The sequence below is a fragment of the Trichomycterus rosablanca genome, chromosome 5, assembly GCF_030014385.1.
Source record: "Trichomycterus rosablanca isolate fTriRos1 chromosome 5, fTriRos1.hap1, whole genome shotgun sequence".
NCBI lineage: Eukaryota > Metazoa > Chordata > Actinopteri > Siluriformes > Trichomycteridae > Trichomycterus > Trichomycterus rosablanca.
This window is the reverse complement of record NC_085992.1, coordinates 35,100,827-35,223,830: the sequence shown is the minus strand read 5'-3', so window position 1 is coordinate 35,223,830 and position 123,004 is coordinate 35,100,827. Positions and strand designations below refer to the sequence as shown.

The 123,004-nt window shown below is 39.2% G+C and overlaps 1 protein-coding gene across 1 annotated transcript; it reads right to left on the bottom strand.

Annotated features, from left to right (window-relative positions):
• Nucleotides 1-60,651: 60,651 nt before the first annotated feature.
• On the bottom strand, nucleotides 60,652-118,857 carry sema4ga (sema domain, immunoglobulin domain (Ig), transmembrane domain (TM) and short cytoplasmic domain, (semaphorin) 4Ga). Its single transcript, XM_062996069.1, has 16 exons — nucleotides 118,703-118,857; nucleotides 99,980-100,293; nucleotides 82,633-82,778; nucleotides 82,388-82,450; nucleotides 82,208-82,306; nucleotides 81,114-81,207; nucleotides 79,823-79,936; nucleotides 79,453-79,607; nucleotides 75,189-75,364; nucleotides 70,526-70,673; nucleotides 69,090-69,312; nucleotides 68,838-68,953; nucleotides 68,044-68,198; nucleotides 65,848-65,909; nucleotides 63,399-65,156; nucleotides 60,652-61,081 (listed from the first exon to the last, which is right to left on the bottom strand). Exons 2-15 carry the CDS (start codon nucleotides 100,104-100,106, stop codon nucleotides 64,282-64,284), a joined length of 2,553 nt encoding a protein of 850 aa, XP_062852139.1. The 5' UTR covers nucleotides 100,107-100,293; nucleotides 118,703-118,857; the 3' UTR covers nucleotides 60,652-61,081; nucleotides 63,399-64,281.
• Between the last annotated feature and the right edge of the window lie 4,147 nt (nucleotides 118,858-123,004).

Sequence of the window (123,004 nt, the reverse complement as noted above, 5' to 3'; positions counted from 1 at the left end):
AGAAGGAGAAAAAAGTGTGAATAATTTTTTGATTAATTTTAGTAGGTCCCTTAAGACAAAATTGTTATGATTATTAAAAGGCTTTGGCCTTCTTCTTTTGATTTGATATGTTGCACACGTTTACAGATACATTGAGAACACACTTCTTGAAAATATGCAATCTAAAACAACAGAATAAAAAAACTGTTTAGGGGCTGATTAAAGACAATGAACAACAAAATAGATGCAATCATGATGGCACGACAAATTAATTAAGCATTGACAATATATATATATATATATATATATATAGCAACAGTAAATAAACCTGACAAAGAGCTCCCCAACCCCAACAGTCCCCAATCCAGTCTTTCTTATGGGAAAGCCTTTTGGAGTGTAATGTGACACATTGGTTAAATTCGTGACAGGATCGTTCAATCTTTTGTTTATATATATATATATGTACTGTGGGGGAAATAAGTATTTGATCCCCTGCTGATTTTGTAAGTTTACCCCCTTACAAAGACTTGAACAGTCTATAATTTTTATGGAAGGTTTATTTTAACAGAGAGAGACAGAATATCAACAAAAAATCCAGAAAAAAAACATTAAATAAAAGTTATAAATTAATTTGTATTTATTTAAGAGAAATAAGTATTTGATCCCCTACCAACCAGCAAGAATTCTGACCCCCACAGACCGGTTATGTGCCCATGAGGCACACAAATTAGTCCTGTCCCTGTATAAAAGACACCTGTAACAGAATCAGTTTCTTCCATTCAAATCTCTCAACTACCATGGGCAAGACCAAAGAGCTATCAAAGGATGTCAGGGACAAGATTGTAGACCTGCACATATACAGTATATACAGTATATATATATATATACAGTGTATCACAAAAGTGAGTACACCCCTCACATTTCTGCAAATATTTTATTATATCTATTCATGGGACAACACTATAGACATGAAACTTGGATATAACTTAGAGTAGTCAGTGTACAACTTGTATAGCAGTGTAGATTTACTGTCTTCTGAAAATAACTCAACACACAGCCATTAATGTCTAAATGGCTGGCAACATAAGTGAGTACACCCCACAGTGAACATGTCCAAATTGTGCCCAAAGTGTCAATATTTTGTGTGACCACCATTATTATCCAGCACTGCCTTAACCCTCCTGGGCATGGAATTCACCAGAGCTGCACAGGTTGCTACTGGAATCCTCTTCCACTCCTCCATGATGACATCACGGAGCTGGTGGATGTTAGACACCTTGAACTCCTCCACCTTCAACTTGAGGATGCGCCACAGGTGCTCAATTGGGTTTAGTCCATCACCTTTACCTTCAGCTTCCTCAGCAAGGCAGTTGTCATCTTGGAGGTTGTGTTTGGGGTCGTTATCCTGTTGGAAAACAGCCATGAGGCCCAGTTTTCGAAGGGAGGGGATCATGCTCTGTTTTAGAATGTCACAGTACATGTTGGAATTCATGTTTCCCTCAATGAACTGCAGCTCCCCAGTGCCAGCAACACTCATGCAGCCCAAGACCATGATGCTACCACCACCATGCTTGACTGTAGGCAAGATACAGTTGTCTTGGTACTTCTCACCAGGGCGCCGCCACACATGCTGGACACCATCTGAGCCAAACAAGTTTATCTTGGTCTCGTCAGACCACAGGGCATTCCAGTAATCCATGTTCTTGGACTGCTTGTCTTCAGCAAACTGTTTGCTGGCTTTCTTGTGCGTCAGCTTCCTTCTGGGATGACGACCATGCAGACCGAGTTGATGCAGTGTGCGGCGTATGGTCTGAGCACTGACAGGCTGACCTCCCACGTCTTCAACCTCTGCAGCAATGCTGGCAGCACTCATGTGTCTATTTTTTAAAGCCAACCTCTGGATATGACGCCGAACACATGGACTCAACTTCTTTGGTCGACCCTGGCGAAGCCTGTTCCGAGTGGAACCTGTCCTGGAAAACCGCTGTATGACCTTGGCCACCATGCTGTAGCTCAGTTTCAGGGTGTTGGCAATCTTCTTATAGCCCAGGCCATCTTTGTGGAGAGCAACAATTCTATTTCTCACATCCTCAGAGAGTTCTTTGCCATGAGGTGCCATGTTGAATATCCAGTGGCCAGTATGAGAGAATTGTACCCAAAACACCAAATTTAACAGCCCTGCTCCCCATTTACACCTGGGACCTTGACACATAACACCAGGGAGGGACAACGACACACTTGGGCACAATTTGGACATGTTCACTGTAGGGTGTATTCACTTATGTTGCCAGCTATTTAGACATTAATGGCTGTGTGTTGAGTTATTTTCAGAAGACAGTAAATCTACACTGCTATACAAGCTGTACACTGACTACTCTAAGTTATATCCAAGTTTCATGTCTATAGTGTTGTCCCATGAAAAGATATAATGAAATATTTGCAGAAATGTGAGGGGTGTACTCACTTTTGTGATACACTGTATATATATATACAGTATATACTGTATATATATATTTGTGTGTGTGTGTGTGTGTAGAATATTATTTCTTTCTTGTTCAGTTTTTTGTCTGTCTCATATGTATGCCTTTAGTTTTATATTGGTAAAGAGTTTGAGAACTGTTCCAGCTTTAACTCTGTTGAAGATTTCTTTTATCATCTGGGGAAAGGCAAGAGAACGACAAATATAGTAAAAAAAGAGAATTTGTGAGATCAAGCATTGATGTTGGACAGGAAGTCAGGGTCTCAGTTAATGTTTCAATACATACCCAAGATGTTATATTTGGTTGAGGTCGAGCACTGTGCAGGCTACTGGAGTTGCCACTCTCTTTGTCAAACCATGTATTTGTGCTGTGAGCACAGGTACAGTCTTGCTTGAACAAAAAACTTTCCCAAACTGTTGCAGGCATATAAATAATTTGAAATAATTTTATACACCTGTGAGCAGTGTATATGACTAAAAACCATAGCCAATTATGAGCAGGTTCCTTGGTACGTTGATGTTCTATAAGAGAAAATTGTAAAGTGGAAGTACTGGAAACACGTAAAAATGAAAGTTTGACGTTTCACTAGTAGGAGAAACAAACACTCGAGTGTGATTCCATGCAGAATCAAGAGCAAAGGTAAGTTTATCTGAGCTGTTACAGCCTTTCTTTTTACCATCTTGTCCAGACTGTGAGTAGGAACAGAGGAGGTACACACTGCCACCCACTGTACACTCTTATCCCCACTCGATTACACATGCATACCGATTAACCACTGACATTGTTATTCAGGGAACCAATGAACATGTTTTTAGAACTGAGTTTCTACTAGCTTAAGAGGTGTACCAATACATTATCAGATGCAGATAATTACCAATGTACACATGAATAATTTTAAAAGACTTGTTAGGAAAAGTGATTTAACACATGGCTAAACATAGAGTGACCATATTTAGATTTTCAAAAAAGAGGACACTTGGCAGGACGGCAGCATGGGCCAGACGAACACCTGCACTGGGTGGAAGGTTTGGTTCAAGAAGGAGGGGGAGGGGTGGATGGGTTGGATTGGTAATTCATGTAATTGGTGGAACTATGGCAATGTGTATAAAGTTTTGCAGGTCATGCTTTCTGCTTCCCAAGGATCCCAACCAAGACAAAAACACTGTTTTTTTTCTGTAATTCATCTGTGAATTCTCATTTGTGCTTGGTCATTTTTAAGAGAAGTGCGAGAAGGCAGGATCTAAAGAGAAAGCTGAAGTGAGAGCAAAAACACGCAAAGAATAGCACACGCCGATTACAAAAGACGAATCCCGGAAATTTCTGGTGATTTATAAATGACGGTCACTTTAGTAAATATGCCTCTGTTAGGTTTGAATGAGTGTGCAGCAGGCATTAAATTCTAAATTATGTTTATATGTATAAAATACAATTTGGCTGGTCAGTAAAACATTGGAAATCTTTTCTTTGTATTTTGTTTATTAAATTAAAGATTAAAAAGTTTTAAAGAAAAACACAGATTAATGTTTTATTGCATTTTTCAAAATGTCTCACTTATCCAGAAATGGGGCATTTATGTTTGCGAGTGCAGTTTTAAGTGGACTGTTAAAAACTGTGCGCACACACACACATCCCCAGACACAACCCTTATCACACACCCATACCTACAGCTCCATCAGTGTCATTGTAATACCTGCAACATCTACTGATAAATGCTCCAATAAGCTCTACACAGCAGGCCACAGCATTGCTTTTATCAGTGACACTGCTCTGCATAGTACATGAGGCAAATATCTCTAGCAGAATCTGTAAGAACCATTTGTATGAGAAATGCACTGTGGGTCTGATCTGTTTTTTATGTTGTGTGGAACTTATTTTTGGGCTTCTTTTGCTTGTACAGAATTCATTATTGATAACTTCATCGTTAAATCACTGTGGCACTATTTCTTAATTTGTGGTTAATGTTTTATTTATTACTGTTTTATTGTTTATCATGATTAATACAGAGCATCTTTTCATAATGTAGATCAGACCACCGAGCTTGCCATGGCAAATCAATAGTAATACTGCGTACAGCTATAATTCATATTAAAACATGATTTAACTAGGTGTAGTTAGAGGTTGAAAGTAGTTTTAGTTTGTTTACTTGAAATGTTTGGTGAATTCTTAAAATAAATTATTTAAATAAATTATAAATTAATTTTAAAAAATGTACTGTTCTAGTACTTTGCTCAAACAAATTATTTATTAATCATTTATCACCATTGTCACTCACCACTTTGTCCTAGTAAGAGTTTTTTTTGCATTTCCCCCCAATTTTCCTCCCAATCTAGTCATATCCAATTCCCCTATTGCAGTAGGCTTCCTCTCTACTGATGCTGACCTCCACTCCTGACTGAGGAGAGCCATGACTAACACACTCCCCCTCTAACACGTGTGCAGTAGCCGACTGCATCTTTTCACCTGCACAAGGTGAGTTCATAAGTGGATCAGTTTCCCGCACGGAGAGTCACGCACTGGTCCCATTTTCCCTTGTCTCTGTAAAGGCTCCCTAAATCAGCCAGCAGAGGTCATAAATGCATCAGTTATGAGGTCTCTTCCGGGACACCCTCCCTACAGCGATCCAATCATTGTTTGTGTATGTGCCCAGCCTGCTGATAGCAGAGCTGAGAATCGAAATCACGAGTTTGAGATGTCAGCTCTGGTGTGCTAGCATGTTTTACCTGTCCTGGTATGAATTGAGGTGGATTCAGGTACCACCTGGAAACACTGAGCACAAAGTGGAACCGAACCCTGAATCTGGCACCATTCAATTGCGGGACACTTAATCATACACTCCCACAACTTAAAGGGGCCAATACACCTAATGAATGTTTTCTGAGAAAGGAGGAGTACCCGGAGGAAACCCACACATATAATGATGATGATGATGATAAAAATAATATCTTTATGTATTTGGGGTGAATCTGTATATGAGATGATGTAGCTTTAGTATGGTAAAGGTAGCTTATAGTGTAGCAGCATCTGATGTATAACTTTAATGTACCTGATCTACAATATTTTCTCCCTTAATGAACCCAGTTTCTATATGCTTAATTTCCTTGCGCACTATGTTGACCTCTATTACACAACACCACTGCTGGTCAAGATTTTTACAGAGAGCCTGTGCATGTACAGTGTATCACAAAAGTGAGTACACCCCTCACATTTCTGCAGATATTTAAGTATATCTTTTCATGGGACAACACTGACAAAATGACACTTTGACACAATGAAAAGTAGTCTGTGTGCAGCTTATATAACAGTGTAAATTTATTCTTCCCTCAAAATAACTCAATATACAGCCATTAATGTCTAAACCACCGGCAACAAAAGTGAGTACACCCCTTAGTGAAAGTTCCTGAAGTGTCAATATTTTGTGTGGCCATCATTATTTCCCAGAACTGCCTTAACTCTCCTGAGCATGAAGTTTACCAGAGCTTCACAGGTTGCCACTGGAATGCTTTTCCACTCCTCCATGACGACATCACGGAGCTGGCGGATATTCGAGACTTTGCGCTCCTCCACCTTCCGCTTGAGGATGCCCCAAAGATGTTCTATTGGGTTTAGGTCTGGAGACATGCTTGGCCAGTCCATCACCTTTACCCTCAGCCTCTTCAATAAAGCAGTGGTCGTCTTAGAGGTGTGTTTGGGGTCATTATCATGCTGGAACACTGCCCTGCGACCCAGTTTCCGGAGGGAGGGGATCATGCTCTGCTTCAGTATTTCACAGTACATATTGGAGTTCATGTGTCCCTCAATGAAATGTAACTCCCCAACACCTGCTGCACTCATGCAGCCCCAGACCATGGCATTCCCACCACCATGCTTGACTTGTACTCCTCACCTGATTGCCGCCACACATGCTTGAGACCATCTGAACCAAACAAATTAATCTTGGTCTCATCAGACCATAGGACATGGTTCCAGTAATCCATGTCCTTTGTTGACATGTCTTCAGCAAACTGTTTGCGGGCTTTCTTGTGTAGAGACTTCAGAAGAGGCTTCCTTCTGGGGTGACAGCCATGCAGACCAATTTGATGTAGTGTGCAGCGTATGGTCTGAGCACTGACAGGCTGACCCCCCACCTTTTCAATCTCTGCAGCAATGCTGACAGCACTCCTGCGCCTATCTTTCAAAGACAGCAGTTGGATGTGACGCTGAGCACGTGCACTCAGCTTCTTTGGACGACCAACGCGAGGTCTGTTCTGAGTGGACCCTGCTCTTTTAAAACGCTGGATGATCTTGGCCACTGTGCTGCAGCTCAGTTTCAGGGTGTTGGCAATCTTCTTGTAGCCTTGGCCATCTTCATGTAGCGCAACAATTCGTCTTTTAAGAGAGTTCTTTGCCATGAGGTGCCATGTTGGAACTTTCAGTGACCAGTATGAGAGAGTGTGAGAGCTGTACTACTAAATTGAACACAACTGCTCCCTATGCACACCTGAGACCTAGTAACACTAACAAATCACATGACATTTTGGAGGGAAAATGACAAGCAGTGCTCAATTTGGGCATTTAGGGGTGTAGTCTCTTAGGGGTGTACTCACTTTTGTTGCCGGTGGTTTAGACATTAATGGCTGTATATTGAGTTATTTTGAGGGAAGAATACATTTACACTGTTATATAAGCTGCACACGGACTACTTTTCATTGTGTCAAAGTGTCATTTTGTCAGTGTTGTCCCATGAAAAGATATACTTAAATATCTGCAGAAATGTGAGGGGTGTACTCACTTTTGTGATACACTGTATTATTAATGGTCCCACTGGTCCCTCCAAATTCTTTTTGGGTTACACTGCCTACTGTCAAATAAGCTTAACAACACATGAGACTTAAAGGCTGCTTTTTAAAATAATTGTTATTAATTATTGTATGTAGCCAGAACAAAGGGTAAAGGTAAAAACAAAATTGTTTAATTATGAGTATGCTGTCTATACGCTCTTGTTTCTCAGATGCACACTTATATTTCACATATATTAAAACTGATGACAAGGGGAAAAACTATTATTAGATGAACAATCACACATTTCTGCAGTTTCATTCCAACTCCCAAGTCTCATTTAGGGCCAGAAACTGCAAAATCAAGATTTTTCTGGACTGCACAAATCACAAAACAAAACCACAAGATCCTGGTGGGACTGACACAAGTATGCAATCAGAGACAAAGCTTTGGTTTGTTTAGCCAGTGGATGACTTTGCTGTCCCAGCATGCTAAACTGCTCCCATTGTTTGTGTGGACGTGTCATGTTCATTTCTAAGGATGTGCACAAGGACCTTACCAATGAGTAGAAACACAGTACAAGTGGGGGTGTCTTCTCACCCCTCATATGAGCTGTAGGAAGTAATTTCTATGTGAGTAAATAAGCAGGGATGTTTTCATCGAATTGGCTATTCAAAAGCTAGGTGCCGAAACACATGAACAACTGTACTGGCACACATGTAGTGGAGCAATAATAACTTTTAATAACCACTTAACACTTAATAATCAAGTCAAACATACAAGTTACCAATAAGTTACAGAGAAGCATGAATTACACAAACTTTTAAACAGTCCACCTAAGTGTAACTTCCAGTATAGTAAGTAGTTAACATCACAGTCTTTGATGTTACTGCAGAGAGTGGTGTGCTAAACTGAGCACATCTGCAGGACTGCTCTCCTCTCTCTGCACAATATGCACATCAGGTGATGCAGCACCAGAGCAATGAAAATCATCAAGAACTCACTGGTGTGGCACCAGTAATTTCCCAATATGCTGCCCTCAAGACATCTTTTTCCAGGAACTCAGTCTATTTCAGCAGGACAATGCCAGCCCCATTCTGCACGAGTTACAACAGTGTGGCTTTGTAGACATAGCGTGTGTGCTTGAATGGCCTGCCTGCAGTCCAGATATACATATATGACAATGTATGGTGCATCATGAAGAGGAGAATCAGACAGTGACCATGGCCTGTTGAGCAGATCAAGTCTTGTTTAAAGCCAGAATGAGCACAAATTCCACTAATAAAACTGCAACAAGTAGTATCCTCTGTCCTAGGGTTGGGCGATATTGCCGATTTTCATACCGTCATACCGTCATCAGGAAATACCGCGGTATACGGTATTACCGCGGCGGGGGTGGGTGTTTGTGTCACGGACAAACTTTACAGTGTACACACTTGAGTGTAATTACAATATTTCAATGTTTTATTATAAAAAGATTTAACAATCTGAACGTCAAACATTGCTTATCTTATCTGATCTATAATAAATACGCATAAGTATAAATGCATGTGTATCAATTACACTTTAACACAAACATTAACACATAACATTTTGGCATTGTAATCTCTCTCTGCCCACACAAAACAGAATAATAGCAGGCTACACACTTCAATATATTTCAAAAGTTAACTGCTTAGTTTATAGTTACAGATATTTCTTAAAAGTGTATGAATGTGTACGATTAGTTATGCCTGTAATCCAGAATTAAGTTCTATACCGTAACAAAAAATATGAATGTAAATGTTCATGTTGCGATGACGGTGATGTAAAGTAATGTTAAAATAATTCAAAGTCCAAACATTTGAGTGGTTAACGAGAACGCTACTTTACATGTCACACAAGCTCAGTGCAAAACTCGAGCACAGAAACGGTACAAATCCGATCTATTCCCTACACACATGCTCCCTACGCCCTATAGTGCGCTTCACTTTCTTAAAGGGCCAGACAATATATTTTATAATTCACATTACACGACAGGTGAGACGTTCTTTTTTCTTAATATAGCGTTTTTATTTAGGAAAAAATAGTTCTTACATAGGCAGGAAAATCTATGGCAGACAAGAGTCAGAACAGCGGATTGGGCGTAACGTTATTATTACTGTTTGCTCCTTTTTCTCAACACTTGTGCTCGATTTACACTGAAGATATATTTAGTAAATAAGTACATGTCCGCTTGTGTTCATTTCCGGTTGAACTGATAAAAAATGTTGATTTTGAAAAATTAAAAGACGAGCCGTTTTTTAAGTTTCTGCTTGTTAGCTCACAGCTAACGCTAGCCAGTGTGGCTCTTCACCAGTATGTTAACCAGTTGTGTTATCACCAGTAAGCACCCCACAGCCAATCAGCGAGCTCCAACCGCCTACCCCTCCCACCCCTCCCTCACTGTGGATGTGCGCATGTCCTAAAAAAATACCGTCACCATTTTTGAATACCGTCACCATTTTTGAATACCGCGGTATACGGTAATATCGTCATACCGCCCAACCCTACTCTGTCCTAACTTTTTTTGAGTGTGGTGCAGATGTCACACTATTGTTTTTAATATCAGCAACTATACTATATAACAAATCATATATTTTAGTATTTATTGCATTTTTACTGTCCAAAATATTCTGGAAATATGATTTTTAGCTGAGTATGAGGTCTTTGTAGCTGTCACAGTATATTTACTAAATACTAACACACTTTTTTTTTTAAACAGAAATATGGCCGCAGAAAGGTGGCACAGCGGTAAAGTACACAAGCACACCAGAGCTGGGCTTTCAAATACATCGTATAGAATCTCAGCTCTGCCATCCAGCTGGGCTGGGCGGCCACATGAACAACGATTGGCTGTTGTTCAGAGATCGGAAACCCGGACCAGGGTTTCTCATAACTGGTGCAATTATGACCTCTGCTGACTGATTGTTTGCACCTGCGCAGAGTCGGGGAATAATGCTAATCAGAGTGTGGCTCTCTATGCACAAAGCTGATCCTCATATGAACTTGCCTCGTGCAGGTGAAAAGAGGCAGTCGGTACTGCTCATGTGTCAGAAGGGGTGTGTGTGAGTTGCAAAGCTCCTCAGTCAGCAGTAGTGGGTTGTATCGGTAGAGGTAAAGTGTAACGCAACCAGGGTAATTGGATACGACTAGATTAGGAGAGAAAATTGGGGGGTAAAAATCGCAGAAAAAAAAAAACTAATATGAAAAACACGTGCTCTGAAATATGGAATATATTTAACATGAATTTTAAATTGTTTCTTTGTCTTTTCAATGCATACAGCAAATCCATTAAGATCTGAAGTATCACTATGCTTCACGCTCCATTAAAGTGAACGTAAGAAAGTAACAAGTTTATAAAGTGATGCATACTTTTAAATAAAAAAGCAATTATCCCTTAAAAAAGCTCCCCTCCTTAATCATAGAAATCTTCAGAAATGCTGTAAGGAAAAACAATTATTATTATTATAATAAATATATTTCAATGGCTATAAAATGAATCCTCTTAGTTCTAAACATTCAATTAATCTATTTCAGTAACAAAAGAGCCTTTTTAACAAGATCATGCCAAACGTGTCATGCTTTTTCATACTCAAAGTTCTAAACATACTAGATAGAAGCTCCAGATTTGATAATAATAATAATATTCATTCATTAGTTATAAAACTAAATAGAGAAGGTAAGCAAATGGTAAGTGTTTATTTATCTCTAATGGGTTAAATCGGTTAAACCGGTTCTGTCACTAGTGATCAACTCCCAAAGCAGAAACATTCTATTTAGATTAGTTTTAGGATGTTTCCTGTTAACCGGAAACAAGAAACACTGTATGTATTCAGCTCCCACAGATATTCTGAGTACTTGTATAAATGCAAGGAATCAGTGAGAGCCGAGATCTGTAAAAGGGTCTCAATGTCAGGGGTGCTGATAGCACAATCCAAATGACACTCTGGACTAGCACAAACACACTGCTCTGTTATCAATCCAAGTGCAACTGTCAGCAACCTGATAAAATACAGCCCATTGACTTTGAATTGACCTCACTGGCTTTAATGGGCCTCCTTGCATGCAAACCAGTTAACATCAACCTCATCATACAAGCTATTTTCCACTTACCACTGGCATTACACTGGTCTCTCACTCCTGATTCCACAGCCACTTGTTTACTCTGCCAAAAAGAAAAGACATCCTAATCCCTGCTTGTTCTCTAGAACACTGCAGTGAGTGGAGCATGCACCCACCAAGCTTCATGCATCAGAACATCATTATTCATGCTAAGTCATTATGGCCCGGCGTTAGCACACCTGCAGCATTTCCTCTCTGGTGATCGTGGGTTAAGTGTTCAACAGACCTGCCATGCTGAGAAAGTACCTGCTGGGAGACAGATGGTATTGGACAGGATTCACGGAGACACAGAGGAGAGATGCAGTCTATGCCTGCATCGCATTTGTGCCTTCTAAATACCTTCTTTACTCAGACTACATCTTATTTACCCTCCGTGATCAACAGAAATCCTGTATGGGCCAGGAAAGATGAGAATTCCTGCTCTGTGTTATTTGGCTCTGTAGCCAAATAACAGTGCACAGGTTCAACATTCTCACTAATACCCATAGGTATGAAAAAGACTCTCAATGTCATCTCATTAAAACAGAAATATGCTGCTTCTACTGCAAAATAACACTGAATTGTACCAATTCAAATACAGAGCTATCTATTTGCAAAGTTGGCACAGGTGTGAGTTCATGAATCAATTCAACAAATAAAAGACAAATGGGAGAAAACACAGGGGTTTTATAGAGGCTGTAATCAGTCCCACAGCTGTACCCATTAACTAATTAACCCTCATACTTATCCACTAACCTCTCTTTCCTGCTACAGCTCACACTAAAACCACACCCCACCCGCGACCAATACAACACCATGTCTATTCGTAATGTCAGGAAACTGTTTTTATAAGCTATGCAACTTTGTTTCTATACCACAATTGTATTAGGAGTGACTTTTACAAGAGGAAGCCTACAAAAAGAACAGTAGTACTTATGGGACAGTGGTATCTCAGCATGTACAGCTCTTTTCTGTCAATCGAAAGGTTGCGGGATCCCATCCAAACAGTCACTGTTGGGCCCTTGACCCTCTCGACTCCATGTGTATATATATGTATATAAGACAAATATTCTATTAAAAAAAAAAAAAGCATTCTAACTACTCTCCCTAGCATACCTGAATAATCTTATAAGCTGATATTGGTACATTTTCTGTATGCACAAAAAACATGTGTATATACTGTATTATAGCCACAATTTCAATTTAATTTTTTTAATCAGGACTGACTGAACACTTGCTACAGCTGCAGGTGGTATCAGATAAAAGTCATAAAGTATACACTGACTTAAAACTAAACTTTAAACTTTAAAACTACCTCCTTGTTTCTACCCTCACTGTTTATTTTATCAGCTCCACTTAGAAGCACTAAGTCACTAACAGTGACCTTAGCTCCATATAGAAGCACTTTGTAGTTCTACAATTACTGACTGTCGTCCATCTGTTTCTCTGCATACTTTTTTAGCCTGCTTTCACCCTGTTTTTCAATGGTCAGGACCCCCACAGGACCACCACAAAGTAGGTATTATTTGGGTGGTGGATCATTCTCAGCACTGCAGTGACAATGACATGGTGGTGGTGTGTTAGTGTGTGTTGTGCTGGTATGAGTGGATCAGACACAGCAGCGATGCTGGAGTTTTTTCAAATACCGTGTCCACTCACTGTCCACTCTATTAGACACTCCTACCTAGTTGGTCCACCTTGTAGACGTAAAGTCAGAGATGATCGCTCATCGATTGCTGCTGTTTGAGTTGGTCATCTTCTAGACCTTCATCAGTGGACACAGGACGCTAAATGTTTTTGGTTGGTGGACTATTCTCAGTAAGGTGTTTAAAAACTCCATCAGCATTGCTGTGTCTAAATCACTCATACCAGCACAACACACACCCACCACCCAAATAATACCTGCTCTATAGTGGTCCTGGGAGAGTCCTGACCATTGAAGAACAGCATGAAAGAGGGCTAACAAAGCATGCAGAGAAACAGATGGACTACAGTCAGTAATTGTAGAACTACAAAGTGCTTCTACTGTATATGGTAAGTGGAACTGATAAAATGGGCAGTCCTGTATTGAATCTACAATGGCTGAGAAAAACCTGACTTTGGAAGTTAAAATACATGTGCTGGTCAGTATCCATCAGTGTAGAAAGAAAACGGGATGCAGGGTCAGAAAAGCCTGTCCGTTTCATTCTGCAGATCCCATACACACATACAGTATATATCCCTTGTTATTTTCCTCTGTGCTGTTTTTATTTACTTACTATTTCTAGAGAGGGTGTGTGAAGAAAACTGCTTTGTTATGCAAACCCTGAAGAGTACACACTTCTGATAGGTGGGTTGAGCTAGTTTTGCCCAGGTGATGATGGTGTCACAGCTCTGAACTCATTCTTTTTGGTTGTTGCTGTAAACTCTCAAACCACCTCTTACCTCCCTTAGGGAAGGGGTCAGCAATCTTAGTCAAAAAGTACATTAGGTGATGTTTTCACCTTCAGAGAGCTGACAATATGTGAACAGAAAACAAATTGTCTCTAAGGCTGCTCTAGGTATTCTACTTGCATGTTTCTTATGTTTTACATCACACCAGAGGAGTTTTCCTCAAGCGTGAAATGACCATTTGAGAAAAACGACTGCTTTTTTGAATTAGTAATCACAAGAGAAATGGCACATTTCATTATTTTTGTGATTGGTTATACATCAGACATTGCGAATTTCTGCTCCCTTTCAGTCTCCTCTATTTTACAACAGCCACTATTCCAGGAGGATGTGAGCTAGCATGTGCTTCCTCTAAAACGCATTAAAATTTAAACCATAGCACTAACCCACTAGTCCACCACTGCTAAAATCTCAAGCTCTTAAGTTCAAATGACATCCTGAGGAATGGCTAAAGGAATTTCTCATCGCTGCTGCAATTGTGACCTCTGCTGGCTGTTTGATAATACCTGCACAGAGACGGGGAATAATGGAGATCAGTGTGTGTCTTTCTTACACAATACTGATCCACATCTTGCGGGTGAAAAGAAGCGACTGGCTACCTAACACCCACCCCTCATCGGGCAGGGTAGGGGTCTGCAGCAGTAGAGGAGCTAACTGGATATAAACAGATTGGGAGAAAAAGGGAAAGATGCATAAATATAATTCCAAAAAATACAAAATTAAACCATAAATAATGCATAATGCCAGGTTTCAAACTCAACATGTCTCTTGGACCTGGAGACGCTAAGAATAAAACCCTTAGTCTGCAGGGATTTTATTTATTTATTCTCACTTTCATTTCACCACACCTTATGTATTCTTATTAGGTAGAAAGAAGAGTGATGGTGGTACATAATGAGGTCTTGTTGAGGTATTTATGCTTTTCTGCACATTGCTGCACAGTAAGCTTGTTTCACAGCAGCTGGTCAGTATTAAACAATTATATTCTCATACAATCCACAACTAGGTCATTAAATCCACCCCAGTCCAACAGGTACTGGCAGACCAAGACCAAGACAGACTAAGGCTTTGCCAAAGAATTAAGTCTTACCAAAAATCTGTAGTTTTGGACCTATGATATTCATTAAACTCCCTCTAGACTCTAAACTAAACCTCATATTAAAACTCCCTCTAGACTCTAAACTAAACCTCATATTAAAACTCCCTCTAGACTCTAAACTAAACCTTATATTAAAACTCTCTCTAGACTCTAAACTAAACCTTATATTAAAACTCTCTCTAGACTCTAAACTAAACCTTATATTAAAACTCTCTCTAGACTCTAAACTAAACCTTATATTAAAACTCTCTCTAGACTTTAAACTAAACCTTATATTAAAACTCTCTCTAGACTCTACACCTAGTGCTGTTGATTAAATTCTGCTTGGTCTTGTATGAAACAAGTCTCCTGTGTCCATTATTCCACTGAGTACAAAACAGAAATAACAGAAATAAAATTACAACCCTAGATTTCTTTTTTGTCTTCAAGGTCAAAACATGACGACTACAGTGAGAAGAAAACTGATCACAATAAAGAGAAATAATCTCACAGTCAGTCTGAAATCAACTGTCCACTTCACTAAACAAGTGAGATAGTGGATTGTTTTATTATTAAAGCTAAAAAAAAATTTCTTGATACATTTCCAGAACTGCCTTTGTGTCATGCCATGCATTTCCTTGTTTATTGCACTATATAGATTTTTTTTAAAGAAATTTTAATACTCTCCCTTCTGGACACAAGCACATGACACCATTTGTAGAGTTCGTCTCTTGACCTCTTGAGGTAAACCAACATTGTAAAACATTTTTGACTGTATGTAGTCTGAAGGTGGATAAAACAGCTGATCTTTATAAACAGGAGAGATGCTCACATACTTTTGGCCATATAAACGGTCAGCATGATGTAAAATTACATTTATCATTCTAATGTGGTTATTATTACAAATCCAAATTAGAAGAATGGTGCATAAACATATTAGGAACATTTCACTTGAGATTTCTCTGTTTTTGTAGTACAGCTTCAGACGTTTAGATCAGAGGAGAGCATTGATCTGTACAACTTCTTATCCCAAAGAGCCACAGACTCCGGTTTACATAACAGAGTTTGTTTATCTAGGACAAGAGCAGAGCGTTATTGAACAGAGAATGAATATTAGATGAATGTTTGAGCATAAGTAAGAGAGTCACAGACATTTACTATAGCACATATAAAGTAGTGTAGATGCACACTCATTCAGGGAACATGTGCATGTGTGTGTGTGTGTATGTGTGTGTACATACATATTTGCATGTGTGTGTACATACGTATGTATTTGCATGTGTGTGTTGGTGAGCATATGGAGATTTTATGGCGTCTGAAAGAGATTCAGAGCTTCACTATGATAGACAGGCCAATCTATCAGCAGGTTATTCTGCATATACTGTAAAGGTCTTGTTTTCCATTCCTCTATGTGGTATATGTGGTATTTCATGCAGTATTGACACTGATTTATTTTCATTGCAAAAAAAAAAAAAAAAAAAAAAAAAAAAAAAAAAAAAAATACAAAATATTATATATAAATAAATGAATTACCATACCAGGATAATTCAGCCCAGCACCTGGATCTTAAGGATTGTGCCAAAGTGACAATCATCTTGTTATTATTTTAGCAGAACATAAACATTTATGCAAGTGACACTATTCACATTCAAACAAGCTTTACATGGACATACACAGTCAAGCAAGCTTTACATGGCTAAACACAAAGGCTGCTATGCAAAAAAGAAGCCCCAGCAACTGAATGATCAAATAAGCTTTGTTGTTAATCATCTACAAATTAAATGCCTTCTAAAAGAGTTTTGTGATCAGATGAAAGAAAGATTGACTCATTTTTAACAATCATGAAATGACACCTGCAACTGCCCTGCAAAGTATGTGCCAGAAAACTAGCAAATTTGGTTGAAATCTACAACCACTTACGCCAGAAGCTTACTGATGACTACTGAAGCAGTTGACTGCTTTAAAAAAATGTAAAAGCTAGAAAAACATACAGTAAATGGCCAAAAATGTGTGTTTTACCCACAACCACTGTGTATAAAATCAACACTATAAAATAACACATCTACCTGTGGAGGTACAAGCATGTCTTTAAATTTGCACCAATTGCCTGCACAGCGCCCAGACCTGAACCCCACTAAACACTTATAAATTAGAACTTTAATTAGAGGACAGGTCTTTATGTCCATCATTAGTTCCTGACCTTACAGATGATATTTTTAATAAATGGGCACAAACTCCTAAAATCAAGTGAAAAGCCTTTCCAGAGGAGTGAGTGCTGTTGTAGCCATAAATGGACGGGGGACTACAAATGGCTGGCCAATGTTTTGATGAATTAATGATGTTCATACTTCATAAAGTAAAGCTATATTCTGTATGAAGTGTAGTGCAGGTGTGTGTCAGGGGAACAGTGACGCTGGTTTATTTTACTGAGTGTGTTCATATGCACATTAACTCTCTATTTAACAGCATAACTACACAACACTTTCTGCCATGCACCTGTTTCCTCAAAGTATTATACTACCACCACCATGCTTCACAGTAGGCACAGTGCTGCTGAGTTTAGATGTGAAATCTTTAAATCTTTCTTTAGGATCTTCTTTCATGTTTCTGCACAGAGAAGAAACTTCTTTAATTTATCTTTTCCTGAGAATTTTAATTAATCATGTACAGTAATTTAACCAGGAATGTCTAGACTGTTGAAGAAGACTGTATGTGTAAACACCCTGGTCTTATTTAGATGGCCCTAAACTAGACTTTAGGGTATGGATTATGGCTTAGCTAAAGTACTGTAAAGTACTGGAGTACTGTAATTCCACCGAACACAGGATACACAGAATCTAAGAAAAGTTAAATGGCCACTTAGATGGTTTATAGATACCTACTCTTTATAGTAATAATAAATATATGGTTTACAGATTGTTATAATCAGTAGCTATCAATTAGCTATTGCAAATCAAATGAACACCCAAAGGTACAAACATATTTAAATGTACGTAAACACTTCCACACCCATACTACAACCTCTCCCTTGGCAGATATACTGTATGTGCTCTCAGCATTACAGCACAATTCAAATCTTTGTCCTGTAGTAAAAATGAGAAAATCCACCAGTGCTACAGTTCAAGGAATCTGCTCAGTGCTTCTCTGTTCAGCATTACACCCATGACATGGGGTATTTGGTTCTGGAAACTCTCAATTTCACAGAAACACTACAATGTGAATCTATTTTTCAGAAAGTTACAGATTTGTATCAGGGGAAGCAGAATTAAATGACACATATGGACCAGGCCAGATGGTGGACAGCGCATGAATGATAGTGGAAAAAGAGAGGGAAAAAATAGAATTAACTGCTCCCAAAATGCTCTGAAAACATCAACATTAAAGCAGAGAGATTAAAAAAGGTGAAATTAAAGGAAAATCAAAAGTGAGGAGTACAGCACTGCAGGCCATCTGGTTAAGCCATCCATTATCCATCAACCAAACAAGTAAAGCTCTCAGGCTGTCCAACCAACTGTGTAGAGGTTTACACATACTCTTAAAACATGCCTTACATTACACCACACGAGCTGTAGTCAATTACATTTTTTTTTTGAAGCGTGTGGCGCTCACAGTTAATTTACCCAGTTTTTTTTATTTTCACCATCATCAGTTTTATTTATATAGCGCCTCTCCCAAGCTCAAGGATGCTGTACAATCAGAGAACATGAGCCCACTGAAGCTACCACACTAAATAATCGACTACACATAGTGGTCAATTTAAACCTTGGAACATCAAGAGGGCCTAAAGTTTGCAATCTTAGGGTACAAGATAGGACATGACGTACAAGCTCAACCATGTAGTGATGAGTGAGATTGTGCAAAGCTTTATGTGTTATAAGAAAAACCTTGTACTAAATATGAAATGTAATAGTTAACCCGTGAAGACTCTGTAAAGAATAGGAGTGGTGTGGTCAGTCTTCTAAGAGTAGGTGAGAATCCCAGCAGTGTCATTTTTATACATACTGTAACCTACTGAGGGCTTTAACAGGGAGGCCAGATAAAAGGACATTATAGTAGTCTAACTGTAATGTCACCAATGCATGCAGAAGTGTTTCTACATCCGCCAGGCTGAGGGAGGACCACAGACAAACAATATTATGGAGATAGAAAAATGCTGCCCTAACTATGGAATTAATATAAATGTCAAAAGAGAGCATGGGGTCAAAGATCAGTACATGATTGCAGACATGGGGAGAATGTATTACCACAATACCACCAATATTAATGCCAAGGACAGATAAACTAGTTATCAGTGCCTTTGAGCCAAGGTCGAAATTACAATATATACTGGGGGTGGGGACATGTCCCCCCACAATATTTAGATATGCTCAAAATGTCCCATATTATACTGATGTAAAAATGATGTTTCAATCAGTAGTTGCTTTAAAACAGAACAAATTATGCTGGTCCATAACAAAAACAGAAAACACCCATTCCCTAGTATTTAACCTCAACAATCACTGATCAACACTAGATTTAAATGTTGCGCACAGTGTAGCATCATACCAGTGGTGGACATCATACCAGTGCTAATAATTATTATACCAGTATTAAAATATTTTCTTATAGACCACTGTCTGCCTTCATACATTAGGCAAAATCATTACGTATGACATGCAGACACACCTAGAAGTGCAGAAACCACAGCAGCTGTATATAATAGAATACAATGGCTCAGCCTGTCCCTGTGTCTGATATATTTGTCCAAGAAGACAATCTAAGTTTTTCTGCCTATATACTCCATATACAATGCCCCAGTATTAGTCCCTTACACTATATATTGAAGCACCGCCGAGTTGCTTTTACACTACACAGCATTCCTTTTTCAATGCAGGCCTGTTACACATGTTGCTCTGAGACAGAGGCCCTTTTTATCTGGCAGACGACCTCTGTTTTGGGTCAAAATAGCTCTGACATAGTGACCTTGTTTCATGACTTTGTTAAAAATCCACAGTGTTTTGTGTGTCAGTGTGGCTATTGCAGAACATGTCAACAGCAATGAGGTCAACAAGGTCAAAATTTTAATTAACAGTCACTGCAGGTGCTAGGGCTTTAGTCTCAGCACACACTGGGTTCACACGCTTAAGGGGTAAGCGGCTCATTAAAACGGCCACCATGTGTCTCAGGTTTCTTCAGAACAGACAGATTAAAACCCTAACCAGTGGTCAAGCAAAGGGTCTGAGATAAGGGTTGTGATGTAATAATAACTTCATGAGACAACAAGCTTAGCTTGAAAGATTACATGAATAAGCACAGTTAAAGTTCAGCTGTCTGAAAGACATCAAAGCCCTGGGTTTACACATCACGTCACTATGCTGTCATCGCTTTGCTGCACAGGTAAGTCAGAATCAGCTGTCTCGTGTGTCGTTTGTAGCAGACTAGTCCCTGATAATAAAATCTATGTTGTGATGTTGTCAATCCAGCTTATTCTTGTACTTTCTGATCTTCTGAGTCCTGAGTATAAGTTCTGTCATAACTCTGACTTCAATGTTGTCATGTGGGTGCCTCATCACATGCACATGCCCAAAGTAACGTACCTTGCGAGACTTAATGTGGTTCAGTAGCTCCTATTCTGTTCTTTCTCAATGAGATTTTCAGCAGGTTTTCTGATGCACTTGTTCTCAAAAGCATGAATGTGTCTTTGTTCCACTTTCTTTAGTGTCCTGGCTTCACATCCATATGTGGCTACTAGCCAGATCAAGGCTTTTATCCATCGTAGCTTGGTGATGGGGCTAACTGACTTGTTTTTCAAAGTCTTTTTTTGTCCTGTGAGGGAAAACCCATCTCAGGCACTGTTATTCATAATTGGTCATGCTGTACCATGTCAAAAGCCTTTGTAAAATTTATGAAACATAAAAATAGTGCCCAGTTCTTTTTTCTTGCTTTCTCATTAATAATCCGGAGGTTTGTGATCTGATCCTGTGTGCCTCATCTTGAATCCAGCTTGTTCATGGGCAATGTCTTCTTCGAGTTTGGTTTGCATTTATTTCAAGATTATCTTGCACCATGGTCTTGTAAGCACATGAGACCAGTGCAATGTTCCTGTAGTTGCTGCATCTTGGGTAGTGGTATGAAGACTACCCAATGAAATGTCCATTCTTCTGGCTGGATCCCAGTCTCCCACACTTTTCCTGTATACCTTATGCAGCTTTTCCCCCCCTGCAGCAGGGCCTGTTACAAGATCATCCAGACCTACTCCTTAGCATTGTGTATCCTAATGCTGAACCAACTGAAAATAGTGGAAAATAAACTGGCAGCCAAAAACTTTTATGTAGATGATAACAAGCCAGAGTTTAAGCAACTCAAGCTCACTGGAAAGTAGTTTGGAAACTTGGCATATGTGTGCACATTCCTCTCCTGTACAAATGTTTTTACTCATAATTACACTGCTGCACTAAAAACTACAGACAGGTCATGAATCGAACAGCAGAAAAGTCAGAAAATGAATGGCAATGTCAGTGACACAACAGAGCAAAGAGGAAGAAAGAAAGCAGTTTTCAGACATACACAGTACACCTACTGTATAAAATAACACAAACAGCTACATTAAGAAAGACTGAAATGGGAAACCAATCACAAGCTCACAAGCTGAGTGGATATTAACCAGTGCCTGATCTTCCAACATGCTTTTTCAGTTGAAATAAGTCAGAGGAAGTACATAACTAGCACTTTTTTATAATGTTTTGTTTGGGGAGAACACAGTTCAGGCTCAGCGTGACCTTTGACAGTGTAGATTCCAGCGTAATGAAAAGCAGGCCTAGCCAAAGACTGGTCTGCTTTCACAGAGCTGCACCACAGTCTGGGCTGGTTACTAAGATTTCATCCATTCAGCATTTGGCAAAATCTAATGTTAAGTTTTCATGAAAGACAGCAGGAACAGGTTGGTTAAGAAACACAGCATGTTGCACAGATATTAGAATATCTCCTAGTTTCAAGCCAATTTGAAAAAAAGAAAACATACAGTTAAAAGTCTTATACTTGGTCTAAATTCAGTATAACAATACATTGGTAAGCCAAGCAAAACACATATGCCATGAAGTATAAATCTGTCAGTGACAGTGAAGGATTCAACCAAGAAAATATTGTTGCATTGAATGAAGGATGAAGCGATACACTACAAGCCATTTGTGAGACCCATTGTTAACTGTTCTATAAATCCAATAATAAAAAAATATTATATGCTTCCAACGTTATGGCAACAGTTTGAGGAAGGCAGTTTCCTCTTCCAGTGTGTGCAAAGTCAGTTAGAAGAGGTGATTGTCACAGTCAGTAAAGATAAGGTGATTGTCAAGGTCAATAAAGATGAGGTGAGGAGGAACTCTGGCTGGATAAAGGCCTGACCTCTCCCCTTTCAGTATTAATTGCAAGCCAGGCCTTCTCGTCCAACATAGTGCCTGACCTCACAATGACTGGATGACCGATAAGTACCTACCTGCCCAATTTATGTACTGCCTGTCTTATCTGTTACTAAGACTCTGGTATTACCAGAATGATTTAAATTCTCTGTGATCAGTCATGTAGTGTGCACTTCCCAAGGACTGCTTGCAAGCACAATAATTAGAAACAGCATATGAGAGAGTGAGGATTGAAAACTGGCATGTAAAAAATAAATTGACAGTGCACCACAGGCTTCACGTAAATAAAACATTTGGGATCATTCTAATCTACTAAATTAGCTCCCAACATATCTCCTCTGCTCTATGTGTATGATACATAAAGTTTTAAATATTACACCAAATATTTCATGCAATCTTAGTGCATGTAATGTATTAAATGCCCTTGACAGTTCAATATTTTGTTAATTCTGTAGACTTTCTGTTCTCTCATGTAATTACAGAGCAGCTTTAACCATGTATTTTTAACAACTGGTCCATTCTGCATGTGGCATCTTCCCAGCTAGGGATGTTCATGACACCAACAATTTTCATAGTCATTGTTCCATTAATATTGTCAGTTAAAATGTAAAAATCATTTCCAGAAGCTCACGCTTGATTTAAATTGAGAGCAGAGCGCCAGATCCCTAAGCAGTACATCGCAGGAGCAGTGTTAATTTAAAACTTACCCTCACCCACCTTTAAGGCACATGTTCCAGTTCTCTTTTACAGAGCACTTTAGAACTTCAGATCTAACCAGCATGAAAGCTTTTTAACTTTTTTACACATTAAAACAAAATTAAATATGTGTTTTTATATTCTGACACCAAGTGCTTATTTAGTACTTAAACCATACTGAGAAAAGTGCAAAAAAAAAGTATTCAGCAACAATAAACCCCCAGGGAGGCCGAGCATTCAGCACAAGATATTTAACGCTGAGGTAAGCTCTGTACTCAGTGACTGAATTTTTAGCAGTGACATAAGTCTAGTGCACACTAATCAACTTCCAATTCCAAACCTCCAATTCACCAACACCCACCAAACGCTTGTAATCTGTTTTCTTGTGATCATCAGAAAATCAATATTATGAGATTGCTTGCAAATCGGGAACACACACTACACTACACAACTGCTGACAAAGCAACTGATCAAAATTCTAACTCTAAGCTGTATATATGACTCTAAATGCTATTCATTCATTTTGCAGTAACTGTGTTATCCTGATCACACTGGGTCTGGAGCTTATCCCAGAAACACTGGATGGAAGGGGTAAATACTTCCTAGCAAAATATCCTGCAAAATATCAATACTTAGATAGAAAAAATACATTAACTGTATTTAATAGATTTTTGTGAATTTATCATTATAACTTTATAAAGAAGGCACATTTAATCAACATATGCCTAATGAAAACACAAGTGAACATTCTACAAATAAATTAAAATCAACAGAAATTCTAAGCATGGCATGAGTATAAAACATTTTGGTACAATATGTTTTAATGCTCATCGAAAGACCTGCAAATTTTTCTTGCAACAGATTAAACTAGAAATGATAACCAAAACTACTCAGACAATACAAAGACATGAGTATTTTCAGACTTGTTTAATATGGGACATTAAATCCTAATGCAGATCTTTGCATTCAAGAAATCTGTCCTTGAAGCCCTCTGCATTTTCTTTGGCTTTTGATTTACATCCCACTGCGTTCAATAGACATGACCTTTTCTACAGAGCAGACGCTGAGCTGCATGAATACAACTTCTTATATGATGCACTTTGAGAATGGTGCTAGGGAACAGGGTTTCTTCCAGTAAAAAGATGTGACATCAACTTGTCAGTTTCTCTTGGGATGTGTTTGCAAAAGTATGCAAATTCAAACAGTCCTCACAATATTTGCACGACTCTGTACAGGCTAAACATGTAATCATTAATTTGTGGAATTCTTGCAGTTTGGTTGTACAGTAGAAGTTTGAAAGCACTCGTGAACCCCTTGATGATTCCCTTTGCATCTGTCTCAAATTCAATAGTTTTTGTCAATATAAATCATATAATCAGCATAGCAATTTGAGTAAAAAGTTGAATTTCTGAAATAGATTTCAGAATTGTAATATTTGACACCACAGTAAGCACATTTGTTAAAGGCGACCATGACAATTCCCTTGAATACATGGTCTTATTTTTTCCATTGCAGAACATGATCATGTGTAAGAAAAAGGACGTCTCTTCAAACTTGCAAGTGAATTGGAGCAGGTGACTATGGTCTCCTCATCAGAGACTCTCTTAGGTTAATACATTATAAAAACAAAACAAAACACTGTATTAAATTTAAGGAAAATGCAAACAAGAGAAATAACTTCCGTTATTCTGAATCAACACACTATTGTGTCATCTGCAGCTCAATACAGCAAGTTAATCATGATATATTCAAATGTTGAATTTTCACTTTATCCAGCTCCTCCTGCCCTTTCCAAGCACTGTAGTCATTGAGTAGTGCATACAACATGAAAAGAGCTAGTAAACACGCTGGAAAACATCAAAGGTCCAATAAATTAACTACAACTGAAGTATATGAGTGCATGTAAAATCTAGTTCCAATCAGATGAAGGTTTGGACACCTTTCCAAAAATACTTAGTGAGTAAACAATCTGGCTGTAAAGTGTGTAGTGTGCAGTAGGCATTAGGGATCTCTTTTCTTCAGTCACACTAGATCTTGCTTCTTGCTGACTGAGCACTGGGTGATAGATAATGATCTTCCTAGTGAGAACTATCTCAGCAGGGGGCTTGCCTTGCCAAAGATGCTAAAAGAAAACACAATACAGGGCAGTCTGTACATAATTAGAAATGGTATGATTTTCTTGTTTTGGATCTGTTCACCAGGACATAAAATTAACCAGTGCTTATAGACCGTTTCAAATGAATATTCATGAGTCCAGGAAGTGACGTAGATGTTCCTAAGACGCTTCCGCTTGGTGGTAAACAGCGCTCAGAACAATAGCGATTGAGCACAACTGCTTCAATTCCTTTGCGTTAGTTCAGGTGTGATTTATTGACAGTATGTCTAAATTAAAGTTAGGACCGTGTTGTTCGGTTGGCGGATGTTCCCTCAGACCGGGTACAAACTTGCTTTCAGAAATAAAGGTGAACAGATTTCCAAAAGACAACGCACAGTGAAACGCTTGGATTGCTGCTATAAATAGAGACGGCTGGATACCCACCATCAACTCTTATAATAAATGTAATATACTGTATATTATTTCATAATAAATATTGTGAACAAATGTACTCAGTTGAACGCTGTTCTCATGGTGTCTTGTCCCTGATGTTTAGCTTAAGTGTATTAAAATACGCAGGCGCTTAATATTTGTATTAATAGAACAGAATAAACATAAACTAACATAAGCCTTAAAAAGTTTACATTCCCCTTATAATACTGTGTAAAAGCCATAACTGTATAGGACTATATTTTGGGGAAATGTCACTATATGGAATTATATTAACAGCTTAATTAGCTTAGCTTCATTATTAAATGACATGTAAAGAAACATGGTTCTACTTTTGTAATACAAAAAGTAAATAAACTATTTATGAGTACGTTGTGCTTACTGTAAAATATTTCATGTATTTCCAGTTAGGCTATAAAAAATCGTTTTAGCATTAGCTAATACAGTGTATCACAAAAGTGAGTACACCCCTCACATTTCTGCAAATGTTTTATTATATCTTTTCATGGGACAACACTATAGAGATAAAACTTGGATATAACTTAGAGTAGTCAGTGTACAGCTTGTATAGCAGTGTAGATTGACTGTCTTCTGAAAATAACTCAACACACAGCCATTAATGTCTAAATGGCTGGCAACATAAGTGAGTACACCCCACAGTGAACATGTCCAAATTGTGCCCAAAGTGTCAATATTTTGTGTGAACACCATTATTATCCAGCACTGCCTTAACCCTCCTGGGCATGGAATTCACCAGAGCTGCACAGGTTGCTACTGGAATCCTCTTCCACTCCTCCATGATGACATCACGGAGCTGGTGGATGTTAGACACCTTGAACTCCTCCACCTTCCACTTGAGGATGCGCCACAGGTGCTCAATTGGGTTTAGTCTATCACCTTTACCTTCAGCTTCCTCAGCAAGGCAGTTGTCATCTTGGAGGTTGTGTTTGGGGTCGTTATCCTGTTGGAAAACTGCCATGAGGCCCAGTTTTCGAAGGGAGGGGATCATGCTCTGTTTCAGAATGTCACAGTACATGTTGGAATTCATGTTTCCCTCAATGAACTGCAGCTCCCCAGTGCCAGCAACACTCATGCAGCCCAAGACCATGATGCTACCACCACCATGCTTGACTGTAGGCAAGATACAGTTGTCTTGGTACTTCTCACCAGGGCGCCGCCACACATGCTGGACACCATCTGAGCCAAACAAGTTTATCTTGGTCTCGTCAGACCACAGGGCATTCCAGTAATCCATGTTCTTGGACTGCTTGTCTTCAGCAAACTGTTTGCAGGCTTTCTTGTGCGTCAGCTTCCTTCTGGGATGACGACCATGCAGACCGAGTTGATGCAGTGTGCGGCGTATGGTCTGAGCACTGACAGGCTGACCTCCCACGTCTTCAACCTCTGCAGCAATGCTGGCAGCACTCATGTGTCTATTTTTTAAAGCCAACCTCTGGATATGATGCCGAACACGTGGACTCAACTTCTTTGGTCGACCCTGGGGAAGCCTGTTCCGAGTGGAACCTGTCCTGGAAAACCGCTGTATGACCTTGGCCACCATGCTGTAGCTCAGTTTCAGGGTGTTAGCAATCTTCTTATAGCCCAGGCCATCTTTGTGGAGAGCAACAATTCTATTTCTCACATCCTCAGAGAGTTCTTTGCCATGAGGTGCCATGTTGAATATCCAGTGGCCAGTATGAGAGAATTGTACCTAAAACACCAAATTTAACAGCCCTGCTCCCCATTTAAACCTGGGACCTTGACACATGACACCAGGGAGGGACAACGACACATTTGGGCACAATTTGGACATGTTCACTGTGGGGTGTACTCACTTATGTTGCCAGCTATTTAGACATTAATGGCTGTGTGTTGAGTTATTTTCAGAAGACAGTAAATCTACACTGCTATACAAGCTGTACACTGACTACTCTAAGTTATATCCAAGTTTCATGTCTATAGTGTTGTCCCATGAAAAGATATAATGAAATATTTGCAGAAATGTGAGGGGTGTACTCACTTTTGTGATACACTGTATGTTCTAATTCAGATGAGAAGTAATTCACTGTGGTTTGTCATATTTTTATCATATTATAATAGCTCTTAGCTCAACAGACACAAAAGGGGAGACGACACAATAATTATTTTAATATTAATTGTATGCGTCCAAACTGCGGTGTGCTTTCACTGCCTCTCTGGTGTAAACACACTCCGTTTCAACAGGGTAGTGATACACGTCTGGGTCTGTTACATCAGGCAAACGTTTTAGGTCAGAGGAAAAACACTGACTTCTTAAATTCTCCTCAAAAGGGGCTGGTAAAGATACTTGATGATCTATCATTCATTTCTGCTTATATCACGTTTGTTCCGTGTTCGGGAGACTCGCAAAGTACGAGCTCGTCATGTTGACAGCTGGATGGATGTTTAAAAATGGCGCTACCGGAAAGGCGAAAGGAACAGACATGCGCAGTAGCGTTGTTATTGTTTACCCTCATTGAAACGGTTGTGCCAATAAATAGTATAACACCACAAACAACAATAATAATAACAATAATGCCAAACAATTAAAACAATAGATATAAAGTCACCCTGCCACACTGTACCTTACGATAATGAAACCCAGTGTGCACTGCAAGCAATATTACCAAAACTACTCAAATACCAGCCCAAATAGTTTATTTATCCTTAAAATAAAAGTTTAAGTTGCTGATGACACCAGTAAAGGTTTGTGCTGTGCAAAACAAAGTATTCACTCAACAGCATTAGAGACTGAACTTCATTTTCAGATTAGAATTTGAGGTTATGCATAAACAAATCATGATCCTAAATACAGACATGTCTTTATTTCTGCCCTATCATATATTAATAACAAAAATCGTAATGTAGGTATATAACTACATAAGATAAGCCTTGAGGTCTGTATCCTGTCTACTTCCACTGTCCGTGTGAAGTTGGGCATGGTTTTCCTTATCCTGTATGGCTTTATACTGCATCCCAAAACAAACAACAGATTTATAATTCCAGAAGGTGTGGTGCTAAATAACATATAATTGTTCTGTAAAAAAGTAAGAACAAAGCACAACACAGACAAATCCTTAAACCAAGATTGTTCCCTCTGTACACCTCTAAAAGCCAGGCAGCATTCAACAAGCAATTCATTTACAAATGGATATGAACAAGACTAAACTATTAAAAAACAGTGATACTGTACATTAGGGCAGTGGTGACCCTAAAAAGTACACCGATCAGCCATAACATTAAAACCACGTCCTTGTTTGTACACACATTGTCCATTTTATCAGCTCCACTTACCATATAGAAGCACTTTGTAGTTCTACAATTATTGACTATAGTCCATCTTTTACTCTGCATGCTTTGTTAGCCCCCTTTCATGCTGTTCTTCAATGGTCAGGACCCCCACAGGACCACCACAGAGTAGGTATTATCTGGGTGGTGGATCATTCTCAGCACTGCAGTGACACTGATATGGTGGTGGTGTGAGTGGATAAGACACAGCAGTGCTGATGGAGTTTTTAAACACCTCACTGTCAGTCACTGCTGGACTGAGAATAGTCCACCAACCAAAATTATCCAGCCAACAGCGCCCCATGGGCAGCGTCCTGTGACCACTGATGAAGGTCTAGAAGATGACCAACTCAGAATGCAGCAATAGATGAGCAATCGTCTCTGACTTTACAACTACAAGGTGGACCAACTAGGTAGGAGTGTTTAATAGAGTGGACAGTGAGTGGACACAGACTAATACCAACAACTATGAAACCACTTTTCATCATATAACAGCCTCATAATTAAACTCCAAACTCTCGACATGCAGCGCCTGAAAACAGAGCTTAACAAAAAGTACATTGAAACATTTTTTGTATTTGCTACCCCTTAATAGATTTAATTATCAATTATCTGTTACACTTGTAACAAAATGTTGTCAGTCTCTGCAGGTATAAGGTGAATTAATCTTTTAAGTTGCTTCAAGTATTTAGTCAGGACATACTCTGAGACGTATCCAGCATTAATCGTTTTAAAAAGCTGTGGATGTGGGTGTTCAAGCCACACGAAAATCCAGGAAATACCTTCCCAAACATACACAAATTAGGCATAATACTCAGTACAAAACTAGCAGTATACTAAAAGTATAAAAAGCAATTTTTGATTACTCACGACATGCAGCGGAAGGTTTTGTTGAGTTAATATCACCGAAATTACAGCGTCAAAAAGCGAACATGTTCAAATAAAACTGATTTTTATGAAGCGAGTTTAGTACAGATGTTCCTACAGTCCACTGTGATCTGTGCTCCTCTCGCCAGTGCAGGAGGCAGTGTGGTGTTTCCTCTGTACCGCAGACTCACTGAGTATGGAAGGCCATCAGTGTCAAAATGTCTAACCTATGCAGCCTCTAAACTATGCTGGTATGAGTGGATAAGACACAGCAATGCTGATGGAGTTTTTAAACACCTCACTGTCACTGCTGGACTGAGAATAGTCCACCGACCAAAAACATCCAGCCAACAGCGCCCCGTGGGCAGCGTCCTGTGACCACTGATGAAGGTCTAGAAGATGACCGACTCAAACAGCAGCAATAGATGAGCGATCGTCTCTGACTTTACATCTACAAGGTGGACCAACTAGGTAGGAGTGTCTAATAGAGTGGACAGTGAGTGGACACTGTATTTAAAAACTCCAGCAGCGCTGCTGTGTCTGATCCACTCATACCAGCACAACACACACTAACACACCACCACCATGTCAGAGTCACTGCAGTGCTGAGAATGACCCACCACCCAAATAATACCTGCTCTGTGGTGGTCCTGTGGGAGTCCTGACCATTGAAAAACAGGGTGAAAGCAGGCTGAAAAAGTATGTAGAGAAACAGATGGACTACAGTCAGTAATTGTAGAACTACAAAGTGCTTCTATATAGTAAGTGGAGCTGATAAAATGGACAGTGAGTGTAGAAACAAGGAGGTGGTTTTAATGTTATGGCTGATCGGTGTATGTTTTGGCATGCAACCAGAAAATCATTTGTCCATTCTGTCTAACTAGTCTGCATAACTAAAAACATTTAAGTCTGTGTAAAATTGTAATGAGGTGAGCACTCTAGGGAAACCAAGATAATAGATTTGCTAAATAGCCTATTCTACTAGGAATGTGTTTCTGAACTTATCTTATCTGAAGTAAATCTTATCTTAAATGTTATACACTGCCAAGCTTTCAGTTGGAGCCAAAACCATTACAGCACTGGCCAGGATAAAGAGGTTAGTAAATAATAAATAAATAAATAAATAAATAAATTAATTAATTAATTAATTAATAAATTAATAAATAAATTAATAAATTAATAAATAAATAAATAAATAAATAAACAAAATGTTTTATTGGTGCTATTTATCTTACGTCGGTGGCACGGTGGCTCGGTTGGTAGCACTGTCGCTTCATAGCAAGAAGGTCCTGGAAAGAAGGTTGATTCCAAGGTGGAGCGGTCTGGGTCCTTTCTGTGTGGAGTTTGCATGTTCTGCCCATGTCTGCGTGGGTTTCCACCGGAGGCTCCGGTTTCCTCCCACAGTCCAAAGACATGCAAGTGAGGTGAATTGGAGATACAAAATTGTCCATGACTGTATTTGACATTAAAGATTTAAACTGATGAATCTTCTGTCCTGTCCTGTCATGAGTGTAACCAAAAGTGTGTAAAACATGACATTAAAATCCTAATAAATAAATAAATAAATGTATCTTATGTCTAATTATCACTGTTATTTGTTGTGTGGTGTTTTTAAATAAATATTTAAAAACCCAATATTACGGATCATGTTATGGGCAGTAGATGCAGAAAATCCTAAATTCTGGTAATCTTAGCTTGAAAAATTTTTTTTGGTTAGACTGTTCACTTATACAGTTTTTTTCTTGACCATCCAGGCATTTAAATGACAACCTTTTCTTAATCATTCTTTTTTTTACACAGTTATGATAGCATCACCTGTAACCTATATAAAGCTGCTCAGTAACTTACTGAACTGCTGTTCGGCATGCTGAATAACTTTGGCGTGCTGAAAAAGTCTTTGGCAGTTTACAGTTTGTTTGTTTGTTTATTAGGATTTTAACGTCATATTTTACACTTTTGGTTACATTCATGACAGGAACAGTAGTTACTCATTACACAAGGTTCATCACTTCTCAAGGTTATATCGAACACAGTTGTGGACAATTTAGTGTCTCCAATTCACCTTACTTGCATGTCCTTGGACCGTGGGAGGAAACTGATGCACCCGGAGGAAACCCACACAGACATGGGGAGAACATGCAAACTCCACACAGAAAGAACCCGGACCGCCCCACCTGGGGATTGAACCCAGGACCTTGCTGTGAGGCGACAGTGCTACCCACTTAGCCACTGTGCCGCCGGCAGTTTACAGTAGTATTACAAATATACATCAGCCGTCTTGAGCTGTAAACATGTATGTTTTGTACAGGAGCTGTAGATATAACACATTTGAATCTAAACCTTGCAAATTTGTTCTTGGCAAGCCTTATCTAATATTTTTATAAGCTTGCCATCTAAAACACAATTTATATGTGGATAATAGTATTTGCAAGCTAAGATGGCACAGCTGCTGACCATACAAAACTTTTTCTGCAACACAATCTGTGGCCAACCTTATAACTCAAGCTGCCCATATAATTTTACAATTTCCCCTTACTGCTTCCTATCTAATGGTCAATTAATGCTGCACATTAGTAGATCTTACCTTGTCAGTATCACCCCTGCAGTAATATAAATATGTCTTGTGATAGAATATGCAAACAAGCTGTTTCTGAAATACTTATAAAACTCAGTGTTGTAATACTCCTGTAAACACTGACTGATAAAGAAAGAAGTACAACTGGAGAATGACCCTATGATAACACATCCAGTTGTGTCCTTAAAAGCCCAGATGCCTCAGGCAGCAAAAGGCACAGCTTGTCTGATCCCATCTGTAAGGTGCAATTCTGCTATTACAGGGTGCATATTGGGGGAATTCTGGGTTATTTTTATTTGCTATTAGACAGCTTCATGAGCAATAGAATTAGAGTATAGTGGGTAAATGTGCAAAGTTATAGAGACGCTAAAGTGTGACACTCTCTGAAAATGCTGGATGGTGCAGCTTGGCTCTTTGTAGCTTGAGTAGTAATGTGAATAAAGCTGCAGGAAACTTAAAAGGTCAACAAAATGTCACTGACTGTAGCTTTAAAATTAAAGGCCTAAATAAGGCTAGAGTGAAATATTAATGAACAGCCTAGGGGCTTGTATTAAAAAAAACTGATTAAGTTAAATTTACAACCAACAAACATTTAAGGTAAATGTACTTGTATCTAAAATGAAACATAGACCACTGATGTTCTCAGTTATTGTGAATTCATTGGTTTATTTTTAATAATCGCATCACCCTGGTTAAATGTCACTTAGAAAGATTGGGCACAAGGCAGAAATAAACCTTGAATAGGACACCAGTCTTCCACTGTTACAGCTGTACCAGTGTGCTAGACACATCCTATTCTTAAAACAAACAATAATGAGCCAAACTGCATATTTTGATGTCCTTTATTAGTATCTGTTTTTAGTTGACCTCTTCCTATCCCATGCTATAGTTTCACTTTACTTCACAAATCCATTATAGCCTATTTATATTCATTCCATGAAACAGATATGTCTCTCAAGAGAGTGAGTAGGGTAGACGATGGACTTACTCCAACTGAGACAGGAAATCTGACACACTTTGTTGTCATGAACAGCATTGTCAGCACCATGCAGTTAAGACAGACAAATAGGAGAAGAGAAAGTACTTAATTATTTGATTAATTCAATAATATACTTCTTTACTTACTTAAATACTACCTTTTCAGGGTTGCTGTGGGTCCAGGACCTATCTGAAAAACTCAAGCACAAAAAAAGAATGCATCCTGGACAGGTGCCAGAGCAAGGGCATCTTACTCATCTCACACTTGCATTAAGGAGCAGTTAAAAGCATCAAGTCCACCTGCATGGTTGGAAAACTGAACTAGACAACATCCCCCACACAAAGACAGCATCCAGGCATGGGGATCAAACCTGGTTTTCTGAAGCTGTGCAGCACAAACACTAAATTCCTATGCCATTTTACCACCCTAGAAAAAGTACAATATATTTTCAAGTTTAATGCAGCCAGTGTAAACCATTTAGGAAGTAAATTAAACTTTTACCTCAATCCATGATGTGTATGTCTCTTTGTATTCAGTGCAAGTATGAACAAAACAAAAATGATTTATATGAAAAAGAAAAATGACACTGTAACTGCAAAGTTTATTAAATGTGTCTGTCATCACAGAATGATTGATTTTTCTCATCACAACAGTAGATTTATAATATGGGCTGGTGACTGCTATAAATAATAAACTGGCTTTAATTTAGACATACAAATTTACCCATTTTATAGTGTGAAAGAGTACAAAAATCCAGCAGAATAAGAGACAGAGACAAAAAGATACCATAAACAAAAATCCAGTAGTAACACACCAGTTTAAGCAATTCAAAATTAGACTAAAACATATAATGAAAGGAAAGTTATGTTAAGTTAAGTTAAAAAACGCTATTATTTAGATCTTATATGACAAACAGCCATGGTATTTAACGCATAGGGCTTTCTTAGACAGTAGAAGCCTAGTGGGTAGAGCCTTGGGCTATCAATCCAGAGGTTGAGATTTCGAATCTCAGGTCTGCCATGCAGCCACTGTTGGGCCCTTGAGCAGGGCCCTTAACCCTCTCGGCTCAAGGGGCGCCATATGATGGCTGACCCTGTGCTCTGACCCCAGCTTTCAAACAAGTTGGGATATGTGGAAAAATAATTTTGTTGTACTGTACACCTGTATATGTAAAAGACAAATCAAGGTATTCTATTCTGTAGGTCAGGTCAAGTCAAGTCAATTTATTTATATATAACTTTTTACAGTGGACATTGTCTCAAAGCAACTTTACAGAATCCAGGACCAACTTTTAAAAAAACCCTATTGAGCAAGCCAAGGGCAACAGTGGCATAGAGAAACTCCTTTAAAATTATAGGAAGAAACCTAGAGAGGAACCAGACTCAGCAGGGACCCATCCTCTTTGGGTGGCCTGGAGGTCCACACAACTTTTGTAATCACCATTTTCTCATCAATGTATTCAATTACAGGTGAAACAGATTGTGAAACCCCTACATTTGGGATTGTGTGGGTTAAATGACTTAAGACTAAACTTGATATGAGAATTTGACTTCAGAAGGGGCATCCAGTAAGTGCAAGTTCATATGAATAAATATCACATCTTGCTAGCTGATGAAGTTAGAAGATGTTCTGGTACGAGTCTTACAGTATGCCAGCTGACACTGACATTATCATTACTTTTAAATGGTTTTACCCACAGTATTTCACCATTACCACTGCTGTTATAATCGCAAACGCTGAACCCCAAATTACTTCCTTTGAACTACATGTTTTCTACACAGGGTATAATATAATAGTAATTGTTAAGTGCACTACATGACTAATGAATTACCATTCAATTAAGGCACTGACAGATTAGTAACCAAATTAAAATGTGACAAAGTAAAAATGTTTTTACCTTTTTATTTTAAGTAAGGGTAAAAATCACCCCCAAACAAAACTACACCTACATATGTGTATGATTCACTGAACAAAGATACTTATGTAAGTAAAAAAATAAATAAACAGTTTTACTACCCACCTTAACATACAAAATGTTTTGTTTTAACTAACTGTGCCTAATTAACACCCAGAGCAGGAATACACCATGGATAGAGCTACCATTTACTTAATAATGGTAAATGTATCCTTATTAAGATTTAACATATTCCACATGAAATTTTTAAATGTGCAGAGCAATATTCCTCCAAATCACACAAGGAAATCAACTGTAATAAATGTCAGTTTTTGTCAATGTGAAATGAATTTGAAGTGATTCCAGCATATAATTTAAATCTCCTTATGAACAGTGAGTTCAAAGCACATCATTCATTATAAATAAGACAATAATTATTTCATCACTTCTCCTTCAAAAGAAATTCAAATATTATGCATATTGTTATAAATTAATTTACTTTATTAATTCAGTCTATGCAGCATTTAATTACTTTAGCTTCTTCTGAGACTTCACATACATTCCAGCCAGTGCTCTATCTGCACAAGGGCAATCAGCGGGATTACACATACATTTAATGGTAATGGCTGTCTGGTATGGCCTACTTTAGTAAAGCCAGTGAACAGTAAGCCATAGCAGATTAGCACACAGTGAAGTAGTTTCATTGTGTAGCTAATTTAGCTCCCTTTCAATTTATAGGATTAGTGTGACTGGGTCTTTTTATTCAAGTATGTTCTATACAAGTGTGTCTGTGGCCGATAAATCCATTGCTATTCAATAGCACTGGGAAAATCAGTCAGGTAAAAACAACTCTCTTTTCACCCATACAGGATTCATTTTAGATCTATTAAACTTTCTTCTATTATGTTGTAATTCTATGAATTGGACAAATAGTGTGCAAATAGTGTAGTCAAAGTTCTATAACTTATTGTACCGGAATGTTCATAATTTCTAGATTTTATGAAAAGTGCTCTTGAGGAAAAATAATGTGACCAAAATAATGGAAACTAGAAACCATTAAGAAAACCAAATAAAATCTGCATCCTGAAGTTAAGTGACATTAGAGCAGATAGATGAAGGACAATGGTCGTAATTCACATTCTGGTCAAAATTCACATGCTCGTCCAGAAGCAATATCCCACAGGGATATGAGCATAAGCTGCCACAGCAAACATCAGGTAGCCATGCACTCGTATCAGAGCCACAATTAAAACACACATATGCCACATTTGAAACACACAAATAAATAAAGATAGAAAAACAGAAACTTGGTAGCAGCTATAAAGGTAGTGAAGCAGCCTCTCCGCTGCCTGCGTCCAGTTTGGATCCATATCTGGAGTACACCCATAAAGGAGCATTCACGGTGCCTCTGGAGAATATTGAAGAATGGGCAGTGATAGCCCAATGGGTAAGGTACTGGACTAGTACCTGGCCAATTCAAGCTCCACCACAGCCAAGTTGCCACTGTTGGGCCCCTAAGCAAGGCCCTTAACCCTCAGCTGCACAAATGAATACAATAAATATGCAGTTGGATTAATACACTAAAATATTCAATTATATATAGCATGACAACAGTTCAATCACTGACTGTATTGTAACTGTCTACATATGAAGCCAAATCAACAAGATCAGATGTTTTTATATTGTATGTAACAAAAAAACCAGCTGGAATGTAGGACATGGTGTAGTTTTTTTTTTAACTTTAGAAGATGATGGCAATACAAGCACGAAGGGTAGTGACTCTCACAAGGCTCTGATTTATATCAGCTAAAAGAGACTTTGAGTAGGGTTTAATCGTGGAGGCAGAGAGGGAGTGGAAATTTTCAGAAGTAGTTTATTATTATGCAGTTCATTGCAGTAGCATTTTGCCCATAGAAGTGATGGGTAAAGAAACAGAAACAGCTGCATGCGAGCATCTATCTTAAGTCTGACTTCTCCTGTTCAAGCTTTATGTCCTTCTATCTGAGCAATCCTCTTTCTTAGTCCTCTTCATTGACTCTTAGCAGGGAGCCTGCATCACCATCATGGTATTACAAACTTTAAAAAATGGAGCACTGTCTGAGTTAGCAAGAGGTCATAAGAAGATTACTGCAGGAGAAGTTACACGTACAGCTGCAGTGTTATGCAACACACGTGAATAAAATATCAGATATCAGCCACCAGGGAAGCAGTAAGGAACATAATTAGTAGATGAGACAGGCACTTAACGGCCCCATGGGGTAAAGAGCATTACAAAGAGACTATGATATAAAAGCATGATACTAAAGGAAAAAGTAGTGTTTATATGATAGTGTTATATGCTAGAAATACTAGGAAGGCTTTAACCCTGATCATCCTATATTAAGCATAAGCATTCAGTCTTTATAGACAAATATTGGCAGTAAAAGAGATAATATTAAAATAGCTCAGTGCCATTCAGAAAGACCAACCTCAGTCAATTCATCCTTTTTATAAAATGCCTTTAAGGACAACTAATGGTACAATGTACAAAACAAAATAAACAACCAAAAAGTGTCAAAATCTTTTGCTACCAATGTTTGCTACCAATGACAATGTTTGGCTCGTCTGTCAGGTTGGATGCCGGAGAGGTTTTCTCATAATCAGTCTGCTGGCTGATTGATGGTGCCTGCACAGAGACAGAGGATAATGGAGATCAGTGCGTGACTCTCCATGCACGAGACTGAGACCCATATGAACACGTCTTGTGCAGGTGAAAAGATGCAGTCGGCTCTCCTCTGTCAGGAGTGGAAAAAAAGAGTCAAATTCCACAAATAAAACAAAACAATATGATGATTAGTCAAGAGCCACATAATTCCAAAAGTAAAAAAAATTCCTAACATCAGGATTCTCATAGGATTACATTTTTAAGCCTAATTCCAGCATGTGTAATGTAGCCAATGGTGTAAAACACACTACCATTTACATTTACATTTAGCAGACGCCTTTATCCAAAGCGACTTACATCACAGTTACAGTATACAGTCTGAGCAATTGAGGGTTAAGGGCCTTGGCTACCAATGATCTCTAAAGTGATAAGGTACATTTCACCATCAGGTAGTGAAATAAACCAATATTGATTTGGTTGAAATCAGGATATTGTTACAATAATCTACCTTGGTGCCAAATACAATTTGGTTAAGAAAGATTATTAGTCATGGCTGGTTTTAATAATTTGACTAAATGTTATCATTTTCAGTAAAGGCTGGTATTAAATATATATACAGTGTAAAGTGGCTTCATGAATAATAATGAACTAAAGTGGAAAGCAACTGCAGTGTAGCCTCTAGCAAAAACACTAGGTCAAAAAAATCAGGAGACCTACAAATTCTCGGTAATCTGTCTTGCTCAGTGCTGTCTGTGGTAATGGTAATAAGATTTTTATAAGACCAGCAGCTCTGTTTAAAGCAACAGAGCTGGAATCATTATTCTTTTTATTTTATTATTTATTTATGGAAAGATAAGTTTTTAGATAAAAGTAAGATAAAAGAAAAAACATGTGCATTTTACAGCTGGATAAAAAATTGTGCCACTCCAATCCAGGTTAATCCACATTAGTCCGCATACTTACACCTTGAGGTAATCAATTCACTTTTGATACGATTTTGAAAATGAGTGAAATCCAAGACAATCAGGATCATACCCCGGTTCCTGAATCACATGTGAATCCACCTTACTGGCTGTGCCACTGTGCCACCTACAAAGACACTAATAAAGTGTAGTATAAATCTAAACACTTCTGATACTGTTAAATGGTCAGAAAGAGCATAATTAAGAGAAAATAAAGTTGGAATAGAATTTAGGTCAACATTTTACAAATTATCCCAACAAACCGACCCAATGGGTCAGTCTCATAATAGGTATTGTCAAATGACCCAGTGCATCCAGTCCTCCAAGCTAATGCAATTTTGACCAATATCAGTGAGAAATCAGGTTTCAGCAGCAGCTACAGCTCAAATTATGTAAATCTTGGTGGTTCCAGATGATTTGTCTATAAATTCTAGAGACAGAACACAAATTCATCTCAATCTCATAAAGGGAATGTTTAAAGTAAAACAGATACAACAGCCTGATCATTTTATTTAGGTAAGTAGAACTGTAAAGTGAAAAAAAAAACTTTTTTTAAATACTTTTCATGGTACAAATGCTTTTTATATGTAATGAAAGCAAATATACTGAGATGGCATTTGTTCTAGACCTTGACTATTATTGGATGCTTCATTTTAGTTCTGTATGGACGAATACACTGAAGGATTGTGAAAGAAAAAATAGAGCCAGACAGCCTCTTCCCAGACGGGAGGAGATTTTCTTTTGCCAGAAAGCACATTTACACTGCTTGTAAAAAGAAACCCTGCACATACTAAGGGGTGGGTGCCCATGAGAGACTGTCAAGCAGCTAAACTGCACATACAAAACAGGGACATCCAACTTTTCCAAAACCAAACCTTTACAAAATAACATGATGAATAAGAAGTTAATCAATATGTCATTACTAACCCACTATGTCAGAGTAGAATAAAAAAAAAAAAATATTAAAAACAGTTTGTTGAGAGCAAAGAGCAAAAAAAGTTTCTTACCTTAGACTTTTAAATGCTGTAAAAATATTAATTGGTGACTGAATACTGTTCCTGTCAATTTCATGCACAGCTCATTATGTTTGCAGTTGTATACTTTCTGTGTTTTTATTAGTTAGTTATGTTTTAATAGCCAATGTTTATGTAGCACAGCATGCCCTCTTTAGCCCTGATACATCAGATTTATGTACGTACTTGGCTTCTCTGTCTCCTTCATTCTCTATTCCCAAGGCATAGTGAGCTTGAGCAGTAGCACTCACTTTGTTGTTGCTGAGAAGAGAACGAGGTGCAGGATGGTCTCTGTGGTGTTCTTAGGGAAACTAAGCTGCCCTCTAGGACCAGCAACCAATCCTTTGCATTAGTGTGTATCCCTCTTGGTCTTCTGGTGTTGGACACTGGAACAAATAAATAGGTGGTTCTTGCACTGTTTAAAGTCATTGCTAAAGGCTCCTGCCATAGCACAAGGTCATGACTCCAGCAATAGCAACCTTCCTTAGGGCATACACCAACTGGATAAGGAACCTTATCCTGAAGTGTCTGAAGTTCTTGCAGTCTGTAGCTTGTTCCCAGAGAACAAGTGAGTGAGTGAGTGAAGTAGTGAGTGAGTGGGTAAACGAATGAATGGGTAAATATGTAATAGCCTGCAATGAACTGATACCCTGACAAGGGTGTACTCCAGCCTTGTGCCCAGTGTTTCTTGGATGGACAATGGACCCACCATGTTGCTGTTTGGGATTGAGCAGTTGCTAAAGTTTGATTAGTTCCATAATCAGTACAAAAACACTGAAATATATAAAAAGAATGCACAAATGAGAGTAATCGTTAATTCAAACAATGTACTTTAAGAATTCTGTATGTAACCCAAGATTACTAATACACACATATAAATGCTATAAATGATTAATTCTACATTTACAGATTAAATCTTTGTACAACTTGTTTTGTTTAGCACTCTTAAAATCTCCCAACCCCCCACCTTGATTGTGTAATGATTACATGATCTGCAAATCTGTATCCATATTGGTTTGGGAGGGAGGGTTGAAAAACACCAGGATCACTTCCAATACAGCTGTTCCTTCTTCTCCTCTATTCACAGCCATATACAAAATCTAGTCACTCTCACATTATAAAGCCTAGTTATTCCATACACCCCTAAGTGACCTTGATTTAGACCATATGGAAATACTGAGCTCAGGCATGCCTTCCAGTCTTTTTAGACTAGCATGAAGCAGTACCCACACTTACATATAAACACACACAAACACACACATTACATTATTTAATGGTTCATACATTCAGCACATTCACATTCAGCCAAATACACAGAGGTCTATAACAGGGGGAAAGGTAAACCCACTGTAGACTCTTTTTAATGCTGTCTAGCATTTCCCATCACTAATCCTATACTCTGTGATAATCCAAAATACTTTGAAGTCCCTAAATCTAAATTAGACTGGATTAACTGTGGAAAATCCAGAACAGCTAGTGTTGATTGTGAGCATTCACCATAAACTCCAAAAGTCATCTTCTACAAATACACACAAGAAAAGCTGATACTTGTGCACAATCAGCCAGTGCAAAAAAATCATATCAACCCAGGTCAAAGGTTGTTGGTGTGAAACAGGCTGGTTTAGGCAGTATGAAACTGCTGTTTTCACACTGCAAAGGTTTTTCGAGTTTACATATAATGGTGCAAAATATGTTAAAAACATGCAGAACTACCTTATTAGCAAAGTCCAAAGATCAAAAGTCAGAGGCAGAATCATCAATGTGTAGCTGACTGTGATGCAGTTATGTTAACATGGATCTAAATCTTAATTGTAATGTCGTCAACACCTTGTCTAATCTATGTCACAAAGAATTGAGACTGTGCCCAGAGTAAAGGTGGTCAAATGAGTCAAAGGGGGTGAATACTTAGGACTAAGGTGGAGCCAATTATAGACTAAAAATGCTGACTTGGCAAATGTAATTGCATTCCATTTGAGCCACTGACATTTAATGCTGTAAACATGTGCTGTGGAAAGACAACAGTGTTTTAGTATTGTTTCTATTTGTTGAACTTGGTTTGAATTTTTGTATCTCTGCGTTTTTATTAAGTATTTGTTTTTGGTTTTAGTGTGGTTTGTGGAAAAATGTAGTTCCTAAACCTCAGATATAATAAAATACACCCAGTATGTTGCATAATATCTTATTCTCCTCCTGCCAGCGGCTTCTTTTCACACTAAACAAGAACCCATACACACTGATCAGCCAAAACATTAAAACCACCTCCTTGTTTCTACACTCACTGTCCATTTTATCAGCTCCACTTACCATATAGAAGCACTTTGTAGTTCTACAATTACTGACTGTAGTCTATCTGTTTCTTTACATACCTTTTTAACCTGCTTTCACCCTGTTCTTCAATGGTCAGGACCCCCACAGAGCAGGTATTATTTAGATGGTGGATCATTCTCAGCACTGCAGTGACACTGACATGGTGGTGGTGTGTTAGTGTGTGTTGTGCTGGTATGAGTGGATCAGACACAGCAGCGCTGCTGGAGTTTTTAAATACCATGTCCACTCACTGTCCACTCTATTAGACACTCATATCTAGTTGGTCCACCTTGTAGATGTAAAGTCAGAGACGATCGCTCATCTATTGCTGCTGTTTAAGTTCATCTTCTGGACCTTCATCAGTGGTCACAGGACGCTGCCTACAGGGTGCTGTTGGCTGGATATTTTTGGTTGGTGGACTATTCTCAGTCCAGCAGTGACAGTGAGGTGTTTAAAAACTTCATCAGCATTGCTGTGTCTTATCCACTCATACCAGCACAACACACACTAATGTCAGTGTCACTGCAGTGCTGAGAATCATCCACCACCCAAATAATACCTACTCTGTCGTGGTTCTGGGAGAGTCCTGACCATTGAAGAACAGCATAAAAGGGGGATAACAAAGCATGCAGAGAAACAGATGGACTACAGTCAGTAACTGTAGAACTACAAAGTGCTCCTATATGGTAGGTTGAGCTGATAAAATGGACAGTGAGTGTAGAAACAAGGAGGTGGTTTTAATGTTATGGCTGATCGGTGTGTATGCCAATAATATTGTAGGCATGCACTGGGGCTGTCAGGGCTTTAGAGGGTTAAAATACAAAGAATACAAATATACAGCTAATGGAATGGATACAGAGGCTCACATGCTCATAATATATGAGCGTGAAACTCACTGTATCAGGCTGAACATGGAGACAAAAGAGCTGATGTGTTCCAAATACATCCTATATGCTCAATAGTGTGTTTAATTTGATATTAACCAGTGGTTATGCTAGGATTTTATTTTGTATGTGGATTGAGAAATAGCCCTCCAGCTGGCTGGCTAAGCAGTACACTTCTTGTATATTATTGCAAAATATTTAATGTTGAGATATTGTAAGCTCTCTGTAAAAGCGTCTTTTTTAAAGGATTTCATAATGACAGTTTGTGTACTCTGACCTTTTTAGTGTAACCCTGACAAGTCCTTACATCAAACTTGCGTGTCTGCAAAGAACTGAGGCCCTGGTTCCACTCAGATTAGCACAGAGACATAAAGAGCCACTGTGTTTAGAGAAAGATAACAATTCAGGGAAACTTAATATCCATGAAACGTAATATTAAGGTAGAACATGCTACAACCCCTTCATGTGTTCACATATTCTAAAACAACCACAGATAAGGCTACAGAAAAACATCATTTTCTAAAAGGTCACTGGTAAAATATTGCTAGGCTAAAAATAAGTGGTGGGTACTGATTAATTCTGCCTGTTCAAAGCTTTAAAATTTGTAGAAACTGCTTTGTAATGTCAAAGCGTTAAGATGTAAGACAGACTGCCTTTTTTAAAATTATGTATCATTTTTTATACTCCTTTCTAGTTTCTTACCACATGATTCTTGGGAGTCCTCATCCTGCATGATAATATGTACAATGAATCAATGCTTGCAAATTAAATAGTCTATTGGTACCTGTATACATGCCTTTTCAAAGGGAGAACAGTCTGTTGTTTAAGACTGCTATGTAGTAACAGTTAATAAATAGCTTAGGTTTACCTGGTGAGACATATTAATCTACTTAGGTTCTAACATTGTTTTGTATGCTATATACAGATACAATGATGCATATGCTGTATACAGATACAAATCACATTACTCTATCTGGCTGTCTGATGTCTAAGTCTGGGTTTGGAGAATACATGGAGAACTTATCTGCCTATTGGCATCGTGCCAACTGTAAAGGTTGGTGAATGAGAGATAATGCTATGTGGTTGTTTTTTAGAGGTTGGCCTAGCCCCCTAGTTCCAGTGAAAGGAAATCTTAAAGCTTCAGTATACCAAGACATTTGGACAATTGTATGCTTCCAACTTTGTGGGAACAGTTTGGGCACACTTTCCTGATCATGCTGTCCGCCCCCTTACACTCTATAAGTAATCAAACTCTTACGTGATTAACTTCATAACAATTAGACACTGGCAACTACCAACTGACACTTTTAGACAACAATATTTTTTTTTCTGTAGTCCATTTTTAAGAAAGTGAAACAGAGAGAGAATGCAGAGAAAAAATGGAATTGGGAGCAATACTAACAGCATCTGTTATTACACCTTTCAATCAGATTAATCAAACATTCTGTTAGTCTTCAATTGCATATTAGTAACTCATGCATATTTAAGTAAAAGCAACATCTGCTCGCTTGAAATTGGCTTTCCTGCACATCAGTGACTATGTTTGAGATGGATTCTGCTATGCAAAATTAAAGCATGAAGCATAAATTTCATACTAAATGTTTTGTCTGAAAGTCGATCAATATTCTCCCTAAATTACCCTTCAAATAGGAAGTGTACCTATGCGTTACACTTCACCTCTACCGATACAACTCTCCACTGCTGACTGAGGAGCTTCGCAACTGACACACGCCCCCTTCGATACGTGTGCAGTACCAACTGCCTCTTTTCACCTGCACGAGGTGAGTTCATATGCGGATCAGCTTTGTGCACAGAGAGCCACACCCTGATCAGCATTAATCCCCAATAATGGCAGGCACCATAAATCAGCCAGCAGAGGTCGTACTTGCACCAGTTATGAGGAACCCTGGTCTGGCTTTCCCATCCCTGAACAACAGCCAATCGTTGTTCATGTAGCCACCCAGCCCAGCCGGATGGCAGAGCTGAGATTCGATACAATGTATTCGAAATCCCAGCTCTGGTGTGCTGCGGATTTTACCACTGCGCCACCTGAGCGGCCGTTAAATGATTATTTACTACACACTCACCTTTTATACACACTTGGTTGTGTTGGTTCAGAACCCACCCTGGACAGGGCACATCTATCACAAGGCACCAGACACTCATCTTACTCACCATGTACACCTACTGGTAATTCAAAACAGCATTATCCCACTCTGCAAAACATGTCCAAGGCATTAATAAACATGATAAATGGTTGTACAAATTGTGTAGATAAAGTCACATTTCATTTAAATGTAGACAGAGAAAGTAATGACTGGAAAACTCAAGGGCAGAAGACACTCATGTATGCTGCAGTGTAATACCTACATACTATCCAACAGGATTGTTTTGCTGGGCACAGCTTCACTAAAAGAAGGCTAACATTTAAAAAAGGTTAAATGTAATAGCTTTAACATCAAAGCTATTAAGCAACAAACCCATGTACAAAGCTCAAGAGATGGTAAAGCAAGATAAAGATAAATATTGTGGATCTTATCTAAATGCTTGTTAACCCCCACTGTAGCTGTTTACTTTCATTAATTGAAAGTGGTTTCATATAAATCATGTGTAGACGATTAAATCTAAATTCATTATAGTATACTCTAGATATGCACACTAGTCTACTGATCTCAGTAATTGAAATGTATTCTGTCTCTTCTTTTACAATAACATTTAAATGTAGAGCTGTGGTATGGGCAAACAACAATTTTAAAACAATAAACTATACAATGAAAAAACTACAAAAAGCTTGTTTCCTTCTCCTAGAGGACATTATGAAAATTTTGTTAATTTGTTATTTTGACTAATTAAAAAGTTCCAAAGGCTTGAAGTCAAAAATACATTTTGACTTTTTAAAAAAACATTCATTCATTGTCTGTTTTACCACTGCTTTATCCTGCTCAGGGTCACGGTGGGTCACTGAGCAAAAGGCAGGAAACACTCATAACAGGTCGCACACGCCCATCACAGGGCGTTTAAAAAAAAAATTCTTCAAAATTTAAGATAATCCTCATATCTAAGGCCCTACCTAATTCACGGCCAGGAAATTGCATCACGAGAATATTCGTCTTTGAGATGGAGCTATTAAGGTAGGCTGTGCTGTGTATTGTAGCTTCCATCGATTCTGTAATTGAATTAATGAGTGTTATTTAATGACTCCCGTGAAATGTAGCACTTCCGTGAAATATGTGATTTTTTAAAAACGAGGTCTGTGAAATTAAGCACATTTCCCTGTGAATTAAGTAGGGCCCTACTCATATCCTAAAATAAGCCAAAATAATGCTGGCCAAGGATTATTTCAGAGCAGCACACACACAATCCCACTAGTACACAGAGGCATAACTAACGTAGATAAACACACTGTACTGTATTTAAGTATTCCTCTGACCAAAGGTGTTTGTAGAACTTCCTCTTGGGCAACAATTAAGTAACGCTAAGACCCTAACGGGTTATACCAGGGGTCCTCAAACTGTTTAACTTAAGGGCCGGATTACTGTTCTTCAGTGTTTCGGGAGGCCGGACCGCAGATGAAATAGTAAACACACCCCAAAAAAAGCTATTTACTATGTACAGTGTATCACAAAAGTGAGTACACCCCTCACATTTCTGCAGATATTTAAGTATATCTTTTTATGGGACAACACTGACAAAATGACACTTTGACACAATGAAAAGTAGTCTGTGTGCAGCTTATATAACAGTGTAAATTTATTCTTCCCTCAAAATAACTCAATATACAGCCATTAATGTCTAAACCACCGGCAACAAAAGTGAGTACACCCCTTAGTGAAAGTTCCTGAAGTGTCAATATTTTGTGTGGCCACCATTATTTCCCAGAACTGCCTTAACTCTCCTGGGCATGGAGTTTACCAGAGCTTCACAGGTTGCCACTGGAATGCTTTTCCACTCCTCCATGACGACATCACGGAGCCGGCGGATATTCGAGACTTTGCGTTCCTCTACCTTCCGCTTGAGGATGCCCCAAAGATGTTCTATTGGGTTTAGGTCTGGAAACATGCTTGGCCAGTCCATCACCTTTACCCTCAGCCTCTTCAATAAAGCAGTGGTCGTCTTAGAGGTGTGTTTGGGGTCATTATCATGCTGGAACACTGCCCTGCGACCCAGTTTCCGGAGGGAGGGGATCATGCTCTGCTTCAGTATTTCACAGTACATATTGGAGTTCATGTGTCCCTCAATGAAATGTAACTCCCCAACACCTGCTGCACTCATGCAGCCCCAGACCATGGCATTCCCACCACCATGCTTGACTGTAGGCATGACACACTTATCTTTGTACTCCTCACCTGATTGCCGCCACACATGCTTGAGACCATCTGAACCAAACAAATTAATCTTGGTCTCATCAAACCATAGGACATGGTTCCAGTAATCCATGTCCTTTGTTGACATGTCTTCAGCAAACTGTTTGCGGGCTTTCTTGTGTAGAGACTTCAGAAGAGGCTTCCTTCTGGGGTGACAGCCATGCAGACCAATTTGATGTAGTGTGCGGCGTATGGTCTGAGCACTGACAGGCTGACCCCCCACCTTTTCAATCTCTGCAGCAATGCTGACAGCACTCCTGCGCCTATCTTTCAAAGACAGCAGTTGGATGTGACGCTGAGCACGTGCACTCAGCTTCTTTGGACGACCGACGCGAGGTCTGTTCTGAGTGGACCCTGCTCTTTTAAAACGCTGGATGATCTTGGCCACTGTGCTGCAGCTCAGTTTCAGGGTGTTGGCAATCTTCTTGTAGCCTTGGCCATCTTCATGTAGCGCAACAATTCGTCTTTTAAGATCCTCAGAGAGTTCTTTGCCATGAGGTGCCATGTTGGAACTTTCAGTGACCAGTATCAGAGAGTGTGAGAGCTGTACTACTAAATTGAACACACCTGCTCCCTATGCACACCTGAGACCTAGTAACACTAACAAATCACATGACATTTTGGAGGGAAAATGACAAGCAGTGCTCAATTTGGACATTTAGGGGTGTAGTCTCTTAGGGGTGTACTCACTTTTGTTGCCGGTGGTTTAGACATTAATGGCTGTATATTGAGTTATTTTGAGGGAAGAATAAATTTACACTGTTATATAAGCTGCACACAGACTACTTTTCATTGTGTCAAAGTGTCATTTTGTCAGTGTTGTCCCATGAAAAGATATACTTAAATATCTGCAGAAATGTGAGGGGTGTACTCACTTTTGTGATACACTGTATACTGGATGTATTGTCTGCTGTGTATAACTATAGTATAATTTTACTTCATAATGATAATGCAGACATTTTATTTATTTTAATCATTTCCATTATCCCAACTCATACAGTGTTTCCCCAAAAATCAGTGTGAACTGTGAGTCTGCTTTTGCCTGACGAGACAGTAAGCATCAAGTTCCATATTTGTTACTGCCAGTCATAATAGGTAATAAGTGTTGATGAGTGAGTCTGAATCTAGTTGGAGATTTAAGGTGTTTAAACTTCGATAAAGTCTGCTCACAGGTACAGTGGTACTTCGGTATATGTCCTTAATCCGTTCCAGATCCTTGGATTCATACCAAACAGGACGTGTACCAAACAAATTCTTCCCATTAGAAATAAAGAGAAAATAGCCGCTCAGGTGGCGCAGCGGTAAAAAGAAACGCGCTGCAACCAGGGCTGGATTCTGAGAAGCGTGGTATCGAATCCAGCCTTGCTTTACCGGTTCGAAGCTGAGTGGCTATATGAGCAACGATTGGCCGGTTGCTCATGTGGGGGGTGGGACAAAGAACCGGATGTGGGTGTCTCTCTGTCAGAATGCGATTGCGTTCTCTGCCGGCTGATTGGAGGCGCTTACACAGAGATGGGAGAGGGTGCCCTTAGGGTGTGTCTCTCCGCATGCAACGCTAGGTGGCGCCAAACTCGTCAATGTGTGGGTGGCAAAGATGCATCTGGCTGCTGCTCGTGTTTCGGAGGGGATACGGGTTAGCTTCAATCACCTCCGTCAGGGCAGGGTTCGGCATAGACAGAGAGGAAGCACGATGCTAAAAAAAAAAAAGAAATAAAGAGAAAATGATTAATCCGTTCCCATGAAAAAAAATCCTATTGTTATTGGCATATTATACTGTAGCGTCGGCACAGGCTTTACCCAGAAAGCCTTGCGGCAGTGGTGTCTAAGCTCACCGTAGCCGTGTATCCCGTTGTTGTGAGTGGGGTGGCTGCGGTGAGGGTTGGGTAAGTAGCTTATATGTTTGTCTGTTGTATGAATGTATGTGTGTATGAATGGGTGTCTGTCCCTAAACCACTGAATGAACTGCCAAAGGCAGCTCACTTGCGGCCCTGACGCTACCCTTCCTGCTCGCCGGCGCCACATTGGTGTCAGAAGTGGGATTGTGGCATTTGGGTGGCTCTGGTGGTTCGGTGGGCCAATATGCCCGGTCTGTCTGAGTGCGCTAGCCCAGGTGGCTGTAGGGGCAGGGTGCCCGGTCCAGCAGTGGGTGGAAGAGCGGCTCGGCAGTGTAATGGGGTGCAGTCCGGACATGGAGCTACCCAGTGGACGCTGGTGAGTGGGTCACCGGGACGGTTGACCATTAGGGAGGGGGCAGTGTAGCGTCGGCACAGGCTTTACCCAGAAAGCCTTGCGGCAGTGGTGTCTAAGCTCACCGTAGCCATGTATCCCGTTGTTGGGAGTGGGGTGGCTGCGGTGAGGGTTGGGTAAGTAGCTTATATGTTTGTCTGTTGTATGAATGTATGTGTGTATGAATGGGTGTCTGTCCCTAAACCACTGAATGAACTGCCAAAGACAGCTCACTTGCGGCCCTGACGCTATCCTTCCTGCTCGCCGGCGCCACAATACGTTGATGGGGTTGTATAAAATAATGTATAAAACGGATAGTTCCGGTCCTAAAATCTGATTGGCTGAGCCGCCTTCGAAGCCGCTGTAAAATCACCGATATAAGCGCACCTGTCACCACCTCACATCATTCAATATTATTACGCCACTGAAAAGAAAAAGTACAAACTTGGTTGAACACTATTTTAAGTCATGTACTATACATGGAAATGTCCAGATTAATATAAACAGTAATCCCGATCATTAAGTGGGTGTTTCGTCCAAGAAAAATTGTAATAGTTTGCGAATGTTATGTTCGCCCTCATGTTGCCTAGCAATCCACGATTTTCCTGGCAACACAATGGGGGCTGCCATGACACCTCCCTATTTCCGTTTGCCGGTTTTTCGTTTCCGGTCGCGTTAGATTTGCTGTAGTACTAACTACAACATTATTAAACTACTTTTGGTAAGGACTGCATGGTTCAAATATGAGCTCGGGCTCGACGTGTGCCGCTCTCGGGTGCCACAACAACTCAAAGAAATTGAAGCTGTTATTGGAAAGTTCGTGCTTTGAACACCAGCGGATTTGTAAACATTGTCCGTGACCTGCGCCTTACGCGTTACATTCCATAATAATATAATAATAATCATATGAATTATATTAATAATATTCATTAATTAAATAATAATAAAAAATTTATAATATCGTATAATGCAGTTTCACTTTGTATAGTCCAAAATTTTAGAGAGCGTTGCAGAAATTGGACAAATAACATTTAAATCCGGACACCCAGACAGACACGGCTTGTGCAAGTGAATACTGAACGGGTGTAAATACCCTGTTTGTTGTTCCCAGTTCATTGTTTTAGTAAATTAAACAACGCAACACGTTTTATTCTGTCTCTTCAGCTCCCCTTTCCTGCTTTACATCCACTCATGAACCAATATAAGTATACACTGTTGTAGAAGTAAAAACAATCAACAAATCAGTCGTGATACATTGTTTATTATTTCCAGTGTTTCACAGCAGTTAGAATGTTCCTCGGTTGATCCCTACCTTCCACAGCTTCCCTAACCCTGCAATGCACGAGTAACCCACCGTCTCGACTACTCCACTTTCCCTCAGCGTTACCCACGCCTGATGTTTACCTTCAGCAATTCCTACGCATGTAAGCCTCTGTGCTTTTATAGTTCTGTAGCTCCTCACCGTCTACAGCTTCGGAAAAGACGAAATGGTTCACTTATATCAATATAGCTAACCTCATGTCATCTACCCACTCTGTAAGCGTGGAAGGGTGGAGCACTGTCAGAACACGGTCACCACAGCTTCTTAAAATGTCCTTACTGTCGAGTGCTAGGAATTAAGAAAGGACTCAGTTTTAACTAAAACAAAACTTCTTTATTGTTCGGAGTATCAGCTTGCAGAGACGCAGAACATGCGAGTGAGCAGGGTGCGTTCCAACAACACACCGAGAGGAGGGAATAAGGGTTCACAGTGCACTCATCTAACAAAATGCATAAATAGACAGTCGCTCTACACTTACTATTCAACCAGCTAGCGTTTTTGGCCATGTTTGTTAAAAAAAACCAGTTACGAATGACCACTACTTCTGTCGTTCAGAACGTAAACACTGTAACCGGAAGTCAAAAACCGGCTTCAGCTACGAATCACGGGAAAGGTCAAAGTTCAGGAAAATCGTGGATACGGCACACCGTTAACGCTCGTGGCTTTGTCTCGCGAGAGGTAAACAAGAGTAGCGCGTGGTGTCGTGACTCATTTTGACCCGTACAAGTTCTAGCACGCGAGTCGTATTCCAAACAAAGGTAAAATTGTTCGCGTCCAAACAGGACAATAATTTCTGAATCTGCATGTAGTTAAGAGCATTATTTTTAATGAAATCAACACAGGACACAACGATTTTCATAATGAAATTCCATTTAAGTGCTTTGCAACACAGTGCAGTGGCTGCGGTCAGTCATCTCTCTATTGATACGCACAATCACTCCTCTCACCGAACCCACCATGCTTGGAGCGCCACCCATTGGATCGCTGCCGTATAATCTACGGAGACTTCAGGTGGCCAATTTTTGTTTTTTCTGTTATTTTTTTTCCGATATAATACTGTGAGTTTAAAGATGAACAGGGGCCAGACAACATGTATTGCTACTGTGGTTAAAGGGGCCGGTCAGATGAAAGCATCGGGCCGTAGTTTGATGACCCCTGGGTTATACTGTACTCAATTAATCTGTGCATTCTGGCGACCTCTGTCGGTTGGGCGACACACGCCTCCGTTCAGTGTTTACTGCTGCTTTTCTGCCTTTTCTCCTCTGGATGGCGAAAACGGTCTTTCAACAAAAACTAAACTACGTATTTTAGTCTTTTTAAATCATATGGTGATCTTAAGCCAGTTACTTGTGGAAAACAAAGTTGTTGTTTTTATATAAACTTTGAGATTACGAGTTGGAGGGTCAGTAAAATCAACTGACAGCCACTGGTATGAACGGTATTGTTTTTATTACTCGTGTAATATGCAGAATATTTTACAGTATTCTGACACTTGCAGACTAATAACGTTTTGACTTCTCATTTACACTACAAAATGTCTAACTGGATACAACATCATGAGCATCTTCTGTTGTTCATTTAGGAAATAAACAAATATTTAAAAAGTAAAAGTCTGAACGGACGAGACCTCGGAAAAAATCGGAAAAGGTTTTATTTTTGACATTCGCCTGATAGACTATTGGACTATTATTAACTTCCTTTAATTCTTAGATAACACTATTTCTTAAATACGAAGTTCACCAGCGGTGAAGTACTAAAGGAGCGGCTAAAACCTGCATGAACAGAACAACTTTGAAATGCATTAAAGCTCACGTACCTCTCACTACACCTGCACTGCAGAATAAAAGTCACAGTATGAGTACAGTAAAACAAATTATAAAATGTAATAAAAACACAATCTTTTTAAATGTAACATTTAATTAGCTTACAGGTGTTGTAGGTAGTACATGTTGCTAGGTAGACTTACAACTGTTATTATTATTGAATTATTATTGAAATTTACACGAACTTTTAGTAAATTACTTTACTGTACTTATACTGTAGGACTTCTATAGAACAAGAAGAAAGAACCTCTTGATATCAGGAGAATGTCCTTTATGACTCTTGAAGACTTTTTAACTTGCAGCCTTTGATTGCAGAAAAAATGCAAGAACATTGCAAGTTCTAAAATGTAGGGAACCGTAGTGTAGGCCTAAAGTTAGCTTACCAGAAATCCAGAGGTACACAAATGAAACCTATGTAAATCTGTTATTCCTGTTAAAAATAAAAAGCTCTAGCATTTGGCAAACACAAGACTGATCCTACATATAAAGCAAGGTTGTTAAGTGGTTATCTTACTAAAGTAGCACCTTACTAGAAGAAGTTGGTAAAATTTACATTCATGATGCCTAACTAGTTCTGCTCACAGTGTTTATGTTCATTTTACTGTTCTGCATTACTGCCAGGTTTAAATCGCTGTTTTTCATTTAATGAAGCATGTATGACCTGTGGATATGAAATTCAACGGTGACATTATATTTTGAGAGCCGTCGACTAATGACCTTGGCTAGAAACTGGCAAAATTTTGCATCCCTACACCTAACAGTAACTTTTCTCCACAGGTTGATATAAAATAAACACAGTATATTTCAGTAGAAAGCAGAAACACTTTGTAAGTGTAGTTGCCTAAAAAAGAACCAAAAATCCAATTAGTAATAAGTAATTTCTTAGAGCTTTGTTTTGGTTGCAGAAGTTCACTTGTTGCAGCACCTTGTTTTGTAGTTACAAGTTAACTTCAGTAGATGGCGCCACATAAACATATACAATATATATATACAAATATCTGCAACAAAAGTTGCTTTAATGCAGCTCACGGAGTCACCATATTGATTTTCAGCAGTAAACACACATATTTACTCACACCTATTGTCAATTTACAGTAGCCAGATTTCTTTAGGTACAGTGTGGATTAGCTGGTAAATTTCTTTTAAATGGGAGTTAGGAATTCTCAAGTTTGTATTCTGCACAGCATAAAGCCAACATCATATGTTACCATACTACTACAGGTTTAACACTACATTATATTTACATTCATTTATTTATTTATTTACTAACTGCTTTATCCTTGATAGGGTTGTCAATGGTCTGGTGCCACCCGGAAACATTGGCCACAAGGCAGGAACAGACCTTGGATGTTCAATTGCAGCATTCACAGTATAAGCTAACTGTCATTTGTAATGTCAGATAAGTGGTAGTAATTCAAATTTATGTAAAGAAGAAGTGGTTCTTGTTTCCATGACTCAGTGTTGTCATATGTAGGTGAACAAGGTGGAGTGTGTTTTTTTTTTAATAGTAGGTGTTGTGTTTGTGTTTATGAAAGCACATGCAAGTGTACTACAGTCAAAAGAAAGAAAGAAAAACAACAGGCGTAAAGCACTGTAAAAAAAGAAGTCACAACTGGAGTTTCAGGAGTGAGCAGTATTTTGCGTGCAAGCGTTGTTTGGTGGTTGTAATGGAAAATGTCACACCTCCACTTTTTTCACCTGTGGTAACAAAGAACAGGTAATGACAAAAACAATATACAGGCAGCATTATTACAGAAGGGTGGTGCAACAGGTAGTGTAGGTGCTGCCATGTCATCAAAGACAAATGTGTGTTCCTGGTTGGCCCTAGGCCCAAACCCACCTACAGAGTCCAACAGCACTTAAAAAATATTATTCACACAATAAAACCAAACTGAAAGAGTTTTTGGGGGAGGTTGCTTAGCAACTAGTAGGTACTGTATTGATGTCTGCAGTTCCTTCTTGAGTGTGTTTTGCCTGTTTCTGCAAGGCAGCCTCGAATCCTCTTCCACAGCACAGCCAGACCACTAAAAACCAAATTAGTAGGTGATAGCTGAGTTGCAGCTGTGCCGGTGACATTTGCAGCGCTGTGTGGGAAGTGCTGAGAGCTGCATGCAACACTTGTACTGTAAACACAAACATGAACTTCACCCAAAGAAGAAATGTAGGGAATAAGTGAAGGTTGTAGGGTTGAGTCAAAAACAAGTCAGTATGACAAATACTTGAATGACAGCATTGTGCATATGATAGGTGAAATGTAGAAGGTAAACAGATGACATAATCAACTTCAGCACATTTAAGGCAGACATTACTTTCTACAAAACAGAACCCCTTTATATTAGACTTAAAATAATCATAAGAAAAAATAATATGATAATATGCTCATTCCCCCCACTTACAGTGGTACAGTGGTAGGGGACAGTGGAAGCCTAGTGGGTAGAGCTTTGGGCTATTAACTAAAAGGTTAAGAGTTTGAATACCAGCTTTGCCATGCAGCCACTGTTGGGCCCTTGAGCAAGGCCCTTAACCCTCTCTGCTCCAGGTGCGCCGTACAATTGCTGACACTGTGCTCTGACTCCAGCTTTTAAACAAGCTGGGATATGTGAAAAAATAATTTTGTTGTACTGTACGTCTGTATATGTAAATATGACAAATAAAGGCATTCTATTCTATTACTGTTAACTGGGTAAAAATGGGAAACACTTATATGTGTAAATGAAGTGCTATGTAAGTATTACATGGCCAAACGTATGTGGACATGGCTCTTTGAGGACACCCATTGTTAACAGGTGAATACAGTGAATTATATCAAAGACATTATGCCTCCAACTTTGTGGCAGCATTTTGGGGAATGTCCTTTGTGGGAGCAGGTCAGAGGGGGAAAATCCATATCAATCTCTATGGCTTTAAAATGGGATGTCCAACAAGATCTGGGTCATGTGTCCACATATGTTTATCCATATAGTGTATTTCGGTACCCCTGAAATCTATACAAATGGATAGAATATCTACCCGCATCATCCATTCATTTTCACTAAGTGCATTATCTTGGTCAGAGGTGTGATAGGTCTGGCTCAACCCAGAAACATGGCTGGAGGGCATTAATCCATCTCAGGGCATCATTTACCTCGGTGGGATTCAAAGCAGCCAATCCAACTTATTCATGTTTATAGAGGGAGAAAGGAAGCAATACCTGGAACAAATCACGGCAAAGATTGAACCCACATGTTGCTGTAAAGCACTGAATTTATGTATCACTAGCTTGTTGGACAACCTATTTCAAAATCCTGGGCATTAATATGGAATCCCCCAAACCTTTGTGGCCATAACAACCTTCACTCTTCTGAAAAGGCTTTCCACAAGATTTTGGAAAATGTTTCTTTGGAAGGGCATCTGACCATGAGTGGGTAGAATATCATATTTTAAATGCATTGCTCTATTGCAGCTAATAGTGGTTCCACTCTTTTAAGAGGGCTTACCAAACATTTTGGATTGTGTCTGTGGGAATTTAAGTCCATTCAGTCAAACATCATTTGTAATGTAGGCACTAATGTTGGAGGAAAGAGCAACATTTCAGTTTATGCTTAAGGTCAGTGGTCAGTGTGAAGTTCCTTCACACCAAACTTGTCAAATCATGACGTACTATTGAAAAACACTGATCACCAGTTTAAAATTTCTTGTTTTTTATGACATGGTGCATAATCATACTGTTAGTAGCCATTATAAATCCACCATTACCAGCCTAAGCAATTAACACAAGGCATGTTGAGTGTTGGATTAATGCTGTGTTAGTGAGCCTGTGTCCACTGTAGCTTTAGATTCCTGTTCTAGCTAACATAAGTAAATCCCTCTGTTGTCTTCTGCTCTTGTAAACCTTCCAATCTCAGGGTTTAAAGTGTGCAATCTGAGATACTTTCTAAACATTGTTGAAAAAAGTGTGTATTTTAGTTCATGTTTATATAACCACAGTTACCACAGTTAAATTGTGGTTAAATATCATGTCATATTAAGTAAAAAGTACAGTTTTGCAGAATTTAGGGGTATGTTTAAGGAATGTTGTGTTCCATAGTGCAATTCAAAAACAGCTCAATAGCCTTATGACCTTAACTGTTGGTTTGTTTATCTGTCATGAGAGGACATCTACTGCCAGTGATGATGTTTTTTTAAAACTGCTGTGCTAATTATGGACAACAATTTTAATCATTAATGAAGAATCACACCTGACAGGCATTCCTTGTGCTAATTATATCATTTACTTCTAAGTGAGGCAAATCCCTCAGTCCTTAGTATAACATTTACATGCTCTGTCTTTGTCCTCATTAGAGTTTACATCACCATGGATGCAATGATGCACCTCACCTGAGAGCTGTAAATCAGTACAGTGTTTCTCCATCCAAGTCCTGTGGGACAGTAAGAGGGTTTGCTGCAGTCTGATGGTGAAATATAATGCAACCAGTTCCTGGTCTTATATAACCAACAAGGACAGATTCAGCAAGCCGAGTTTGATATAAAACTCTGTGCAACCTCAAAATTGTCATTATAAGCATATGTGTCAAAATAAGATTATACACTTCAGAAGTAGTGGATATAAATGAATAAACATGTATAAGTACTTATTTACATGTTTATTATTTACAAGTAATAATTAATTTAAGATGGAATTAGTGTTTAAATAACTAACTGACCACATATTTTAAAAAGTTTTGCATCCCATTGTCCATAAATATCAGGTGACATGACCGATAATATTTTGCAAATCACAGATAAAAAGGTGATTTAGCCTTAAAAAGCTCCTTTTTTTTAAAAATAAATTCTAAATACAAAAGGAGTTTTGCATGTTTACATTTTTTCCATGTGGGTTTTTGTCCCAACCTTCAGAAACAGACTGGTATGTACTGTACATTGTCCATTCTAAATTAAAGTGTGTTACTCTGTGATAAGATTTGTGATCTGCCCAGGGTTTGTATCCCTGCCTTGTGTTTAGTATATTGCCTAAAATAATTATTAGAATTTGACATATTAAACAGTTATGAAACCTAATTTCAAACTCATTTGATTATCTTATTGACTCATGCAGTGGGCAGTAATAATATTTAGCAGTAAATAAGTGATATGTGTCCCAGAGAGTTTGCATGCTGAAAACAAAACGAGATGCAGAGGAGTGAAGGAGTGATTGTTACAGAGCAGGAACCTGTCTCTGCAGCAGATGTGGAGTAAACAACAGAATGAATCATCTGCATTCAACTTACTCATCAGCCAGAATAACCTGTTCCTGCGACAAGTTCTTAAATATAAAAACAGTATTTGCCACTGATTTCTTCATTGTTTGCATATATTACACTGTTCAACAGCATCTCAACAGGGGTTTAAGTCAGAACTTCACCCAGGCTACTCCATAACCTTATCTTTAAATTATTTAAATAATACAATTTTGAGGTGGACATGCTCTTGAACTTCGGATCAATGTCTTGCTGCATAACCCAATCACAATTGAGCTTCCGATTACTGACCGATGTCTGAAAATTTTCTACATGATTTTTTGGTAGATTTTTTGGCAGAATTTATAGCAGAATGTCTCCTTAATCACCCCAGGCCCTATAGCAGCAAAGCACCCCCACAACATCACAATATTACACTATGTTTGACTGTTAACATGATGTTTTATGTAACAGGACGCATGTCTTCCAAAATGGACCACAAAAAAAGTTTTGTATTTACTGTTAAATAAAAGGCAAGCTTTGATGTTTCTCTTGATTAGCAGTGTTTTCCACATTTAATTCTTTCATGAAAACCATTTTGCCCAGTCTCTTTCTAATGATGACATTCTAAAACAGATATGAGCTGATCAAGGTTTAGTTTTTGAAATGTTTGTTTGGCTCTTAAAGTCTTTGATAGTTCTTACAGAGATTGTGAAAGATCAGCCACTTCTTGGAGGATTTACGCCCATTTTAAGTTTTTCCCATTTAGAAAAAATGGCTCTTAGTGTGGTTTTAAATAGGAAAAATGTTTGTTAGGGTGGGGATTACATTTAACAAAATGTTAGATATTTTGATGTACCATTTGCCAATAAAGGCTTATTTTATAGCTTCCTGTACACTTCTACACTGATCAGCCATAACATTAAACCACCTTCTGGTTTCTACACACACTGTCCATTTTATCAGCTCCACTTACCATATAGAAGCAATTTGTAGTTCTAATTACTGACTGTAGGCCATTTATTTCTCTACATACCTTTTTAGCCTGCTTTCACCCTGTTCTTCAATGGTCAGGACCCCCACGGGACCACAACAGAGCAGGTATTATTTAGATGGTGGATCATTCTCAGCACTGTAGTGACAATGACATGGTGGTGGTGTGTTAGTGTGTGTTGTGCTGGTATGAATGGATTAGACACAGCAGCGCTGCTGGAGTTTTTAAATACCGTGTCCACTCACTGTCCACTCTATTAGACACTCCTACCTAGTTGGTCCACCTTGTAGATGTAAAATCAGAGACAATCGCTCATCTTCTAGACCTTCATCAGTGGTCACAGGACACTGCCTACAGGGCGCTGTTGGCTGGATATTTTTGGTTGGTGGTCCACTCATACCAGCACAACACACACTAACACACCACCACCATGTCAGTGTCACTGCAGTGCTGAAAATGATTCACCATTTAAATAATACCTACTCTGTTGTGGTCCTGACCATTGAAGAACAGGGTGAAAGCAGGCTAAAAAAAGTATGTAGAGAAACTGATGGAGTAGTCAGTAATTGTAGAACTACAAAGTCTGTCTATATGGTAAATGGAGCTGATAAAATGGACAGTGAGTGTAGAAACAAGGAGGTGGTCATAATGTTATGCCGGATCGGTGTATGTATTCGTTAATTTTTAGCAACTGCCTAATTCTGATCGTGATTGCGGTGAGTCTGTAGTCTTTTCTGAAATAACTGAGTGCAGGGCAGGAACACATCTTGAAAAATACACCACTCTGTGTCAAGGCAAACAGCACAAACATTAACTCACTAACCCCTAGGTGCGATTTACAGTAGCCAGTCTAGCATGTTCATGCTTTTTGAAGGTGGGAGGAATTCAGAGTACCCAGAGGACACTCACATATACAAGGAAAAAGCTCTCATTGATACACCCCCTTTCTCAGTGACTAGGGACAAGGATTAAACCCAACTCCCAAGTCGCTGTGCAGCCCCTACACTGCTACAATTCTGCCACCATTCTTTATTAGGCTACTTATGCATTGGGAGGTGCACTAGTCAGTGCACACAGTGCTGGACCCAAGCCCAGATATAAACAGGAGGGTTGCATCAGGAAAAACTGTGCCAAGGCTTGTATGCAGACCAGATCAGTTGTGGCAACCCTGAAATATAAAAGTAGCCGCAAGAAAGAATAAATAGGTTGGAGCATGAAGGAAAGAACACAAACTAATTTTTACTAAAGCACAATAGGTTTTTAGTTTGAGAAAATAAAACACAATTGTGCTGCCCAAGCCAATAATAATATTGTACTAACATTTCAGGAGTGTAAAGCTGACCCCAGCAATTAATAACAGGTAAAATTAATTCATGAAGTGGCTTTTCATGCATTTTGGAATTAAATCCTTTATAATTAATACAAGTTCTGCATATAAGAATCAGATTCATCTGGAGGACTTCACTGCTAGTGGGTTACACTGAGGAATAACAGACCCAAAAAGCTTGTACAACTGGATCCACTTGTTGAACTATTAATTCCAGTCATCCATCCTCCCTTTAGCTTACATCACACTCATGTTTATTTTATTATCCACTGTAAAAAAACAAAAAAACAACACTCTGTTCTCTCTGGAGCTCCATGACTTACTAGAATCATATTCTGTTCCATATTTAGGCAGTGTAGCTGAGCCTAGGCCTGTCCGACTCCGAGCACACACAGAACAGCAGTAGGTGACAGCATCGTTCTCTCATGAAGACCGAGAGTGTACAGTATCACAACTATGCTGCCCAACACTGAAGAGGAAATACAACCATATCCGAAAAAACCCTTAAGATTTATTGCAAGAGCTCAGAAATATGAACAATAATATGTACAGTTCGCATGTTTTAAATACCTAAGTACATAAACATTGAAAGATTGTTTCCAGGGCTTTTAATTTCAAATCCTCACAAAAAAGAAAGCATTTTAAGTTTAATTTTTTATACAGAATTAAAAAACATTATTCCTGGACAAACGGTAAACCAAAATAAATACCAAAATGTATGCACAGTAATATTTATTAACCACTGTAGGTGTGAATTGGTAAACATGTGCTTGAATGCTGTTTGTAGCTAGAAATCCTAGATCCACTTAGGAAATGTCAATTGTTTTCTACTGCATTTCTGACAGAAGCAACCTGAACTCAGCTTGCTGGTCATTTACTTCTAGCTGCACAACGAGGACAAGCAAACTTCTGTGGTAAAACCTGTAAAAAGCACAAAAGCATCGACATCAGTAACATCATTCTGTTCCAATATTTTTTTACACACAAAACAACAAAGCAAGACCTGCATACACCGATCAGCCATAACATTAAAACCACCTCCTTGTTTGTACACACATTGTCCTAACTGTAGGACACACAGTTACTAACTGTAGTCCATCTGTTTCTCTGCATGCTTTGTTAGCCCCCTTTCATGCTGTTCTTCAATGGTCAGGACTCTCCCAGGACCACAACAGTAGGTATTATTTGGGTGGTGGGTCATTCTCAGCACAGCAGTGACACTGACATGGTGGTGGTGTGTTAGTGTGTGCTGTGCTGGTATGAGTGGATGAGACACAGCAGCGCTGATGGAGTTTTTAAACACCTCACTGTCACTGCTGGACTGAAAATAGTCCACCAACCAAATACATCCAGCCAACAGCGCCCCGTGGGCAGCGTCCTGTGACCACTGAAAAAGGTCTAGAAGATGACCAACTCAAACAGCAGCAATAGATGAGCGATCGTCTCCGACTTTACATCTACAAGGTGAACCAACTAGGTAGGAGTGTCTAATAGAGTGGACAGTGAGTAGACACGGTATTTAAAAACTCCAGCAGCGCTGCTGTGTCTGATCCACTCATACCAGCACAACACACACTAACACACCACCACCATGTCAGTGTCACTGCAGTGCTGAGAATGATCCACCACCTAAATAATACCTGCTCTGTTGTGGTCCTGACCATTAAGAAACAGGGTGAAAGCAGGCTAAAAAGGTATGCAGAGAAACAGATGGACTACAGTCAGTAATTGTAGAACTTCAAAGTACTTCAAGTGATAAAATGGACAGTGAGTGTAGAAACAAGAAGGTGGTTTTAATGTTATGGCTGATCAGTGTATGTCAGTGCAGTGAGTCGGACATTTACCTCAATTACTAGTGGGTAAAATAGCCCACTACTGCTGGGGGGGGGAGGCAGGGGTTTTAAAGCCCCGTCATAGATTGGCGGCCTGTCTGGATCATGTTACTGCATTGTTCAGAGTAATTACAGGGAAACCAGACCCACCACAACCCTGACCAGGATAAAGCGGTGGTAATGCATGAAAATGAAATAATGTGAAAAAAAGAAAGTAATAATTAAAGCTTAATGATCAGAGTCATTAGTTTTCAAACCAACACTGTTTAATTGTTGTTCCTTTTATTTATTTCTCTCTGATGTGTCTCAGTTTCTCAGAGACTGGCTTCAAAGTAGGATTCCAGATCCCATCAGCCCCCTTGCTTGTCCTGGCATGCTAGGTGCAATCTTGCACACATTTCTCATGAGTGGGCTGGACCTGAGGGACAGAAAGCCTGCAGGCAGAGGCATGTCTGCTGTCTGACATCAACCAGCTCAAGTGCAGATGTTAATTGTACGGTTGAATGCAAAAGTGTGGGTACCCCTAGCCAAGCTGCATACTTTGTTGACTCTTATGTTAGAAAACAACTGGCACAGTTAAGATTTGATAAAAAAAATATTGGACACTTAATTACACTGATCAGCCATAACATTAAAACCACCTCCTTGTTTCTACACTCACTGTTCATTTTATCAGCTCCACTTACCATATAGAAGCACTTTGTAGTTCTACAATTACTGACTGTAGTCCATCAGTTTCTCTACATACTTTTTTAACCTGCTTTTACTTTGTTCTTCAATGGTCAGGACCCCCACAGGACCACTATAGAGCAGGTATTATTTAGGTGGTGGATCATTCTTAGCACTGCAGTGACACTGACAGCATTGCTGTGTCTTATCCACTCATACCAGCACAACACACACTAACACACCACCACCATGTCAGTGTCACTGCAGTGCTGAGAATTATCCACCACCTAAATAATACCTGCTCTGTAGTGGTCCTGGGCGAGTCCTGACTATTGAAGAAGAGCATGAAAGGGGGCTGACAAAGCATGCAGAGAAACAGATGGACTACAGTCAGTAATTGTAGAACTACAAAGTGCTTCTATATGGTAAGTGGAGCTGATAAAATGGACAGTGAGTGTAGAAACAAGGAGGTGGTTTTAATGTTATGGCTGATCATTGTAACTTGATATACCTTTATTTTTTAGTTTAGACTTGTTAGGCAGGTTAAAAATCAAGAACTGTCAAGCTGATACTCACAGAATGTAATCATTTCTATAATCCTTAAAACATTGTGCTCTCAACAAGCAGCTAAGAATGTAAAACTTAAGCTAATTTTATAGCCTTCCCTGCTAAATTCCTAAGATTTAAATGGCTCGCTGCAAGAAATGTTGTAATCTGCGGTGTCAAGATCAGCCTACCTCTGCTTCTCCGCTGTCAGGGTCAGCTGGCAGGCGAGAGTTCCAGTGAGGTCAGCTGGGCACTGGGCATGTTTCCATGAACAATGATTCAGCCACAAACTAACCATGAGACACACAATGAGGCTGAACTCCAGAGAAATCCCATTTTGTCTGGGTTATGTGGAATGGCAGATAAGTAACTTTCTCAGAAATTATGTTCAGGTTGTGGTTAGTAAAGCACTTCTTTCAGTGATGCATCGATGTGTATGACATCCTTAATTTAGCCCAGAAATACATTTCACTTCTTTATCTCTTTCAGAGTATCCATTCCTGCTTCTCCTAAAGTGCATGCCAGTAGTTAATACTGTTATTATTATTATTATTTTTTTTTTACAGTTTTTTAAAGTACAAGCTGTAAATGCATGGCATTTGTTAGCTTGAATTATTGTGCAGTGATTTATCCCACTATAGCTGCATTGTTCAAAAGCTGACACATCCAGAACAAATGTTCATCTGTACATAAAAAAAGGCTTCAGAAAAAGGGTTCTTCAATGAAGGAAATTTCTTAGGGCTTCATTTTATTGTCCAAGCCTTTCTAGTTTTCATATAATTTTGTTTTCAAGTGCCCGTATGACACTCACAATGAGCACGCTGAGATTATTGCTCCAATGCCTCTCCGAGGTAGATTATATTCAATCATTTGTTTTGATGTTGTAGTGTCGATGTAGTTTGTTCTCATGTATCATGTTCATGAAGTCCATTCTCTTCAAAATAAGAGAACAAATTAAACCAAAACAATTGACTAAATTATGAAGGAGATGAATAAAGCTTTCTCTCCGAAACTTAAGCAGACATTTGTCATGAACCACCCAATCATGGTGGAAGCTAAACTGTCTCTAAAGCTTTAAACAGAGCTCTCGTCAGGTTTGCTACACAGCTGTGTGTTCTTCCTCTTCTCCAGAATCCGACTGAGCTCCTCGGTAAAAGAGTAGTACAGTGGAGATGTGGTGTCTCCATCAGTCTGCCTGAGTAACACATAACTGTTGCCGTTCATCTTGCGTAACACACTGGGCAGGGAAGCTGGGAAGCCGTTGGTGTACTCTGAGTCACAGTTCAGCACATTTGGGGGAAGTGGAGGTGCAGGAGGGAGCTCCTTATTTAAGGAAACCTGGGCCTCTCCGGGAACTATCTGTAAGAATCCATCGTGTGTGTCTGATTTCCCATTGCAATGACTAGAGATGGTCCTAAGCTCCATCTGGCTGCTCCGTTTTCTCTTTTTGTTAGCTTGGTTTGCTGTCCGTACAGAGTACATCCCCCGTTTGCTCTGCACACAGAATCCCACATACAGCAGAACAACTGTCAGGACCAGGCATAATCCACCCAGAATGGTGATTAAAGACAGGTACATGGCCTCCATGTTTTTCTGGGACATGATCTGATTATACGGGGGAAGGTCTGGTTTGCCGCTCTGGGTTGGGTGAGTTATATGTACAGGAGATCCTGCAGGAAGGTCTTGGCGAAGAATTAAAGTGTAAACCACGACTTGGTAGCGGACACCGTTCTCCACAGCAAAGCAGCTGTAGTTGCCACTCTGGTCTGGTCGAGCTTGAATTACCAGCAAGCCATCAGTGCCGATGCGGTACCCCAAGTTCATCCCATAGCCCTGCAGCTCCTGCTCATGAAACATCCACTGTGGGGTTGCTAGATTGGAGCTGAGCTCACACTGTAGGAGCACGTCATCCCCTGCCATCACTGAGCGAGTGCGATGGAGCACCGGGTCTGAAAATAACACACACAAACGTTGTTTGGGACTACAGTCTGATCTTACAGCTTGATAAGCAATGGTAGGACAGCATTTAAGGCACTGGAGTAGTAATTGGATAGTCAAAGCCCCATCACAGCTTGGTTGCCGTTGCTCGGCCCTTAATTGCTTAAATTGTGTTCAGTGAGGATTGTAAAACAGTAAAAGCATGTGCTAAATGTCATACATGTAAATGAGCATGCACTTATAAAAGGTGCACTTTATTTAATACAAAAAAAAAACAATCACACAGCAGTAGGTCTAAGAACAAAGACCAAAATTAGCAGTTAATCTGCAACCCAGCTGTACTGAATCATAAATATTGAATATTATTATATTAGCACTATTAATATGCAAATGTAGCTTGCTGTTAAAATTAACAGAACATTTATGAATTTGATTATTTCTCTTAAATGACACATTTTAATGTCAACATGTAAATTGGTAATAAATCACTGTTCACTTCTGCACAGCAAGTCAAATCTGCACAGGGTGTTTAAAATTCATATATGAAAATCATGCAGTAAAAATACACCATATAATACGGTTCCTGTGGTTTAAATGGTAAATTTAGCATCTCATGCAATGATTGCTCCACCTGTTACATAGGTCTGATTACTGTAAGATCTGGTGTCTGATGATGAACAAGGCAAAAATAATAACACATACCATCTGCTGCAGATTTTTCACAGCCTGTATTTCCATTTATGATGTCTTGAATCAGACCGGATCTGCAAATAAAAGAAATGGCATAATGTTATGGCTAAAATTATCCAACCCTTGGGTAATATTACTACATTTCAAACCTCCTACGTGTATGTAATTTTATATATTGAATGCATTACTGAGGCATCACAGTTTGAAGATGAATCCAATAAAACTGTGGAGTTAAATCCACAGGAATGCATACTGTATAATAAATGTTTAAATCACTACAAAGTATGTGCAGCATTTAGGTCTGCACGAGTTTACAATATAAACACATTGTGTGAAAACACACTAAAATATGTCAACTTTACATAGTATATACATAGTATACACTGATCAGCCATATCATTAAAACCACCTTCTTGTTTCTACGCTCACTGTCCATTTTATCAGCTCCACTTACCATATAGAAGCACTTTGTAGTTCTACAATTACTGACTGTAGTCCATCTGTTTCTCTGCGTGCTTTGTTAGCCCCCTTTCATGCTGTTCTTCAATGGTCAGGACTCTTCCAGGACCCCCACAGAGTAGGTATTATTTGGGTGGTGGATCATTCTCAGCACTGCAGTGACACTGACATGGTGGTGGTGTGTTAGTGTGTGTTGTGCTGGTATGAGTGGATAAGACACAGCAATGTTGATGGAGTTTTTAAACACCTCACTGTCACTGCTGGACTGAGAATTGTCCACCAACCAAAAATATTTCCAGCCAACAGCTCCCCGTGGGCAGCGTCCTATGACCGCTGATGAAGATCTCAAAGATGACCAACTCAAACAGCAGCAATAGAGCGATCATCTCTGACTTTACATCTACAAGGTGGACCAACTAGGTAGGAGTGTCTAATAGAGTGGACAGTGAGTATTTAAAAACTCCAGCAGCACTGCTGTGTCTGATCCACTCATACTAGCACAACACACACTAACACACCACCACCATGTCAGTGTCACTGCAGTGCTGAGAACCATCCACCAACTAAATAATACCTACTCTGTGGTGGTCCTGTGGGAGTCCTGACCATTAAAGAACAGAGTAAGAGCAGGTTAAAAAGGTATTTAGAGAAACAGATGGACTACAGTCAGTAATTGTAGAACTCCAAAGTGCTTCTATATGGTAAGTGGAGCTGATAAAATGAACAGTGAGTATAGAAACAAGGTGGTTTTAATGATATGGCTGATCAGTGTATATTAACATCTTATGCAAAATTATTAACACCTCTGGTAAAATTTCACATTTGGGTTATTGTCTTAAAATTTTGAGCAACAATTCAATTTATTTGCAACATAACATGGCAGAAACATCTGTAGGCGCTCAGGTGGCGCAGCAGTCTATTTTGCAAGACCACCACCAATGAGATTCAGGTTTAAATCTCAGGAGTGCTACAGGCCGACTGTGCAGCAACACTGATTGGCTATGATTGGCTGTGTCTGAGGGGATGGATGGCTGAAACTCTGCAATAGATGTGCTCTGTCCAGGGTATTCCTGTCTTGCACCCAGTGTTTACCATTGGAACCGAAATCACTGTAAAGCGATTAATGAAAATCAAAAGTGACACGTTTTCTACTGTTAAGGGTGTTACATTTAGCAAATAAACTAAGTGTTTGTTGTTTGTTAGGAAAAATCATCAAAACATGAAACTTGACAGGGGGTGTACAAACCTGCACAAGACTGTATATGGGAGTCATTAGGAGAAACATTAGAAAAATTTAATTTACATGTACTTATTTGTTAGTTTGATTATGGTTTGAATGCTTATGCCAACATTTGTCAAGTTGTAAGCTGAACAATGCTTTGATGCTGAATAACACTTAAGAGACATCTCTGTCACTGCTGCCTATGGTCTCAATTGGCCCTTAGAAAAGTCAGCCTTGAAGGGGAAGCATGTTCAATTTGTAAATTTAGAGGCCTAAAATTATTTATCATGTTATAAATGTTTTAATATTTTTTTCATATGCAATACTCTGACCCATCTTTAATAACAAACAAAATTAAAGCTCCACAATTTTGCAACATGTTTATTAGCTAAATCCCACTTTTAAACCAGCTGAATTATCTAAACACATCTCAGTATTGAGACATAAATTAGACATCTGAAAACATCTCCTAGTATTCCAATTAGGCCAAAGACTTTAAATGAGACACACACATCCCAGACACATACCTGTCAGTGCGTGACGTGATTTCCACACATTCTTTCCCATCCCAAGCACAGAAAGGGTCCCGTGCTAGCACACAATCGAAGCAGGAAGCATACTTGTGACATGTGGATAATGGCAGCTGCAAAACTCCAGAGAGTGAGCCCACATACACGCTCATCTAAAGGTAAAACGCCAAAAACATGAATATGTATGTATACATCAAATTGCAATTTCTATTTCATATTCATACTGTATAACAGATTAGCCTTTAGCCTTTTTTATCAGAGAACATTTAGACATACAATACTTAAGATTACCATATTTAATGCCAAGCATTGACTGCAGTGGTGTAAAACCTCTATTGGACTCTAAAACAGGTGAAATTCATTTCCTGGAGTAATAAATCACACGTCACTATCAAACAGCTTTATTATTGAATCTGATAAATGATTTCGCAGATTCTAGGAAAGCACTTCCTTTTGTAAAGTTTGATGGGGGGGAGAACAATGGTCTAAGGCTGTTTTTCATTATGCAGGATAGCATACTATGACATTCTAGGGAACTGTGTTTCCAACTCTGGGCAACAGCTTGAAAAATGCCTTTTTCTATCTCAGCTTGAGAATGCCCTGCTATCCTACTTTAAAAAAAATAGTGAAATGCCTTTTACAGGTGAGTGTATGGTTGGCAGGAGATGATGATTAAGTAGCAAAGTGTGACTAAATTCATATTAATAAAATTGGTTGTTGCCTTTAGCAAAAGAACATGTTTATACTGTATATTAGCTGGTCATTACCATAATTAAATATTATCATCTGACCTGTTTCTGAGAGATGACTATACTCTCCACAGCTTGTGGCTTTTCAAAAAGCTGGTGCTCTTCCACAATGTGGAGCTGACCGTTAACGTCCACAGCTCTATGGAGCCAGCCATCATCTGCAGCATACAAACAGTGACAATATCAGTAGAACTGAGAAACAACACACCATTATCAATTCACACTGGATTAGCAGAACATAGGAACTAGTCCAAATCTCAGTGTCACTCGGATATGTAAAAGACTAAAACACACCTGTCCCAATGAAGAGCATGTGGTATATTTGGCCATCCAGAGCAGTCACTTTGTGCACAACTATTTTTGTGTAATCCACAGTTCTCTTAAATAGAAGTGGACGTTGTCCCAGAGGACGGATCTGCCGGGACATTAGTGGGTGACGGCGGATAAAGTGTAGCACATCATCTGGCAGATCGGTAGAGAAATTAATGTTCCTCGCCCTTAGCTGGTCTGTAATACACTAAGAAACAAAATGAGGTATTAATAACACAATAGGCATTAACACACAAACATGTACATGAACAGGCTTCAAACAACTAAGACTAGAAGCTCAGCTGTCAACAGCAGTCCTGGAAATCTGAAAGTATTTTGAGCTGAATTGTAACACTCAATTTCTTACAAATTAAATAACAAAGTAAACAGCTATTATATATATATATATATATATGCGTTTTTATCCAATTTTTCTTCCAATTTAGCACAGTCAATTTTTCTTCCGCTGCTGGGGATCCCCGATTGTGTTGCAGTTGAGGAGGGTATATTGCTGCTCATGCTTCCTCCGACCCAATCGCAGCCCTTAACGGAAGCCTTTTCCACCCATGCACTCTGCACAGGTGCCTCTATCCACCAATCAGGGTCCTTACACAGCGCTTGAAGACCCCGGCCACATATTCCGGTCATCCTTCCCTGTAGGCACTGCTAATTATGCCTGCTAGATGGCTCCCAGCCGACCGGTGGCAACGCCAAGTTTCGCCAATCACGCCAAGTTTCGCCATAGCCAATCACGGCTGTGTAAATGCCCGGCATGCTAGGAGCCCTGTTGAGATTCAAACCGTTCTCAGCAGTGGTGGGCTAGCATAATAGACCGCTGCAACACCTGATCACCTCTAATGATAACTATTATGCATAAAACCAGAATGTTAAAGACACACAATTATCAGACTAATCAAGAATTATTGGGAATATGTTGCATGTTTAGAATAAGATTAGATCATGATGTATTTATTTGTCTATATAAGGTATGAATGGGAAAACAATCAGATGATACATTTTTATTTATGGCAAGAGCTATAAATTCGGAGTATACAGTTGTGTGTCTATCCTGTGTCTGTCTAAAAATACATCAGATTTATATGTAATAAAAACAAGCCCCTATAAACTCTATCCTGATTATACTGATTAATAAAAAACTCTCTCAATTAAAAGAAAGCTTAGTCCTAAATTATGTGGCCACCAATGCAGACACTGGGCCTGATATCACTTTGTGTTATAAAAGTTTTAACATTGTTTGCTGTTGTTGCTTAATTATGTGTTGTGGTGGTTAATATGAAGTACCGTGTACAGAATAATCTTTGGAAACTGTATGTAGGCAGTTGTAAGCTGTCAATTTTGCTAATACAGGACTTGTACAGATGAAACAAGTTAAATCAGGCTGCAGATTGAGGACAGCTTACTGAGCCAGGCCGCAGATCAGGCACCTTTCCTGTGTACTCGGTCCATTTGGTACCAGCACCCTCTGGACTTTCCATGTAGGGGCCATTGAAGGCCTGCTGGACGTCTGCTATTGAGTAGCGGCAGATGGCCGAGGATTTAATGTTTTTCCTGTAAAACAAGAACTGTGTTTGAGCAAGCAAGTTAAACTGCCCAGCCCAAACTTTTTAATCCAGGTGTGAACAAGGCCATGAATAAGCTCATTCTGTAAATGTGTACGTGGAACAATTTAAAAGGTGGAGAAAGAGAAAAGCAGCATTGGATACTGAGAATGCACCAATTCATACCTAGTTTCAGTACCAAAGCCGAAACTTCTCTAAAATGTTAAGCTGGCATCAATACCTAATTTCCTTGTAAGTTTTTTCAGTATAGCGCACAAAACAATATCAACTCTTTTAAAAGAGTGAGGCATCAATCATATGAAATAATAGAACCTGGAGAAGGATACATAACCATCTCAAACGTATTCACATGAAACTACTTTACTGATAATGTAAAACTACTGCCACACTGTCCATAATTTTATTGTTTTACTAGAATTCTAATGTCATGTTTTACACACTTTGGTGACATTTATGACAGAACAGGTAGTTACTGGTTACACAAGATTCATCAGTTCAAGTTCAATGTCAAACACAGTTATAGACAATTTCATATCTCCAATTTACCTCACTTGCATGTGTTTGGACTGTGGGAGAAAACAGGAGCTCCCGGAGGAAACCCACACAGACACTGGGAGAACATGCAAACTCCACACGGAAAGGACCCGGATCGATCCACCTGGGAATCAAACCCAGGACCTTCTTGCTGTGAGACGACAGTGCTACCCACCGAGCCACTGTGCCGCCCCACTGTCCATTAAGTAGAAATTCACTTTGTTAAATGACTACTGTAACCACAGCTCTTACTCTGAAGTCAGTGACTGAAAAACAAATGGGCTTTATAGAACAATAAAAGGGAGAAAGACTTAAAAGACTCCCTAATAAAGCGACAGGTATTGTGGTCTTGTGGTGAGTTTTGTAACAAATCAAACAAGGCACATTAGCCAGGCAACGCTATTCTTACTATAAAATCTGATGGTGGTATTATCATGTTAAGATGCTTTTCAGCATCAGCGACTGACAATCTGGTCAGGAATGACAGAAAGAAAATGTGAACTCGACAGTAAGATTCTAAATTAAAAACTTGCTCCCCTCCCCTCTAAACTGACCCAGTGCAGAGTGCAAAGACAGTGTATTTTGTCCATGTTTAAATAAGTTGTTTGCAGAGAGTTGGCTGTAGAAATTGTTTGTTTATATATATATATTTATATATATTATATATATATATATATATATATATATATATATATATATATATATATATATATATATATATATATATATATATATATATATATATATAAAGTATTCGATCAATGCCGGACTGATAGTTTGCAGTATGCTTGCTTCCACAGCTGAAGAGGCTTTCTCTGCCTCTGAGCCTTGGCTGATCTCTTTGTTTCTCAAGGTCTTGGCATGCTGGCACATGAGCCCACAGTGTAACCATAGCAACATGAAAATAGATTGCAGATGTATCAAAAAGTGTCCAATAGATGTGAGGGGATGTAGAAGGAAGGGGGCGAGAAAGAGCAGGACAGAGACAAAACTCATCAGGAGCTGCAGTACATTCTTTTGACAAGTGGAAAGGAAAAGGGGTAAAAACAAAGAAAGGAAAAGAGAAGCATTTATTACCAGTGACGAACAGCTGAAAGAGGAAACATACAAAGGAAAGAAAGATGGCAATGACACAGACAGTAAAAAACTAATAAGACTGGGGAAAAAAGATGACTTTCATTTAAAAATCTGTGCTTTCTTTTTTCCAGCGAAACCACACCAGTACAACAACGCAGAGTCAATGAACAAAACACATGTGCAGACACTTCAAGTTCAATGCATGTGGCCACCAAAACAAAGCCGAACTCTACCAGCAGGTTCCATCATGGTTTACAGCTTATTGCATGAACTTTTCTTTACACATCCTTGTAGTTGTCACGTCAAATTTCACCTCTGCCTACAAACTACGATCAATCATATGACAGAATATCATGAGGCAATACATTGCATCACATGTTTTCGTATTAAATCAAAAGCGCACATTTTGTTTACAGGCTGTGTAGCCTGACCTAAAGGTGAAACTATTAAGTGTACTACTGAGTCATTCATAACAAAACTAGCCTAACAGGAACCAAAAAACTTGAGGTTCTAGTTCTAATTATCCAACAAAGAAGATTTTAATTATAATGGCAACAACAACAAAACATAATGCTCAGTTAAAGTGCTTGGATATACTTTGTTTATGATTGGCCATACAATTTACAGGCCCTATCATTTTCACTTAATTTTCACTTAATTTTATGCGACATTACAACTACTAAGCCTTTAAAGGCTTAAATCTAAATACTCCTGTTCCATGTGGCAGGTCAAATTACATGGAAAATTCTGTCTTTTGTCCTTTTAGTCTATCCACTCAAAAGCCATCTCTGCATAATCTCTGGGCTGCCTATTTATTTAAATAGAAAAATACATGATGCCAAAACTGTAATCCAAATAAAAGATTTTAACAACATATTTAAAATCTGAAAAGAACAACAATTTGTGAACAGTTTGGGTTTTTATGTGCAATTTTTTGTCTGTCTACGTCCATGCACTACAAAATTTAAACGTTTTTTGCTGCAGCAGAAGCACCCTGTGTAGTCAAAAAATTAATTTAGGATTTTACAGTTTCTTTCCACTACATATACACCAACCAGGCATAACATTATGACCACTGACAGGTGAAGTGAATAACACTGATTATCTCTTCAACACGGCACCTGTTAGTAGGTGGGATATATTAGGCAGCAAGTGAACATTTTATCCTCAAAGTTGATGTGTTAGAAGCAGGAAAAATGGGCAAGCGTAAGGATTTGAGCGAGTTTGACAAGGGCCAGATTGTGATGGCTAGACGACTGGGTTAAAACATCTCCAAAACTGCAGCTCTTGTGGGGTGTTCCTGGTCTGCAGTGGTCAGTATCTATCAAAAGTGGTCCAAGAAAAGAACAGTGGTAAACCGGTGACAGGGTCATGGGTGGCCAAGGCTCATTGATGCACGTGGGGAGCGAAGGCTGGCCCGTGTGGTCCGATCCAGCAGACGAGCTACTGTAGCTCGAATTGCTGAAGAAGTCAATGCTGGTTCTGATAGAAAGGTGTCAGAATACACAGTGCATCACAGTTTGTTGCTTGTGGGGCAGCAAAAGGAGGGCCAACACAATATTAGGATGGTGGTCATAATGTTATGTCTGATCGGTGTAAATATATATAAAGTTTATATCAGATAAAAATGGACACTAGAGTGTAAGAATATATTTAGCCAACTTATTACAGGTTACATAAGACTGGTAGTTTTATTACTGCCGGTTTTGAGTCCCCGGTGGAACAACCCCCAAGAAAATGGTTGCATCCACCAACTGCATGACCATTTTATACAGTGTTAATATTTTGCACATCTGGATGAAAGCAGCATAAAACTTTATTTTAGGCTGCAAGCAAAACATGTCAAGAGGAGCACCAACAAAAATAGGACTGTGTAAAAGGGGTGAAAGCAATAATGACAGACGTTTGGTATGGTGAAAGGACACTGGTTAAATTAAAATGCTGAAACTGATGGTGTGGCACATTAGACATTTTAACTGGTCTAAAAATAAGGGTCAAAAGTAACTATGGCCAGAAGCTACAGAACTTCTTCTAATCACAGCAAAAATGCAGAAAGATCAGCCAGCAAAGGAAAATGTGTGTTCCAAATATTAGAAAACCTTTGTTAACACATGCACACAAAACAACATGGCTAGGTACTTATATTACTGAACTGTGGACAACCAGAAAACAGTGATCTTTCCATTGGTATTCAGTGGTTTTGCCTCTACTTATCATTGCACTACCATTAAGTCCTGTTGGTTCCAAAACTAAACAGGTTAATTGGTAAAATGTTCTGCTAATGTACAACATCAAACCCAATAAAGTGAGCATTAGGTTCCATAACACACAATGCACCAAAAGCACTATGCACAGTTTGAAAGTTAGCACAGTAATATTTGAAGAGATGCAGAGTTTCAATGATTCTCCCTGATACAACCTCACAGTGAAACTGACCTGCTTATGAATAAAATATGACACACATCTGGGTGCCAGAAAACCTGTCATCACTTTCCTAGGATTATGCTAGCAGAGCTTCAGCTTGAGTAAAGTAAGCTTGAAAATCATGGCCAAAAAGATATACGAGATTCTGAACAAGCTGAGACTTCACTTCATCCATCCTAGTTCTCACAGCACACATTGTTATTAGCCCAGCTCTCATTATCAAACACTAATGGATGTTATTGACAATTCTACATCCAAATAAATGCAACAGGAATCAGAATGACTAGCATCTATTTGTGCAGTCTTGTCTATTCAATCAGATCAAAAAAATGTGTCTAAACGAAAAGCAATCATGCCTCCAATCAGGCAGGCAATCAAGAGTGCATGCAGGGGTTGCTTTACATTCCATTATAAATTGAAACCCAATTAAATGTAACAGTGCTCCCAAATAAGTATGTATATTACTTACCATTCAAGGCCAAAGATGCCGTAGAGCATGGTGTCCTCAGTCCTGGGGCCTTCCAGGACAAACATGCTGCGCAGAACGTTAAAGTGAAACTCATAATCAGGAATAGAACACACCAGGCGCGCCTTGAGAAAAGATGTCCACTTTTTCTGCAAGGTCAGGAGACCTCCTCTGTCACTCTGTAACAAAGGAGCAATGACAAGAGGGCAAAATAAAACTAATAGAACCAGCTTGCAATTAAACAATCTCATAGTAAATATAAAATGTTAATTATATTTTAAAGGCATTCCATCTGTTCTTTTATTAGGCATCTTGCTACAGCAGTTTTTTAAATATATCTACGTTGTGCATTGCTTTTTTGGTCCTACTAAGCTTGAGATGTTGGTAGTGAGGTTTGCAATCTTTAGATTTAGAACTTTTACATGGAAGTAATCACAAACAAAAATAAAGCTTTAAATAGAGTGGGTTAACTGAAAAAGAGGTTGAGCTAAAATGTTTATATTACCCAGCATTAATAAAATAAAAATGTTACACCTGCCAATAGAAATCCCAATAAACTACCTAAAGGCAGCCTATAAATAGCTACAGGGAGAACACACTTCCATAGAAGTAATTTGCATTATTGATTGGTATGGACCAGCAGCAACGGCCTATGAATAAATGTGTAGGAAATTTCACCCACAGGCTGAAGATTGCAATGGCATTTTGATCCAGGCCTGGCTGTAAGATAGGAAAGGTTTAACAAGAGGTGCAGTTAGGCATGCTACTACCACATAAAAATCTAAATAGGTTCTTTTATTACATAATATCATAACTCCTATAGAATTACATCAATTGTAGAAATAACTGGCTGGCTGACAACTCACGCCAAACATGTTTCTTGTCTTTGTGCACATTTGTTGGGTTTAATTCCAAAGACTCGCTGAATCCTCCTATCACATAATGATAGGACTGAGTTAAAGAAAACTTAGACTGAGGTCAAATGCACAGCATTTGTAATGGAACAATATACACGTTAAACTGAATTAGATTCTGTGTTTTTCCTTACTAAATAGGGATATTGTACTTTCTGTCAGAGATAAAGCAAATTTAATTTACATCCTGCTTCCCCAGGGAAGGACAGTTTTTATTGGGTCCTACATGAAGTGCCTCGGCATATGTTTTCTCCCTGGGCCAATGTGCTGAGACAGGCCTAACACCTCGGGCTATAACAAAATACATTATAAGGACAGGGGAAACATCTGCATGTGAAAATAAATGGAGGAGATACTCAACAAAGCTTCCATCTATTTATCAAAATCATTTCCATATCTGAAAAAAGGTTATTGCTTTCAAATACTGCAGATTTTTGTTCAACTGGAATCTGCAATAATGAGAAGTTAAACTTGCACACCATTTATGTGCCAAATAAAAGTTTAATAATGGAAAATAAAGTACTGTAATCCTCTGGGAACAAATAAAGCACATTATTCTTATTAGGAGGTAATGATCTAAATATTAGATGATCTAAATAAAAACAAATTAAATAACCAAGAAAAACACAGAAGTATGTTGTATTGGCTTTATTTTGTTCCCCCAAAAACTGTCTAGAGATGATTGGTATTAGGGTAATTTAATTATATAAAGTGTCTGTGTTTGCAGTGTATTTTGCTGCTAGTATTCCGATAATGAAGGATAATCTCCTCATTAAAGTGGTCCTGCTGTGTGGACTGGCACAGAAAGATTACAAGTCCGCCCAGAATCCACACAGCCCACTACACATGGATCATCACTGAGAAATTTACTGTGTGTGCTATAGGCCACATCGATTTCTATTGCAGTATTCTCATGAGTGTCTATTTACCAACTTCATTTCACAGACTCTGATCTTAATAGGTTAAGGTGCTTTAGAGGTATGCCAATATGCCTTGATGTCTAGTTAACTGACCTGAAAACTTGAAATATCAGATAAATTAAACTATTTAAATCATTATTAATGCCTGAATCACAATGTTGATGCATGTAAACAAATATCAAAATGTACAGAATTTAGACATTTATTTGGGAGTTGACGTGGAAGATTTGATTTAGAGGATGGTATGCATATGTGAATCCACACTGTGCTGTTGTGTTGCTCTGAACTTATAAGCACTGTTCCAACATTCTTTCACACCCCTGATAAGTCCTCCCTTTTACTAAGTTAACACAGTGCTTACATCAAGGGGTTTTAAAGCTACTTGATACATGGCCAGTGTGAGTTTACATCATGACATCACGATACAAATGGTATGAATTAGTAAAGCTACATAGGTTTCTTAGCTGTTGAAAGGTACCTACATTTCCTTAAATTGTTTGGCTGGTGTCAGTGCCTTCATGGTATACTACAACCCCTGGCAAAAATTATGGAATCACCACTCTTGGAAGATGTTCTTTCAATTGTTTAATTTTGTAGAAAAAAAATAAATCACAGACATGCCACAAAACTATCATTTCTCAAACTGTCAACCCTCTGGCATTAAGAAACAATAAAAAAAGAAACAAATATAATAGTTGTGGTCAGTCACAATTGCTTTTTTTTAGATCAAGTAGAGGAAAAAAATATGGAATCACTCAAATCTGAGGAAAAAATTATGGAATCATTAGAAAACACTGCACCATTATTACTTTGTTGCACCACCTCTGGCTTTTATAATGGTTTAAACTCTCTGAGGCATGGAGTTAACTAATGACAAACAGTATTCTTCATCAATCTGCCTTCAACTGTCTCTTGCTGTTGCCAGATCAGCTTTGCAGGTTGAAACCTTGTCATTGACCATTTTCTTCAATTTCCACCAGAGATTTTCAAATGGATTGAGATCCGGACTATTTCCAGGCCATGCCATTGACATTATATGTTTTCTTGAAGGAAAGTTTTCACGTCCTTTGCCCTATGGCAAGATGCATTATCATCTTGAAAAATGAAGTCATCATCACCAAACATCCTTTCAACTGATGGAATAAGAAAAGCGTCCAAAATTTCAATGTGGACTTTGGCATTTATTGAAGACCATCTCCCCTGTGCCTTTACCCGACATGCAGGCCCATATCATCAACAACTGTGGAAATTAACATGTTTTCTTTAGGCAGTTATCTTCATAAGTTTCATTGGACAGACACCAAACAAAAGTTCCAGCATCATCACCTTGCCCAATGCAGATTCGCGATTCATCACTGAAGATCACTTTTATCCAGTCACCCACAGTCCACGATTGCTTTTCTTTAGCCTACTTTAACCTTGTTCTTTTCTTTTTAGGTGTTAATGATGGCTTTTGTTTGGCTTTTCTGTATGTAAATCCCATTTCTTTTAGGTGATTTCTTACAGTTCAGTCACAGACATTGACTCCACTTTCCGGCCACTTGTTTCTCATTTGTTTTGTTGTGCATTTTCTGTTTTCAAGACATATTGCTTTAAGTTTTCTATCTTGATGCTTTGATGTCTTGGTCTACCAGTATACTTCCCTTTTACAACCTTCCCATTTTGTTTGTACTTGGTCCAGATTTTAAACACAGCTTACTGGGAACAACCAACATCTTTTGCGACATTCCACAATGATTTATCTTCTTGAAGGAGTTTTATAATCCTCTCATTTGTTTCAACTGACATATCTTGTGTTGGAACCATGATTCATGACAATCTGCTTTGTGCAACAGCTCTCCGAGGTGTAAGCACTCTTTTTAAACTGAAGAATAATTAGCAAATCTAATCTGCTGCAGATGTTTTGTTTTTAAACTGCAAATTACAGAGTGATTCCATAATTTTTTCCTCAGATTTCAGTGATTCCATATTTTTTTCCTCTACTTGATCTAAAAAAAGCAATTGTGACTGACCACAACTATTATATTTGTTTCTTTTTTTTATTGTTTCTTAATGCCAGAAGGTTGACATTTTGAAAAATTATAGTTTTGTGGCATGTCTGTGATTTATTTTTTTTCTACAAAATTAAACAATTGACAGAACATCTTCCAAGAGTGGTGATTCCATAATTTTTGCCAGGGGTTGTATACTGCATGACCTACAACAGCACAGTGCTAATTACTTTGAATTCCAGCCATGTCTGTGCATACAGGAGTAAAATCAAAACAAACTGTGGATTTTAACATCATCAAAACCTTGTCAATTATGTGCAGATATTGTGTAAACTGAAACAGCTCCTAAATTAAAATTCAACAGAATTTGAAGTAAATTACTGATTCATGTTTTTGTCAGGTTGAACAAAAATACTAAGAACATGTACGGGTAGTGTCATACCTTACACACACGGGCCACTCGAGCCACCCTGCTGTAACTGAAGGACGGGCTGTATTCCTGACTCTTCTCCGTGAAGAAGAAATATATCTTATCATCATCTCCCACTGAGCTATTCACACTCTCCTTCAGCAGCGCAGAGCCCACAAAATCAGCATCTGCGCAGGACCAGACAACAAACGGTTCAAAATTTAGCACTTTCGGAGCAGAGATGGAGATTTATACTGAGCCACTAGAGAAAAAAACACTGCATAATAATTTTATTTCTAAAACATGAAGTAAATTGCATAGTTTAATACACATGACCATAACCAAGCTGTATACTGATACAGCAATAACTGCAAAGCAGATTTAGAAAAGACAGAAGACAGACCATAAAGCCAGCGAGTAGGTGCCTCCTCCGTTCTCAGCGTGGGGTTTGGTGAGTTCCTTCGAATATCAGGTGTACTCCAGAATTCATATTGAGAAGCTGTGTACATTTGCCCATCTACAAGACAAAACAGCTTTAATCTGGTGGCAAAAAGGCTGCACTGAGCAATAAATTACACAACTATCCAAGTATATTGACTAAATAAGTAGATGCCAAAAATAGATGTTAAAGAAAACCTGACATTTCATGGTACTTTTAGAAATACTAGACTTTATAATATCATGCTAGACACTGCATTACATTTCCTTAAATATTCATGTATGCACCGATTAGCTGAGATTTATCACCTCTTTTAACCACAGTTTTTTTAAATGCATTTTCTCCCTATTTTCCTACTGATTTAGCACACTTAATTTTGTCTTCCGCTGCTGAGAGATACCAGATTGCATCCAAGGCAGTGGCGATTTCTCTAAGACTGCAAGGGAAGCTCAGCTTCCCCTAAAATGTAAAAAATTAAATGGTCAAATATGTACAGTTGTGTTAACATTTCATTGACTACAAATGCGTTAGAACACGTTCATCTCAAAGACGAGTTTGTTCAGAATCAGCTACTTATCACAAATCCCTGACTCGAGCTTCTCATACATTCACGTAGCGTCAATGCTTTTGCCCGTAGAACCTGAGCGTCTCTTCACTTCAATGGGGCTGCATGGGAGGGTTTTTTTTCATTGCTTCGAAACTCGTCGGTCATTGGATAAATGCCACGATTTTGTCCCGCCCCCGGACGCTGAGCGTCTCTGGGGGTGAATGGAGCTGTGGGCGGGTCTGGATGCTGAGCTTCTGCAAGATGATTGGAGGATCAGTCGAAAGGCTGAATCCCGTTTTGATTGACAGCTATCACTTAGAGCTTCAGTCCCATCGCGGATTTTGCGAGTAAAGTCGAAAGACAAACTGCATCCCATTTCAGGCCATTTTCTTGAAAAGGAACGGAGGGCACAATTTATATATAAATCAATTGACAAATTTTATGATGTAAGCCGACAATGAGCTTCCCCTGTTTGAAAGACCAGCAGCCGCCACTGATCCAAGGAGAGCATGTCGCTGTACACGCCTCTACCGACACGTGTACAGCCACATATACACATTGACGTCATTGATCTGCTTTCCTTTGACTTAAAATGTATTAGGGTAATACTACTTTTGTTAAGGCTCTAACATTCTACAGCTATTCAAGCATGAGCAATTTCCTATAACATTTACAAAATAAAGTCTGGTCTGCTAATTACAGCCTTACCAATAAGCAGTCCAGTGTAGCCTTTAGCAGGGTCATAAGGGCACCTCTCCCGGCCCTCCTCAAACTCGGAGGAGATCTTAAAATCTCTACTATTCTAAAAACAATAATAAAATAATAATATCAATAATAAAATAAGCATATTGCTCAAGCTAAAAATACACACATCACAAAAAATGAAAGACTTAATGAGCACAATGTTGAAAATATGTCCTTGATGAGAAACAAAGTTTATTTGTTTGTTTGGATTTTACCACCATGTTTAACACATTTGTATCTTTTTACATTTATTTTTATATTTCCAGCAGACACTTTTGTCCAAAGCGACTTACACTATACAGTTTGAGCAATTCAGTGTTAAGGGCCTTGCTCAAGGGCTCAACAGTGGCAACGTGGCAGTGGTGGGGTTTGAACCAGCAACTTTTTGCTTATTAGTCCAGTACCTTAACCACTAAGCTACAACTGCTTAGTACAACTGTCTTTTTATGGCTGTTTATACTGTGTTAAGTTCCAGTCTGCTTATTGTATCTTTAATTTAAGACAGAAAATATATTTGTCTTTTAAAGAATATAAAACAAATCCTTAAGTGGTCAACTACAAGATGTCAAACTTAATATTGACTTATAAATCACATTGTAGACACCAGATGGACCAAGTTTGAGCTTCTGGAATCCAAAGCTGTAAAGTAACTGGCTTTGCTTTGTGGTTGTCTGGTAGCTAATGTCCACTGTTAAAAAGACTGTTAGTGCTCTCCTCAGAGTGCATTCAGCTGCTTTATATTGGTGCACGAGATACAGTTTGAAAAAGACATGGTGGCTTTATTCTTCAAAAAAAACATGCTAAACCTAGGGGGAGAGAGTTATATAAATTGAGAGGAACTACATATTAAAAACAAACCAGGACCATCATAAAATGCCCCAACTGTGTCTTTATTTGGGCAACCCTGATAGCTAGTGAGGCTGGTCAAGTAATGTAAACATAGAGCAAGGATGTTCCAATAATTAATGGCCAGGGTCTGTTGATGGTCACCGAAATACAAATCGGTTTTAGAGGCAGCTTGGACAATAAACAAACAAGTGAGTACAATAAGTACTTACAATATATGCACAGAGTGGGCTAAATGCATGAGTTCCACAAGTATATAGGTGGGTGCTGTTAAATCTCTGCAGAAATCGAATGTGGTTAAAACATTCTGTCTGTAATAGAAAATAAATGTCAGTAAAACAAAGATGTAAAATTGTCTACACAAACTAAAGTGTCAAACTAAATTCGCTGACCTTGTTATCTCTTCCTTTGTTTAGGCAGAGCTGCTTCTGGTCTTTTGGTGCCTCCCAGTCAATCTGAACAAGGAAAGGGTTAACATAAGTTTTTAACTGATAACTGTGTAACTTTTAAGTAGTTTAATACAGGAGGTTTAACAACTTTTCTTGTGACTTTTTTATAAACGAAACTACGTCATGGTTTCATACAGATGATCTCCTAGTTGATGTCTGTGTATTTAACAGGTCAGTTGAGTACTCACAGTGTGGCCAGAGCTTGAAATATTGGAAGCCTGCAAGGCATAAAGTGCTCCTCTCGCTCCCACATATAGCAAACCAGCCTCATCCTCCAGCAACAGGGTACTGTAGTTAAGAGCGGAGCCACTGAAGGGCCTGGAGCCTGAAAGTTCTAAAACACACAAGGGTCAGAGGCAAATTAGTTTGTGCCCTCCAGGGACAAGTGGTAGCACTGTTGCCTCACAGCAAGAAGGTCCTGGGTTCGATCCCCAGTTGGGGCGGTCCAGGTCCTTTTTGTGTGGAGTTTGCATGTTCTCCCCGTGTCTGCGTGGGTTTTCTTCCGGGAGCTCTGGTGTCCTCTCACAGCCCAAATACATGCAAGTGTGTTTTACATCAAACTTGTGAACTGATGAATCTTGTGTAACAAGATTTCTGTCATGAATGTAGCCAAAGTGTGTAAAACATAAACATAAATAAATATAAACATTCTAGAAGTATTACTTAAAATTGATTAAGGATCTGCTTTCCATTGATCACTGTACCAAAGATTTAAAGGCATACATATATAAGATGTGCATTTACCAGTTTATTTTTTGAGAATTTGGGTTGATTTTGGACATGAGTCACAAGCGGTCAGCTTGCCAAAACATGAATCACTGACATGACACATCATAGCACTGAAAAAGGCCAGTGCATTTTGCATCATTACAGAAATTAAATGAATAATTTACGATCACTGAAATATTCAGTCTCAAAGATATTTTATCACCAGTATTTAGAAATGGCATTGCACAGAGTCAGTGTTGCTACATACTGCTTGATTATTACTTCAGCTGACTCACCCAAAGTAATAAGTGGTCGGACGGTGACGCAAACATGGTTTAACAAAGACTGGAGTGACAACAAGGACATAGGTCACTGGTGTTGCTGAGTAGCTTTTTCTTTTTTTAAACTGTCACAAAATAAAAAAAAGACCCTGAATTTAAACATTTGTACAAAATATATAGCAAATTGCCCTAGAGTGTAAAGAATTTGCAGTATCTGGCTAAAATGTGTGTTAAAGCTGTGTTCACATGGATATTCTTGGTATCTGTCAGAACATCAATATGTGTTGCCAATATACACCGATCAGGCATAACATTATGACCACTGACAGGTGAAGTGAGCAAAACTGATTATCTCTTCATCACAGCACCTGTTAGTGGGTGGGATATATTAGGCAGCAAGTGAACATTTTATCCTCAAAGCTGATGTGTTAGAGACAGGAAAGTTGGGCAAGCGTAAGGATTTGAGCGAGTTTGACATGGCTAGACGACTGGGTCAGAGTATCTCCAAAACTGCAGCCCTTTTGGTGTGTGTGGTCCGATCCAACAGATGAGCTACTGTAGCTCGAATTGCTAAAGAAGTTAATGCTGGTTCTGATAGAAAGGTGTCAGAATACACACTGCATCGCAGTTTGTTGCGTATGGGGCTGTCTAACCGCAGACTGGTCAGGGTGCCCATGCTGACCCCTGTCCACCGCTGAAAGCACCAACAATGGGAACATGAGCATCGGAAGTGGACCACATAGCAATGGAAGAAGGTGGCCTGGTCTGATGAATCACATTTTCTTTTACATCACATGGATGGCCGGGTGCATGTGCGAAGCTTACCTGGTGAACACATGGCACCAGGATGCACTATGGGAAGAAGGCAAGCCAGCGGAGGCAGTGTGATGCTTTGGGCAATGTTCTGCTGGGAAACCTTGGGTCCTGCCATCCAGGTGGATGTTACTTTGACATGTACCACCTACCTAAGCATTGTTGCAGACCATGTACACTCTTTCATGGAAACGGTATTCCCTGATGGCTGTGGTCTCTTTCAGCAGGATAATGCACCCTGCCACAAAGCAAAAATGGTTCAGGAATGGTTTGAGGAGCACAACAACGAGTTTAAGGTGTTGACTTGGCCTCCAAATTCCCCAGATCTCAATCCAATCGAGCATCTGTGTGATGTGCTGGACAAACAAGTCCGATCCATGGAGGCCCCACCTCACAACTTACAGGAGTTAAAGGATCTGCTGCAAACATCTTGGTGCCAGATACCACAGCATACCTTCAGGGTCTAGTGGAGTCCATGCTTCGACGGGTCAGGACTGTTTTGGCAGCAAAAGGGGGACCAACACAATATTAGGAAGGTGATCATAATGTAATGCCTGATTGGTGTAGATGCTTTTAAGCTACCAGTTTTTCAGAGTACTGAAAATGAAATGCTGTTTAATCTGGTAAAGTATGCCTAATTAATACACAAAAATAAAAATGTGCAAGTGTTTTCCCATTGATAGTGTTCAAGCTGAACCACATGGCAACAGGTATTGACGAAACATGCTGCACATCCCTCTTCTCCTGTATGGCTGTCTCTAGCACAAAGAGCATGGGGGGTAAGTACAGATCACACAATGCTTTAGCAATAATATAATAACCTTCCATCAACAGGAGAGAGACGAATGTTAAACAAAGTCAGGGAGTAACAGAGGGGAATTAGCAGCTTTGACAAGGAGCAACTATGGTGCTTTATGACTGATGACAGTGTTACTGTTGTATCACTCCACACAAGCTCCTATCAGATTCCTCTGACAATAATTAATATAAATTAATTAATTAATAAAATTAAAATAATTATTTGCTTTACATCTAAGTAAACTGCTTTAGTGAAAGTGGAAGTGCACCTGTTGGACAAAACAATAAAAACCCATATCAAATTAATAAGGTCAAGGAAATAATAGGACCCCATAACAGCTTTACCCATTCCCTAACTGCTTTATTCAAATAGGTTGTGGTTGCCTGATGAAGCATTGCTAAAAAGAAATGGCTACAGTTTTATTTTATAGATAAAGGTGGTGGAAATCTATTTATAACATGACCAGGGTTAGGGATTTCACCATTAAACTCTGGGTGCAAGGCAGAAATACCCTGGACAGAATGCCTATCTATTGCAGGACTTGTGTCTAAGTGAGTGGGGGAAGGCTGATTACATCTGTGTAGATGCCTGGTCAGCTGATAGCACAGCTGAAATTTGACCCTGGAGTGGTGGTGGGATAGCGTAAGAGTCTAGGCAAAGCAATCCTTCGGCAAAAAAAATATGTCCAGATTCAGAAAATATGGGGAATTTTGGGTGGTTATACTTTTTTTTCCAATTATCTAGGGTTTTGTGCCCAAGTTTTGTGCTTCGTACACCAACAGCACCACCATATATTATAGTTTTGAGAAACTCCACAATACTGTATTATATTAGACTAATTGTTTTACATTGTTTAAGCAATTCCCACTGTTAGTTTCTACTATTTGCCTTTTTTTAAAACTCTTTTTGCCTCATGTTGCTTCAAAAACACACATCAAAATGCTAAGTCAAAGAGATTTTTTGAAGCTAATACAAGCTGGTAATTGGGAACCAACTAATGTAAATGATCTGGGCAGTTATATATACACTGATCAGGCATAACATCATGGCCACCTCCTTGTTTCTACACTCACTGTCTATTTTATCAGCTCCACTTACCATATAGAAGCACTTTGTAGTTGTACAATTACTGACTGTAGTCCATCTGTTTCTGTGCATGCTTTGTTAGCCCCCTTTCATGCTGTTCTTCAATGGTCAGGACTCTCCCTACCACTACAGAGTAGGTATTATTTGGGTGGTGGATCATTCTCAGCACTGCAGTGACACTGACATGGTGGTGGTGTGTTAGTGTGCCTCACTGTCACTGCTGGACTGAGAATAGTCCACCAACCAAAAACATCCAGTCAACAGCATCCCGTGGGCAGCGTCCTGTGACCACTGATGAAGGTCCAGAAGATGACCAACTCAAACAGCAGCAATAGATGAGTGATCGTCTCTGACTTTACATTTACAAGTTAGACCAACTAGGTAGGATAGGTAATAGAGTGGACAATGAGTGGACACGGTAGTTAAAAACTTCATCAGCATTGCTGTGTCTGATCCACTCATACCAGCACAACACACACTAACACACCACCACCATGTCATTGTCACTGCAGTGCTGAGAATGATCCACCACCTGAATAATGCCTATGCTGTGGTGGTCCTGTGGGGGTTCTGACCATAGAAGAACAGGGTGAAAGAAGGCTAAAAAGGTATGTAGAGAAACAGATGGACTACAGTCAGTAATTGTAGAACTACAAAGCGCTTCTAAATGGTAAGTGGAGCTGATAAAATGGACAGCGAGTGTAGAAACCAGGAGGTGGTTTTAATGTTATGGCTGATCGGTGTATATAAATGTAAATTGGTCAAGAGCGTTTTTTATTTGACGTTTGTCCACCCTGTATAATGTATTTAGCCCATTGTAAATTTACAGGTTTAAAAAAAAAAAAACGACTATATCGTTTCTCTTCCAGCCAGAGACCGGCAATAAATCTTCCCCCACACAGAAACACGTATACAAACACACGCACCCACACACATGAACAGCGTCACACACAGGCAAAAATTAATCAGCACGTCCGTTAGTGAGTCAGCAAGGCGATCTCCAACATGCAGTACAAAGTTCACCCCTGTGTTATTCCAACGTTAGTCAGAGAATAGATGAGGTAAAACCAGATTTGAAGACTCTCTGAAAGTATTGCCTACTTCTTTATTTCCTGTCTGAGAAGGGGAATATATCACACGGTTCCCAAATCCCAAGCCTCTAGTCATCTTATTGAATTTCTCATAGGAACCTAAAAAGAACCTTGTTCTCATCACCGTGGGGTATGCTGGCATCAAGGTAAACAGAACCATGACTAAAGTTCCTTTTACACTTAAAACCCAAGACATTACAGTACAGGAATGCCCGGACTTTGTGCCAAGTACACTTGCAGATTAAAGATGTCAGTTTGGCATTAAAGACCCAATACACTCTGATGTAAATCCCACATACAAGCAATTTGGTGGGATTTACATTTTAAATTGTTAGTGTGAAGGCTTTACTTAATTTTATGATTGATGGTAAAGCTGGTCTCTCTCCATGTTCAAAGTTATTTGTGAGGGCAAACTGACAGATGTTAATTATTTAAGCATTAATTTACCCCTTAAACGGGTCACCTTGGCCATCATCGCAACAATTGCCCCCCCTAAGAGATTTGGCAGGAGCCGCTACTGCCTCTTTCTGCAAGCGTTGTAATTCTTCAAAAACTTAAAATAAAAAAATGATCAATTGAAATCAGCTTTACAGCTCCTCCATTTATGTGGGAGCATGAAGACAAATAAGCTAGCTACCACTAACAGCACAGAAACAAACAGTATTTAAATATACAAATTATAATGCAGGATTCTTATCCAGCATCCAGCACTACTTTCAGAATCCACAATGCATTAGCACTGCTAACATGTTAACAGCAATGTATTTGCCAAAGTAATATGACTGTAGTATCCATCCTTCCATAGCAGTGTAAGTATTCAATTAATCAAAATAAACTGGCAGCCACATTATACATTGATTATTTATGACTTGATTAACTTTTAAAGTAAAGTGTACTTGTAACTAGGGATGTTAATAACTAATCAGTTAAACGATAACGACAGTCATAGTTCAATTAATGCTGAAGGACAAAAAGGTCATTTGCATTTAAATTTTCAACAGCTGATGATTGATTTGAATAGAAAGAGAGAGTTCAGACAGCCAATTTATGACTCACCCCTTGCCCAACCTCAGTGCTCATGCGCCAGCTCATTTAAAGAAAGAGTCCTGCTGTTCTGTTATCTAAATCTTAAACGACGGATCTATTGTGCATTTTTTTTTTTGCAAGGTTTGTAATGTTATTTTACTTTTACATTTTTTTTATTTAAATGTAATTGTGTATGTATGAAATTTTAGTTTGTTGCTGTCATTTGTTAAGCGCTTGAAAAGTGCTATATAAACAAATATTATTATATTATTATTTGATTTCAAAACTGATGTAAATATATTGCATTATGTCAAAGTATAAAAGTACTCTGCCTATAATCTGATACTAAGTCATGTTGTCAGGAAGAGCTTTAACATACGGACTGCATCATTATTCATTATTATTAGCATATAACGCTTCTAATAAACTGTTTGCTATTGGCTACTATTTATAATTTACATTGTAAATATTGAACTGGTTCTGCTCAGTGTTTACTTTAATCTTACTCTTCTACTTTACTGCCATGTTCACTATGTTACACTGTTTTCATTAAATATAAAGTCTTGTTTACATAAAACTCTTTGATATGTTTGATGGAACGCTCTAAATTTGTCAGTTTGTATACAAACACACACTAATCAGCCATAACATTAAAACCACTGCCATGTTTCTACACTCACTGTCCATTTTATCAGCTCCACTTACCATATAGAAGCCTTTTGTAGTTCTACAATTACTGACTGTAGTCCATCTGTTTCTCTGCATGCTTTGTTAGCCCCCTTTCATGCTGTTCTTCAATGGTCAGGACTCTTCCAGGACCACTACAGAGTAGGTATTATTTAGGTGGTGGATCATTCTCAGCACTGCAGTGACACTGACATGGTGGTGGTGTGTTAGTGTGTGTTGTGCTGGTATGAGTGGATCAGACACAGCAGCGCTGCTGGAGTTTTTAAACACCTCACTGTCACTGCTGGACTGAGAATAGTCCACCAACCAAATACATCCAGCCAACAGCGCCCTGTGGGCAGCGTCCTGTGACCACAGTGTCTAATAAGAGTGGACAGTGAGTGGACACGGTATTTAAAAACTCCAGCAGCGCTGGATCCACCACCTAAATAATACCTGCTCTGTAGTGGTCCTGTAGGGGTCCTGACCATTGAAGAACAGGGTGAAAGCAGGCAAAAAAGTATGTAGAGAAACAGATGAACTACAGTCAGTAATTGTAGAACTACAAAGTGCTTCTATGATAAAATGGACAGTGAGTGTAGAAACAAGGAGGTGGTTTTAATGTTATGGCTGATCAGTGTACAAACCAGCTTTGATCGCATTCTCTATAATCAGTCAGAACCTAACCTTATCTGATTCAGTACTTAAGTATGCAAAATGAGAGATAGAAGGTACACTGTATCTTCCTTAGTATTGTTCATTTAATTGATGCACAACCGATTTATCTAGTGTTTCTTCACCTTGCATATCGCTGATAAGCTGTTGGGGCAAAGCCTGCTATTCATACACAAAAAAATGTACTTTTAGAAGTTGTAGTTATTTGTGTTTAAATCCTTCTTTACTCCTGTATAAAGAAGACATTTCTTATGTTTTATTATGTTATTTGGGTGATGGATTATTCACGACTCTGTAATGACAGCAGCATGGTGATGACATTGGATTTTTAAACTAATCATTGGCAAAGTCAGTTCTCCAACCAAACATATAAAGCTTACAACTAATAAAGGGATGCAACACAAAGTTCATCTGTAAGGAATATGTAGCTTAAAATAATATACACCGATCAGCCATAACATTAAAACCACCTTGTTTTTACACTTGCTGTCCATTTTACCATATAGAAGCGCTTTGTAGTTCTACAATTACTGACTGTAGTCCATCTGTTTCTCTGCATGCTTTGTTAGCCCCCTTTCACCCTGTTCTTCAATGGTCAGGACCCCCACAGGACCACTACAGAGCAGATATTATTTGGGTGGTGGATCATTCTCAGCACTGCAGTGACACTGACATGGTGGTGGTGTGTTAGTGTGTGTTGTGCTAGTATGAGTGGATCAGACACAGCAGTGCTGCTGGAGTTTTTAAATACCGTGTCCACTCACTGTCCACGCTATTAGACACTCCTACCTAGTTGGTCCACCTTGTAGATGTAAAGTCAGAGACAATCGCTCATCTATTGCTGCTGTTTGAGTTGGTCATCTTCAAGACCTTCAGTGGTCACAGGACGCTGCCCATGGGGCGCTGTTGGCTTGATATATTTTTGGTTGGTGGACTATTTCATAGTCCAGCAGTGACAGTGAGGTGTTTAAAAACTCCAGCAGCGCTGCTGTGTCTTATCCACTCATAACAGCACAACACACACTAACACACCACCACCATGTCAGTGTCATTGCAGTGCTGAGAATGACCCACCACCCAAATAATACCTGCTCTGTAGTGGTCCTGTAGGGGTCCTGACCATTGAAGAACAGCATGACAGGGGGCTAACAAAGCATGCAGAGAATCAGATGGACTACAGTCAGTAATTGTAGAACTACAAAGTGCTTCTATATGATAAGTGGAGCTGATAAAATGGACAGTGAGAAGCATACAAGATATGTGTACCCAATAAAATGCACTGACTGCACTGATTATTAAAAATATTTGTATAGCTTCTGAACCTGCAAGTGCAAGCTTCAGGAACGAATTCACAAACACATGCCGGCTCTGTAAGACTGGTGAGCAACTGAAGAGAACTGAGCTTGCGGCCAGACTGCAAATTGTTACCAGAATGTTACAACAGGTGAGATTTTCTGACAAGTCATTGTTCTTGACAGCGGTGTGTAAGCATGATTTGTAGTCCAATTAAACTGTATTATTAGTTTATTATAAAACATTGTAAACCCTTGTCATCCATGTCTCTACAGTCAAACACTATAAAGCTGAGACATATAAAACAAAATAGCTAATAATACGATGACAAATGATTGTAAAGTGATTACAATCTTTACAGAGCAGCTTGTTCAATTGTTTATTTGTGGTTTTAAATGGAACTATCCATTCATCCACATGCACATAACTGCCCTGCCTGTCTACAAACCACAACAAGGGCCAAGACATGACTGAATTTGTCTATGCATGGGCAGCTGCGAGCAAATGTGGTCAATGTGTACGCGTGTGTGTGTGTCTGTGTTGAAGAAAGAAACTGAATAATACATATTCAACCAAATGAATAGCTAACAAATGCTTTTACACTTCATATCAGCCACAATGTAAATCTGACACAGTGAGACTGAATGAGCGAGAGAACGCGTCAGAGCGCATAAAGCGTGTGCTGTCGCAAAGGAATGTTTACTGAGTAAACATCTGTGAAGGTCTGATGAGGACCAGAAAAGAGAGAACACAGTGTTCACTCTGACATTACACTCGGACCGTTTATTTACTCACTTAGCAGACGTAGTGGTTTAACCCTTGTATTGTCTTGTATTGTCACTACTGCTGGGATCCACTACTGCTGGAATAGTCGTGATTTCTTCTCTAAAAACAGTATACTTCATTCCATACTCCTCAATAGTTTAGAGTATAACTATGTTAGTAAAAAGCCAGATAGCTAACTACATTTCCTACATTTTTTAATACATTTTGTTTTTATGCATTTTTTCCCCTTCTTCTCCCTTTTAGTGCGTCCAATTGCCCTATTGCGTCATGCTTCCTTTCCACCAATGCCAATCCCCACTCTGATTAAGGAGAATGAAGCTAACCCATGCCCCTCCGACACATGGGCAGCAGCCGTATGCATCTCATCACCTACACTTTGACGAGTGCAGTGCAGCACTGTGTATGGAGACACACACCCTGTGTATATATATATACAGTGTATCACAAAAGTGAGTACACCCCTCACATTTCTGCAGATATTTAAGTATATTTTTTCATGAGACAACACTGACAAAATGACACTTTGACACAATGAAAAGTAGTCTGTGTGCAGCTTATATAACAGTGTAAATTTATTCTTCCCTCAAAATAACTCAATATACAGCCATTAATGTCTAAACCACCAGCAACAAAAGTGAGTACACCCCTAAGTGAAAGTTCCTGAAGTGTCAATATTTTGTGTGGCCACCATTATTTCCCAGAACTGCCTTAACTCTCCTGGGCATGGAGTTTACCAGAGCTTCACAGGTTGCCACTGGAATGCTTTTCCACTCCTCCATGACGACATCACGGAGCTGGCGGATATTCGAGACTTTGCGCTCCTCCACCTTCCGCTTGAGGATGCCCCAAAGATGTTCTATTGGGTTTAGGTCTGGAGACATGCTTGGCCAGTCCATCACCTTTACCCTCAGCCTCTTCAATAAAGCAGTGGTCGTCTTAGAGGTGTGTTTGGGGTCATTATCATGCTGGAACACTGCCCTGCGACCCAGTTTCCGGAGGGAGGGGATCATGCTCTGCTTAGTATTTCACAGTACATATTGGAGTTCATGTGTCCCTCAATGAAATGTAACTCCCCAACACCTGCCGCACTCATGCAGCCCCAGACCATGGCATTCCCACCACCATGCTTGACTGTAGGCATGACACACTTATCTTTGTACTCCTCACCTGATTGCCGTCACACATGCTTGAGACCATCTGAACCAAACAAATTAATCTTGGTCTCATCAGACCATAGGACATGGTTCCAGTAATCCATGTCCTTTGTTGACATGTCTTCAGCAAACTGTTTGCGGGCTTTCTTGTGTAGAGACTTCAGAAGAGGCTTCCTTCTGGGGTGACAGCCATGCAGACCAATTTGATGTAGTGTGCAGCGTATGGTCTGAGCACTGACAGGCTGACCCCCCACCTTTTCAATCTCTGCAGCAATGCTGACAGCACTCCTGCGCCTATCTTTCAAAGACAGCAGTTGGATGTGACGCTGAGCACGTGCACTCAGCTTCTTTGGACGACCAACGCGAGGTCTGTTCTGAGTGGACCCTGCTCTTTTAAAACGCTGGATGATCTTGGCCACTGTGCTGCAGCTCAGTTTCAGGGTGTTGGCAATCTTCTTGTAGCCTTGGCCATCTTCATGTAGCGCAACAATTCGTCTTTTAAGATCCTCAGAGAGTTCTTTGCCATGAGGTGCCATGTTGGAACTTTCAGTGACCAGTATGAGAGAATGTGAGAGCTGTACTACTAAATTGAACACACCTGCTCCCTATGCACACCTGAGACCTAGTAACACTAACAAATCACATGACATTTTGGAGGGAAAATGACAAGCAGTGCTCAATTTGGACATTTAGGGGTGTAGTCTCTTAGGGGTGTACTCACTTTTGTTGCCGGTGGTTTAGACATTAATGGCTGTATATTGAGTTATTTTGAGGGAAGAATAAATTTACACTGTTATATAAGCTGCACACAGACTACTTTTCATTGTGTCAAAGTGTCATTTTGTCAGTGTTGTCCCATGAAAAGATATACTTAAATATCTGCAGAAATGTGAGGGGTGTACTCACTTTTGTGATACACTGTATCACAAAAGTGAGTACACCCCTCACATTTCTGCAAATATTTCATTATATATTTTCATGGGACAACACTATAAAAATAAAACTTGGATATAACTTAGAGTAGTCAGTGTACAACTTGTATAGCAGTGTAGATTTACTGTCTTCTGAAAATAACTCAACACACAGCCATTAATGTCTAAATGGCTGGCAACATAAGTGAGTACACCCCACAGTGAACATGTCCAAATTGTGCCCAAAGTGTCAATATTTTGTGTGACCACCATTATTATCCAGCACTGCCTTAACCCTCCTGGGCATGGAATTCACCAGAGCTGCACAGGTTGCTACTGGAATCCTCTTCCACTCCTCCATGATGACATCACGGAGCTGGTGGATGTTAGACACCTTGAACTCCTCCACCTTCCACTTGAGGATGCGCCACAGGTGCTCAATTGGGTTTAGTCCATCACCTTTACCTTCAGCTTCCTCAGCAAGGTAGTTGTCATCTTGAAGGTTGTGTTTGGGGTCGTTATCCTGTTGGAAAACTGCCATGAGGCCCAGTTTTCGAAGGGAGGGGATCATGCTCTGTTTCAGAATGTCACAGTACATGTTGGAATTCATGTTTCCCTCAATGAACTGCAGCTCCCCAGTGCCAGCAGCACTCATGCAGCCCAAGACCATGATGCTACCACCACCATGCTTGACTGTAGGCAAGATACAGTTGTCTTGGTACTTCTCACCAGGGCGCCGCCACACATGCTGGACACCATCTGAGCCAAACAAGTTTATCTTGGTCTCGTCAGACCACAGGGCATTCCAGTAATCCATGTTCTTGGACTGCTTGTTTTCAGCAAACTGTTTGCTGGCTTTCTTGTGCGTCAGCTTCCCTCTGGGATGACGACCATGCAGACCGAGTTGATGCAGTGTGCGGCGTATGGTCTGAGAGCTGACAGGCTGACCTCCCACGTCTTCAACCTCTGCAGCAATGCTGGCAGCACTCATGTGTCTATTTTTTAAAGCCAACCTCTGGATATGACGCCGAACACGTGGACTCAACTTCTTTGGTCGACCCTGGCGAAGCCTGTTCCGAGTGGAACCTGTCCTGGAAAACCGCTGTATGACCTTGGCCACCATGCTGTAGCTCAGTTTCAGGGTGTTAGCAATCTTCTTATAGCCCAGGCCATCTTTGTGGAGAGCAACAATTCTATTTCTCACATCCTCAGAGAGTTATTTGCCATGAGGTGCCATGTTGAATATCCAGTGGCCAGTATGAGAGAATTGTACCCAAAACACCAAATTTAACAGCCCTGCTCCCCATTTACACCTGGGACCTTGACACATGACACCAGGGAGGGACAACGACACATTTGGGCACAATTTGGACATGTTCACTGTGGGGTGTACTCACTTATGTTGCCAGCTATTTAGACATTAATGGCTGTGTGTTGAGTTATTTTCAGAAGACAGTAAATCTACACTGCTATACAAGCTGTACACTGACTACTCTAAGTTATATCCAAGTTTCATGTCTATAGTGTTGTCCCATGAAAAGATATAATGAAATATTTGCAGAAATGTGAGGGGTGTACTCACTTTTGTGATACACTGTATATATATATATATATATATATATATATATAAAGACATTCTGTTCTATTCTACAGCTGCAACTCTCAGTACTTGTTGCAGGTTTTTTAAAGTAAATAATGTTTTGGCTTTATAATAATTATACTGCATTTTCCACATTTAATAAAGCCCAACATGGCCACCCACACATGCATATAACTATTATTCAGTTACCATTAAGTGCAATCTGTAACATTAATGACACATTTTGTTTTTAATTTCTAAATTGATTCAATATGAAGAATCAATGTGTGAGTGTGTCTGTGTGAGTGTGTCTGTGTGTGTGTGTGTGTGTGTGTCTGTGTGTGTGTGTGTGTGTGTGTTTCAGCTTGGTAGAAGGAGAAAAGGAAAAAGCAGAAATGCTTCTAGTATCTGCAGGGTGCTTTGCAGCTTTTATTTTAGCTAAACTAATTACACATATCAGTAGGAACCCACATGCAACCTTGTAAAACCCACTCAAATGACCTTTGCATCCTAGATGTGCTTCTCTTTCTCAAAATTCAGTTATATCTCCTTAACATGCTCTAAAAATATACTGTATTATATGTGTTTTCTTTCTTACTTATGGCTTTGTTTAAAGCTGTAAAAATGAGATTTAGAAATGTTAGAAATCTGCAGTAGTTTAGAATACAGATTCGCGCAGATGAACCTATCTGATTTTTTCGTCAGTATGTTTTATTGTAAATTAGCACCAGATTAGCAATAGTTCGACGTGCTTATATACAGTATGTAATTAAAGTAATTCTTTTCTTTCTACAACTCTTATGTAAGCACACAGAGTGATTAAATTAAGTTATTAAATGAGGCAGGGAAAAGAAGAACAGACTCTGAGTGCCATCTGATGCTGTTTTGACACTGAATAAATTGTTAAGAAACATGAACTGATTAATGAACGCTTCACATAAATAAAGAATACACACATCAGGAGGAGGTGCAATAGGGTAGTGAAAACAATGGCCCAAAAGCATAATGTATGGGTGGATCAAAAATGAATGATAGTAAGACAGGGTAATGTAACTGCTCTGTTTTCATTTGCATGCATATAATCTTATCACCAGTGCTTAAAGAACATGCTGAACAGTTCATGTGCAGTCAGATCCGCAGGTTCCGCCATCAAAACAATGAATCTTTTCAAAGTGAAGTATGCTGGAAACCAACGTCAGAACTGTTCTACACCGTACAGTGTAAGCAAACTGAGAGCTCAAACACACCCCGCTTTGGATCATTGCCCTGTAAGGACTGATCAAGCAAGGCCTTGGAGAGGTTTGCTCTCAACACGTGTTTTCAAACTAAACATGCGCCTCTGGGCTCTTGACATCCAGGCCTCTCCATATTTGTGCACTTTCATGCAAGAGATAAAGAAGAAACCTTTGTTTTGCCTTTAGAACATGCGCATGGTTTCATGAGCAATGTCAGTTCTGCAATGACTTAAAGATAAACAGATTTATTTATTTTATAAGGATTGTAACGTCATGTTTTAGACACTTTGGTCACATTCATGACAGGACAGGTAATTACTAGTTAAACAAGATTCAATAGTTAAAGTTTTAATGTTGAACAAAGTCACTGGGAGCTGCCTTGCTGTCTTACTGCCTACATAGGCAGGTGCCTAAGTAGAGAGGATTCTAATAAGTCATCGACTTAGTAAGGCAGGTTTATTCGAACGCACTGCTTAGACACATTGGCTGTTCAAATACCTACGGCTGCTAACGAGTTACCGACCCTCGTAAACTAACTGAATAAAATGTATGCCTATTTATAACATTTATAGTGCTTTTAAGCAGATAAATAAATATTAATTTTATTTTTATATACTGTAGATTCCATCAGTTTTTGCTTACTAAGCTAACACAGCCTCATGCCATTCAAACCAATGGGATGTCACTAGCATGTCAACTAACATCTTCCTCTGTGTACCGAAAACAGTTAAATTCGCTGACAAGCCCGAATTTGCAAATAAATGACACTTGGGCACGTGTATACAAATTAAAAATCAATGTTAACTTAATTACATTTGAAAATAACTTTGTTCGTTGCTCCGCATATGTCCACCATGTTGTTTTTTTTTTTTTGTGAGAAAAGTTGTGCTGCACTGAATGCTGGGACTGCCTTCATCGCTAATACAGCATCAGATGATCCCTCATTATTCTGTCGAAATACCATTCAGATTCCGATTCAGATTAGTAGGAAGCATTCTAAGGTATAGTAGGGAGCATTTAAGTACTTATCGGGAGCGTGCGTAGGATGACGTAAAATGCTGTCTATGTAGAGAGCTCCCTAGGTTTTTGAACACACCCACTGACAAGTTTGTATCTCCATTCACCTTACTTGCATGTCTTTCGTCTGTGGGAGGAAACCGGAGTTCCTGGAGCAAAACATGCAAACTCTACACAGAAAGGACCTGGACTGCTCCACCGGGGAATCAAACCCAGGACTTTTTTGCTGTGATGCCACAGTGCTACCTACTATCTACAAAACTTAACTAAGTGTGGATGATAGCTAGAGTTTAACCTTTTAAAAAAGTTTAATCTTTTAATCTATTTTCAATTACAATAAGGACAAAATATGTGCATCATGATATTGTAATTGCACATATGCTTAATGGTAAAACCAGGGTGTACATAATATGGATTTCTGTACCAGCACAAATTTGTTTCATAGCTTTGAAAACATGTTTTAGGCAAGAAAATGAACTTCACAGAAAGCATCAGGTGTCGCAATCACACATTATAAAAACATTGTTTTAATATATTATAAACAACACATGAAAAAGTAATTGCTTGCATTCTAATTTCCTCTGTTCTTGCCTGTTTGTTACTCCCTTGTTTGGCTTATTTATAGCTCTTTCATTATGTGCCAATTAACTGTTGACTGTTAACTGACCACCTCATAGCAACCACACATAATATTAAACATAACACTGAGTTTTACATCAACTATACTGTGTTTCATTGGGGGTGGGGGGGGGGGACAGCTAAACCGCCCTAATATTGCGATGTAGCGCAGTAACAAAGAAAAATGCCAGAACAATTTTTTACATGCATGTCCACAAGCATGCGTGTCCACAAGCAGAGTGTCTCATGATGACTACATGCAGTCCGCATCCAAACAGCTTTCCCGTTTATGGTTTGAATAGGTTAAGTGATTTAATTTCATTTTCATCAGCCTCTTTATCATGGTCAGGGCTGTGGTGTAGCCGGTTTCACGGGAAACACTGGACATAAGGTAGAAATACCCTGAACAGGGTGCCAATCCATTGCAGGGCTTAGGGCATCCCACCGCCCCTCTGACATAGCCAATCATGTCCGGTAGACACTCGGCCTGTGTGCTGACGCCACAGCACCACCTGAGCACCAAGTAATTTATATTTTACCTGTCTTGTAAATGGTTTGTTTGTTTGTTTGTTCATTAGAATTTTAATTAAGATTCATCAGTTTACACAAGGTTATATCGAACACAGTCATGGACAATTTATTATCTCCAATTCACCTCACTTGCATGTCTTTGGACTGTGAGAGGAAACCAGAGCACCTGGAGAAAACCCACGCAGACACGGGGAGAACCTGCAAACTCCACACAGAAAGGACCCAGACCACTCCACCTGGGGATCAAACCCAGGACCTTCTTGCTGTGAGGCGACAGTGCTACCCACTTAGCCTCCGTGCCGCCCTACTCTTAATGGTAAGTCCCTTCGAATAAAGAAAATTGTTGGACATGTGAAAAATGTAAGAAGGGCGCACAATTTTGGGGGGTTAATGTTTGGGTCTGATATCAGAACAATACCATCTCTTACTACATTGTGCTGGAAACTAAATGTTGAAAATTTATTTTGATTACTCTCCAAACCAGAAATATGAATCAAACAGTATGTTGGTTATAAGTTTATAGGTTGATTATTACCACTAAATCTAACTGAACTTGACACTTTCCTAATCTTTTTACATTGTTTATTTTTTAAATATGTAATTGCAAAATGACATGCATTAAGGCATTCTATTTGTTTAGTTTTTGTCCCAAAATGGGACCTAGGCAAACGTCTTTAGGCCCTAGGCATAGTCTTTATAAAGACTATACTACACATCTGTTCATATTTACTGCAATGAACACTTTACAATAGTTTAGTATATTACATATCTCATCTAACAATATTTACTGCTAGGATACTTTTAAAGTTTTTATATTACATACTACATTTTTATTCTATTTATTTAATTACACAGTGTGTACAACATTACTTGTGTACTTTAATACTTGGTACTTTAATACTTGTGTACTTTAATACTTTCGCTTTAATGTATTTTGAGCTGCTGTAATAACTGACTTTACCTATGGGATTAATAAAATTATCTATCTATCTATCTATCTATCTATCTATCTATCTATCTATCTATCTATCTATCTATCTATCTATCTATCTATCTATCTATCTATCTATCTATCTATCTATCTATCTATCTATCTATCTATCTAGGCTAATAAAGCTGATTTGTTCAAATACCTTCTAACAGCAGCAACTCCTGGACTATAAATATAGACTCTATTCACACTAGACCCACACTACTTTTCACATGGTTTGAAGTCCTGTGTATGAATCTTGTGTAATGTGAGAAACAGGGTGAAGTTGTACATACCTTTGAAGAGGACGGTAGTCCTAGGAGTCACATCCAGCTCCAAACGAGGTCTTAAGGGATAAGCTATCAATGTGGAAATGCCACACAGCAGCTGAAGGCAGGAAACCCATGCCATGTCCCTACTCATCCTCAGACCTATAACCGTTAGTCCAGAGGGGGAGAGTGCCTCAACCCCCCCTTCTCCTTCCCCCTTTGCACGACAGCAAAACCCTTTCACAAGTGCACGTACTCCTTCCTTTATCTTTCTTTCTTTAGGGTTATGTTTCTGCTACGAGGTCTCAACAGCTACCTTATCATCTTTCTAGATGCTTTATCTGAAACACAAACACGAAAACAAAGCAAACGGTGAGCACAGGCACACAAAAACAGGAGATGCTGATACTGCAGTGGTGACTGGAAAACACTTTGCAGTGGTGAAAAAAAGAATGCAACAGTAGCTGAATCAAGATTTGCATGTTCTGAATCAGCCCAAAAAACATGAAAGCAGTTAAGATTTACAATGAGAATTGTCACACAAGTATGTTAGAGAGACATTAGTGCTGGGAAATATTTACAAGTACAAGAAATGTTCATGCACAGATGGTAAAAATGAATGAGATAACAGTCTGTAGTGTCGTGCGAATCCAGATGTTTGGTATTAAGCAGATCAAATAATGAAAACATCTGCCAACACATCTTATTGTGTTCTGCTCGGCCTGAGACATCAGATTTGATTCAGAAACATTTAACAAGTGATCAGTAGGGACTGTTTGCCAAATCTTTTACATATCCAAGTGTTGCAGTTAATCTCCAGTTAAATCTAATTTAACTTCACCCAGGCTTTTACTTTATATACTTAAAAATATTCTATAGTTGCTATGCTTGTATATATTATTTTATGCCAACTAAAAATTTGATTTTTTTGTTCTTCCTTTTCTTTTCTTTAACTGGACCATGTTGAACAGCATTTAATTTTATTAAAACTATTTATTAGAAACAAAATTGGACCAATAGCGTAACTGGGTCTGTACCATGCAGGAAAACATAACAGCATAAACTAGGGGATGCATAATTTATCACTGAACATAGTCTTGTTTTCTATATCCTGTGGATATACACCGATCAGCCAGAACATTAAAACCAACTTCTTTTTTCTACACTCACTGTCCATTTTATCAGCTCCACCCACCATACAGAAGCACTTTGTAGTTTTACAATTACTGACTGTAGTCCATCTGTTTCTCTGCATGCTTTGTTAGCCCCCTTTCATGCTGTTCTTCAATGGTCAGGACCCCCACAGGACCACTACAGAGTAGTACAGAGCACAGCAGTGACACTGACATGGTGGTGGTGTGTTAGTGTGTGTTGTGCTGGTATGAGTGGAGTTTTTAAACACCTCACTGTCACTGCTGGACTGAGAATAGTCCACCAACCAAGAATATCCAGCCAGGAGAACCTTGTGGGCAGCATCCTGTGACTACTGATGAAGGTCTAGAAGATGACCAACTCAAACAGCAGCAATAGATGAGTGATCATCTCTGACTTTACATCTACAAGGTGGACCAACTAGGTAGGAGTGTCTAATAGAGTGGACAGTGAGTGGACATGGTATTTAAAAACTCCAGCAGCACTGCTGTGTCTGATCCACTCATACCAGCACAACACACACTAACACACCACCACCATGTCAGGATCACTGCAGTGCTGAGAATGATCCACCACCTAAATAATACCTGCTCTGTGGTGGTCCTGTGGGGGTCCTGACCATTGAGGAACGGGGTAAAAGCAGTCTAAAAATGTATGTAGAGAAACAGATGGACTACAGTCAGTCATTGTAGAACTACAAAGTGCTTCTACATGGTAAGTGGAGCTGATAAAATGGACAGTGAGTGTAGAAACAAGGTGGTTTTAATGTTATGGCTGATTAGTGTATATTCAAACTTTATCCAAGCAGATTTGACACATCAGTTTGGGGGACATTCTCTATTTTATGTTGAGAGAATTAGATGCAGCTGTGATTGTATTTTAGACGTTTTGAAGCAGACTGTTGGTTATGCTGGTGTCTGAGAATGAATTCATTTCAAGTTGTGTTATCAAACCATGCCATGTCTCTGCCTTTAAATGTCTGATCATGTATTTTAAACATGGCTAAAAGTAAAGGTGTGTAATGCTGGCTGACCATAAATAATTTCCACAAACACAAAATAAAAAGAAAGCTTTGATTATGTTTGGGATAACCAACTGAATGAGAATATGCTTGGTTACATTGAGGATGTAAGTATCATATTAGCATCAGTACCGGCTGATACTCAAAAGTCAAAAGTCAGAGTGGTCATGAAAACTTGGGTTCCTATGATTTCAATAGTGATCAATGGTGGAAGTTCAAAGCTGAAGAATTTTGCCTTTTATGGTTAAACCAGTGTCTCTGGAGGCCCATTCTGATCCCAACTCCCCTGCTAACAAGAACAGGGACCGTCAGTGTCTTCATGCCTGACACACTCTGTCCCTCTCTTCAGTAAACACTGCAGAACATTCACACTCTTTCTAAGATAAACACATGCCTCTCTCCGTCTTACCATGAAACAAACTTATATATATATAAGATGAGCACTGTTTTTTTTTCTTATTCAAAGCTCTACTCCTCCCCAAGGGCCCAAATCTACTTTTATCCCAGTCTCCTCCTGGTTGAAAACACAACCAATCCAAACACCTGTATTACTCATACACACCAGCTGCACTATAGGAATCAGCTGTATACAGTGTTGCTGGGTTAGGTTTTGGCTCAACATCGCTTACAGCTGCAGTACCGTCTCCGTGACTACTGTGAAGATGTCACAGCTGCTTGTGAGATTGGCACACAGGTGCAGCTTAACCAATCTATAAACATCAAGCTGCTGCCCAAGTGAAAAAGGATGCAGCAAGAGCAAAGAGTTTCAACACAAGTGCAATTTTATTTAAATCCCAGAAAAAACAACCAGTGTAAACATCAGAGCTTCATCCGTTTCGCACGCACACAAACAACTAAACACTAGTTTTAATTACAACCACATTGTGTACTCAACAGTAATGCATCTTGCTGGCTTATTCTAAGATCCCTAAATGTTGTCCTTAGCATGCACATACAGTGTATTCAGAAAGTATTCAGAACTTTTCTGTACACTCAATTAACATTTTTACCCATCAGTTTACACTTAACTACCAAAAATCAGGTATAAACTGGTTTTGGAGTTTTTTAAAGTAAAGACAAAAACTGAAATCTTGTATTCACATAAATATCCAGACCTTTTGCTAAGACACTCCAAACTATGTTTAGATGCATCCTGGTTGCTTTAATTGTTGTTATTATGTGTCTAGTATTCCAGTGAAATCCAGCGGTTGCAAGCTGCATTGATGTAATATACAAGTCTCTAAATGTCCTTTTAATTTCTTTAAAATGCCATTAATTTTTAAGAGCTGGATCACTAATGAAAATCTGAAAATGTCCATTTATTGGTTTAAATTTTAGAACTTTTTATAGTTGGTCTACTTAAAAGTAGTTCTCCTAACATAATGTACCCACAGCTCTAAAACAGGTACCATAATCAAGTAAAGCATGAACCAAAGCATTAAGAATTATAGCTGTTCACATTTAATTAGAGAAAAAAATATATCACAGCATGTATCACAACTGCAGAGATTTTGTAATAGTTAAAAGAAACCGAGCATATACTGAAAGATTATTGCTACTGCAGTTGAAACAGATGCAGGCTGTGTGTCTGCAGTAAAATGGTCTCTGCCTATTTAAACCCAGAACAAAGCCTAAAGCACTTTTACTGGACCTTTCAAATTCTGATCACATCTATCGGTCATGTGCTGAAAGAGCTCTCTCAGCACTAACACCATTTATTTCTAATAATAAAGAGCCAAATCCTAAATTCTTTAAACACTAGCTTAATATACCAGCAGTTATCTTAATCCTGTCACTATTTTATACTGATCAGAGTTGCGTTCTATCCAGATTTCATCTAAAAATGGCACATGGAGAGAATAAACTCTGGATATGGTGCCAGTCCAGCAAGAACGTCACACACTCACTGAAACTGAAGTAGTCTGTCTACCTAATAGTAAATTTTTGTGAGGTGGAAAAAAGTATTTGTAAATGGACGTTGGAAGAATGTATTAAACTCCACAAAGACCTAACTGGAGGTCAGGCTCTTTTCAAGCACCCTAAAGCTGAGGCATCAATAACATTAATATACACTGATCAACCACAACATTAAAACCTCCTCCTTGTTTCACTGTTCATTTTATCAGCTCAACTTACCATATAGAAGCACTTTGTAGTTCTACAATTACTAACTGTAGTCCATCTTTTATCTTTACATACTTTTTTAGCCTGCTTTCACCCTGTTCTTCAATGGTCAGGACTTTCCCAGGACCACTACAGAGTAGGTATTATTTAGGTGGTGGGTCATTCTCAGCACTGCAGTGACACTGACATGGTGGTGGTGTGTTAGTGTGTGCTGTGCTGGTATGAATGGATAAGACACAGCAGCACTGATGGAGTTTTTAAACACCTCACTGTCACTGCTGGACTGAGAATAGTCCACCAACCAAAAATATCCAGTCAAGAGCGCCCCATGAGCAGTGCCCTGTGACTACTGATGAAGGTCTAGAAGATGACCAACTCAAACAGCAGCAATACATGAGCGATCGTCTCTGACTTTACATCTACAAGGTGAACCAACTAGGTAGGAGTGTCTAATAGAGTGGACAGTGAGTGGACACTGTATTTAAAAACTCCAGCAGCACTGCTGTGTCTGATCCACTCATACCAGCACAACACACACTAACACACCACCACCATGTCATTGTCACTGCAGTGCTGAGAATGATCCACCACCTAAATAATACCTGCTCTGTGGTGGTCCTGTGGGGGTCCTGACCGCTGAAGAACAGCATGAAAGGAGGCTAACAAAGCATGCAGAGAAACAGATGGACTACAGTCAGTAATTGTAGAACTCCAAAGTGCTTCTATATAGTAAGTGGTGCTGAGAAAATGGACAGTGAGTGTAGAAACAAGGAGGTGGTTTTAATGTTATGGCTGATCAGTGTATATTATTATTATGTGCCGTCAGATCGATTTCAATTCCTGGCAACCAAGCTTCTTAATGTCGGTGTAATTGTATCTATCCATCTTGTTACTGGCTATTTACCTTCAACCTTTCCAGTCCAGTTTGTTTTCTATGCTGCACAGGGTTCTCTCAAAGTATTCACCAGCACCAAAGTTTAAAGGCATCAATATATATATTTTTATTTTCCTAGTTTTCACATTCAGTAAGAATCACAGAGAGAACCACAGTCTTGACCATTCTGATCTTGGTTTAAAGAGACAAATCTTTACATCTAAGATCTTTCCCAGTTCCTTCATTCTTGTTCTTCAATGTCACGTTTTATTTAATTAATTATTCAACATTTAGGTCTCATTGAGAATTTAATCAAGATGTAGGATTAAATAAAGCCTAGAGCAAAGCTTGGCTGGAAGCAGATCCCTCATGTATGTTTGAAGTTGTCAGTCACACTGCAAATGTTTATTTACTTCTAAAAGGTCAACCATCCATCACTCATTCATAAAGAGCTTATAGCATCCACAGGTAAATATTCACAGAAGTAGCAGATGAGATACATGGCTAAACTACAGTAGACCCTTGAGTTACGAACGGTTTACCATACGAACATCTCTCTCTCTCTCTCTCTCTCTCTCTCTATATCTATATCTATATCTATATCTATATCTATATCTATATCTATATATAGATAGATAGATAGATAGATAGATAGATAGATAGATAGATAGATAGGGGTTGGACAATGAAACTGAAACACCTGTCATTTTAGTGCGGGAGGTTTCATGGCTAAATTGGACCAGTCTGGTGGCCAATCTTCATTAATTGCACATTGCACCAGTAAGAGCAGAGTGTGAAGGTTCAATTAGCAGGGTAAGAGCACAGTTTTGCTCAAAATATTGCAATGCACACAACATTATGGGTGACATACCAGAGTTCAAAAGAGGACAAATTGTTGGTGCACGTCTTGCTGGCGCATCTGTGACCAAGACAGCAAGTCTTTGTGATGTATCAAGAGCCACGGTATCCAGGGTAATGTCAGCATACCACCAAGAAGGACAAACCACATCCAACAGGATTAACTGTGGACGCAAGAGGAAGCTGTCTGAAAGGGATGTTCGGGTGCTAACCCGGATTGTATCCAAAAAACATAAAACCACGGCTGCCCAAATCACGGCAGAATTAAATGTGCACCTCAACTCTCCTGTTTCCACCAGAACTGTCCGTCGGGAGCTCCACAGGGTCAATATACACGGCCGGGCTGCTATAGCCAAACCTTTGGTCACTCGTGCCAATGCCAAACGTCGGTTTCAATTCTGCAAGGAGCGCAAATCTTGGGCTGTGGACAATGTGAAACATGTATTGTTCTCTGATGAGTCCACCTTTACTGTTTTCCCCACATCCGGGAGAGTTACGGTGTGGAGAAGCCCCAAAGAAGCGTACCACCCAGACTGTTGCATGCCCAGAGTGAAGCATGGGGGTGGATCAGTGATGGTTTGGGCTGCCATATCATGGCATTCCCTTGGCCCAATACTTGTGCTAGATGGGCGCGTCACTGCCAAGGACTACCGAACCATTCTGGAGGACCATGTGCATCCAATGGTTCAAACATTGTATCCTGAAGGCGGTGCCGTGTATCAGGATGACAATGCACCAATACACACAGCAAGACTGGTGAAAGATTGGTTTGATGAACATGAAAGTGAAGTTGAACATCTCCCATGGCCTGCACAGTCACCAGATCAAAATATTATTGAGCCACTTTGGGGTGTTTTGGAGAAGCGAGTCAGGAAACGTTTTCCTCCACCAGCATCACGTAGTGACCTGGCCACTATCCTGCAAGAAGAATGGCTTAAAATCCCTCTGATCACTGTGCAGGACTTGTATATGTCATTTCCAAGACGAATTGAAGCTGTGTTGGCCGCAAAAGGAGGCCCTACACCATACTAATAAATTATTGTGGTCTAAAACCAGGTGTTTCAGTTTCATATGTTTTTACCACTTTGCAGACTCTGAGATATCTGGCAGAATCACCTAAGAACGTCAGCACCATGAACAATGAACTTGGCATGATGGTGAGCCTAGAGCTGCTGATAGAAAATACTGGACTCAGTGTGGACATTACAGACCTTGCTAAAGAGGTGCATGAAGTTTTAATTGCTCCATCGAGGACAGACACTTTTAGAACTCCTGAGCAGCAGATGAGGAGGAATAAACCTCAGTTCTTCATCAACAGTTCCAACTGTTGTATATGTATATATACATCTCATATGTATATACAGTGTACCACAAAAGTGAGTACACCCCTCACATTTCTGCAAATATTTCATTATATCTTTTCATGGGACAACACTATAGACATGAAACTTGGATATAACTTAGAGTAGTCAGTGTACAGCTTGTATAGCAGTGTAGATTTACTGTCTTCTGAAAATAACTCAACACACAGCCATTAATGTCTAAATGGCTGGCAACATAAGTGAGTACACCCAACAGTGAACATGTCCAAATTGTGCCCAAAGTGTCAATATTTTGTGTGACCACCATTATTATCCAGCACTGCCTTAACCCTCCTGGGCATGGAATTCACCAGAGCTGCACAGGTTGCTACTGGAATCCTCTTCCACTCCTCCATGATGACATCACGGAGCTGGTGGATGTTAGACACCTTGAACTCCTCCACCTTCCACTTGAGGATGCGCCACAGGTGCTCAATTGGGTTTAGTCCATCACCTTTACCTTCAGCTTCCTCAGCAAGGCAGTTGTCATCTTGGAGGTTGTGTTTGGGGTCATTATCCTGTTGGAAAACTGCCATGAGGCCCAGTTTTCGAAGGGAGGGGATCATGCTCTGTTTCAGAATGTCACAGTACATGTTGGAATTCATGTTTCCTTCAATGAACTGCAGCTCCCCAGTGCCAGCAACACTCATGCAGCCCAAGACCATGATGCTACCACCACCATGCTTGACTGTAGGCAAGATACAGTTGTCTTGGTACTTCTCACCAGGGCGCCGCCACACATGCTGGACACCATCTGAGCCAAACAAGTTTATCTTGGTCTCGTCAGACCACAGGGCATTCCAGTAATCCATGTTCTTGGACTGCTTGTCTTCAGCAAACTGTTTGCGGGCTTTCTTGTGCGTTAGCTTCCTTCTGGGATGACGACCATGCAGACCGAGTTGATGCAGTGTGCGGCGTATGGTCTGAGCACTGACAGGCTGACCTCCCACGTCTTCAACCTCTGCAGCAATGCTGGCAGCACTCATGTGTCTATTTTTTAAAGCCAACCTCTGAATATGACGCCGAACACGTGGACTCAACTTCTTTGGTCGACCCTGGCGAAGCCTGTTCCGAGTAAAACCTGTCCTGGAAAACCGCTGTATGACCTTGGCCACCATGCTGTAGCTCAGTTTCAGGGTGTTAGCAATCTTCTTATAGCCCAGGCCATCTTTGTGGAGAGCAACAATTCTATTTCTCACATCCTCAGAGAGTTCTTTGCCATGAGGTGCCATGTTGAATATCCAGTGGCCAGTATGAGAAAATTGTACCCAAAACACCAAATTTAACAGCCCTGCTCCCCATTTACACCTGGGACCTTGACACATGACACCAGGGAGGGACAACGACACATTTGGGCACAATTTGGACATGTTCACTGTGGGGTGTACTCACTTATGTTGCCAGCTATTTAGACATTAATGGCTGTGTGTTGAGTTATTTTCAGAAGTAAATCTACACTGCTATACAAGCTGTACACTGACTACTCTAAGTTATATCCAAGTTTCATGTCTATAGTGTTGTCCCATGAAAAGATATAATGAAATATTTGCAGAAATGTGAGGGGTGTACTCACTTTTGTGATACACAGTATATTTATATATATACACCATGACTGAACATTCGGACAGCGGATGGTGTTTTTTGGTGTTTTCTTTATATTTTGTAAAATTCAATATTGAAATGGCCCCAAATAAGGTGCAGAGAAAGCTTAGTGGTGAGAAAATGAACAAATCTATTGCCAGTAGATGTCACTGTGTATCAGACAGAGGGGACAGTGAGTGAGAGAGAAGACGGAAGTCCGCTGAGTAAAGTATTCTATAATAGAGAAATATGAGAGTTATTGTGGTTTCTGGTAGATACATTTTATAAAAAAAGAAGGAAATTTATTATGGTGTATGGTACAGCACACGTACTGTACTGAGATGTGTGTTTTTATGTACAGTACTACTGTCTATTGTTGTTTATTATTATTTATTACAGTATTATCTATTCTATAATTTAAGATTAAGGGAAAATATATTTGTATTTAAAACAAAAAAGACCATTTAAGACATTAGAAAGGTTAGGTAAGGGGGTGGTTTGGGAGGTATGGCACAGATTAATTCTATTTACATTATTTCTTATGGGAAAAATAGGTTTAACTAACAAACATTTTGACTGGTTTTCTTGTAATCAGTCTATGATCTGAGGCTTAAGTGGAATAGAGTTATGCAGCAAAACACTGATCCTAAGCACACAAGCCCCCATCTAAATGGCTCAATTTTTTGGTTGGGCTAGTAGAAGCCCTGACTTGAACCTCACTGGGATGCAGTACTATGCTTTTAAACTGACAGTACATGACAAAGGCTGAATTAAATTATTTAAACCAATAAATAAATGGTTTAAATAAATTGTATTCATTAAAAGGTAAATGCACTGGGATGAACTGTTCTGGGTATTTTTTATTTTTCTATACAAATGTACTTTCATTGTGAGGCCCTTCTGTATTTCTGCTTGACGACATTGAAATCATCCACACCTTCATCTCTTGACTACCAGAAAACCGCTGTTGGCCAGGTGCCTTAACTTCCCCTATTGGAAACTTGATCTGACTGCTGAATGGACACAGGTAGGATAAGAGGCCTACAATACTTTCCCTATCCAAGCCACACAATAGAGTTGAGGAAAATAGATGCGACACCTTTTAAAATTTCAACCCAGTGCTAGTGGGAACACCATGTCTCATGTGTCCCATGTGACACCAGATTGTGCTTCGGTCACTAGTCCAGGCATGATCACAGAGCTTATAGTCTTTACACCATTTCTCACCTTTAATAAACAGTATGTGATAATATATGAGTGTTCTTCACTTTTTATATATTTAGTTTATGCATTTTTCTCCCCTTTTTCGCCCTTTTAGTGCATCCAATTGCCCGATTGCATCATGCTTCCTCTCAACCAATGCCGATCCCCACTGAGGAGTGAGGAGAATGAGGAGAACGAAGCTAACCCACACCCCCTCCGACATGTGGGCAGGAGCCGTATGCATTTTGTCTACACTTTGACGAGTGCAATGCAGATCAGCACTGTGTACGGAGAGACACACCCTGACAGCACTCTTTTCCCGTATCTGTGCAGGCGCCATCAATCAGCCAGCAGAGGTCGTAATTGCATTAGTTATGAGAAAGTCCCTATCTGGCTTTAATATCACGCCCCTATCTGAACAACAGGCCAATTGTTGCTCATGTGGCTGCTTAGCCCAGCCGGCAGGCAGAGCTAAGACTCGATCTGAGATGTATTCGAGATCCAAGCTCTGGTGTCAGCAGGTGTTTTTATCGCTGCGCCACCTGAGCGACCAGTTCTTCACTTTTTTAACTATATTTATTCAGAATTTAAAAAACAAATTACATAACTCTTCTAAATAGTCACTTTCCGATGCATTTCTCCCCGGAGTTGTACCAACATTTTTAATGCCATCAGCAAAAAATGTTTTTGGTTGAGTGCATAGCCACCTGTCACATCATCATCACATGAAAATCTTCTTCCCCTTAAAGCTCCTTTGAGCATTCCAAAAAAGTGGAAATCAGATGGTGCTACATCCGGAATATAAGCTCTCTCAGTCTCTCAGACACGACCAATTACTCCTCCTGCTGCCCTCACGTTTTTGTTCCAATGAAAATATAAAAGTGCAGAAACTTTTTGAAAATCCTTCGTATATTCGACAAAGTGAATTTGCCACCAAAAATGCTTTAAAAATATCCAGTTTCAGACATCAGCAAAGTTGATTAAGCTTGTATGAATCATCAATACCAGAATGTGTCTTGCAAATAAAACAAAATTTGCATCAGCTTGATAAAAAAAATGACAAACATTATAAACAAGTGTAGATTAGGCACATCAAAATGTGCAACATTACTAATTGAAAAAGGCCTTAGTCATCAGCGAGCAGTGTCTTCTTATAAAAGCTCAGTGTATTCCATAAAATCTTTTCTTGTATTTATGAATGCCTGAATAAAAATGAAGCTTTATTCCACCTAACCTAACAAAAATGTTGCACAATTATTTATTGATTTTGGGGTGACTGGGATGGCTTGTACTTTCCAATATAACCCAGAAATGGGAGTCTGATGAGCTATAAATGGAATTAATGTGAACAAAGAGGTCACATTTTGCATCTTGGCAAAAGACATGAACACTGCTGTTCTGTTTGTCTATAGTACTTTTATTAGCTTAAAGAACAACTTTGTTTGTTCATTTTAATTTAAATGTAGTAAAACTGTGTTTATTTGTCTAACTAAACAGCCAATGGTCTTATAGACTATATAGTTTCCAAAATTAACTTTATAAACTGGTATTAGATATGCAAAATTGAAGTTTCTTTGACTTACTTTTAACAGGCAATATTTCACATTTACCAACATCCAGAAAAATTGTAAAGCACTTTGGTTTTAGCATATCACTATGCATTCTGGGAATAGAAAATAGCCAGAGAAACCAAAACCCAACTAGTACTAGATTAAATACCGCTGATCTTCACAAAAAAACAACTAGCTTTATTATATTAATAAGCATAATGCAGCATAATATGCAGTACAGTGCTGTTTATTAACATCTGGCACTATGCACTGGTTGCTGTCTAAAAGAGGTTTTTCAGAAACATAGAGACGATGGTTGTCTTCTCTAGATTACTTCTAAATGTGAGTGGGTACGTGTATGATATATGGTAATGGTCTGACCCCTATCCAGGGTGTATTCCTGCCTTGCACACAGTGTTCCCGGCCGACTGGAACGTAGCGGTTACTAAAGCTGAATGAACACAGCACAAACCCCAGCAACAGGTGTTTAATATCGTATCTAGTAATGTGTTTAGTTTAATCTAACACATTTTCTTTCTAAAAGCTTACATAACCTTTTTAAATCATTGCTTTTGGACTCCTTTATCCTATCATACCCTGGGCCAAACTGTATTTTAAGTGTATGTAAAGTACAGATTCACCAATCCTGTTTTTTCACATTTTACCCATAACGGATTCATTTACAACCTGATACTGAGATTCTTAAAGAAAGCAAGTCTGATCATAACAAGCTTTTCAGGTTATTGCAAGTACAGCTATAGGTAACAGCTGGTATATGAGGGTGGTGTGCACACTTTCAGGTCATAATTCTTAAATAAATAAGATTGAAAATGACTAATTGGATTATCATTATGCATTTTCAATTGATTATCAACATAAATCCTCAGTAATTACTGTACATACGAATTATTATGTGTTTATAATTACTAAATACAGTTTAAGTAGTTTTGCTTTTAGTACTGCAGAATTAAGACATACAGTGTATCACAAAAGTGAGTACACCCCTCACATTTCTGCAGATATTTAAGTATATCTTTTCATGGGACAACACTGACAAAATGACACTTTGACACAATGAAAAGTAGTCTGTGTGCAGCTTATATAACAGTGTAAATTTATTCTTCCCTCAAAATAACTCAATATACAGCCATTAATGTCTAAACCACCGGCAACAAAAGTGAGTACACCCCTTAGTGAAAGTTCCTGAAGTGTCAATATTTTGTGTGGCCACCATTATTTCCCAGAACTGCCTTAACTCTCCTGGGCATGGAGTTTGCCAGAGCTTCACAGGTTGCCACTGGAATGCTTTTCCACTCCTCCATGACGACATCACGGAGCTGGCGGATATTCGAGACTTTGCGCTCCTCCACCTTCCGCTTGAGGATGCCCCAAAGATGTTCTATTGGGTTTAGGTCTGGAGACATGCTTGGCCAGTCCATCACCTTTACCCTCAGCCTCTTCAATAAAGCAGTGGTCGTCTTAGAGGTGTGTTTGGGGTCATTATCATGCTGGAACACTGCCCTGCGACCCAGTTTCCGGAGGGAGGGGATCATGCTCTGCTTCAGTATTTCACAGTACATATTGGAGTTCATGTGTCCCTCAATGAAATGTAACTCCCCAACACCTGCTGCACTCATGCAGCCCCAGACCATGGCATTCCCACCACCATGCTTGACTGTAGGCATGACACACTTATCTTTGTACTCCTCACCTGATTGCCGCCACACATGCTTGAGACCATCTGAACCAAACAAATTAATCTTGGTCTCATCAGACCATAGGACATGGTTCCAGTAATCCATGTCCTTTGTTGACATGTCTTCAGCAAACTGTTTGCGGGCTTTCTTGTGTAGAGACTTCAGGAGAGGCTTCCTTCTGGGGTGACAGCCATGCAGACCAATTTGATGTAGTGTGCGGCGTATGGTCTGAGCACTGACAGGCTGACCCCCCACCTTTTCAATCTCTGCAGCAATGCTGACAGCACTCCTGCGCCTATCTTTCAAAGACAGCAGTTGGATGTGATGCTGAGCACGTGCACTCAGCTTCTTTGGACGACCAACGCGAGGTCTGTTCTGAGTGGACCCTGCTCTTTTAAAACGCTGGATGATCTTGGCCACTGTGCTGCAGCTCAGTTTCAGGGTGTTGGCAATCTTCTTGTAGCCTTGGCCATCTTCATGTAGCGCAACAATTCGTCTTTTAAGATCCTCAGAGAGTTCTTTGCCATGAGGTGCCATGTTGGAACTTTCAGTGACCAGTATGAGAGAGTGTGAGAGCTGTACTACTAAATTGAACACACCTGCTCCCTATGCACACCTGAGACCTAGTAACACTAACAAATCACATGACATTTTGGAGGGAAAATGACAGGCAGTGCTCAATTTGGACATTTAGGGGTGTAGTCTCTTAGGGGTGTACTCACTTTTGTTGCCGGTGGTTTAGACATTAATGGCTGTATATTGAGTTATTTTGAGGGAAGAATAAATTTACACTGTTATATAAACTGCAAACAGACTACTTTTCATTGTGTCAAAGTGTCATTTTGTCAGTGTTGTCCCATGAAAAGATATACTTAAATATCTGCAGAAATGTGAGGGGTGTACTCACTTTTGTGATACACTGTAAATCATAGCATAATGTCAAATGTAGATTTTTTTAGAGGCTGACTGAGATAAATACTTTTGACTGAGCTCTTTTTAAACTCAACTAAGTGTTTTGAAGCAAAGCAAATAAAAGTTGCATTGGGTTTGGAAACCACTCATTTATCACCAATCAGCACTGGCAAGTCTGGACAGCAAATGTAAGCATGTCTCTAGACATGGCAAAATGTTCTGGCAAGGCTTTTCTGTGGCAAATTGTCTGTTGACCTAAGAGTGAGATTATGTAGTGATGTTGGACAAGAAGGCCAAGCTCACATTGACGCATTAATCATTTCAATTTATCTCAAGGTGTTGAATGAAGGGGCATCCATGTGCTTTTGGCCATATATTGTAAAATATAAAACAAAATATCATTAGTGTTTTGTCTTACTAGTAACATGTTTTCCCATATGAATGTAAATAAGTGACAATAAAAGACCTTGGATCACCCAGTGTTACCATCATGGTTTATACTAGCCTAAAAAGCTGTTGGCATGCATGGCACATATTTGAACACAACACAATTACACACATTTTAAGTAAATAAGCCAGATGTGTTTTTAAGACAAGTGATGTGAACAAAGATAATAACAGAACACTTTTGTTGTCCCCTCAAACATGTGTTTTAAAAAAAAAGTAAGAGCATTTGATAAAAAAAGAACATCTTGTCAACTGGATTGTTAAACATGATGGTAGATAAATTATGTTTTGAGATTGTGTGGCAGCCAGTGCCACAGAAAACATGCCAGCACAGGTAGTCGAGGGAAGGACTCAATAAACTAAAGCTAATAAGATGTAGGCTTCTACAACAGAATATTGATCCAAAACACTCAAAAGCCATCATGACCAACTTTAAGAAATTAAGCAGAAGCTAAAACAAAATTTAAGTATTTTAGCCGGCTGCAAAAGATATTTACAAGTTGTGATAACTGGTAAAGGAAAAGTTACAAGTACTGAACTATGAGGGTGCCCAAAGAATGACTATTAACTGTACCTTAACATTTGTTCACTTTGTATTTTTGATTTTGTTGTTGTTGATTTTGCTGGAGATATTTTGTTTACTTCCATTTACCTACATTATTCATTGATTCATTTTCTTATCCAATTAGGTTTGGGGGGGGGGTGCTGAAGCCTATCCCAGCTTCCTATCCCTGGGGATCAAACCCAAGACCTTCTTGCTGTGAGGCGACAGTGCTACCCACTAAGCCACCGTGCCACCCTTTACTTACATTAGCAAAAGTTCATTTGGCCAGATATGCCCAATAGGTTGGATACAACTGTACATGCATCCAGTAGCAGATTTAATAAACCACATGGAAGTGCACAAGAAACTGCTCTGTAAAGCTTTGACATGCTCCTCCACAGACAAAAGGGAATAATGACCAATGTACTGTATATGCAATGTGTTTGCCTCTCCATAAATAAAATTAAATTTATTTTACCATTTGCAACAAAGAAGAATTAAAAAGTTAAGGTGAGTGTATTCTGCAACAAAAACAACAATCCAAAACATGAGATATTTAGAGGAAAGACATTTTCCACAACACTCTTGGGTCTTCAGACCTTACGTAATGCACACAGTTTATGATGTATAGCAGAAAGATTAAATATGTCAAGAAGAATCAGGCCAAACACTGTCCAATAAATCCAGTAAATTTAGAACAGATGACAGAAAGACTTGGGATAAAAGCAACAAACAACACTGAAAAATTACAAAATCCTAATAACTTAAATAATTAGGTTCAAGAATAAGGTATAGCAGAGACAGTGATAATGAAATGTGCACAGTTGTTTAAAATCAAATATAAATAAATGACAAAGAAAAAACCTGAATGAGTGATGATTGAGGTTTTGCTGATATGATTAGGAACCGCTTTTCACTAATAGAGAAGGGTCACTGCAGATCAGCTGAGGTTTCTGATTAGTGATCTAAGATAATAGAAACTTGTCTTTTCCAAAACGATGTCCTCATTCACCGGGGACAATTCATCAATGACTTGATGAGAATTGCATAACTTCAAATGATATGGTCTTCACCTTCTCAAGATCTTAACAATAAGAACTCCAGAAGAATTTTCTCACTTTCCACCATCATCATTAAAAAAACTAATGTAGAAAATACACTGCCTGGCCCAAAAAAAGGTCACCACCTGGATTTAACTAAGCAAATAGGTGAGAGCCTCCCATTGGATAATTACTGCATAAGTGATTATGTTTCAGCTGGCAACAAGTTATTTAACCCTAACTAATGCAGTGAGTAGCTTCTCATTTGTTAAACAACCATGTCGAAAGACACATCCTGTGTTCGTGGAAAAGATGTTAATCTGTTTCAGAAGGGTCAAATTATTGGCATGCATCAAGCAGAGAAAACATCTAAGGAGATTTCTGAAACTACTAAAATCGGGTGAAGAACTGTCCAACGCATTATTAAAAAGTGGAAGGACAGTGGGGAAACATCATCTTCGAGGAAGGAATGTGGTCGGAAAAAAATCTTGAATGAATGTGATCGGCAATCACTTAAACTCAGGGATATGTTTAATAGTGAAAGTAAGAGCATTTCCACACGCACAATGTGAAGGGAACTCAAGGGATTGGGACTAAACAGCTGTGTAGCCTTAAGAAAACCACTTGTCAGTGAGGCTTCACCACTTGTCAGTGGCAAAAACGGCTTCAATTTGCTAGGGAGCATAAAGATTGGACTCTGGAGCAATGGAAGAAGGTCATGTGGTCTGATGAGTCCAGATTTACCCTGTTCCAGAGTGATGGGGGCATCAGGGTAAGAAGAGAGGCGGCTGAAGTGATGCACCCATCATGCCTAGTGCCTACCGTACAAGCCTGTGGGGGCAGTGCTATGATCTGGGGTCGCTGCAGTTGGTCAGGTCTAGGTTCAGCAACGTTATGTGCCCAAAGAATGAGGTCAGCTGACCTGAATATACTGAACGACCAGGTTATTCCATCTATGGATTTTTTCTTTCCTGATGGCACGGGCATATTCCAAGATGACAATGCCAGTATTCATCGGGCTCAATTTGTGAAAGAGTGGTTCAGGGAGCATAAGAATCTTTGGGATGTGCTGGAGAAGACTTTGTGCAGTGGTCCAAATCTCCCATCATCAAAACAAGATCTTGGGGAAAAATGAATGCCACTCTGGACAGAAATAAATGTTGTGACATTGCAGAAGCTTGTGGAAACGATGCCACAGCGAATGCGTGCTGTAATCAAAGCTAAAGGCGGTTCAACCAAATATTAGAGTGTGTGACCCTTTTTTTTGGCCAGGCAGTGTATATTGAGAACAGATTTCCATCACCTTAGTTTAATTTTAAGATATCAGTAGAATTTATGCACAAGGTACATTAAGGCTATTCTTTTTTACAAGTCTGTCCATCACTTTAAACTGGTTTGATTTTAAATTTGATCATGTTTTATCAGTTTACAGTTGGATCCATGAGTTTGATCCTTATCCTGAGCCACATGCAAGGAGTTTTGCATGTTCTAGCCTTGTCTGTGTTGGTGATAATCTAGTTTCCTTTTACATAATAAAGTAGACTGGCTCATCTAAACTGCCTTAAGCTGTAAGTAAGTGTTTGCCCTGTGATGCTGCGATAGACTGGCACCCTGTCCAGGGTTTATTTCAGAGCTGCACCCTTATTTCAAATGGTGCTTGACCCACTGCGATGCTGATCAGTTCATACAAATGAATGAATGAATCATTAAAACATAACACACTTAACGTAGCGGTGCTATGAATTACCTTTCTGCCTTTTAATGCCGGTTTAATGATGTGCACACATCTGCACCTCACTACAGGCATGAATTACATTTTATCTTGAAGGGGTTTGAAGAATGATTAAGAATTTAAAAGGATGAACTGAAACAAATGCAGCCATCCATCATGTTGCAATGTGTTATTTGCTCTGCAATTTTATTAGTGTTTGAACAGCAATACTGGGAATCACTAATGTAAATAAGGCTACTCGGTTCCTGCATTAGTCAGCTAAAGGGAGTCTTCACTTGGTTAATCATTTACACTCTTTCTCATTCGAAATTATAGGTTAAAGGGCTTTAATTGATCAACTCGCAGATTAAAAGCCACAAAGTTACTTATATTTTAAGTCGGTTCGATAGTTTATGAGCACTTTTGTGAACTACAAGCGTTGCTATAATGGTTAAAAGAAGTACACTTGTCTTAAAAAGCAATAAACAACACAAATGACGCTCAGTTCCAAACAGCAGTACGAACAAGTTTATCGATTATAACGCAGTCAAAAGTTGGGTCGACTTCTGTCAATTTATATAGCGCTTATACTGACATTGTATATGTCACTAGCAACACTCCCAAACTATCTGTATTTTTCAAAACAAAAGCGATAAACCGGCATATTCCGCTTACCTTGTGGTTTAATCCTGTAGAAGTGCCCAACATAACACACAGCTCCGACATGCACGCGCAGTTCGCTCGGCGACGCGGCTCCGAGTGAATCTTTATCACACTGTAATACAGACTCACAGACAAACGGCTCAGTCCCAAACGGCTTCCTATTGGATTAGTTATGCGCTAGTTAAAGTAATACGGACATTATTTTATACCCAATGTAGTGTATTGATGTAGGAAGTATGGAGCGATTTGGTTTGAGACGTAGTGAAGGCTTTCAGGTAAAGTAGCCACGCCCTCGTACTCCTAGAGCTCTTAAATGATCCAGGTGCTCGTTTACTGCTGAGCGCTGACTACAGTTTAAAAACAAAGAAACTCGAATTTATTAAGTGGTGTGAAAGTAATTAAAACTATAATACAACAGTAAATAGAATTACATAACTGTCTATTGTACTGTCATTTGTTTTATAACGTTTAAACTGTATAAACAGGAAAAAAAAAAACATGTACAGTCCATAGGACGTGTGTAATATTGGGTGATAGTTTTTCTGTGACTGAATTATCTGAACACATAATCATTGGTACGAACACTTCATTGACAAATTGAAGTGTTTGTTGAAGTGGGCTTTATAAATACATTACAAAATACACACACATTAAACATACACACTATGGTAATGGTACTAGACCAGTAATCAAAAGGTTGCCGGTTCAAGCCTCACCAATGCCAAGTTGCCACTGATGGGCCCCTCAATCCTTAATAAAAATTCTTAATAAAAATTAATTTAGTAATGTGGAAAGTTGTATAATGTCATGCACCTTTGTAGCATGGCCTCCAGAGTATTTGCTGTTGAATAAGAACTACAATTGGTGATGGTGCACATATAAATAGAAACAGTTTGACCACACCAATTCGAGTCACAAGTAAAACAATGAGAAAGTCAACAAAGCCCTGTACAGATTTCAGACCTGGAGCCATTTCTAACTTTAGGTTCCAAGAATATCTGCATCAACAGGTTTTTGTAACAACAAAGTACATGGAACAGAAAAAGCTCCTACTATATTGTCTCTGATAGGCATGTCTTTTTTTTGCACCTCAGCCTCTAAACCCATGGCAACTGTGTAGGTATTGACCTCTGTGTTTGTTTTTACAGATGATCTCTGGACTTAATGTTGCTTTTGATTGGCTTCAAGTTAGATTTCCTATTTATTTAAATGTATGGCCTCTTATGAGGTTTTGAGAGTTTCCAAACTTTCCTATTGTTGTACTTGTGGGTCAATCTAAGTCAGTGGGAAAGTAGTAGCATAGAGGGTAGAGCTTTGGGATATCATTTAGAAGGGTGTGTGTTTGAATCCAGACTCTGCCATGCAGCCACTGTTGGGCCTTTCAGCAAGGCCCATAACCCTATCTGCTCCAGAGGTGCAGTGCAGTGGTTGTCCCTGTGCTCTGACCCTGATTTTCAAACAAGCTAGGATATGCAGTTCCAATATTTAGTTCCAATAATTTATGTTGGGTGACACAGTGGCTTTGTGGGCAGCACTTTTGTCTCACAGCAAGAAGGTCCTGGGTTCAATACCCAGGTATGTTTTCCCAGTAGCTGCATGGGTTTCCTCCAACAAGCACAAAGACATGAGCTTCTAAATATTGAAGCGTGAGAATGCATGTGTTTGCCCTGTGATAGACTGATCACCTGTCCAGGGTGTTTCCTACCTTTCGCTGAGGGAATCAGACCCACTGTGACCTGACCAGAAAAAAAGTAGTAATGAAACAGATATCAGATTAATGAATAAATAATTTATACTGCTGTACATATATTTTTGACCCAAACATAATACACCATTACACATTCTAATTTTTTTTTAAACTTTATTAAACCCTGAGGCCATACCACCTCTATCAGATTAAAAATAAGCTTTCCATTATTAGCAGATAGGCTTATAACCTTATTACTGCTTCTTCCTTTCTTCATAAGGCAATACCCTACCCACTTTTTTGAACATAGCAAAATGAAAGTTGTTTATTTGCTGATTGTGATAAAGCAATTTGGGAATTTAACATGCACAGGCTGAAGTTTTTTAATAATTAGAATACTTTTAAAACTGCACTACTTTGAAAAACAAATCAGGTAGCAAAATCACCTTTTCAATAATAAACTCAATTAATGAATATGATCTTCAAATACGCTCCAAATACATCACAACCCTAACCAAAAAAGCAGTTAGTAAAGATCAGTTAATGACTTTGTTTTACAGATATGGCTACAATAAGAGTAAAAAGAAAAAAGAAAATAACGTAATTAAATGTGAGATGGGTGCGTAATGCAATTAAAGTCATTAGCAAAGGCTTTTTTTGTACAGACAAGAGCTTTAATCACAGGCCAGTGTAGATTAACAGTCCTCCCTCAGATGTGAAGAATGGTCTGACGTATTTAATCTCATTTGTTTTTCCTAACACTCAAATTGTAAGAGTGGAGGGGGAATGGTAAGGTCTTGCTATCGGTGTTACCGCTTTGGGAAATAGTAAAGTATTTATTAATGACGTTTCAGACTACCTTAAAAACAAAAGATGGTGTGGGTGTTCACATGGTTAGGTTAATGACAACAGCAATTTAACACATAAAAGGCTTTATAATACACTCATAAGCTAAATCAGGTTTGATGGGAGTGAGCTTTAAAACCCAGTTGACTAACTCTTCATAAAGAAATGCATGATATACTGTATGCATGATAAATAAATGCATGATACACAAAGTCCAAAAATGGCAGGTGGTGCCTATTGTTCATCCACACATGCCAACAAAGCATTAAAGCACTGTGTTAAAACTAGGGATGTAACGATACACTCTACCCACGATGCGATACGATTCACGATACTGGGTTCACGACACGATTTTTCCCCGATTTTTTTAAACTAAATGAAATTGAAGACAAATTATGACGTTTCCTTTTATTACTTCTATTTAAAATAAAATACTGTATTTGTGCTTATATTTAAATCAGCTAAATAATAAATGTCCTTTTATTTATTAGATAATTGCAAACTATGCAAAATAATTTTATTTTATTCTGTAATAAAATATATAGCGCCAGCGCCCTCTGCTGTTTAAAGTGAATATCGATTCATCTTAAATGATTAAACGATTCAAATCGGCTCATGGGAGTTTTACTTACAGAAAGGTGTTCTGAGGGCAGAAAGACAAATGATTGGTTCAGAGAAATAACCAATCAAAATGCAGAGAAGGCGGGCAGTAAAAAACTAAATTAACCAATCAAAATAGAGAGGAGGCGGGCACTAAAAGCCGGAAAAAATAACGCGCGAATACATAAAAAAAACAAAACTACTTTCAGCAGTGGAAGATCCTGGCTGAGCGGCTGAGAAAACGTCTTTTAAACTGCACCTTCAGTAGAGGTAAGCTTGTTTTCTATTTTTATTTAGTTTATATAGTTATCTGGGTTTATTTTGTTTAACTTGATGAACCAAGAGAGTGCACCTTTAGTAGGTTAGCTAGCTAACGCTAAATTATGGTGTATAGTGTAGTGCTGCTCTCAGGGCAGGAGAGATGTACTGTATAGTGTAGTGCTGCTCTCAGGGCAGGAGAGATGTACTGTACAGTGTACTGTATAGTGTAGTGCTGCTCTCAGGGCAGGTGAAGTGTACTGTACAGTGTACTGTATAGTGTAGTGCTGCTCTCAGGGCAGGAGAGATGTACTGTACAGTGTACTGTATAGTGTAGTGCTGCTCTCAGGGCAGGAGAGATGTACTGTACAGTGTACTGTATAGTGTAGTGCTGCTCTCAGGGCAGGAGAGATGTACTGTACAGTGTACTGTATAGTGTAGTGCTGCTCTCAGGGCAGGAGAGATGTACTGTACAGTGTACTGTATAGTGTAGTGCTGCTCTCAGGGCAGGAGAGATGTACTGTACAGTGTACTGTATAGTGTAGTGCTGCTCTCAGGGCAGGAGAGATGTACTGTATAGTGTACTGTATAGTGTAGTGCTGCTCTCAGGGCAGGAGAGATGTACTGTATAGTGTACTGTATAGTGTAGTGCTGCTCTCAGGGCAGGAGAGATGTACTGTACAGTGTACTGTATAGTGTAGTGCTGCTCTCAGGGCAGGAGAGATGTACTGTAGGTATGATGAATGGTTAGCATTAATGTGCTATGATTTTATACATTTTTTATTTATTTTTTGCTTTTACACTTCTATTTATGTATATGCAAAAAATGTGGTAGTGTATCATGCTCTGCAAGTGTATGACATGTATACAGTGTCAAGCTTGTTTTGGGGTAGGAATAATAATAATAATAATAATAACAACAT

Excerpts from the sequence above, each read along its gene's own strand:
- sema4ga (XM_062996069.1), bottom strand. The coding sequence starts at position 100,106 with ATGAGTAGGGACATGGCATGGGTTTCCTGCCTTCAGCTGCTGTGTGGC. Across the intron at positions 82,779-99,979 it reads GACTACCGTCCTCTTCAAAG|AACTTTCAGGCTCCAGGCCC; the intron begins GTATGTACAACT and ends TGTGTGTTTTAG. Across the intron at positions 75,365-79,452 it reads GAGTGGCCCGTGTGTGTAAG|AGTGACAGAGGAGGTCTCCT; the intron begins GTATGACACTAC and ends CCTTTGTTACAG.